The sequence below is a fragment of the Seriola aureovittata genome, chromosome 23 (assembly GCF_021018895.1).
Source record: "Seriola aureovittata isolate HTS-2021-v1 ecotype China chromosome 23, ASM2101889v1, whole genome shotgun sequence".
Lineage (NCBI taxonomy): Eukaryota > Metazoa > Chordata > Actinopteri > Carangiformes > Carangidae > Seriola > Seriola aureovittata.
The window spans coordinates 1,021,118-1,152,741 of record NC_079386.1 but is presented as its reverse complement, the minus strand read 5'-3'; the positions used below and the strand labels follow the sequence as shown (position 1 = coordinate 1,152,741).

Genomic DNA, 131,624 nt, shown 5'->3' with positions numbered 1-131,624 from the left:
TAATTAGGCTGTCCATAAGCAATTTGAGTATCCCCCCACCACCCACCCACTGAAATGCTTTACTACAACAAAGAGTTTACAGTGGAGGACAGATCTCAGGTATGTACAGAGAGGCCGGAGTATTACCACTCACCAGTGTCTTGCCAGTTTTCATGTGTGCTGGGTGTGGGCAGCAGGGTGGGGTGGGGGTTGGCAGCCGTCTGTGTGGGCACTTTCCCGCTGTTTTATGCAACCATACAAAAAAACAAAGGCTTTCCTGGAAACGATCATTGGCTCTCGGTGCCTCTGGGATTTTCACGCTCGGTGGCACGCACTCCCACAAAATCCCGGTCAAGCTCCTCATATCCTGTTCCACTGCATTGTAATGGTGGGCTGTGGTGATGAGTACTGACTTAGGATGAGATCACTCAGCTCCTTAAGGATGTCAGAGAGCTTGAGGTCAGGTCTTGGAGGGGGCTGAAGTTTTCTGAGTTATATCCGCCCACCTTGTAATAGCATGACTAAGGAATTGTACCTCTCTTGCTGACGACTTCCATTTGACTTAATAGCTGTCTCATAAAAGCAGGAGGAATAGAATACATTTAATTCCAACATGCATTGTAATGATTCATTCATTTATGCTCCTTCTGGCAACATGCGCAGACACGCTGGAGACACTCTCCGCCTCACTGTTTGCTTTGGATGCTCCAATCTGTCAACTTCATCCAGAAAATTTATTCATGTTTCACTACCAGTGGGTTGCTGGGTGTGTTTGTGCATGCATGCATTTCCAGGACCTTGAAGCTTGTGAGGGTCTTTGACGGGCAAACTGTACAGGCCCCTGAGACACCCCCTGCCCAGTTCAGTGGCTCACAGCAGGCCTCTTCATAAGCAGCCTGGAATCATGCTAATATGGCGGTTATAGAGCAACACCAGGCTGCTGCTGCATCATCTGTGAGTCAACAAACACCCTGAATGCCTCTTGTCAATGTGTTTGTGAGAGAGAGAGAGAGAGAGAGAGAGAGAGAGAGAGAGAGGCTGAGTGAATCAATGCTCACAGCTCTACAACAAAGCAACAGTGCAGAACATTACATTTGAGATCTTTTTTAACCATTGTATTCATTCTGTTTTGAATCTTTATAAAACATAAAAATACATGATCCAAAAAGTAAAGAAAGAAAACCATAACATGTATGACATGGGCTGCATATATACACCACTCTGCTTTACAATACTCTCCACATTCACCCATGCACTGATGGAACAGCCATCAGGGGTAATTTGGGGTTCAGGATATTGCCCAACATGTGGAAAAAAAGAAAGGCAGCAAAATATACTTATTAGATAAATACACAGAAGAAAGGGTAAACAAAAACTACTTGTTTGTACAATCAGTCCAACTTACCGACGTCACAACTTTATACTTTAAAATAAACAAAATTCCTGTATTGAAAAATCTTACGTTTTTTCAAGTCCCCAGATCTTTTCAGAGTCTTTGGATTTTCCCTTTAATGCACATGTTTATTCTTCCTGAGATTGAAGTCTAGTCTCGCTGGCTAAGAGATGGCTTTAGTGGATTTATTCCAGCACACAGAGACTGTATACTTTGATAGCATATGATTAAGAAAATTAATGAAAAAGGGAAAATTGCAATTCACACTATTATTATTTGATGCCTCCTTGTGCTTCTTTGTTCACTACAACTTTTATATGAACAACTGTCTCTTGCTGAATGGTTGTCCATGCAACCAGCTTCATGTGTATTCATCCCCTACTGTATGTCCTTATATTTCAACAAGGAGGATGTGAAATATAATTCTCCAGCTCTGTTTTTGTAATTTATGTGCCTTTACTCCAGGGCCAACACATAAATCAAATGCCCGGCTTCAGGAGTGTAAATCCAGAAAAGAAAAACAAATTATATGACTTGCCAAGGAACCACAATGAAAACAGATCAATTCTGTGGAAGACAGCCGCCATGAGGATCAGTCAGTCTCATCAGTGCAGACACATCCAGTGTGTTTGAGGAGGATGATGATCACAGGAAACAGATGATTATTGATTAGTGAAATTAGCAGGTTAGTGATCTGGTCCTGTATACGACCAGATCGTATGCCTGTTGATTGCACATGAATAATCTGAGATAATAAATGTAATATTGTAATATTGGTTTTGAAAGTTTTTTTCATTACTTACAAACGTTTTATTATTACATGTTAAAGGTCCATACAGTCTAAAGGTCTCTGTCCATGTGTTGTTTGATTATAGATCAGGTCCAGGTTCTATATTAATACTGTGAAAGTATCAAAGCCTCAGTCCACAGAGAAATGCACACAGCCTGTATTCACAAACTGAGCCTTAAAACCAGCAGTCAGGACTTCTGGAACTTTGTGATGTCACAACAAAGCAGTCTAAGCCGTGCGCCGAGCCCCGCCCACCTAGACCCACAATCGAATCTTACAGGATTTGGTTCAGAAGATAGGCTCAGAGCTTCCTCTCTTCTGATTGGCTCACTGACCTGTTGTTACTAGAGCTCCACATAGAAGCCCTATGGAGGAGATGTAAAACTAAATTGAGATGGTTTTTGCTTCTTAAAACCACAAATATATCTTCTTATGGATCAACACTTCAAATAAAACACAGGAGAAGAAGAAAATATGGAGCTTTAAAAGTTCTAATTAAGGTTTAGATGTTTTCCAGGTCCAGAAGGACCACATCATGGAGTAACACCCTTGGGAGAAAAAAATATGCCAAAATAAAACAAATGTTACATCTTATATGATTGACTTTTAATGTGAATTACATAGAAAGAAAGAAGAAGTGCTTATTAACAGCAACCAAACATTATCATTATCACACTGTAACCAGATGACAGCTGTGTGCTGCGTTTCTTCCCGGTAAATCTCCAAAAGTCTAATTTTTTACAATTGATCGTGAACGCATCGTCGATACGGTGTTAGTGTCGGGGAGCTGCAGAGGACGAACACATGGACCTGCCTCCTCAAGAGGACATCAAGTGTTCGCCGTGTTGTCCTCGGTGTCTGTGAGCTGTGAAGGGGCCGCTGTCTGACAGGATGGAGGAGCTCTTCCGTCAACACTCTGCACCAGCTGCTCCACGGTCTGTTTGGACTCTGGAAGTTCTGCGCGTCTTTTGACAACAGCCACAACCACACAGTCGGAGGAATGATAGACTGGTTGAACGCAGTGACAAACCTCCGTGTGGTTTTTAATGAACTAGTTTTGGAAACAGCAGCTGCTCGGGAGATGTGTTCGGTTTCCACGTGGATTCACCGTCGGTATTGACGCCTCTGATTTTTCTGCACAAAACCGCGAAGCTGTCAGTGGGACTGTGGTCGGAGAAAAAGACTGTGCACTGTGAGAACCCGATTTCCAAGTGTTGCTGTTCCCCCCAAACATGTGCAAAACGCTTCCGCGCGCACGCACCGTCCCGCCGACCAACACTAACCGCTGCTGTGGCTCTGAATCCGGCTGAAACATGTTTATCTTGTGGATCCCGGTGAGTTTATTCCTCAGCTTCATCGTTTCTCAGACGTGGAGCATTCAGATGTCATGGGAAAACTGGAACGCGGAGCTGCGCAACCGAGGAAATGAATTTGATAAGCCCAGCTCTCAACCGCACATCATTTTTATCCTGGTGGATGATCAAGGCTTCCGGGACGTTGGGTACCACGGCTCAGAGATCAAAACCCCGACACTGGACCGGCTGGCGGCGCAGGGAGTCAAACTGGAGAATTATTACGTGCAGCCGCTCTGCAGCCCCTCCAGGAGCCAGCTCATGACCGGCAGGTACAGTGCATTTCAGAACAGTATCTTAGAAAGAGCTCCAAGCAATCTAACAAACATCAGCTTGGACCCAGTTACCAGCTGAAAGAACACAGCTGATCATCATGATCAGGACTAATCCAACCCTTTTCTAAGAGAGGGAGAAAGAGAAGTGATACATATCGTACTCTCCCACTCCAGTCCGCTGTGAAGTGCAGTAAAGAGTAAAGTTTGTCAAGCTTATATTTTGATAAGATTTTACAACATAAGATACAAGTGAGTGTCAGGAGGATGAGGTCATCAATTTGACAAGATATAAAGGTGCATTCAATTACACACAAGGTCAGACGCATTCCCCCCTGGGTAATGGACATTATAACTAATTGGAAATCAGATATGTGATAATTAAGTAATCTCTCACCTAATGTGATCTGGGATCAGCTCCAGCCCCATAAGCAGGTTTAGATAATGAATGGATATTTTATTTTGTGTATGTTGTTTACAATGACTATGGTGAACACAATGTTCTCATAACTGTTAGAAGCAACTGCCATGACAAAGAAAATTGAACCCAGCTCTTCATTGCTCAGTATAACCGCACTCCCTCCGGAAGATGATGGATTACAGTCTGGAACAAAAAACACAGTTTTGGTCTCTATAGCTAATTTCCTCCTTCATGACAACTGTACGCAGGGTGAATTTAACACTCGTTTACATTTTATTGAGGGTTAGGGTTATAGTTCTGCATATTGAAGGCTGCTTTGAGTGACAGGTGAGTGAGCGTATGTTTGCCACAAGCTGACATGCACCTAAATCTCTGCTCGACATGCGCCCCCCCCCCCCCCTTGCCCGTTTTTGGATTAGCTGGAAGTTAAGGGCGGAGGCACGTACTGCCAAGATGGCAACGGTGGGGCAGCTCACTCTGAGCTTCAAACCCACTCTTCAGAACGTCACAGAGGCTACGTCCATCTTAATTTACAGTCTATGGTCACACCTCATTTCTAGATCACGCGACACAGCCACGGCTAACCTGTTAACCAAGATGTTTTGCAGCCATCATGTGCACACAGCACATCCAGTGTGCTCCTGGCCTCCATTGCATCATGCATAACAGCACCACCACCACAAGGTCCCATATGCACCTGAATGGTGCAGCATAGAAGGAAGAGAAACATTCCAAACAAACATCCACCAACAGCTGGAGGAAAGAGAGAGCAGCCCAGCGCTGACAAGCTGCCATTTTAGCAGTGTAAGATGTTCTAATAGACACATGGTCAGGGCACAAACGCATCTATCCACGCCCAGAGGACTGCTGATTGGCCTGTTCACCAGCAGCAGCAGAGGCATTTACACTAGTTCTGCTCAAGCACTCATAGCTCTCTCATTCTTTTAGAATCTTTCTCACTTATCCCTCTGTTGCTTGCTTAGCTTAGCAGTTAGCGATGGCTTCTCTCTCTCCTTCGTCCTCAGTGTGTCTTGGATGAACTTGTTCATAAGATTGTGGTGTTTTTGCATCTTCAGTGATGTCTGCTGTCTTACCTTCGACACTCCAGTCTGTGCCACCAGGATGCCAGATGTAAAAATGGTGCCTGTTCAATCTTATGAGAATAGCTCGCCTGGCGCATACGCCAAAAAGTTTTTGGCTTCCTGGTTACTTCCAACTTTATGCAGCCTACTGAATATGCACAGTAGTGTTACTCCCATCATACCTCTGGGCTATGAAAACAAGCAAACTGCATTTTGGATCTGGCGCTGCGTGTTCATTCATCATCATGCAGCGCCAGATCTGTGCTAGAGGACTTCATGGATGTATGATAAGACTTGTACGGGACTTGTTCCGGGCTTGAAACCATAGATTTATACAAATGGCTTATAGGTTATAGGGAAAAGGATTCAGTTGGAAGCTTTAGAGCCTAAAATCACACTGGATTCTTCACAATAAATCATAACTGGGCAGGAATATTTCATTTGTCTTTTGGGATTTTTAAAAAAATGAGAAATGATGCTGTACGTAACACATTTTTACAATATTTCCACCAAACTGCAGAATTTCATAGTCCATAAATGTAGCTGTCACAGGTATTTTTATGAAATTTATTTTAATGTAATTTATGTCAATGTCCTAGATGTTTGATTTGAAAAATGAAAAAAAAATTCTAAGTAACTCTAGAAAGATTTCATTTAAATGCTAATGAAAGCCACTGAACATTTAGCATACTGTGTATTGTACACACAATTGCTGTTAGGGGACAATAATGACGGAAATGTGGGGAAATAAGAGAGATGATGATTAGGACGTCCCCGTCAGGGACTGGTGGGAGAAGGGGTGCAGCGCCCCCCCCCCCCCCCCCCCTCCCCCCAGCTGAACCAGTCGACACTGGCATCCAGGCCGAAGTCAGAGTTATAATTTTGTCACATTAAGGCAGTTTATGCCATAAAATAACTTAGTGTGGTTGTTGGGCCGCATCTAACTAACTGGCTCCAAAATGAAGGGAAGTGTAGTTCCAAAACCTAGAGCATGATTATGGAAGGATTCTGTGAGAACGGGGGGCCACAGTGTCGCTCCAGAAAAAGCTTGTAAGTGAGGCTTCAGTTAAGATTTGTGTCAAACTAATTTTTAAGTTTTTCCAATTTGGGGAGCAGCAGTGTTACCCTAGCAACCACTTAGTATGTTAGAGGGCAGAAGGAAGCTGTAAAGAGATATTAGTGGGCGAGGCTGGTTAATGTGTACTGTATCATGGGGGGGTCAGTTGCGGTCTGGCTTTGTAGTTTGCTTATAGAATGTTTCACATCAGCAGTTTCCTTCTTTGTACATGCAGCTCTGCAGGGCTTCTCCTCCTCTGGCTCCACCATCTGTTCTGCTCCTTAGCTAAAAGGAGGAGGCTTGCTGGGCACCAATGTTTTCTGGCAAGGATCTGAGAAAATAATGAGAAAAGTGCAACAAAAACTCAGCTAACATCCACGTGGAAATGTAGGTGTAGATTCAATTATGTTTCCAGGCTTGTATTCCTGAGTGGAAGGTTGCAGAAGAGTGGGTATGTGGTTGAATTTGAGTGAAAGAACACCATCCATCCATGTATACATTCAAACATCAGCAGCCTGTGTCAGCTGGAGACCTGTCATGTCAAATATCAGACTCAGTAAAGGATTGAGCCCAAAACAACAGTGCTTCATAGAGCCCAATTAAATTTACAAAAGCTGTTTAGACTGGTTACCATGGCAACCACACGCAATCAGATTTTTTTGTGGCATTCTTTTTTTTTATGCTGATGGTCCACTCAGTCTGTGTTTTTCTCAGCTGTCACCCAGATGGACAGGTTGTCCTGCCTCATAAATGACTAAATATACCCAAAGGACTGCAGGGTCAACATAAACATCCTGAGACCAACGATATGACCCTCACATGACCAGTCCACTCACCCATTGTGAATTATGCCATCACTATTTTTAACAGGAATACTTTTAGGGACCAGTGGGGTTTTGAAGAAAACCTGGATGAGTGTTTTGGACGGGTTGTCTGACCGTTACATCCTGTTTGACACAGTCCTGGTTTGACAGAGTGAACGCAGCGGAAAACGCAGAGGTAGATATCGCAGTCTTCTGAATCTTTTCTACGAGGAGACCAAATAAAAGAAACAAAAAGCATTAGGGCCCATATTCACAAAGCATCTTAAGGCTAAAAGTAGCTCTGAACTTGCGGATTTAGGAGAAAACCACAAATAATGGGCGTGTCAGTCCTAACTTTAGGACTACTAACTTTTCTAACAGAGTAATTCACAAAGCCACTTAGTGCTAAAAGTTGCACCTAAGTCTGGGAGAAGTTAGAAGTAGTGGAGAGAGCTCCTAACTCACTTAGACCAAATCACAAAGAATCATAAAGGGCTGCTGTCATTCTACGCTGCAGTGTTTTTGAAACCTTGCGCAATGCTGAATTACTTAAAAGATACGACTCAATCACGAGGGAATGATCATCGTTGTGGAGTTTGTGAAAGAGATCTCCCAGTCGCCTGTAGGCCGATCTATTCACCAAACAATAAATGTCTCTGTTCACACCATTTCCTTTAGATGTTCAACAGCTACAGAGAAATAAAGCAGCTTCATGGTCGGTCTGCCCGGTGTGATCGGAGCCTTAGATGGAACACATGTAAAAATGATTGCACCACCAGACGACGAAAAAAAGAAAATCACCCCATCCCCACACAGGTTGTATTGATACTGCCTGTACAGTTCTACGCAATGTTACACAGTGTTCAGGAGCTACACACAATTCATGGATCTGAATGGAGAGTGACCTGAGGCAGCTGTTTTAAAGGATCATATTCCAGCTGGATGTCACCTGGAGGGGGACACAAGCTTTTCATCAGTAGGACATATTGTTACAGAATGTCGTCTTCAGTGTGTTGACAAGATTTTGGTCAGAAGTGAAGCATATGAAGGCTCCATGTTAAAACAGAGAAGATAAAAAAGGAGCTGGCAGTAGTTGTGTACAGCTGCTGTTGGAACCGTAACAAAGTTCTCTAACCTTCCAGCAACAGGAGCTAGAGAAAAGATTTCCACACTGTTCCCCCCCTGGGAAACTCATGGCATCAGAAAAATTTCAACCTGTCTGGTTTTCTTTAAGCTGCGCTGATGAGATTAGAAGCTTAAAGTCAGAGCTTTCCTTCAAGTTTCTAGCTGTTCACCACAACCAACTTCAACCACACAACCCTCCCACTGATCTGTCCTCATCAACAGAGCTGGATCGCCAAAGGTGGGGGTAGAGATTGTTCCTCTGGCAGCCCCCTAACAGAGAAATATGTTCGTCTTGTTTGAGGAATGCGCACATGACATTGCAGATAAATGTTTCTGAAAGCCTTTCACCTGTTTTGGATCTTTGTAATTAAGTAAATATGCTTCTGGAGTCCAAAGTCCTGTCAGCTTACCTGTCCAGACTGGAAAGTTCAGTGTGTTATAAGCAATGCCTCTCAGCTCTAGTAACAGCAGCTGACTCTCTAACCCTTTGTGCATCTTTCCTTGACTCTTGGTCAGCTTCACACCTGCGATCAATACCAGCAAATTCCAGCTGTTTTCTTGTCTGCATTTCCATCTCAGACAAGGATAATGTAAAGAAGTCCTCCCCCACTCACCTTTTCCACAGGTGTTTAACCACAGTCGCTCTTGTCCAGCAACGAAAATCCCAATAAAATAAAATTTCATTATCAGTCTCTTACAGCACTGAATGGGCCACCATCCTAGAACAAACAGGAGATGATGAATGCGCTCTGGGTTCTCAGGGCAATGAGGAGCAGATCTGTAGCATCTGTGGCTGGGCTCCAAAAAGCTCCTCTGTCATCCCTGAACAATGCGCTTTTATATTATAGACCTCTGGATGTGAATCGGGTCTGAACCACAAGGAGAGTTGGGCTGTTTGTTTGCTTAAAGCAGCTCTTTTTCACTCTGCTCCTCACGCGCTACAACTCCGTCTCCTAATTGTTCTCACACTTCCCATCTGTCCACACTTATCTCAGACCCGTCTTAGCCTCTCACTCACCCTTTTCTTGTTGTTTCAGTGATCTGTCACTCTTTCACTTCCACACCAGTTTGTCCTAGGACCCTGGATCCACCTGACTGAGAGGATATTAGAGTTGACAAATAAGCAAAGTTTGTGGAGAAGTTGGAGTTTGAATTTGAGGAAAAGAAAGTCTTGACAGGAGACGATTTGTAAATCACCTGTAAGAGTCTAGAAGAGAAGACATGAGATCACAAAGGCCAAGGAAGGGGTACAAGTGAAGGGAAATATTCAAAGATAGCAAGGACAGTAATTGAAGAGCTTGCAGAAAGGAAGAGCTAAGTAAGACGAACTACTCGTGGGCTGACTTTGATTAAATGCAGAGTTCTGGTTTGAGGCTGCTTATTTGAACCATGTGTGAGGAAGATATGGAGCAGGAATATAAGAGAGGGCCCCGGCTTGGACAGAAGGTCTACTCAGGAACCCTCCACCACCTCAGTGGCTGGAGCAGTGGCCAATGCACTTGTCTTCTGGGACTTGAATGATTGCCGGCGCTCTGTGATTGGAATTTAATGGCGTGTGTGATTTGTTGGCCTTGTGGCTCAGCGGTTGTGAAAATAAACCAGGGAGATAGCGTGATTACAGCAGAGTTTAAGACCATAACTCTGCTTTTCACTCAAGGAATGCAACAGCGCCCTTTTGGAGTGATAAGGCATGGGACTATTTTCCTGCCCGAGTGGCTTGAATCCATGTTGGATAAAGGATGCAGAGCAGCTTGACCCCAGATCTTTGGCCCCTGTACTGTGGCTACCCATTCATGCCTCGCTTGGTTTTAAAAGAAGCTATAAATCCGTCACATTGGACATGACATGTGGAGAGACTGCAGGGAAGGAAGGAAGGTCTCTGGAGGGCAGCAGTTATTGCAGTCATTATTTTCAGACCTAGAACTGTCCTTCACATGCCCCAAGACCTGCAAAGTCAAGACCAAGTTTCACTGTGAATCCCATTGAATGTCAAAGAGAAACAACACAGGGATACTTTGAAAGTCTTTGCATTCCACCTCGTACCGTTCTCCGTCAAGACCTCAGGCTGGCTTGATTGATCTGTGGAGGGATCACAGGCTGCACTTAGCATGACATTCTCATTACACGGCTGTAACCTTTTGGTATGTGAACACCACCAAACCTGCAGGAGCTGTGAGAGTAGGTCTCGAATCTGAAACACACACATGCATGTCTTGATAAATCTGCACATGTATCTGGTCTTCAGTTTTGTTCTTTCTTTTCACTTACAAGGTCTTTTTTTTTTTTACAAGGTCCTGGAACTGATGCAGAAGTTCATCAAATGAAGGGCAGAAGTAGAAAAATGATCCTCATAAACTGAATTAATGCAGAAGAAGATTGTAGGTAATGGAGTGTAATACATCCAAGAGGCATTTAGCAGACATTTATGGGCAAATAACAAGTCTAAATTCAGAAAGAACACTCTTTTACGAGTACTCACTCTTCTCTGAGTTAATCATGTATTATGTGGATTTTTTTCAGTAAAATAGTGGAATAAACAAGCTTGTTTATTTCTGAAGAATCACATACCCATATCAGGCTTGGTTTGACTTGTTGATGTTGTAGTCTTACCTACAAACACATGTTGGCTTTACGTCTTCCCTTCATTCCCATCCCTGTCTTAGCTCATTGAATTTGAATCTCATCCTCTAATGACAGACCAACAAAACCTCCTCTGTCTCCCAGAGTGTGTGTTTATAGTTGGGTTTCAGACTTCTCCTGCCTAGACCACCAAGTGACAAGAAACTCTTCTCATTGCTATATGAAACCAAGACTCTCTTTTGGCTCCCACCGGGGGCCAATGTGGTCTCATTCTGTATTCACTGAGCTGCACTCAGACAACAGATAGAGGTATCAAATTCAGAACCGTGCTCTATTATTTTCCTGGGGAGGTAAAAATTTTGAAGGTCCTGGGAACCGGATTTGAATCCCTGGGAATCCGTTTTCCAAGTTGTAAATATTACAATTTCCTAACTTGATTTCCAGAAGTATTGGAGGCATCAAACCTAGATGGCATTTTGTTTTAGCAGATCACAGAGCAGCACAGTGCCCCCAGGTTTGCCTCGCATGTCTCCACTTACTGCAGCTGGCATTAAAACACATTGTGATGAGGTGGGTCAATGGTCAGGGTTTCCCCGAGGAAACCGGCCAGTGGAGGCTACAGCTTACATCTGTAGAGTCTGTGCAATGTTTTTTTAATAACTCACTGTGCCAGATGACCTGCATCACATGCTTGTCCCAATTCATAACCTGTAATTTCATAACGCATTTAGGGAGCGATAGCTTAACCCCCATTATGTTATTATGCTTTTTTCTACACGGATATACACTCACACACACACACACACACACATGATCAACCCACTTTATCCCACAACTCAATGCCTGATCCCCTGTTCCCCTGTGTGTGGTGACAGTTCTGAGCTGGAGACATGGTTTTCAGGTTATCTGTCCGTCCCATTCTCTTAGACACAATATCTCAGTAATGCCATGAAGGAACTTTTTCAAATTTGGCACAAACATTCACTTGGACTCAAGGATGAACTGATGGTTAAAGGTCAAAGGTAAAGGTCAGTGTGACTGCACAAAACTCTTTTTAGCCATCACTCAGAACTAGTCTGAGTGGAGGAGGAAGAGAACCACAAGGAGGTGATTTTAGTTGGTCTGTTGTCTCTTGCGGACCACAGACCCACCAGTTTGAATTCATATTGTATTGCTCAGTATCTTCTGTCTCCTTTGTCTTTGTCGTTAGTCTTTGTCTCACTGCATATTTTGTTGTGGCTGTTTTTGTGTCCCTGTACTTGTCTACACTTGTTTTGTTGCGCTGTATTGCATAGATAGAATTAAAAAAAGAAACATAGCAGAAAAAAAAATTACAATGTAGACATGACTGATTTCCTGACTCCAGTCCAGTGAACTGTCCCATTTGGTCATCAAAAAACTAAATGCAGTTCAGTCTGTGATTTTATGGGGACATGTCCTGAGTGTGTTGTGTTTGAGTTCTAAATCAGAGTTCATTGCATACGCCACATGGTGGTGTAAACCTTGAGGGACTTTTGCATTCTCCATGTGGAGAAGAGGCTCATGAGGCCTGACCAACCTTCTGGTTCTCCACCAACTCAATCCTTCTCCGTGGAAACCTAAACCAGACACTTATTTTCACTCCCTCTCCCTGGTGACAGCCTGACTGCACACCGCTAACCTCTGGAGAGAGCTAGGGAGCGCTAAGAGAGGGGAGAAGGTGAAGAGGCATCTGGTTGCATCAGTCGTCTCCTGGGTGTCTTTCTTTCACTCAAAGCAGACGAGGGGAGTCAGACAGAAATGAAGTCAGAGCCCCTTGTGTTCGTCCTCGGAGAGTTGCTTCCCAGCTGTGGGACAAAAACACAGTCACAGTCTCAGTAATGATAAAGTTGACTTGGCCGCTATAAAGTCACACCAGTAATCCCACAGTTCATAGTTGTGATTGCGGGACCCAGAGCTGATCCAAACAGAGTGTAATTAGACATGATCCAAATAGAAGGAGAACACTGCCTCTGGCAGCAGTGTGATGGACCACCAATTACACAGCATCCGCCTCAAAAGGAGTAGCAAACATATTTTTTCCGAGCATTTCACAGCTCACACTCTCACTCTGATTCAGATCTACCACATGGTCAGAGCTGAGGAAGCTTGAATCAATTTGGGATTCAATTTACAGACTGGGACCCGTAGCAATAAAACAGAATCAAGCTGAAAGTTAGACTGAAAGAAATATTTCAACCTCTTGAAAAATTCACTCATTTTCTTTCTTTCTGGGCTAGCTTAGCTTTGCCTGGAGACCTGAAGCAGGGGAGACAGCTGGCCTGGCTCTGTCCAAGGTTACAAAATTTCCCTAACACCTTTAAAGATCTGTCACAGCAGAACTCTTCAGGCAGGCCAGTGGCTCTTCAGGTCTTCTATTACACAACTTTATGACGATATTATTTCAACCAAGGAATTAAAGAAACACCTTAAGAATAAAGAAACGCACACAGAGGCAATGAAGAGTGGAGTATAATTCTTGGATTTACTGTACTTCGAACTAAATACAGCAAACTGAGGCTGATTCATGAACACAGACACTAAAACAGAATCCGACAAGCATCCTCTTATGTTTCCTGGGGGGTCTCCACCTATTGTGGAGTATATGATCCAAGGTACCTCCGTGTTTTACACTCTTTTGGAAATGTTCTACCATTATTTCCAGGTTTTATTATCATGTTCCAGTTGTTTTTTTATGTTCTGGCTATAAATTCAAAAAGACCTATACTTTTGCCCAGATCCAATTGCCCCACCCTAATTTTTGTACATGTGATGATGTCAGCCCATGTTTCTTTTTTTTTTGGGGCCTTATCTCCCACCAGTCACGAGTCTTCTTCCAGTCTGTGCATGTTCTTTCTGTTTAGTGCACACATCTTAGACATTAGATACACATCTTTTATTGATTAATAAAAGTATACCACAGCTCACTAATTAACATGTTATGTGAGTGGTATTTATCTTTTCCTTGGATATAATTTAGGCCCAGCCCAGCTTGGGTTCCTGGTCGGGGTCTCAGTTACAAGGAACCAAATGGATGTGTGAAGTGCCTGAATTTGTAGTTACCTAGACAATGCTGTCGTTAAAGCCTGGCCAAGACTAAATTCTTCAGGCTGATGATGATATGAGGATATGTGAGCTCATATCATTTTACTTAAACAAACATGTTTTAAACGATTCTCTCTGATGGACGAACTATGTAACTCTTTTGAATTTCTGTTTCGTTTTCCTGCTACTTATCGGCCGATGTTATATGCTGATATCAGCTGATGTGTATACTGATATCAGCAATTAATATGTTGGTCTTAACTTCTTTTAATGCCTCATTCTGTGGAATTTAAACACGTTTTTAATCATTTTTTCATCTAACAAAAGCATTCAGTGGTAATTTTTGATACTTTGAATTACATTTCTGTGAGTGCGCTACAACTGTTGAGGTTCATTGAGGCACTGTAATGAGGGACAGATGTAACCCGCCTTCATGTGAGTAGAAATCTAGCAGACAAATCTACTTAAGAGGTCACATTTTACAATATATAGCACTCAGTGATGTTACTAATTTGCTTCTATCAGGCTTATCAAGGAAGCAAAATGACATCACTTTGGAAATGTCTCTCAAAGCTTGTCATTGGTGAATTTCTCAGTGGTTGAGTAATTGATGATGTGGTCGTGTGGAATGGGAAAGTGTTCAAAATCCAATGGGTGGGGGGTGTTTGTGTTTAGTTCTATGAAATGCCTGCAGATATACTGTCATATGATCATTCTGTGCTAAATGACAATAAAAGTCAAATAAAGTACAGCAGACAACGGCTGACTCCATCCTTCCTGCTCTCCCAAAAGCACTTCAATCTTTTCATTTGCATTTTATATCAAAGTCTCTTGATACAAACTGTAGTGTATGTCCTTCACTTAGTTCAATAGTCAGCTAGCTGCCAAGATGGCTGTCACAGCATCATTAGCTACAGGTCACAGCTCTGCTTCCTGTCTGGCTTTGAGTGACAAGTCTTCTGTTTTTGCTCTGGGCCTCCCGCCTCCACCCACCATTAGCCATCCGACTCCTTTCACTGCACTGTTACATGTCAGCTGAACATTACTCTGCCAGCCTATAAGCGTCTGTCAGCTCAAATGTGTTTGCTTTGGACGGGGTCCATTGTAATTACAGTTGGATTGAATGTATCAGTGTTTAATTTCCAATACAAAGATTCAGTATTCAGGTAGTAAACTCATGCAGCAGGTCCTGTTATCATGTCTCGACCAGTTTGTGAGTTGGTTGTTGACAGTGTGAGTAAATAATACAGAGGCAGGTTTTTCAGCATTTTTGGAAATATAGCCAGGTTGTCACTTACAGGAAGAAAGTAGGGTTGGGCAACATGTTTACAATTCCAGCTGGCCACTGTCAGCCCAACATTCGGCAATTGCTGAAATTGAAACTTTACTGAAACATTACAGCCTATAGGCTACTTTTCTTCAATTAAATAAATCACAGTGAGATCTTTGATAAGCAATAAGTTGCCGTCATATGTACGTTTCCACTTGCAGTTTCTGAGTGAACAGAGGTGGCAATGACGTGCTATTAGATAATTAGGGTGGTTTAGTTCCAAAATATGATTTATGTGTTGACCTTTCTTTTCAGCTGATCAGTTGATCAGACAGCACCTATTACAGACGCCTCATTTTGTCACTGCCCTGTTTTGTGAAAGATGGAAATCAGTTCAACCAGAATGTGCATAATATGGCTCAACTCCAACTGCCAGTTCCTATTAGCACACACTTTGAATTGTCCTTTACAGGTTCATTACTTATTGAAATGAATTCTTAAGGAAGCAGACCATTGAATATGCAAAATAAGAATGGCCCATAAAATGGCCCAAAAAGACCAATCGGTGATGGATTCAACGATCATTGATAGCTGATATATTTGCCACGTATATATACCAATCACCCAACCCCAGAGGAAGCAAAGACATAATTGCGTGTAATTTCATGGCCGCCTGAATCATCATGGATCGTGCTTGTCACAGTAATTAACTCACTTCTTACAGTATTAGCTATAGACCTTTTTAGTTTTGAGTAACATGGACTGTATGTTTCAAGGGGAAAATGTCCCTGCAGTAATCACACTTTCTTCAGGTATTTTCTACAAAGATGCAGATCTCTGTAAAAATTTGTCATGTCTCTGATGGGGTGGTATCTGTTTTTATTTTGTAGGTATCAGATCCACACAGGCCTTCAGCACTCCATCATCCGAGCTACCCAGCCCAACTGCCTACCCCTGGAAAATGTCACCCTGCCCCAGAAGCTCAAGCAAGCAGGATACTCCACCCACATGGTGGGCAAGTGGCACCTGGGCTTCTACAAGCGTGGTTGTCTGCCCACCCAGCGTGGCTTTGACACTTTCTTTGGCTCTCTGCTAGGAAGCGGGGACTACTACAGTCACTATAAATGTGAAGGACCCGGTATGTGTGGTTATGATCTATATGAAGGGGAGGAGGCAGCTTGGGAACAGGACCGCGGCTTGTACTCCACTTTGATGTTTACTAGAAAGGCAGTCAACATCTTAGCAAATCACAACCCTCACAGACCTTTGTTTCTCTACTTAGCCTATCAGGCAGTTCATTCCCCGCTGCAGGTTCCTGCCCGCTACCTCGAGCGCTACAAGGGCATTCCAAACTTGCATAGACGTAAATATGCTGCCATGGTGTCCTGCCTGGACGAAGCCATCCACAACCTCACGATAGCGCTAAAACGCTACGGTTATTATGACAACACAGTTATAGTGTACTCCTCTGATAATGGGGGCCAGCCGTTAGCTGGTGGAAGCAACTGGCCCCTTAGAGGGAGTAAGGCCACCTATTGGGAGGGAGGCATCAGGGCAGTGGGCTTCGTTCACAGTCCCTTGTTGGTGAACAAAGGGACAAAATGTCGATCTTTGGTACACATCACTGACTGGTTCCCCACACTGGTGACACTGGGTGAAGGGACTTTAGACGAAGATCTAAATCTGGATGGGTACGATGTCTGGGAGGCTATCAGTGAAGGCCGTCCGTCACCTCGACAGGACATTCTTCATAACATTGACCCAATCTACATCAAAGCCAAGAATGGTTCATGGAAGGCCGGGTATGGTTTATGGAACACAGCCATCCAGGCTGCACTCCGGGTGGGCCACTGGAAGCTCCTGACAGGTGTTCCTGGCTACAGCGACTGGGTGCCCCCACAGACCTTCTCCAACCAGCGGCTAACCAATCGCTGGCATAATGAGCGCATCCGTTGGGACCGGGGCAAATCCATCTGGCTTTTCAACATCACAGCCGACCCTTATGAGAGAGTGGACTTGTCTCAGCGCTACCCACACATAGTGAAGAAGATGCTAATGCGGCTGGCGCAGTACAACAAGACTGCAGTGCCGGTACGCTACCCGTCCAAAGACATGCGTTCTAACCCTCAGTACAACGGGGGCGTGTGGGGACCCTGGTACAAAGATGAGCGGGAGATGCAAGAGGAGGATGAGAGATACAATAATTTGTTTAATAACCATCTTGGAAAAAGAAGGTGGAAAAAGAAATCAAAGAACAGAAAGCTGAAAAGGAAGGTAGAATAGTTTACCCCATTTGTGAAAGACTTCAGTTGCCTTTTCTCAGGGATTGACACTTCCTGCTTCAGGATCGTCCTCTTCAGACTCTCTGACTCCAGTTAGTTTTAGTTTGACTCCAGTTTATACTTTATGAAAAACACAAATGGACCTTTTGAAATGCCTCCAGCGAATAAGGAAGAGATCCATTCGCTGAAACACTACTGTTTTGCCTGGACACAGTAAAGACCTTCTGTTGACATTAGGGGCATTTATAGAATGTTTATTTTTCTAGATTGTGTTGCATGCTTGAACTGTTGTCACCTTTGGATTGTTCTGTAGATTCATGTTTCACATAGAGTAGCAAATCATTTTTCATAGACAGTTACCATAAATTTTGGTGACAGAGAATTAATGTAAGACATAGTTACGTTATGTTGTTGATTGCATCGATGCAGTTGTCGTGGTAACAGTTTCGATTTATGTGATGTGTGAGTTTTTGTACGTTGGTTTGATAAGCACAGTCTGTCTGAACTAAAGAATGATAGATTTTCTTCCCTCTTTTAGATGATGTCTGGTCTGGCACCAGGCCAACCTGAATGTAAGACAAACTAACAAAATAAAAGCTCCAATTAACAAAATAAAAGCCCAAGAAACAAAAATCTTTGTCTCCTGCAATCTGTCAAGCTCTGTCTGGTTGGAATTTTACTACAGCCAGATTTCCTTTATTCTGATGATAGTAAGTACCCATATTACTGGAAAAGTTTGAACATCTCTCAGTTGTAGAGGCTGAGCTGTAGCCACTAAGTACATGTATTCATGGAAAATACAATGAAGTGGGATCTGACTGGTGATAAAGACCTAATTGCTTTTCTTGTAGTCCTAAAAAAATACCGGCCTCATCAGTCATGGTCCTGAACAAGAGATATGAAACAAGAGTGAACAGAATGTATAATCTTTAAAACTTTATTTTTCATGTGTCTGTTGCTTGGCATCCATGTAAACACTCTCCAAACTCACTGACTCGAACTGTTCTCGAGTTTTGCTAGTGGATCATTTGTTGAACTTTACAGGCCAATTAGCTGTTTTAATGACACTAAATGACTTCTAAATGTACTCCAAACTATAAGATTTATAGATGCTCAAAATGGAACATGTTCTGTTTTGTTTTTTATTTGACTCCCTAACTTGTTTGTTTGTCTTTTTAATTGGCTAACTAAGCAGCTCTCAAGAGTCATGTAAGTCAATGGCTCTAGTACAATGTGAAAGCTCAAAATTTGTTACAGACACATTAAACAACAGGAGCTCCAGAGAGAGAGAGGGGCTTTCCCATGGAAAGAGTGCCAGGCTACACTGCACATCCCTCCCATCCACACTAACGTGGATCCCCCTGCCTCAGCACTGCACTTAGAGCCAAGTTATGACCTCAGACCTTTCAAGCACTGACTCAACTTTCACAGCAGCGTTTGTGTTAACAGCCTATGCTGATATGAAGAGGGTCTCTCCATCTTTCCCCCTGTAAATCCAAAGCAGGTGAGGTCTAGTTGGGTTAATGGCACTGGTTTTCCTCAGCTCCCTCACATTGATTTGTGTCTTCAAACCAGATTGTGCCCATGGGGACCAGAATTTACCTGGGTACGCTCAGCTTTACCGTTGACCATAAAAAACAAGCCATGCCCTCAGTATATTATGAGCTACAGCTGAGAATTATACATCAGATTCTTATTTCATTGCATCGTGCTGAATTTCCTCTCCCATGGGCCACAGGAACAGTTAAACCCTGGATTCTCTGGGAATTCACATTTGCTTTCAGTTATGGGCATTAGCATCCGTCTTATGGGAAAAACTAAAGGCATTTTTTTCCCTGTAACTGAACTGTAAGGCAATACATCAAGCTCTCTCGTCCTGCCGCCTCACATTAACAATGCCCATTAGTGCTCATAGGGAATGATAGGAAAAAAGAAACCTGATGGATCAAAGAGAGCTTTGACCAAAGCGAAGTGCAGGAATATGACTTTGCGGGATTGTGTTGCTTTTCTTTTAGCTGCGGCACCGTGTGAAACATAGTTTAGGTTCTTGCATGATCAAGGTGCAAATTAGTCAACTCATGTGTAGCCAAGTGGAAAGAGCCGACCACCTCACTGCCAAGAGCTACACTCGAAACATGACTCAGCCAGACTTGAGCTCTGAAGTATCTGTCCTAAAGTCAAGTGATGGAAAAGCAGAGAAATATCAAGCAGCTGTTGTCCAAAAGAATCAGAATTAATACAGAGCCTATGAAATATCTTGTGAACACCACCCAAAATGCCAGAACACATTTAACGCTTGCAATGCATCTACTCACAGCTCTACACTCTGCAGGGCTGTGCACTGCAGCCACTTGGCAAAAGTGGGACATTCCATTTGTAAGAGGTAGTAGAGACTTTTTTTTTTTCAAGTGATTGTACAAGCATATGAAACAGCTGCTGTCATGTTTGTTAGTGATGTCATAGGAAGTCCTGCCTAGGAAGAGGCCTAAAATGTGCCAGAATGACAAAGATGATGCTTCCTTTTCCCGCACCAATCATGAGCATTCACATGTACACAGTGCAAATAGTACCTACTGCAAAATATACATATATGTACTATAATTACAGGGCCGCTTCTGTGAGTTAGAGCAACTCTGACATTTATTGAAGCCGATTAGAAAAGTTCAGGTGTCTGAGAAAAGACAGCAGTAAATTTATGGACAGTCTCTCTCGGCTGCTCGTCACTCTCCAGACATGGAGATTTCCTGTAATGAGCAATTTCACCCATGCACAACTGGAACCTTCAGCAGAGGTCTAGCACTCTCACTTCATCCAGTTTATGACATATGGCCCCATTTTGTTCCTCTCCAGGACCCCTCCCTTAATATCTTCATATGTCTTCTTCTTCCTCTCATTAATTGTGTTAGGTATTTGCCTGTATTCATCCTCTCCTCTCATTTCCCCTGCAGACTCTCAGACTGTTTCCTTTTCTCTTTATTCTTGTCATTCTTTGTGTAATGCTTTATTCATGCTCTTTTCATCCTGTCTGTCTCCTCCCTCTCTCCTTGCTTTGCTCAGCAGAGGTCCTCAAAGGTTTTGCTCAAGTCCAGACCTGTGGGGTTTTGGTTGGTGCAGCAGCTGTGTCGCAAGGAAGACCTGGGTCTTTCAAACAAACACAGTGTCGTCCATCTATCATTAGTATTGAACCCCCAGGCCTGTCGTCGTCTTGATACCTCCTCCACCTCTGAAGACTCTTCTGCCATCTGCATTTTAACATTGCTGATCTTCTGTTGCCTGATGCTGGGCAGAAAGTGTACAGTAGGTTTATAAAGGCTTTTTTCTGCTAAAAACAGCTGCCTGCTGCTGATGAGAGTGGTGAGGCTGAACATCAACAAAACACTCAGGGGTGGGAAGATGAAGACAATGAGCTGAAAGACGCTCAAAAGCCTCACAGAGCTGAGGGGAACTGCGGAGTGATGCGAGTACGTAAGTAGTGGGTTCACTTGTTCCACAATTATCTGAAAATGTAACAGAGATTTGTGCAGCTCTGCATTCTAATCACATAACATAGCAACTTTAATTTTCACATTGCCTCAAATAAAACTACCACTTCAGACCTACTGAACCTGCCGCTGATGTAATGTTTATCTCTCCCTCATTACTCAGCTGCACACAATCACATCCCTGTTTGATTAATATTTATACAATGAGCATGAGGCAGTGTACGTGTGCGCCTCTCTGTGTGTTTTTCTAATTGTATTGTGTGCATTGAAAAAAGTTACTAGAGTTTATGCATCAATCAATCTCGCTCTGATGACGTGACCCGCAGTTTAAACCAGGGTGAGGAGGAGGTGAAGGTCCAGCTGTGGTACGTCAACTCCAACTGGATGTGACACACAGGCCTCAGAGCACCACCAGAAGAAGCTCTGCGAAACACTGTTTGGAAGTCACAATGAGAAAAAATATCAGACTGTTACATTTGCATCTACAGATAGTGATGATTTTTTTTTTCTTTGTACCCAAAGATACATTTTTCAGAAAAGTACCCTGTAAGGTGCTGAAATGGTCATTAGGGTGAGAACTGTGGACCTTTGTTTCATTTTAAAGGTACAAAATCATTGCTGACAGCAAGGGGTAATAATTATACTTTTAACAAGATGAAGGTTCAGGCAGATGATGCTGCCGATCACTGATCACAACATCTTGATTTAAATAGAAAGTTGGGTTTGTTGTAATAAAACAGGCGACAATTTCAATTCAATTCTTGTTCTGGGAATAATTTAATCAGCTTCATTAACAACACAGCTGGCTGTGCATTTCAGGGATTTCAGCTAGTCTTTACATTGTTCTAATGGTTGTAATAATGTTGTAGGGTCATGAGGCAGGCTCACAAAGCCAGTGGTAAAACGCTGAATCAAATTAATCTAATTGAGTTGTGAATTTGCATTTTGTAAATGTACTTTTACTGAACTTTGTTCCTGTTTTGTGTCTGAAACCAAAATGAAATTTCTCTTTGTTGCACTCAGTTAATGTTGAAAAGCTGCTCTTTCTTAACACACTGAAAATGCATTAGTTTACATATAAAATGTTGATTTTTATTATTTGTAATTGTCAGTTTTTTAAAATACATTTTGGTCAGTAACTGTGAGTGACATGTCGCTCCAGCTGCACCTCATAATGACCCAATTCTGAGGTCGTCTCCACGGCTCACCTGGTGAGGCGTGTACCACATGGGTTCAGTCCAAACTGCAGCGGCCATGACTTCAAGTCCGACCCGCGGTCCTTTGCGTCATGTCATTCCCTCTCTCTGTCCCTGACTTTCCTGTCTCTCTCTCACTGCACCTATCAAAATAAAGGCAAAAATGGCATAAAATGACTTGGGGAAAAAAAAGAAGGCACCAATTCTGTACCTTTCCACTGCGTATATTTTTGTAGCAGGACATAAAGGTACATTTTTGTCACTGGGGGTAGTTTTCTGTATCCCTAATGTACCAAGAAGGTACAGCGTTGTTCCCTGCGAGCGACAAAGCCTTTGTACCTTTTTAGGTTCATTCCTGTACTTTCATTTCTTAGTGTGTATGATATATATTCACATAATATTCACATGCTTTTCCCTCATCAATCTACACTCAGTGTCCCACAATGACAAAGTGAAGTAAGTAAGTATTCAGACACTTTACTATGACACTTGATGTTTAGCTCAAGTTTCTCCATTTCTCTTGATCACCTCTGAGATGTTTCTACAGCTTGACTGGAGTCCACCTGTGGTAAACTCAGCTGATTGGACATGATGTGGGAAGAAATACACACCTGTCTGTATCAGGTCTCACAGCTGACAGTGAAGATCAGAGCAGAAACCAGCATCAGGAACTGGCAGACTGGACAGGGTTGAGGGGTCCAGACCTCAGACTGGGCTGAAGGTTGACTTTCCAACAGGACAATGGCACTAAGCCCACAGCCAAGACAATGCAGGAGTTACTTAGTTAGAATGTTTCAGCCACATCTCTGACTTGAACCCAATCAAACATCTCTGAAAAGACCTGAAAATGTCTGCCCACCCATGTCCCCCATCCAACCTGACAGAGCCTGAGAGGTTCTGCAGAGAAGAGTCACAGGAAATTCCCAAATCCAGATGTGCAAAGCTTGTGATGTCATGTCCAGGAAGACTCAAGACTGTAATCACTGCTAAAGATGAAAATAGAATGTCTGAATACTTATGTCAATGTTTGGTAATTGGTATTTGTTCTGAGTGTAGATTGATGATGGAAAAATGAATTCAAACGATTTTAGCATTTAGCATAACAAAATGTTGACAAGTGAAGGAGGTCTGAAGACTCATTGCACTGTACATATTACATTATTACATATAACTCAAATGCTGATTGTAAAGACTGAACAAAAAAAGCACAAGGATGAAGTGAGTGAAGCTGAGCTGTAAAAGCTGCACAAAGGAGGCTGAAGACAAAGGAATGAAAAAACAGATACTATGAAGAGGAGGGGGTGGCAGCGCTCCAGAGGCCCTCACTGTACGTGCAGGGAGGTTGGGCAGCCTCCTCCTGATTCCTCCCATCTGCTGTCACACCGGCCCACTCAGCTGTTCACTGTACTGGCAGAAACCCAGTCCTCCACAGACCTCCTCCTTTCTTCTTCTTCTCTGCCAGTAATGGAGAAAAAAGACTGGATACATTTCAGCTACCAGACTTTAAAGCTCTCCACTTGTCACATGCCAGGGTGTGTGAGGGAAATCAGAGGCAATGGAAGGTGGGACGATGCTGGACTGTAGTTTTGTGATGTCATGACTACAGACTGAGGATGACCTTTTGATTTATTTCTTCCTGGAGGAACGTGGAAGGCGTGTGTGTGTGTGTGTGTGTGTGTACAGTCAGGACGAGACCGACACTGGTTTGATAGTGTTTTAAAAAGCAAATACTGGTCTCAGTGTGATCCACCTGTCATATGACACTGATGTGACTGATCTACTCTGGTGGTTGTTCGACCTCTTACGCTCTCAGATTCCACATGAAGTGAAGTTGAACTTGTTCTCCAGCAGACAGTAATCCTTCTCTCTACATGGGTGAACCGTATATTGGTAACACTTTCATCTAAATGACCAAATGGATATAGTGCACATGATAAAAGTGGAAATGATTATTCTTGTTTAGTCAGACCGTCTGTTCCAACAACACCTGGCTTTAACAGCAGTAATATTGTTGGTTTTAAAGGGCAGTTTTTGGCACCGATGTTGTACATTACTGTTGTCGGGGGAAAAACACATGTTTTACGATGCACTCAGGTTTGACACTGAGCAAAATTTATTTGTGCAAACTTAACTGTTGGAGCAGTCGCTCTTTACAGACGTTAGCTGCAGCTACATAGCAGTGTAAATGGATACATGGACTGCACTTATGTAACACTTTTCTAGACTTATAAACCACTCAAAGCACTTTACAGTTGAAGCCATATTCATTGAAAATCATTGAGGGTAAAGCCCACATATTAATTAAAAAAGAACATCAATTAAAACAAACATATAAATTCAATTAATACAAGTAAGGTAATGACAAGAATGAATTAAACAGGTACAAACAGAAATGAACAGGTCAGAGATGAAGAATCTAAAATGACCAAGACGTACCAACAAATTCATTTTTAACCTGCTCTGTGGTGAGTTCAGGTGGTCGGTTCTTGCAAACTCAGTATGAACTCAAGGGACGTGGAGCATCAGTCCTGGTGTCACGTGGTCCAGTGGACCAGACTTAGAAGTCAATATAGAAGTTTTTCAAGAGGGGCTTTGTAAATACACACACCCATGATACATCGGGGTCAGTGTCTTGCCCAAGGACAACCTTAGGACGAGCACAACATCTTTCACTCTTTACCTCAGTCTGTGCCACCTACAGTCTGTGCTCTCTTTTACTGGTATCCAGGGATATGAGCTTCATGTAGCTCTCAGCACTGGTGAACGTTGACAGCACTAAATGTTAAATAATGTGACTAAAACGTTGGCTGTTGTATAATTAATCTGATTTAATCACTCCAGACAAATATCTATAAAGAGCCTTTCAGACAGAGATAAAGTGAAAAGTTCATGATCAGAAGCTTTTCTCAAAAAGCACTTTCAGCATGTGTCACTGAAAACATTTTAGACAGATGATCTGCACGTTATCATGTGTAGAAAATGCACACACACATGCAATACACTGACATACCAGTCATATTTACACATATACGTTCCTTTTACTGTGAAAAACAGCGGCGATATTCCAGTGTTATTGGCCAATCGAAAAACCCCACGTGTCAAACTCACTCCAGCCAGTGTGAGGAGTTTTACTGTAGCAGTTGGAGCCGGCTCTCCTGCAGCCTCCTGGCTCCTCACGGTCACCTTCCCTCCCAGCCGCTCCCACCTCCAGATGGGAACGCTGGATCCTCTCTTTATATGAACTCCACATGCCGTCTGCTGCTCCGGCCAAGACTAAGAGAGGAAAAATGTATCGCTGTATGTTACAATATAATCCAAAATCTAAGTCCACTGTGTATTTAATGACAGTGAGTGATATGAGACCACCTGAGAGCTGAAGGGGGGGGGTCCCATCCTCCTGTGTACTTTTGTTCTTTGTGTCGATGCAGCAAATAGTTGCTCTACTAAAAGAAAGGTACCAGGATGCAGGGTTATGTTTGTGTGATACATTGATGACTGTTCCATTTTAAAGTGATTATATCCTCTAATGTTATTTTCTAATGTCATTATTTTATGTTAGATTTTTTTGAATATACGGTTTTGCATGTTTAAGACAACTCCCCGTTTATACATCAGCAAACTACTGCTTGCATTAGCAAACAAGTGAACTGTGCAGACTTATACACAAAAGGCTGCTTGTTAGAAAACAGCACCAACAGAATCTAACATGGAGCAGTCGCTAAGCGGAGGACTGCAGCTGGGACACTGTGGTCAGTGACATCATGATGCTCACACTTGATAGCCTCACATCACTGAGTGTGTAAAACCATGATTTCTCCCCATATTGGAAGTGTTTTTAATTTTTTTTTCCACCAGGATTTCTGTGCATTCATCATCAGCCATGAGCGTGAAGTGGAGAAACAGCGCCCTCTTCCTGTCATGTACCAGAAGGCAATCCAACAGATCACAGATCTGTCCATCAGCTCACCAAATGTAAAGCAGCAGGTTTTACAAGTCTTGGCAACAGTTTCATGAATTTACAGTTAATCCCAATTCATACAGACACAAACATGTGCACGCACACACACACACAAACACACACACACACACACAAGCACAAACCACCTACTCTTTTCATCTTGCCATTTCACTCATTTTCTCCCTCGGGTGAGGAGGGAGGGGGGAGGCTGGGGCTCAGTGAATATATACTGTATATATTCAGGTCAAAGTAACGTCCACATGAACAGCAGGACCCAAGGTTTGCCCAAAAACATCACACTGCCTCCGCCGGCTTGCCTTCTTCCCATAGTGCATCCTGGTGCCATGTGATGTAAAGGAAAATGTGATTCATCAGACCAGGCCACCATCTTCCATTGGTCCATGGTCCAGTTCTGATGCTCACGTGCCCATTGTAGGTGTTTTCAGCGGTGGACAGGGGTCGGGGGGGGGGGGCAATGCCCCAACAAATTTCTGAGTGCCCCACCAAATCATCCCGCCGCATCCCAAAATTAAAGAAATAAAGTATTTATTTTGTCCTTGTCCATTTGACCAATCATAAACATGCCACATTCAAATAATGAAAGTTTACTTATATCTGATTGGTTGGTGTGGTCGTATTAAAACTGGACACAGCGAGGAGAGCAGTTGCTTCTCTATCTCTTCACTCCATCATTACGCTACAGTCTGGTTACCAGCCCACTTCACTCACACTCAGTGACGTCTCTGATGAGAGCAGCCTGGTTTGGGTTTTAGTTAATCCATGAGATTTAACCTCTGGATCCGACACATTTATTTGGCTCCTCGCAAACTGTGGTTTGTGTGATTAATTATTGTCAATCACTTGCGATCACCTTCTAGACGTGGTGGTTTAAAATCAAATACATTATGAGCTTGTCTATTATTAGATTCTATAAGTGACACGTAGAAACAAGTCTTGAAGTCAGTTAGTGACCAATCAACATCTCTTAATGCAGTCAGTCAGTTTGTTCTCTTGTTACGTTGCAGTCTCATGGTGAAAAATAAAATCCCCCTCAAACTCAAAAACTGAAATATGACATTGACATAAGTATTCAGACACTTGCCTCTTGATTATCTCTGAACTGTTTCTACACCTTACCTGGAGTCCACCTGTGGTGGACGTGATGTTGCCAGACCCACACCTGTACTGCTGCACAGAGAGGCCTCCGTCATTCTGAAATGGAAGAGGTTTGTTTGGAACAAGCAGGACTCTCACCTGGAGCTGCCTGTCCAGCCTGACTGGGCAGTCAGGGATGAAGATGACATCTCAAAGACGAAAGAGAAACTGCTCCTGAGCTAAATGTATAGTGTCAAAGCAAAGATCCAGTTTTTGCTTTGTCAGACACACACTCACACACACACACACACACAGTGACGCACACACACACCACAACTCAACACCTAATCCCCTGTTCCCATGTGTGTGGGGACAGTTGTAGTGGTAACCCTGGCTCTCTCTCTGTTGTCTCTTGCGGACCACAGACCCACCAGTTTGAATTCATATTGTATTGCTCAGTTTCTTCTGTCTCCTTTGTCTTTGTCGTTAGTCTTTGTCTCACTGCATATTTTGTTGTGGCTGTTTTTGTGTCCCTGTACTTGTCTACACTTGTTTTGTTTCGCTGTATTGCACAGATAGAATTAAAAAAAGAAACATAACAGGAAAAAAAATTACAATGTAGACATGACTGATTTCCTGACTCCAGTCCAGTGAACTGTCCTGACTGATACCTGAGGTTATTCATCAGTTAACTGTCAAACAACAAAATAACCCTAACTAAATGCAGTTCAGTGTGATTTTATGGGGACATGTCCTGAGTGTGTTGTGTTTGAGTTCTAAATCAGAGTTCATTGCATACGCCACATGGTGGTGTAAACCTTGAGGGACTTTTGCATTCTCCATGGGGAGAAGAGGCTCATGAGGCCTGACCAACCTTCTGGTTCTCCACCAACTCACTCCTTCTCTGTGGAAACCTAAACCATAGTTTATAGTTCTGATGTCGTCAGTGTAGTTCTACAGTGTAGTCAAAATAAAGAAAAACACACATTGTAAGTGCCTTACAAATGTAAAAGCTAAGATAAAACACAATAAAAAGAGAAAGAGCCAGGAGAAACACTATAAAAACACAGACTCCAGAGATTTGGAGATATTTAAGATAAATAGCCTTTATGAAAACATAATAACTGCCTCCTGGAAATAAACTGTTGAAAATCAAAAGAGATTTTTAAGACAGCCAAAGTAAATAAAGAAGTGTTCTATTTTTATTTGAAGGATTAATGCTGGACTAAGAAACTGCAAATATCAACTAAAATGAAAAAATGTTAATGTTACTATGAATAAAGGAAGGGAGAGGGTCTCCAGGACAAAACCATTTTAAAGTATATTTTTTTGGGCTTTTGTGCCTTTATTGGACAGGATAGTGGAGAGAGACAGGAAATGGGGAGGCAGAGAGAGGGGGAATGACATGCAGTAAAGGGCGTCCGATGCGGGACTCGAACCGGGGCCAACTGCAGCGAGGACTGTAGCCTCTACACATGGGGCGCCTGCTTAGACCACTACGCCACACGACGCCCCAACAAAACCATTTTAAATGAAGTTTATGGCTTTAGAAATAGTCCTTCTGTTTAGTATTGAATTATATAATATGGAAATAAGACATTTTGGGTGCCCAGGGGCCACAATTAGCTGGGGGCCCCAGTTGTCTCTGTTTGTGGTAATGTAGTTTAAACCAAATTAATTTAGCAGTATGTATCATGACAGATAATAATGCATCCTGTACACAGTACATAGATATTACCAGATACATTTACAATGAATAAAATCATCACAAACCAACTGAATATGGGGCTTTTGGGAGCCCTGATGCCCTGAAGCCCTGAAGCCCTGAAGCCCTGAAGCCCTGAAGCCCTGAAGCCCTGAAGCCCTGAAGCCCTGAAGCCCTGAAGCCCTGGTCCCCAGGGGCAGTTGCTTGCTTTGTGTTGGTTTTAATCCAGCCTCAGTCTGGAGACTCACTCAGTTTAGACAGTTCTACAGTTCATGTCATAAAGGTTTTCATATGTGAAGCTCTGGAACTAAACCCAGGTCTGTGGTCTGACAGGGAACCCCTTCATGTTACAGGAGAACGGGACGGAAGCACCTGTGGATTTCTACCATGGTGTCTGGTCACTAGAGGGCAGCAGAGGGCGGCAGGTTTAGGAGCCACTTCTTTTCAGTCTAAAAATAGTTGATCGTCATGGTGATGGTGCTGATGCAGAGCGATACAGACAAATTTGTTTTTATTCTACAACAACATTAAGCCGTTCATCACAAATACCACAATGAGAGCTCACCCTCTAAACAGCACACACACACACACACACACACACACACACACACACACACACACACAGCCGTGCAGACACACAGCTGCAGTCTGTCCACACAGTCCTCTACACACAGGACCAGTCAGTTATAACTCAGTGTTGTGTGTCATCTGCTGGCTCATCTCAGGCTCTTTAACAACTTTCTTTTTAGCAAAAGTAGCGTCTCATATTTTACCATTGAACTACACTTGGGTGCAAACATTGTTGTGTAGCATTAATGACTGAGCTACAGTATGTGGCCATGTACAAGGTGAGACACAGTGTCGGTCTGATCACATTAATAGTTTCACCACATCATTATTATAGTAACTACCTCATGGAAAATCATATACAAACATTGAAAATGAAGTTACGCAAAGGATGAAAACAGACAGTAATGAGTCATACTGGACTATTAATGTGTCCACATTTATATAAACAGCTGCTTTTCTTGTTTGGAGGGATTAGACACACACACACACACACACGCACGCACATGCACCCAATGGTGTGTTTTACAGCAGCACTTCCTCACAGGTGGATTGGAGCAGATTATGAGTTAAGTGGGGATTAATAGTGATCCAGTTAACAGCGAGTGTGCAAGGTGAACCTGGCTCTCTCTGCCATCCTGAACTGGTTCTGTGTCGGGAAGGTGTGGGATTTCTGCAGGGTTTCTTGTTGAAATTGTTTTTTCGAAGAGCTTTATTTGCTCAGCTAAGCTGCTTCAGTGTGTTTGCCCAAAGACATTTAAAAAAATTGAGTAGTTTTGGAAACACCATGACCTAATTACTTTGATTAGCCAGGAGCTTCCTGCTAATTACTGACCCAGTAAGTGTGTCCCCAGAAACTTATCTGTCAGATCAAGGACATTCACACTGACACCAGGGACAATTTTTGAACAGCAGTGCTGGAAAGTAACTAAGTGTATTCACTCAAGTATTTTTGAGGTAACTCTTGTTGAGTGTTTCCATTTTCATGATACTTCTACTCCACTTCACTTTGAACCCTCTTAACTAGCTTCCTTGACAACATTGAAATCCTGCTTATACCATCAATAATAATATTCCTGTGTGTCCATCAAAATAAAGGCAAATATCAACCCAATAATAATAATAATATTCCAGTATCATATATATAACACTGAGACATTTTTGCATCAATGCTTTAAAGGGGCTAAAGTTAATTTTTTCTTGCTGGGAGCAGGTGGGAACGTCTTCTGAGCAGCTATTTCTTCAGAGCAGACTGGAGGCTACAGTGACTCAATATCAGAAAGTGATGATATGTTCTGGATGGGGCGGGGCTAGCTCACTAGCATGCTAACTTCAGTAGAATTAAAGATGTGATAGGGTTAACATTGGTGTTTCTCTCCACCTCTGGAGACAGCTGTTGGTGAGTAAAGGAAAGAAGTTTGATGCTGAACTCACAATGTTTCTTTTAGACTGGTAAGTAAACAGCTGCTAATGCTAACACTGGCTATGTAGCCATGTAGAAAACTTACATGTAGCTCCTTTAAGTAACTTTTGAGCCCTGGGTTGAGAAAAACTGAACTAAATGAGCTAACTGTTTATAAAGAACTTATCAGTCACAGGGACCAAATACTTCTAGCTGATAATACCTGTGTGCACAGTAACCTGGACTGGTCCCTGAACACGGATGACATCTACAGGAAGGGGCAGAGCTGGTTCTTTTTCCTCAGGAGGCTCAGGCTCTTTGATGTCTGCAACGAAATGCTGCACATGTTTTATCAGTCAGAGGTGGACAGAGTACTTTTTTATGCAAAAAGGCTGGGTCTGTGCTTGGCAGGAGTCTGGACTCACTCAGGACTGTTGTGGAGAGACGCATGCAATGTAAGATGGAGGCCATCTTGGATAATACCAACCATCCTCTCCACAACATTCTGGCAGGACAGAGAAGCAGCTACAGAAGCAAATGTTTCATCTCAGTGCGCTGCAGAACAGAGAGGTTCAGGAGATCCTTTGTTCCCACTGCCATCAGGCTGCAGAACACCTCAGCCAAAGGAAGCGGATCATGGTGTGTACTATAAATCTATCTTTGTAGATTTACTTAGGTGAATTTTTGAACCATTACTTTTAATAGAGAGTTTTAACAGTGTTGTATTGGTAAAGGGTCTGAGTATATCCTCTACCACTGTGGAACAGACACTGTGGAGCAGACACAGTGGCGCGTCCCAGATCTAAACATGCAGGTGACAAATTAAAGAAAAACCAACATAAAGAGTCTCAGTACAGTGTTGTTCCACCATGAGCTGCTAGAACAGCTCCATTGCTCCAAGTCTCTGAACTCTACTGGAATGTGAACCATTCTTCATAAAGGTATTCCCTGTTTTGATGATAGTGGTGGAGAGTGCTATCTAACACGTCACTCCAATATCTCCCATAGGTTAAGTGTTCACCTGGGTTGAGATCAGGTGACTGTGAAGGCCACAGCATCTGACCTACATCATTTTCATACTCATCAAACCACCAGTAACCCCTCATTCCCTACGGATGGTGGCACTGTCATCCTGTTTCTCTACTCACATACTAAATGTGAAAACATACTTTTTTAGAATTTAGTACACAAAAGAAATCAATATATTTGACAATTCTATACTAACAGGAAATTATACAATCAGTGCACAGACTCATGGACATCAGTCATACTGCTACTCAAACTCGTTTCTGGAGCTGTCTGACCATCACCCACAATTTATTCAGTGTCTTTCCACCTATGAGGAGCTCCTCCACTTATCATGTGCAGAGCATTATGAGAGAATAGTGTCGATAAACAGCACACTGTTAATGTATTCAATATGCATACTGACAGGTTTGAGTTAACCACAGGTAAAAATATGTCCCTTTTCCAATGTAACAACTCAAAATCTGCTTTTCAGTGCGTTGCCCATATACCCACCTGTTATCATGTGACCAAAGTTCCATACCTCATGTGAATAATGTGAGTTACCTACATGACAGCTGAGCAAACTCCATCTAAAATTAATAGGATTCTTAATACATTTTCATTACCAGTGAGTGATTTGCCAAACATTGGATATTTCTTATCGTTGACCTCTGTGAAATACTTAATCACATGCATGCTAAACAAAAAATACAAATATTCATTGTATGAATTCTCTGATCTACCGAGGTAACAGGAGACATCTTTTTTCTTTGTGAAGCTGTGAAAGGTTAGAAAATGAAGTTTGAATGAGATTTTTTTTCTTTCTTTTCATCACACCACCAGCTGCCCAAAAATGCAACCCTGATTCCATATATTAATGGTTCTCAGTGTGGTGTAGGACGCCTGAGGGCACGTAGAGTCATTTCAGGGGCCAGGGAGAAAATGTGCTAATGTTTATTCGAGCTAAAGCTGAATGAATATGAATAATGAGGCAACACGATCCAGGTTGAGAAGATTTATTCAGAGAAACAACATCATGCGGTCTTATCGAGATCAGGATCTATTTTGGAAGCCAGACTTGGATATCCTAGAGCAGAAGAAACAGAACAACATTAAAGACACTGACAAAACACGGTCAGTCACACAAACAGCATCTGAAACAATCATATGTCATGCGTTAATTAAAGATTTGAAATCATCTGAGCACTGGAAGGTCGTCTGACCCAGTTCAGTATGAGCTCATGGGTTATTGAAACATTTCTAAACAAAACTGAGTGAGTGAGCGAGTGTTTCTCCTCGTGTGAAGCACAGGATGGAGCCTCTTTGACAGAAGCAAAGAAAAACTGATGATCAGCAGCTGATGTGAGGAAACCTTTTCTGCTTGTGGTTTAGAGTTTAAAATGTTCCTTTACACAACACTAAGACATGAGAAACATGGCTGAAAAGATAAATGCTATTCGGGAAGGAAGCAAGTTGAATCATGTTAAAACAACACTATCGTGTCCTACATAATGTTGTTCTAACATGATTCAACTTGCTTCCTTTTGTTAATGGTCAGTAAAGTAGCCTGCGATGAGTGGTTTTCGGTGGAAACTGTAAACAGAGCGGTGAGGCTGCCTGTTCCCTTTTTGCCACTGCTGGAAAATCTCAGTAGCAAAGTTTCCTTTTCAATCAGATACTGATTTTTTCTTTTCTTTTCTTTTTTTACTGTATGGTGTAGATCAAGTAAAAAAATAAATAAATAAAAGAATAAAAAAATTAAGATAGAAGTCTGTGGTGGAGCCTTCTGTTTGTGGAAATGTGGTCGGGTGGGGGGGGGGGGTGGGGGGTCCCTCTAGACTCTCCCCACAGCAGAGGCCTGGAGCAGGTCAACCTTCTGCCTGTAGATGGAGGCATTATGCAGCTTTCCCAAGTAGGAAGCGTTCGGAAGAAATTCAGCTTCATCAAGCGAGACACCGCGTATCGAGAAAAAAACGGATGTTAGGCAATTTTTCCTCCAAAATAAAATGAAAGATTAAACTCTGCCAAACTGAAACGTGTAGTGGATGCAACATTCACTGAGCATAGTACCGAGTATAAAGTTAAAAATTAATACTTAAATGAACTTAGTGTCAAAATACGCTGCAACACTACGACAGTGGTGATGATTACCAAAAAAAATCAGTGCAAAAATGTATTTTAGAAATAATACGAATCATTCAAAGGAAATTTTCTTGTTTGAAAGTTTGAATTTTTGTACAAAATCATAACAATAATAGATTCAGATATGTTCTGCACCTTAAGACTCATAATGATACAACAAAGGTACAGAAAGTGCAATTATAAAATTAAAAAAAAATAATCTGATTTTATTTATTTACTTATCATAAAGTTTTCCTCCGTTTTGAATTACTTAAATAAAAGTTGCAAAATTAATTTTACATAGTGGCAGCTTTAAAACTGACAAAAGCACAAATCAAGGTCTAAAATTTGTGATTGCACAATGTTCGATAAATCAGGATTTCCCATAAAATATATCCCAAATGCATATTAACCGACAAATCATTCAGTGTCAATTAGCGTTTTATTTTGAAATGTGTATACCGGAAATTTGATATTCTATGTAAGGTCTGTCTTGACTTCGGTCAACTAATCCAAGTATCAGTGTAGAGACACACACAACAGCAGGTCGCGACGTTCCTGTCAAGTCCAGGAGTAAACGGGGTCTGCGAACAGGTGCCGGGAGGGGCCACACCGAGCTTTCACCGCGTCCAGGACTCATTCCTACATCATTCCTAAAGTTTGCTTTTATTTTCCTCTGCGAAGAGCGACAAGTGGCACTCTGGGACACAGAGGGGAAAGGATTTGTGCAGAGTATTAAAGCAGCTGAGGCGTTCAGGTTCCCGAGTCGGTCTCCCCTGCCCACCTTAACATGGCTTCAACGACATGCACCAGGTTCACTGATGAGTACCAGCTGTACGAGGAGCTGGGGAAGTAAGTTGTCCCCGTTTTTATCAACATGTTTATTCGACATTTGTGGTTAAAATGAAGCTTAAAGTTAAAACTATGATATTATTGTTATTGTTGCTGTGGTTGTTAAGATTTACCTTTACCTTCGCGGGCGACGCCGCCTACCTGTTCCTACCTTGCTAGGTTCAGTCAGCGCGGGCTCCCATTCAACAATCTTTTCGTTTACTTTTAACTTTGATATCAACGAGGAGCGCGAGCGAGATAAAACACTAACGGCTGCGTTTTTAAACCAGTGGGGTCTGTACTTTGCTCTTACATTTATTTATTTATCGTAACTGTTTGATTTATCGCTTGTCCCGCTCGCTGCCGCCCATCAGCCGAAGACTGATTCAATAATGTCAGGTGAAGCAACTCAAACATTTAAGGAACACATTCAAAAGCGTCACAAAGTGCGTCGGGGTGTGTGTCGAATATAAAAGTGGAGCCTTTTTAATCAGAGGTCAGGGGTTTGAAGCTGTGCTCCAGCGGACATGTCCCTCTGGCAACACGCCAGGCGAGTAAAAACAAGCAGAAGTGCGTGTGGAATTTGGTGTGAATGCCTTTCAGTAGAGCAGCTCAGGTAACCCGTGTCTCTCTGTCAGCTGCAGTGAAGTGAAGCTCAGCTGAAATGCGTGTAAACCGTGTGTATAAGACACTCAATGTGTCCCTATCTAATTTGCTTTCTGTTTGGAGAAGTTTCCGCCCCCTTTGTGCAAAAATGGGAAAGGTTGAAATTCTTCAGTGGTGTGTCTGTGGTCCGTGCACACAACACTGCCTTCTTTCTTTCTGTTATTTTTAAATACGACTAAAAATGTGCAACTGCTCATGTTGACGCAGATAAACTCAAAGCAGTACTAAACAGTCTCCAGTTAGGTCTGGGTTTGTGTTGAATCATGCAGTTTGTTCCTACAGTGAAGAGCAGAGATCAACCTCTCACTGATGCACTCAGTGGTGGAGAGAGACGCATCACAGTGGAGTGTGTGGATGCAGTGGCCTGTCAAACATTTATCACAAGGACTAAATACCAGCAACTACATCAGTTACTGCTCTGCACCATGAGTTTCTAATATCTGATAAAAGACCCATGGATGTCTGAGTTTATTGTGTGTGTGTGTGTGTGTGTGTGTGTGTGTGGGTGTTGGCTGCAGGAGTCCAAGGTGAGCACTGAAATGATCCCAACTAAAGAAGGTGTGGCTGTTGTAAAGAAGAGATCTGGCAGAGCAGTGCTTTACACAGTGTGCAACAAGACTGGCACCTTTCACAGATGTCATCTTAATACCCGTCAGCATCCTTAAACGCATCCTTTGCTTCACATAATGAAGAGCACATTTCTATGGCGACAGTGTGATTAAAGTAAATAGAGATTGCATAGAAATAGACATGCATACAATTGATATTGTATGCATGTCTTTGTTCAGGTGCACTACCTGTTTGTTGAGTTAGGGCTGTCCCAAACGATTATTCTTTAAACGATTAATCTAGCGATTATTTTTTCGATTATTCGACTAACGATTATTTTTTTTAAATTAACCTAACAGTAATTTTAATTATTTTCTTGACTCGCTGCACCATGGTGTTTCCTCTTTATGTGCTCGTGCATGACTGTCGTGCTAGAGAGATATGCCAGATGCACTTTGCAGAGTCTGCAGACTACCGCACTGTTGGTGTCAAGATTAAAGTATTCCCAAACTTTGAGGGACCGTGTGCGAGGCTTTTTCGCCACGTTGCTCCACACGCTCCGTCGTGCTGCTGGTAGACGCCGCCGTGTTGTTCAAATAGATTACACAGACGCAAATCATTCACGTAGTCAATGACTTCAATTACGTCACCGCGTTGTCCCAGTCCGTGCGCTGCGCTTGTATCCGGGTAAACCAAAGACGATGGATATAAACGGTCCCATTAGAAAGTTCCGGTTTTGTTCTATGAACATTTACCCTGTGTGGTTTTACACGACGCGTCGACACTAAAATTCCACGTCGAATCACTTTTAAAAATTGACAACGTCGATTACGTTGGATAATCGTCCCAGCCCTATGCTGAGTCCTTCCGCAGTGCTCATGATCTTGGATCTATATGTTGTGTGGCGACTGAACAAACTCAACTGAGCTCTAACAGTAAGTGCATCTTCAGGCTACGTATCTCTTTTCCTACGTTTTCACCTCCGTCCACACGTTTTCAAGCACCAAAAAAAGAGACTTTTGGAAATGCTGGTGACCGTGTTTTATTTTGAAAACTCTCGGGAAGTGTTGTAATCTGGACGGACAGAAACTGAAACCTTTGGAAACGATGACATAGACACCCACGGTCTCTCCTGATTGGTGAATACAACATGATGATGAATGACAGTTACTGACCTTATTGTCTTTGCTAGCAGCTGTTGTTCGCTTACATTCTCTGTTTTAATGCTACAACTGTCTTTGCTGGTCCTCCTTCAGAGGATTTACTGCAGAGGAGACTATCTACTTCCTGTTTACACCAGCTCACACATTCTCAGTGTATATGAATGGTCACGTATGTGTGTGTGTTTTCAGGTGTGTTCGTCTGGACCGAGATCATTTCTGATATAGAGCTTAAATGGACGACTGGAAACGTTTCCGTTTGAAAAAGCTGTTTTAAAATGAAAATGTAGCAGTGTGAACGCAGCCTCAGCTGCAGCTGTTTTGTTTAACTGCTGTTTCCACTCTCAAGCTCAGTTACAGAACGGTCAGTTTGTCTTCAAATGAGTCTCAGGAGCTCAGAGAATGGAAATCTTTTTTTTTCACCAAGATTTGTTTTATTGGATTTTATACAACACAGAAATGTCCAAAAAAGTTGCATTGTTGTGTTGATTTTAGCAAATCTTGCCACACAGTGACTGATGCCAATGTTTTCTGTTGTGCAGGGGAGCCTTCTCTGTGGTCAGGCGGTGCATGAAGATTTCCACAGGACAGGAATATGCTGCCAAGATAATCAATACCAAGAAGCTGTCGGCCAGGGGTGAGTACATGAGCTGAACTGTACTTAAGCTGATGTGAAGCTGCGGTCACTGTCACTCTGGGACAGTATCTGTGCATAAAACGCTTCCTGTTTTTTTTTTCTAGCCATGTCACCCTTTAAGCCAACTTCCTCTTTGTGTGACTTTACAAGCTTTCTCAGGCCTCCACCCGCTCTCTCCCAGTCATGTCTGTAGTAGTAGCTGGTGGTCAGGTTTCAGATGCTAACCACATCTTACTCCTCCAGCTTTAAATTCACTTTTGCTCTCACACTTTCTATCGCTCGCTTTTTTTTTTTTTTTTTTTTTGACTCCACTCATCAAAGTGGCAGCAACATGAAGGAGGCCAACGGCTCCTTTTGTGACTCATTCTCTGATATCAACCAGTCTCTGATCTCTGATGAGCTGCACATGACTCACAGAGCCGGCTTTCACATTGAAACACGAGCCATTGAAGGCAACATGGTGGCAGAACTGAGAAAAATTCTCCTCTGTTGTTCTCTCCTCCTGGTGCCTTTTTTCTTTCGTGGCTTGTTTCTGTGATGGAGCGTCTGTTCAGGAAGCAGAGGCACAGGTTCTTTTATTTTCCTCCCCTCACCTTTTTTTATTTTCTCTCCATCATTATGTGCGCAGCGTGGGCCGCCGCTCCCGCTGTCTGGATTTTGTGCCACTGATTGATCTCTGCACAAGACCCTAATGGTCTGCACAGTGCACTAACACACAAACAGAAGGAGATGGGCTTGAAAAAGCACAGTGATGTTGAGCGGCAGCAGATGTGGCGTCTCGTGGGGGAAGCAGGGGGTTTCCTCACAGCTGCAGAAAAGCAAATGGAGAAGATGTGGTTTAAAAAGAAGAGAGAAAAAAAATGCATCACTAACAATGAAACAAAAACTAAAAGGAGAATATCCATATAGGGTTGCTGCCGTAGTGGTCTTACACGATGTTCAGACGCTCAACGATTATATAACGCATTTTTTAATAGACATAAAATCCATTTGGTTCACGGCCATCAAATAAGAAACTATCCATACTTAAACCGACCAGACACAAAAGACTAAAGTCTGACACCCTCTCACACCCTAAGACACAGAGTCATTAGTCTCACATTATAAGGTTCTGTAAAGACTGTGGTCATTATTTACAAGACTGCAACTAGATTTCTTTAATTCTGTTTCCCATCATTCTCTTGGTGGACATTTACTTCTTTTTCCAGACTTTTTTTCCATTTTGAAATTATTTTTATTTCAATGCCTGCCGCCTCCCCGGAGTTGCCAAGACTAAAAATTTAGGATATTAAATATGTTTGATTTTATCAGAACGTCACCTGGCACCAAACGGTCGAGTTGATGGGAGCTCGCCGAACGTCTGTTCTGGGGAAGTATCTGTTGTAATCTGTAACACAGGTGTCTATTATCCGCTGGGAAAATCTTCTCACTGTGGCATTCCTAATCCATTCTGCTGCTATTGTTGCTGTCTCACTGACACAGTGTCTCTTCATTCATAGCTAGTCCATGATTGATTCCGCACTCGGATTGCTTTGGCCCAACGCCTACACTGAGCCTGAGCCTCCCTCACCTGAAGGAGGAAATGAGAGTGAAAGTGTGTGTGGGCATCGCTGTTCTGGTATTTGTTCAAGGTGAAGGCCGACTTTTCAAGACACAAGGAAAAAAAAAAATCTAATTTGAGTTCACCCAGAGGGAGTTTCTTAGTCCACAGAGGTGCAGTCAAATAAGAACTGTGGTTCATTAGAATTTGGGTCTTATATCCATAGTTTCTGTAAAATTATTATTCAAACTGTCTGTTGTAAGAATCCAACACACTTTGCAAACCAACTTCCTGCTTCAACTTTGACCCACTGTGTGGAGGAGAAAACAACAGGAGAAAAAAGGGACTGAAACAAAATGGCAGCTCTCCCCTACAGGCTTCTTGGCTTCTTCTTAGTCAAAAACTTAAACAATTTTACCAAACCAAAAGTACTGGCAGACACAAAATGTGCTTTCACAAATCACACAAATCCTACGGACAGTCAGGCAGGCAGGCAGCATGGCAGAGAGAGGGTGCAATGCAGCTCCTCAGTGACTTGTATAAGCCCAGGTGACCAATCAGCTGCGGTTCCACCAATAAGGAGGGAGGATCCAGGGGTGAGGCCTGCAGCACCTGAGCAGCAGCACAGATCGCATCACATCACATTCAGTGCTTCCTATCTTATCTCCTTCAGCATAGGAAACACTGGACCTTCCTGTACGAAAGAATAGGAGAAATGGTGTCCCATAATTCCTTGCTGCAGCAACGTTTAAAGCAACACACCATTGTGGTTTCACCTCTGCAGACCCAGGGAAATGTAGAAACATCAGAGCAGCTGTTTTAAGAAAGACCAACAGAACTGATGGAAATTGTGGACTGATCCCAAATCCATAAATACAGATTCATCCTCTTTAAATCAGTGAGGAGTCGTCATGAAGAACAAACAGGTTGAATTTATAGTTAACTATATGATCATATCCAAATACTATAGTCTAAGAATAAATGTTGTTGCACTTAATCCCCTCCCATTGTGTAAAGCACTAAAAATGAATTTTCTCTACTTAACAAACTTATAGAAATGTCAGGAAACTCTTTATACTTATGTCTGAATACAGTTTATTCTGTCCTCCTGCTCAGTTCCTTATTTCTCTTTAATTATCATTTTAATGGCTCTACTTGTCTTTTACTTTCATCTTATCGTATTTCAATCCTGCCTTGTTTTGTATTTGCGGTTATGAAAGGAGGATTTGTCATCTAGGTGTTATAAATAAAGTTAGTTAAAAAGATCGTTGTGTAATTGCAGTGCAGTCCTTATGAATCCTCCTTCACATCTTTCCTTGACCTCATGACGTTTTCCGTCTTCGTCGAGGAGAAGAGGTTAGAGAGGAGATTAGTTTGACTTTTCAACTGTAGCCCAGGTTTAGACTGTGTTTTTACTGTCATGACCGCTGACCTCTCCTCTCTGTGACCACTACCTTCCCCTTAATAACTGCATGGCCACAACCCAGCTCACCACTCGTCATGTTGAGAACCACAGTGTGGTTGAAACAATCGCAACGTCACCGCCACTGAAAAACTAAAGTCATGGGTCACAGCCTGAAAACACAGAGTGTGTGTGTGTGTGTGTGTGTGTGTGTGTGTGTGTCTGCGTTTTTGATTCATTTAATGCTAAAAACTGCACGTCATCCTCAAATCATGAAAACAACTATAATCCGGTTTCTGGCGGGTTTCACATGACAGTGGTGGTTTTCAGAGGAGACAGGGGGAATTCAGCACTGTGGTCTCATTATGCCCTCAGGCAGACAGACAGGCAGATACAGTAACGTACTGTGAGAGCTGAGAGATATTGGAGCAGGCGGGCTGAACCGAAGGTCACGTTCAGTGAGGGGAAACCCCGGAGTCACTGCCAACGCCGCCGCTCCTGCTGCGTGATGAGAAATCCTAAACAGGATGCTCCCTCTCATTGGAGAGCCTCAACGTGGCTGTAAACCTTGGCTTCACACCAAAGGCAGCGCTGCCTGGTGCAGGGCACTTCAAAGGAGCACTGACGGCACTGTGTAGTACTACAGCCAAATGAAGGACGTCAGGAAGACTTTGACAGAATTTATCATGATAGTCTTTTGCTTTTTAGAATGTACACACAGTCATAGTCAGAGGCTCATCTGTTTGTTGGAATCAGCTGTCACAGTGGGAATACATATGTGCTGTATGTCGTTGTGTCTGATTTAGTCTGTGTTTGCACATTTGAGTTCATCAGGGTTGTGATTTTTAAAATGAATGTTGAACCTCTGTCTTTAGTTTTGACTTGTAGTGAACTGTGAGAAAGCACTGGAGCCATCACTTGAAGTATACCGTCAGAATATATTTAAGGAAAAGCACAGTGTAAGGTCACCCTTCCACTTGGGGGAATTAGGAAGTGGTCCACTGATATGTAGACGGGACAGCTTGGATTAAGGGCAGCATTGGTGTGACTGCAGGGGGTCAGTAGTGTCAGCAGTGTCTGGGTGCCAGCCACCAACCAACTTCTTGTGGTGATGTAGTTAAAGTTGGAAGGTAAATTCTAAGTTAGACAACCTGTAGACATTGAAATCAGTTGCAGCACTATAAAGGGTCAGTTAGAATCTAAGATGGACCCGAACATCTGCATAGGCAGATGTGTTAACACACAGTATGTTTGGCGTGTGTGGGCTGTGCACCTGGTCCAGTCCTCATGGTCATAATTTTGAGCTGTACGGTCTCTTATGGACATCTTGTGTAAAATATGACAAGGGTCTTGGGGTTGTGTCTTAGATTTGTCAGTTAGGTTGACTGATGGATCTTTAAAGGCTGATATAATGGAGCAAGAAAAAAACCAATGGCAGATTTAATCAGACGAGTGCCATTTCACTGAGTTTAACACTCATATTTTGAGCAACAGTGCATGCGCCTTCAAATGATCAATTATGACCATTCTACCGACTGTGCCAGCAGTTATCTTTAGCCTAAGGCGTTAATATTGCTTCACTATAACCAATAACATCATAACATCATTCTAATAATTAATGAATAAAGCTACTTATATACAATTAACTTTCATGTATATATAAATTATCTCAGGTTCACAATGAAATAAACTTGACTTCATCAATAAAGCCTGCATTCAAAATGGTGATGTGCGTCCAAGTGTCACTAGTGGAGGCAGCTCGGCCAGAAACCAAATTCCATGAATTCCTATTGCTGCAGATTAATTGCCGAAGACATTGACTGGTCGACCTCTGTTTGGCAGAACCAGTCCAGTTCACATCGCTCTTGTCTTTAAGATTGGTGTACTGGGCAGGTAAAGCAGCTTTACTTATTCAGCCTGGTGAGCTAATGATTGTTAATGAATGAAATAAGGCAAAAATATTCCATTGAATCTCAAGTCCAGTTGTCTCAGATTTGAGTCTGGTGAAAGATATGTGTACAGGGTGGGTATGGTTAGTCGAGGCAAACGTAAACAATGATTCACTGATAGGTTTGTATACAGCTGCAACAATTCATCATTTTGTAGATTTTGTACATGACAAAAAATGAAATGCAACTATTAGATGAATTGTCTCACTCACTCAGTCAAAAAAACAAAAATGCCAAACACTCAAATGTCTTTTCTGAACATCGGAATATCTTTGGGTTCTAGTAGGTGGAATTTAAACAAGCTATCGAAGTAGATGACTGTGGGCTGTGGGAAATGGGCATTTTTCACTATTTTGTGGCATTTTATAGACTAAAAGATGAATGAATGAATGAATGAATTAATTGAGAAAGTATTACAGATTAATCCATAATAATGAAATAAATTGTTATTTGTCTTTGCCATTAGCCTTTGTCTTCTTCCACCATTGGCCATAGACAAATGACATGAGAGCATTTCTTCTGTTTGTGCTCAGCACACTCTTTTTCCTTTGTGGCATAAAGACGCAGTTCAGCTAATTTTCTTCCTTTTCCAAATGTTTGGACCAGGTATCATCTACCTGTTTTTAGGTCATCCTAATCTGATCATGGTTGAGGAGAAACAGTAACACACATTTGGAAAAAGTCCCTATCTAAACCCCTTCCTTCAAAATAAAAGCCCTAATAGTGAGACAGAGCCAGAACATTGAACTGAAACATTACCCAGATGTACTGAAGTGAAAGCATGTCTTCACTGACAGTGCAGGCCTGCATGAGGGGAAAACTAGGACAGTGGTTTAACACAGATCGAGGGATGCTTGGACTCGGCGAAGTGGAAATGATCACTTGACAAACCCACCAGGCTGTGGAAAAGCTAGCTACGGTTCAGGAGCCAGCCATTCTGTCGGTTTTGCTTCTGGAAAATACCCGAGGCCCCAGCAGCTCACAGTGAACTCTTCATTCCCATGGAAACAAAAGAGATGGAGAACTAAATATAGTCTGTGGGGTAATACAGACATTTAAGTATATCACAGCCTTTGTGCTGTTAATTGCCCAAGTACATGATTCTGTATGAATCATTTTTAGTTCAAATATGAAGAATAATATAATTTTCTCAATTTGAAACAGTTTTTGACCGGCTTTTTTTCTGGTTTCATTAGGAAGAAACTACAGGGATCACACACACACACACACACACGAACAACTGCTTTTTATGTCAGCTGTAAGAGCAGCAGTAGAGGCGATGACCTGACCGCTCGACCCTGTGGGTTGTATTGAGAATGGGTGAGCGATACCTAAATCCCTCCTGCCACTCCCTACACACACACACACACACACACACACACACACACACACACACACACACACACACACACAAATGTAGAGTGTTTCTAAATAAAGAGCTCCATCAGAGGTGTGTGTGCAGTGCCAGCGGTTGGCTTAGCCGCTGATGTCAGGGGCTCAACATGCCATTTACACAGCACCCTGCTAAGACCAGACATGAAAAGAGAGGGATCAAGGGAGCTGCATTTTGTGTATGTATGTGTGTGTGTGTGTGGGTGTGTGTGTGTGGAAAGGGGAAAAGAGACATTACACAAAGCAGCTGTGAGCACAGTCGACATGGTATTTGAGTGTGTCTTGTCATTGTATCCACAGCTCATCCCTCAGGTCCTGACTGACCCATATGGCCTATGACTCGCATCACCAGTGAGCTGCTCATACAAACCTCGTTGACACAAGCATAAGTGATGACTCAGTAAACCCTAAGAGAATGTCCTTGTGTCTCTGTCACCACTTAAATAGTCTGTCTCTCTCTCTGCCTAAAGTGTGTCCACTAACCCTAATTGCTTCTGTCAAAGACCCTGAGCTAATTGCACTTAATATTTTCCGCCATTTTAGCATCATTCATTCATTAAGAAATCCGTCCATGTAATTCTCTGCAGAGAATGGAGGTGATTCATTTGAAATACAGCAGATTTTAGGGAGTTTGTCTTTTTGTCAATTTAATGGTTTCATGTTCTGAACATGAAGCATATGGAGCTTTAAGATGAGTAGCTCGGCAGATTTTGTGACCTTTTACCATTTTTGTTACCTACCCGTTTCTGTTTCCAGTCTTTATGCTAAGCTAAGCTAACCTTTCATTAAGCAGTTACTCAATGAATCGACTCAAACTCAATCTACAACAATTTTGATGAAAAAAAACGAGGAACATATATTTTGCTCAAAGCAAGGTAGAAAAACTTGCTTTGGTATCTGCACTGAAACTAATGTATTGAACTACCAGCATGTATTAGTCTACCAGTGCCGCCTTGTAACTGCACGTGTAACTAAATGGATATCTGTCAACATTCATGTTGTTTTACTCAAAATTCAGACACAGTGTTTCCGCCATATAAATTTTGCAGCGGTAGACCGTGTAGCGTGAACACCACAATTTAGAATATGCTCTCATTGAAATGGGGCACCGGTCCTCAGGGAGGACAGCAATGAATTACTTAATTGATTAATGTGATCAATCTCATATCAGAGCTGTAGCTGAGGACCTTTGGCTGGAACCCAGGTGGCTGTGGTTGCCATGGTAGGACGGGGGATCTAGGTGGATTCTCCTGGAGGCCGTGTCCTGTTATCACGATGACGGATTCTGCCGGTGTCTCAGCGGTTCAGCTCTGGTGGAGTTTGTCAGGAGACTTTCTGTCTCGGGCTCTCTTGATTTCTGGTCGGCTTCTTTGCAGGCGGTCGTGCAGAGGTGTCTCTGCTGGTGTCTCTTGCGGGTTGATGCGAAATAAACTCTAATGCTCTTCACTTTGGCTGGATAACTTTAGAGGAGACTGGCGTTGACCAGATGACTCTAAAACTGTTAAAAATCTTCAAAAGGGAAAATGTGATAATATTTAAAAAGCTACAAAATTACTCTGAGGCAGTTCTGTTGTTTTGGTTCAGTTGGTCTTGACTTGGCTTATAAAAATAAAAAATCGCACATGTAGACAAAAAGAATGTTACTTGGAGCATGTGGCAAAGAAAGAAAGAAGGACACGGACAAAACGATAAAGTGCAACATGGTTAGGAGCTGTGGCTAAAAGCCGTGTTTAGAGCAATGTGTGAATCACAACCGTTTTATCCCCTGGGGGCGTGTGCACGTTTCTGGGGCGTCACCTGTCTCCTCCTGTGTTTCAACTTGGAGAAGAGAGTAATTTTCCACGAAACCTTTGAATAGTTTAATTCTAGAATTTACCTATAAACTCGCTCATCCGTCTTCCACCATGACCACAAAACATTAAATGAAACGACATATAAACCTAATGGCACTAATAATGACAGATGGGAGTAATACGAGTGTTGATTTCATATTCAGCCGTCAAACCTGGAATTAACAATAATACAAGTGGTTAACTGATCAAACAACAATATAAACAGTTCCTAAAGTTAATGTGGATTACACAGCAGTTCTTTGACTGTAATAATAATAATAATAATAATAATATGGACATTCTGGATGTCATGTAGTGTGTGTTACCTCGTGTGAAGGATGTTGACAGTATGGTCACATAAAGGACATTGTCTTAAAGTCTACATGTTACATTTCTACATTCTATAGGATAGAAGTTTGGGATTGAAATATTACATAAAAACTTCTCATGAGTTAGATATTTAATTTTACATTCTTCCTTAGATCTGTGTCTGTGAAGAGAGTTCTGCTGGTCACTACCCAGGATTGGAATGTGGGCTGTAGTTTATGACTCTTATCTAGGGAGTGACAGGGGAAGGGAGGTGTCTGTGTGTGTGTGTGTGTGTGTGTGTGTGTGTGTGTGTGTGTGTTCAAGCATGGCACAGAGATGCCAGGATTCACACCTTAGTGATAATAGGTCCTTTTGGGGTTACTTTTTCTATACAAGAAACAATCAAATATCAATAGACAGAGTCTTATTGTTACAAACTGGAGATTTTGCCTATGCTCTCTAGTTGCCTGGTGTCCATTCATTAATCCTCTGTAGCTGACCCTTTGACCCATAGTCTGGTTGTGCATCTCTATGACATGCATGGTCTGTTTGTGAGAGAAGGAACCCCTTGTCTCTGTTTCCGATTTATTTGATAGTTTGATGGTAGTAACAAAGTGTCAATTTTGGGTCCATAACTCTGCATGTCCTTACAATGAACTTCTTTAATGGCTTGTGACTGATGCCAGGCCAGGTATGTCCACTACATCCGCCTCTGAAAAATTGCCACCGCGACCACCGCTGCAACATCATCAGAATTACATGAATCTGCAGTGCTTTTAATTTGAAATGATGGATATATGAAGTGGAGTCATTTGGCAACAGCTGGCTGAGGTGAGAGGGAGAGACGAAAGGGGGAAGATAGAGAAAGGAAGATTTAACTAGCATACATTAATTGTTGTTACCTGTTACAAACTACACACTCCGCCCAAATCCTGTTGGGCCAGTGGACTGCCCTCTGTCTGCCTGTCAGACAGGGTGCACATAACGGTGTGCTGTGCGTGTTCTGAGACTTCGTTCTCTTGTGTTTCTTCCTCCTCACCAAGGAAAGTCTGAATTGATTTTTTACATGAGCATCAAACCTGATTGTGTTTAACCTCTGATTCAGCTCAGACTAAAGACTTTAAACTTTATTGGATTTCGCCCTGAACATATTTGGAGTGTGAAATGCAACAGTGAAGATTAACGGTAGCCCAGTGACAGTCAGTATGTACATGTTTTTATATAAGTAATCATTCACTCCACACTTTTTCCTGTTCTAACTGATGCACAGCTGCTCATGATCTGCTAAAAATAGCTAATTTGAATGAGGCGAGGGAGCATGAAAAACAGAAATCAGGCTGCCATGTAATAGAGCAACTGTCAGCGGGAGTGGAGGGCTCCCCAGTCCCTGGCAAAAGGTATTTTCATCTGTGCCTGCCTAATTTCCCAATCATTCAATCAACTGGCAAGAGAGAGACTTATTATTCCAGCCTTTCTTTTTTAAATAGCAATTAATGTTATTTCAATTCTTTCTGACTGTCTTTTTAAAATGAAAAGGAAATGAATAATGAAGGAATAGAGGACAAGTAGTCAGGGAACATCAAAAGCATGAAATATGTATGATAAGATAAACACATGCATCAGATGGTGAGCTGAAAAACAGACTGTGAACCCCAACTATAATCGTGAATGTCTGTGACTGACTGACTGTGTGTTGGTCACAATTGGTCAGCCGAGTACCATGTGACTGAGTTAGAGATTCCCTGTTGGCCATTGCTCTTTCAAAATGAATTAGCACAGAGACTTTTTTTCAAAAAAGAACAGAGGGACAAATCTGACTATTTCTTTTTGGACAAACCTTGACTACAAAATAAGAAGGATATTGTATTTCTTCTAACTTTTTCTCTCTGAGTGATCATGTTACGTAAATCCAGCTGAAATCGCAGCTCAGTCTTTGTCTTTAACTGATGTGTTTGGTGATGTTGTCAGACGACGTTGTGGTAATAAAATCAGGATTTTAGCAGCAGCTTGGAAGTGACTGCTGGCTTACATGTAGTGGGCCACGTTTCGGGTCACTGTTTCAAAATTTCCATTGTTGTGACAACAGAAACAGAAAAACATGTCAATGATAACAGCTTTATTGGGGATTCAGCTTGATTAAAATAGTTTTAAACTACATCCTCATTTTCCCACATATTCCAGTCATATTGACCTTGTCTTGTTTCTGTTGTGGAATTATTTAATCTAATACAATGCCAGTTGGTGACATGTTACTCACAATGTTTAGATTTATTGGGATACTGTTCTTCAGTTGGCAGGCATCAGGTTGCAGGTATCCACTGTTTGATGGTGATATACATTAGCGGGTGCTAAACTGATTTGTCTGCTATCACCCACTCAATCAAAACCCACAGGAGGCAGCTCATCAATACTGATAAGCTGCATTGTCTCTTCTCTGGCTGAATATTAACACTGAATGGATTTCTGTGGATTAGTGGCTTTGTCTCTCTCAAGTCAAGCCTTTGTTTGAAGAATCAACCTTTTCTGTCTGTCTGCTCTTTCTTTCTTTCTCCTCGTGTCCATATTCCAGACAGCAGGTCCAGCACAGTGTTGGTGGATGTTGGGATCTGCCGGGGTTGGACCTTTTGACCTGTTCGTGATGCAGCTGAGCTGTGTAGAGTGTGTGGTCCAGTAGCCACAGGTCTGGATGTCTGCTTTTTGCAGACAGTGTGATTCTGCTGGTTTGACCTCCAGCAGACACTGACACTGGTTTTTTTTAGCTGAGGTGAAAGAGGCTGGGGTGTGATGCCATGGTATATGGTTGGAAACAGTCAATTCTCCAAGTGAAGAAGTTCAAGTATCATAGAGTGAAAGAAATTGTGTGGTTCTGTTGCTTATTCTGTTAGCTGTTGTCACAGCTACAGTAGGTAAGCCCAGGATCCTCCCTACTTGTCTTTGATTGATGGTGTGCACTCAGGTGCTGTCTCTCACTGTCGCTTTGAAACACGGGGATAAATTGGAGTATTCCCTATGGGCTTTACTCTAAATCCTCATTTAGCCAAGTTGACCTGCCACTTGAGAGACAGGCTGCCTGCTTTAATTAGGCTTCTTTGTCTGTCAGACAGAGACCGGGTGCTGCAATCTAGAGAGAGCATCTTCCAGCGGTGCTCTCCTCTGCCTTAATAAACTGCTCTGAGAGGATGAGGTCAGCCCCTCTCTGTCCCTCTGAAGCTTTGTGGCTCTTTGGAAATGCAATCCTCTCCCTCATTCTCTGTCTGTCTCTTATCTCTGCACTCTCTGTAAATGGGAATTGGGAGGTCATTATTCTTAATGGCGCTGACCTCTGCACTTTGAATCTTTGTGCTCATCACATGTTCTGTGGGGAGATGAGGGTCGTCCCAGAACTCTTCACATGCACCTTCAGAACACTCATGTATTCATGTGATGCTGCTCGGGTCCACAAGTGTGTACCTGGTTGGAATTTCCTCCTGCTACAGGATTTGACCTTCAGATAAAAACCAGGTAGTTCTTTTCATAATGTCAGTCCTTGTCAGCTGCACAGAGGTGAAAAGAACACAGAAAGGCACACGTGCACTGAATACAAGGTTCATATCTTAGTAGATTCAAACTGTGAAAAGCCACAAATACATCAAACACTCTGCTTTGACTGAAAACACCTTTGTTCATTTAGATTCAGTCTGTTTAAGACCTGCGGCTGCAGTGTAGTGCGCTCCATAGGTGCACTTGTGCGTACGAAAACAGTAGTTCAGCAGTTGAGAAAAATATAGTGCCAAAGGGGTGTGCTGTTTTCACGGGAAGATAAAGCGCTGAAAATATTCTACATGAAGCTACATTTAAACGGATATTGCATTGTTTCAGTGGGCATTTTTAAGTCTTTAAAACACATTTTTTCTGGTGGCCCGGTTTACAGCAACACATAGCTCTGCTAGTCTGCCAGGTGCTCCCAGTTGGTTTTCCTAACTGGGAGTGCGCGGAATAGGATTTAATGCAGGTAATGTAACGACTATTCATGACTACCTCACACAATCCCATGTCAGAAAACCTAAATTATCCTTTTAAAAGATGCAGCGATTACGCTGCTCTGCTCTGTCTTAATCACAGGTAGAGCTGATCTTTATAAAATATACTCAAATCAATTAACCATTTAATTCACTGAGAAGCTCAGAGGCTAACGGCAGCTACCGTTCACTTTTAAGGTGGAATCAATCAATACACCTTAAATGTCAATGTGACAGCATAAAAAGCAGCAGAATAAGAAACTGAACTAAATGTGTTCTGTCTGTCCGTCCATCTCCTCCACTCTTAATTAACAGCAGCTCCTACACACAACAAGCAGCTTCATTACCATCAGCTGATGGTAGTGTGTGTGTGCGTGTGTGGTTCAAGCGTCGGGTATATGCGGTTATATATGTGAAACTGTGGCAGGCAAATTAAATTTAGCATTAATTTTGTACTACAAATAATAAGTTACTACATTAATGGGAAAACAAGTCAAATATCGTCTTTACATTTTCAACAGCATGAGCAATGATGGCCGATCACCAATATCATCGTCCATCAGCACAACCCCAGTTAGCATTTTATTACGGCTATCAATACTGGTGCTGCTCACTGGGATTGAGTGGTATTCTTATTGATACCTATAATTTTAACCAGAATAAAATATGTATAACTAGACAAATAGTGTCGGGTATGTAGCTTCAAACACTGGTAACACATCATTTTGAAAAGGAATGGATGGGAAACAAAAATATAAGAGCAGAGAGCTGTTTGTTTTTGATGACAAGATAGTTGGACTCAGAGGTTTGGACGTGACACACATGACTTTGACTTGAGTCATAAATTTGATGATTTTAGACTTGAGAAAATAATTTGACTTGGACTAGTGACTTCACTTCGACTTGAAAATACTTGATACCTTGCATCGAGCCCAAAGATGAAAAACATGTTTATCAAACAGTCACTGTTTGAGTGTGTGTGCAACAGAGGGTTTGAGTTCATGACCCAGGTGTGACTGAGTGTGAGTGTGGGGGTGGGGTGAGCAAAGAGGCAGGGATGGAGCTGTGTCCTACAGCCGGGCAGTACAGCAGGCGCAACTCAAACACAGGGAACAGAACATGTGAGGGGTCCTGGAGAATCAGGCCTGCTGTCCTCAGCATTAGCTGCTCACAGAGGGTGGAGAGGGAGAGGGAGAGGGCTCTGATGGAGTCCAGTGAGAACACATATGTAGTTTCATTTTTAAAAAGTATAGTTGAAGAGCAGGAAACTATTTAGCATCATGGATTTGAAGGCGTTAGTATTTATGGCAGCAGGACAGTGAATGTAGTGTAGATTCAAAAGAAACTACAGTGTTGATGGTCATGAAGAAGCATTGACAGTGTGGCAATGTGGCCCATTGATGTGTTTTTAATAGGAACTCTATGGAGCGCTCCATGGGGCTCCAGCTGGGGACCTTTGTTTCCCGCCTGCCTCTTCACTCTCAGAAAAGCAGAGATGCCTGAAACATAATGGAGCTGAATGGCACAGAGGAATAAGCTGTAGCAGGTCTGGATACGCAGATTGTGCCTGATGGTAAAAGCTTTTCAGAGCTTTAGTCTTTTCATGGGATTTGCTGATAATAATGATATAGAATTTCACCAGGCTTTTCCTTTACAACTCATAGGTTTATTACTTACTTAGATGGATTGTAATACATTGTCTGACTGGAACCTAAAACATCACACCTCCACCAGTGCAGCCCTTTGAGTCATATTTGGTCTGAATGCTTGTTTAACAGAAGAACAAAATGGAAGCCACTGAGTAAATGGGGTAAATGCACAAGACCACACAACTAATCCATTTATTTAGGGAATTGAGACTCTGTGTTAACGGCGTTAATCATCTTGAGACAGCCGACAGTTAATGATGTCCACAGAGCGTTTTCCTAATCATGACCCTATGTGTAAAAGGTACCCCGGGGTTTCTCCTTTAGTAATTAACTACATGCCAGAACCATGTGAGAGCCGCTGAGCCCTCCAGGGGCACTGTTGGCAAAAATCTTGTTTTGTCTCTCTCCTTCGTCGCCTCCCCTCCCTACAATATGTTTTCTCTCTCTCATGCTCAGTGGATGAAATCAGGGATTGCATCACTCACTGGAGCTGATTTGAATCATTTTTTAATTGCAGCTACAGCAACAGCTTTTTCTCTGGCTAGAGGGTCAGGGGAGACGTGTCAATCTGTCATCCTGTGGAACCTAAACTCCCTGGACACCATCACACTGCAGCCACTCCTCAGCTGTTTGTATCCAGTTGTATTCATGTTGGCATGGAGAAGAAGATCAGCTTGTTTGTCCTTCATCTCAGCTGTTTATATCTGTAGTTTTTCCATAATTCATTGCAGATGCCGTGTTCCACATGACAGGGTTAAAACTAATTGGTATTGATTTGATAACACATTGTCAGACTGAATATAAAGTAATTATAAATGCAAAGCTAAATTATAGATCATATCACAGCTTTTAGATAAATGTTGATTAAATAATCAGATGTAGGAAGTAGCTGTGTCAAAAGACTTTCTGGTTCAGAGCTTTTCTTTTGATTGGCTGATTGACCTGTTGTTGCTAGACCCCCAGAGAGAAGCCTGAGAAAGGAGATGTAGAACTACACTCAGAGGGCTTTTGGTTCTTAAAACCATGAATATATATTTTTTTATGCATCAAAACTTCAACTCAAACACTAGAGAAGAGCAAAATATAGGAAATTTAAAGTCACGGGGCGTCGTGTAGCGTAGTGGTCTAAGCAGGCGCCCCATGTGTAGAGGCTACAGTCCTCGCTGCAGTTGGCCCCGGTTCGAATCCCGCATCCTGCATGTCATTCCCCCTCTCTGCCTCCCCATTTCCTGTCTCTCTCCACTATACTATCAAATAAAGGCATTAAAAAAAGCCCCCAAAAAAAAAAAAATATGGAAATTTAAAGTCACGTAAATTTTGGCTCTGTGTTAATACACAGTTAATGACTTGGCACCTGAACACCTTGGCCTTGACTACTCATCCTGTCTTGCACTCTGATCCTCTCCATCACTGCTCCCTTCCACTTCTTGTGGTTGTTCTCTACTTTCAGACCTGATTTATTTAGTGCATGTCGTCAGTAACATGAATTATTACTTTTTAACTACCGGTACTAATCGGATCATGTCAGGGTGGGACTTGGACAGAAATTCAGCCCTGGACTTATAGGGTGATGCTCTTTGCTCAGGTCAGTAATGGTGATTACTGGGCCAGTGTGCCCATTCAGTGCCATCATGTGCACCCTGAATGACAGCCACATAGAGGGCTGGTAAAGAGACAGACAAGGATGGTAAAAACTTCATGGATTTTTGACAGTCCACTGGCCCATCAGGATTTCTCCTGGTGCTGCTGATGGCCAGTAAAATAACCTCTGATTCTACGAGCCATGTCTGAAAAGCTTAAAATGTTACACTGGTGGGATGAAATGTCAGTTTAGGAAACATTTTTAAGAGATTTGATGTGCTTGGATGCAAAGGGGACAATATTCACCTGTTTGAACAGCTACAAAGTATCAGGATGCTACTGCCTGACACATTGACAAACCTTTCAACTTGGGAGCACAAAGTCTCCTTGGTTAAAAAGAAGTAAGTGTAGAGCCTTTGTTAAACTATATTTCTAAAGACCAGACCGCAGGCCTTTCATTCTCCTTTTCCTAAGTTTTTACTTCAAGCAATATGTGACCCCCGTGTTGACTGTGTTAACACAGCATGTGATGTTGCCATGACAGTGTTAGCACACACCTCTGGTCCAGAATAGCACCTGAGCTTGAATCTAACCTGGGTAGGTGTTGCTTGATTTTCAAAATCATCAGTCATTAATCACATCTTTACAGTAGAGGAGCTCAGGTTGACAGCAAGGTCGTTAAATGCTGAATGACTGTGTTAAACATAATCAGAGTGGAAATTTAATGTGTTAAAGGACATCCAGGTGGGTGGAATGTGCTCTGTAAAGTCTGATCCAACAAGAGAGGGGCTAAAACCTCTCTGCTGGCTTTCCGCAGAAGAAAGACATCATTAGCTCTCAGATGTTAGGCTTCGATCGGAACAATGTCTCTTTGAAAGGAGTGAATTTCAAGTATAGACAGAAGCACCGAGCCGCAGTGGAGAGGGGAAAGTGGAATTAAGAAGTAAAAAGAAGAGGTATTGACAGAGGTTAATGATGTTGTTTTATATAGAAGCTTTCATCAGGGCAATATAACGAAGGCGTGATGATTAAAAGCAGACAAAGAGAGTGAGGAAATCTGGAGTCACTGTAAGAGAAAGGTTAGAGTATGAAATCTGTAATTTTGTGTTTCAGCCTTGTGGAGAGAAGCAGTGATCAATGTGTGGGTGAGAGCCAATGGAAATAAAGTTCCACTGATTGTGCTGTACAGGAGAGAATCAGCGTAAAGTAGTGTACGTCTGGTCCAGAAAAGTCATATGAGGAGCCAGACAGATACTGATGGAGTTTAAAGGTTTGGTACAGATACAAACACAATACAACACAGAAGCAGTGGGGCCCTGGCGATAGCAACGTCAGTCTTCCACTACTTTGTTCCAGACTAAATATCTTGATGTTGGTGATCCCCTCATTTTTCCTATGACACTGCCATGACACTGAGCTTGTACGTCAGGTCACTTCCTAACCCTAACCCAACACTCTTCTTTGTGGCTTTGGACCACATCACCTGAGCCCGTCCCTTCCTGGCTGCAACAATCTCCTGGTGCTTGAACCTTATCCGAACTGTGCCTTGGCATTCTGTATGGATGGGTCAGTTGAGCCTCACCTTCTGCCTGGAGCCCAGATTGATTCCAGCAGTAGCCGGGGTGTCTTTTATTTACGAGTTCTCACACAGTTTCAGTGGCCACAGCAGGATTTGGTACAAGATAAATTGGCAGCACCACACCTTGGAGTTTCCCAGGAGGCGGTTTCTGTCTATCCCCAGAGAGCTGTGTGGTAACAGAGAAAGCCATGTGTTTGTCTGACAGATCAACAGTGGTAAAGCCTCACCAACAGAAGAATCTCCTCCCCGTCCACAGAGGACGAGATGTTGTCGTTCCTGGCTCCTTTCCGGCTGGTTTGATTTTCTTCCTTGCCCAAATGAGCTGGTCCTCCGGCCTTTTCAAAAACCTGATTGTACAAGTTGTGCACATATATAGCTTCTCACTCTGTGGACCGTCTGTCTCCCAACTATCAACATTTCAAAAGCTGCTGTGTGACTGGTGCCAACCAGTCATGGTTTGTTGACTTAAACTTAAACCAGGTTAGTATGTAGAAGAAGTTGAGGGTGAAGGTGATAAGCTGGTATGAACAGGTCTCTAGGCATTTGCCTGGTCTGGCTGTCTGGATTTGTTCCCAGATCATGATGTGCGTGATGCGGCCAGGGAACCTGGGTAGCTCCTGCCTTCTGGCAGCTGGTGTAGATGTAGCTGTTAGAAAGCAAGTAGCTGGTCATGCGTCTTGCCACCACTGTGATGAAAATAATAGTGGAGGTGAGGACATATGTACAACTTGTATCACTGATATCATAAGAGTGAAATTGACATTATTCTTTTTCAGAGCATGGGTTAGATTTTAATGCCATGTCTGGTTGTCGGGTGAAAACGTTGCTGTGGGAACAGGAAACTGAAGGGTGTGTAGACCTCATGTTACAGCTGGTGTTCTGCCAGTTTGGGCCAGATAACACATGAAGTCAGCATTTCTTATCATGAGTGTGGATTGTCTAAATATATACTTCAGATTGTTAGTGTTTCTGCATGACCTGACCATGAACACTATAATACTGACAGGAGTTTCACCTATTAACTATATATATTCCAGCCTCATTTGCTGTGAATGCCACCTGTGTTTTTATTCACACATCACACACAAAGCCGTTAAATTTGACTTCATTTACTGTCAAACTGAATGTGGCGTAGTTTAAAACAACATAATCCCTCTTTCAACCCGGCTTCCAGTTTTTGTTTTAAATGTCGTCTCCAAAACATTCTGTCTTTTTATTTCAGTTTAATAAATATTGTCACTGGACTGTGTTTGGAGACCAGTGGAAATCTCCCTAAACAGATGGTCACTTTGCTCAGTTGTGCTGAACTGGGCAGAGACATAGCAGACTGAGGTTCCAGTTAAATTCTTCTGTGGTAACACATGAAAACACAGTGACAACTGGAACACACCCCCCTGATAAGTATATCAGTTTTCCCACCAGGAAATTGCTTAGTTCAGTTCGGTTGTTCAGTTCATAAACAATAAAACATGCATTGAATGTATGGATTTTACTGTGTGAAATAACTCTTTTTCCATTAATTTCATATGTGTATGTATGTATGTGTGTGTGTGTGTGTGTGTGTGTGTGTGTATATGCGTGTGTATATATGTGTATATATATAGATATATATAGATATAGATGGATAGATAAATGAGCAGAAAAATTGATGCCATACCAAACCACAGTAACAAACAGAAACCACATTAACAGATTTGGTGTTCACTAAAAATCACTAGACATCTGGGATAATAATAACCTCAGAACGTGTAAGTCACACTGATCTAAATATATGTGCGGCATATCTGTGTTCAGAATTTTCTCAGTCAGTAGGACGACAAGTTTTGGTGCAATTCTCAGTTTATGCTTCACATCTCTCAGTCCACACGTGTGCATGGAGGAGAGAGCAAAACATGAACACAATTTGGAGCTGACTGGATGATGATCAGACTAGAGAAAGCGGATTGTTGTGGTCAGTGATAGAACCTTAACAAGCTACCAGGACTAGAATAAGAAAAAGGACGCAAGGAAAGGAAATGAGAAAATAACAGCCAATCAGAGCTGAGTATTTAAATCATGTGTTCAACAGTCTTCAGATTACAACCCTGTTCCTTGTAGGCCGGAAGAACAGTATCCACATGAATGTTACTCAGGTTAATCAGGTTAAGTCTGGTGATATCTGACTCGGTTTTCTCTTGGCTGCCGTCTATTTGTTTTGACTCCATGTTGTGAATGTAGCAACAGGTAATTCAGGTCCAGCTCCGATCTATGATCCCAGCTGGCTGGTGGTTTGCAACAAAAACACAAGACAGGGAAATTAAAGAAAAAAAAAAAATATATAGACAGTATATATCTTCACTGACTGACTGTCTCACTGTTTAAATGAGGAGTTGAATAGAGCTGTGAAATGACACGGTGTCAGTGCTGGAGTTGAATGCTGGGCTTTGGTCTCATCACACAGCTGCTGCTTTAGATTCACCTAAACCAATATGTTACTCCAGGATGAAGCAGAGATAAAAGCTCATTATTTAGACCTGTAGTAATGCCAGGGCTTGTGTTCTCATATAGAATGCAGCAAGTTTCTTTTTACCTCCATTAGATCTGAGTCTGGCACTGATCACAATGGCTGCACTGAAAGATAATTGAGGTTGTGTCACACCGCTGTCGAGATTTAACGCCTCCACTTGAGGGTGACTCACTTCTATAAATTGACTCAATGATCTACAAGAGAAAAATAAAAGTGTGTGTCCATGTTCTCTTGTGTGTTGTGTGTCTGTTTGCAGGATTTTAATCGTTTTCTGTGTTGGAACATTTGTTACGGTCTTGATTATCTCATTTTTTTTAAGTTTGAGACGAAGTTGCCTTTCATCAAATGCAAATTTGTCCCACAGGTGACAACCTGTTAAACAAATGAGACAAAAGAAGAGCTGTTATAGAGGCACCTGCAGGCAGCAGTGAACTGAACCAGTCCATTAAAACACACTCGTCACTCTGAGAGTTCGTATCAAGTATGAAGAGTTTGTTCTGTAATGACACCATGATGTGGTATCACACTGGTCCTTCTTTTCTACTGATGTGAAACGTGTGTGAATGAGGATGAAGGCCTCTCTTGTTTCCTGTTGCGTGATCCTGTAGTTCAAATATGGAGGAATGAAAAGTTTAGGTTCTTACTCCTCCTGTTCAATTTTATAGTTGGTTTGTTAGAAGTTAATTTTGTATTGATAGGTTTGACCATCCTTCCTGTCAGTATTAATACAGTTCACAGAGCTAATTTGACCAGTGCCTGCTATGCTAACATTAGCTAGTTGACCCATTAAAACCAATGAATAACAGGAGTTGCACAAAACACCTCAAGTTTTCTACTTAAGAATGACACTTTAATTTCAACATTAAAGAAGCGCGCTGCTATGTCATTCTGCTGTTGATTTGACGGGAACTTCACCGTGGTGAACTTTGGTCAGTAACGTCTTCTGTGCAACAGGTTAACTGACTTTAAGTGATTCCTTAAGTATAAGACTAAGATAAGGAGAAAATCCTTAAGGAGAAGTCTTAAGGGTGTTTTGTGCAACTGTTTTTATTTTAAGGAAACCTTAACTCAGACTTCAAGGGAAAATCTTAACTTAAGGTGTTTTGTGCAACTGGCAACCTCTGCTACAGGCTCCTGGCTACATTAGCCACTACTAGCATAACACACATTAATATCCGAACGGACTCTTGGTGGTAGAGTTGCATTATTGGTAATGTAGACACCAAGTGTTGACAAGGAAGTAGAATGTGTGGAATAAAAAACACAGTGGCTGTGTCCCAATTCTGAGGCTGCAAGACCACAGCAATGTGATGAGACTGTACCATTACAAAGGCTCCTTCAAACGTGTCCTCCTTTTTCCTGGGCAACGAAGGCGCCAACAGGTGGATCCTTCATGGCCCAACCTATCCCAAGATTCATTGCTCAACATTAAATAATAATAATAAGTAAAAAATAATATGGTTTTGCGTTTCAGCTCAGTTCAACAGCTAACGGTACAACTGACATTGGCACAGCTGGTGACGCAAAGCAGGAGTCCTCCGTAGACCAGACCGTCTCATTACTGTTCGGTCTCTGCAGGATGTTGCTCCTGAATTGAGACACAGCCAGAACCTCGGGTTGTGTTGCTTTGATTTTGTCAGTTTCAAAGTGCCAATCAGAGGAGTGCTTTAGTCCAGCCAGGTTGTAATAAACAGGTTGCTGGCAAACATGGCAGCAGTTTTAGCAGATTTGAACCAACAGCTGTATTTCATCAAGGTCTGATGAATAGTTCTGATATGAAAGTCAGGGAGATTTGATAGCTGCACACCCACAGCTACCAGTCATAAAAGCCATGTTGTAATAAACTGTACATAGATGTACCAGATAGCTGGACATTGCTTCATCCTCTCGCCTTGCCTGAGCTGTCATGTATAGCGTGACAATGACATGAAGTGATGATATGCTGAGCCTCTAGACATGGTATGTTTCAGGACAAATTGAGTGAAAGTAGGCCCTCGGCCAAATCCAGCAGTGGATTTGTGTTTTTGTGTGCTTGCGTGTGTAATCCAGGGTTTATAATCCCAGTCTCATGCTGCTGTCGCTGCATCACAGCCAGAGACACACACCTCCTCCTCGCTGTACACCACTCTGGATTATGTCCTCTCCTGCCTTTGTTTTCTGTCACAGTCATACATCTGTCAAAAAGCCCTCCAGGGCAGAAGTGGCTCTGGAGACATGACAGCTGGGAGTAAGGAGGAGGAAGTGGCAGTGTCTTAGTTTGAGTTTAAATCACATCACTAAAGGTCCTTGACAGGGCCACAGAGTGCCCATCCAATCACGGACATGATGGGCATCACCAGTGGTTTGGCCAGGGCCCAGGTAGGGATGTACCTAAAGACCAATATCCCTGTTGATTCAATGTAGATTTACACTGAGGCTACTTGGCCAGGAAGAGAAGAATCAAAAACCAGTAAGAATTTAGTAGAATTTAATCAGCATCACAGCATCTACGGGAAAATTATGTCTCATTGCTTTGCCAAGTGTAGCTTACGTTAGCAGTGCTACCTAACATCCACATTGTGCTGAATGTGGTTACACCAGTTTATTCTGATACAACCTTCTTTTCATTTTCTAGATCAAAATACTGTCTCATCCCGTCAGCCCAAGCTAGTGACAGGCGTCTGTGTAACATCTTAGATACAACAGTTAACCAGTGTTGTATATTAATGAAAAAGTGCTAATTAGTTTAACTGACTAATATTTCTGGTGCCGACTAGCGAGGGTAGCAACATTGAATCATTTAGGCGACTAACCTCAAGTATATTTTCCACATGAAAGACAGAATTCCAGCTGTTTTAATGCAAGAGTAAATCTAAATCTCAAGGTTCAGTCCACTGAGCTCAGAGTGCACTGGCTATACAGAACAGCCTGGTCCCAGGTCAGCGAACACAGCCTCACTGCACATGAGCTCCTGAGTCCTGTCCTGTTTATTCATGAACACACTCACAATCTCCAGGAGTTTTCTTTCACAGACAGTGGGGTCCCACTTGAATGGGAAAGTGGTCTCACACACACACACACACACACACACACACACACACACACACACACACACTTACTTTCCCTCAGGCTGGTAGTGTGATCACTTTCCCCTTTAATCCCATAGACAGAATCAGATTAGAGTGCTGCTCTAATGTAAGTTTGGCATCAGAGCATTTCCTGCTGCTGTGTGTGTGTGTGTGTGTGTGTGCGCGTGTGTGCGTGCATGCGTGTTGCCAAACATGAACACACACTTTGAGGACAGTGCCATAAGTGAATCTTTCTGCCTCGTTGAAAGCTGAACTTGATCCAGTTGTTGAGAGAGTGCAAACACTGCAGGAGTTTATTTCATGTGATTTTGTTTACACCATGTAAGAAAAGTATTATTAATACACACCTCTCTCGTAAGTACTCAGTAAAGACTTGTAAGCCTTGGACAACTAGGGCAGGTTACACAGGGATTAAATTCATGGAAATGTGTAACAGAGTTCCCATTCTGTTCAGCAGAGAGAGAGAGCCAACAAGTTGTGTCATTAAACAAACTGTTTTCCCGGCTGACGGTGACTCACGCCTGAAGCACAACCTCTGCAGATGAGAGCTGGTGGAAAAATGCGGCGGGCCATGTCCAGTCAAGGACCTCATTCTGGGTCTGAGCCTCTTTTATCAAAGCATGGAGAAAACGATGTAGATCTGCAAACGTAATAGGCAATTTAGAATCCTGCACTTTCAAACTGCCGCACACAGAAAACATATTCCTGTTAAAGGCTCAGGAGCTGAACTTTGAAAGCTCCAAAAAAAAGCCCGTAAGTAGACCTTGAGTTGAGATTATTTTTTTCTGTCATACCCTGATGGATTTCATCAGAGTAATCTTAGCTTCGGCATGGAGACTAAATTTCTAACATAGAGCCTGTGATACAAATATGTGCATTCACCAGACAGGGAGGGAATAATGAACAAATCAACTCGCTGGATGGGGAGTGGAGAATCTAGTGTTTTTTGCAGCTTTGGTGCTACAGTACCTCTTATATGAAAACTATTTGCTCTTTACAGCAGCAGCTGAACTGAACAGTTACTCTTATCACAACTATTATCAGATGCATATCAACCAGAGCTCCTGGATCAGTAACTTCTGCCTCTAGGTTCCTCTCAATGAAAACAATAACAATGGACGGCGTTGGGTGATATCGTGAAATAGTGTGGAAACATGGGAGTTGTTATCTTCACCACCATTGCTGTAAGCTCCTCCCGGTTTGGATTCCTTCAGTGTCAGTGGTTCAGGAAATCAAACAGACCTGCTGATTCTAACCATTAAAAACACTGAATGAAGCAGTTTGACATTTAAAGTCAGTGTTTGAGCGACACTGTACGGAGGACAGAGACTCAGGGAAGAGTTGGAGCTGAGATTGATGCTAAACTTTGTTCTGATTGTTTCTCTTATAACTTATGAAGCAGACGTTCAGCAGGTTTTTACCAGCAGCTGAATTATCCACAGAGGTGTCCTCCTCTCCATAACAAACACACCAGGGGATTAGAACCAGTAGAAACTCTGAAGAAAACAGTTTCCCTTTAAAACTCAGAGATTCACTGACGCTCTTCAGTGACACAGGACAGGACGTCTCCAGCAGCTGGGAGCTGAGCTGTCTAACATTTCCTCAGCTTGTTTCTCTGATAACTTCAGATCCAGACGTCCGATGATTAAAATCCTTCATCTGGTTCAAATATAGAGCTATGTGGCTTAAAACTAGATAAAAGTCAATGTTGAGCTTCTGTCAGACAAACACACTGACACATGATCATAGAGGATATGATGTCATTGACAAGCGACCAATGATACAGAGTGTTACCATGATTAATGATTTCTCTGGTTGTAGAATTGATGGAAACATTTGGGATAAAAAACACGATTCAACAACATATAGAACATAGGTCTATTCATTTCTACATACATCTTTCACATTTTAATGTGGAAAAGTTGCAGATTAATAGTGAAGCTACTGTCCCTGGAACAGGTCCCAGTCCATCAGTTACAGAACTGGTGAGATATCACATTCTGCTCCAGGATGACTGATGAATAAAGGAATGCACCTGATACATCTGACATTGAAAACCTGTTGCTCTAATTTTCGCAGCAATTGCTCAGTCTGAGCCCAGAGGCTTTGGCAATCCCAACTATCGTCACATCATTTCGTCAGTGTAAAATTCCTCACTTTACTGAATGAACATGTTAATGCTACAAGCTACGACTGCTCTCATGTATTCATTCATATATTCTCAAAGCTTATGCACAAGGTTCTGTTGAACATAAATGAGACCAAGCTACTGTGTAAAAGTCAGGCTGAGGCCAAGATGTCATTTGAGCACACATAAGCAGAGATATACCCATAATATACTGTAATCACTTCTCTGTAGCATGTTTCTGTAGATATATTCTCTGTTACTTGATGTTATTTGTGAGATGATGGGTACAGGGAGGGAAGGAGATAAAACAAAAAGGTGATGAAGCCTGAAATGATGAAAGCTGAAAAAAAGAGAAAAGGATAAAGATGGAGGGAAAAGATGAAAGTCAGAGATGTAAGAGTGTGTGGGTGGTGGTAAATAAAGGTCACCGGCGGGGGTTGTTCTTAGAGCCATATGTGCCTGGGGTTTGATTGGCGGGTCATGTGCTGCCATATGTTTGCAGTGGAGGACGATATATTCCACATGAAGATTCACAGAGGTTACAGGATTATCCTTCTGTGTGTGTTTTCTGGCAGGATTAATAATCCAAACCTGTTAGGGGCTGGCAGCAGCACAGACTCTATCTGCCAGCATCCCATTGAATATGGTGCATTTACTACAAATGCTAATGTGAAAATGACTGCTGAAGCTTCTCCTCGCGATACTACACCCGTGCATAAGGACAAGAGACTTTCACCGCAGAGTGGGATTTTACGAGTGACGCACGGCTGATTCTACTTTCTTTGTACACAGTATATTTTATGTTTATTTTTCACTTTTACAATGTCTACGATGTAGAATCAACATAAAATAGTAATTTAGAGGAAGAGATTTAGAGGCAAAATGGAGACAAAATTATACAATTTAGTTGTTTGTGTACACACAATGGTTGTGCACAATGGTAGAATCTGATGATGCACAGGGTAAATGAAGTAGCTAAGGGTTGTATTGTGTGTGTGTGTGTGTGTGTGTGTGTGTGTGTGTGTGTGTGTGTGTGCGCACACAGCCTCCTGTAGTGGAAATCATGTGTATTTTTTAGCCAGATTTGCTTTCAAGAGATAAAAAAAAAAACCCTTTGACGCACTGGCTACCTTGGCTATCCAAGTTTCCAAATGGAGAATCTGCCTGGCCCTGTCCCTTTTGTAAAGTTTGTGTGCTTTGTGGTATTTCTACCTATATTGTTACAGTTGTAGTCATGAAGTTGCTGAATGAAATCAGTGGCATCTCTGTGCATGGGATCATTGTTATCATGGTGTTATCCAATGTGTAATTTAAAATAAATTCTAGGCAAAAAATAAAATTTTTCCTTTGGTTTATCACAATTTACTCAACTATAGTCACAATGTTACTGACACATGGAATAAATTCTGAGGTCTCACCTATTCATAGTGACCAAGCTCTTGTAAATGGACCTGATGGTTGTGGAGCTATTCTTGATCTATTTTGAGTATGTCTGTCTAGGCGAGGCAAAACCCCCCCAGCATCCCTTGGGCTTAACAGGTTAAACCCTGTCAACGCAGATAGTTCCTGTGATGAATAAACGTGTTTTTCTGTTTGGTAAGAGTTAATGCAACGGGGCGTCGCTCCGTGTTGTTGACATTCTTTAGGGCAGTCAGTCTGCTGGAGCAGGTGTAGACCTGCAGAGACACAATGTGTGTGTGTGTGTCTTTAGACTGCTGCTTCTGTGTAAAAACACTTTTCGGTCACTGTAACTACATTAATATGTAGTTTTTCTGTGAATTGGGTCTCTGTCTTCATACATCACTTTCCACTGTCAAGAGCCGCAACCGAAAATGTGTATATATATATATATATAATATATATATATATATATATATATATATATATATATATATATATATATATATATATATATATATATTTTTTTTTTTTTTTTTTTTTTACTGCAGTAAATGGTGAATCTGCTGATTGTCGTCTGGATTCATTGTTTGTTCTAAAAACTGTCGGAATAGTGAAGACTTTAACAACACAACTCCTCAGACTGCGTTTTTGTTTGGATTCTCTGAACTATGTAGATCAGTGTCATTTGTCTCTTTGTGCGTCTCCTCTCTGTATCCTCACTCTTTCTTTTAGTGGCTTCTCTCTCTCTCCATGCTCTGTTCTTTTCCCTGTACTCTGTCTCCTCCAGCTTTTTCCACTCACAAACCACTTTGAGGAGGGTCAGACTCTGAAATGAGCATCAGATTAGTGAGGTTTGTATTGATTACTACTGAATTTATGAATTTAGTTTTTATCCTGTTTTCTGTTCACATGACATCACATGAGCAATGCAATCAGAACATCAGCTGATAAAAGGCACAAGGTACTGTTCACATATGTGGTGCTATGGCCCACAGTCACAGACAGGAGGGGGGGGGCAATCTGGTAAAAAGATCATGTGATCATCTTTTCGGGTAAAATCAAAATCCCAAATTTTGCTCATCTACATTCTGTTTCACTCTGATTTTTATTGTGAAAGTCCTGAGAGGAAGTGATTGCCATCATTCTTCTGCTTTGATGCCTCTCTCGGATGTTTGTGAGCTCGTCCTCCCACAGTCACATATTATATGTTTGACTGAACTCCTGTTTTTTTTTTCATGTCACACATCATTTGTCTGCTCCGTCAGAGGTTTGTCAAGCAAGCAGTAGAACCTTTGGACCTTCCTGAGTGGATCAGGGCTCAGCCTTCAGTGCGGGACTGGTTTGATTGATCAGTAAATTGTATCAGATCCACCACCGTAATAGTTTTTGTGAAGTTTGATAAATGATGCACTTTACTGCTTTTCTGTGGCATCTCCATCCTCACACTGATCGTCCTGGTGTCTGCTGTTCACTGTGTTGAGACCAAAACTAGCTTCACTTAAAAAACGAGCTGTGTTGATGTGGGCTTGTTGTTGCAGGTAGGAATGATAAGCTAAAATAAGATCCAGGAAGTCCACTGTAGCATATACTATAGCAGTTCATCTTACTGTGGGTGGGGGGGTGGGGGGTCTGGAAAGTTGTTTTCAGCAGATGTAACATGGTGTTCACTGCACAACAAGGCCTCTTACCTGGAATGTGTGTTTGTGCATCGGGTTGATACTGGGAACTGAGATCCTGGCATTAACCAAGAACGGGTGCCAAGATGTTTTTGTCCCACAGGCAACAGGAGCTGTGGATGTTTGAAGATCATATATACTGAATCAAGAACTCCTCCTCCCAAAAGCATTTAAGCTACAGTGCATCTGTTGGCACCATCCACCTGTGGGAGAGGCGTGCAGTAGTGTGGAGGTGGAAGGTGTTCCTTTGTTTATAGTCCAGTGACACAGGGCTGCTCCTAAGAGTGGTCATGCCCCAGACCCTGAACACCAGGTGAACTCCATCCTGAGCCGCTCCTCAATGAGGGAGCCACTTCTCTGTGGGGTCTTTGTCGACATTAACTAATAATAAATGAGTTCTTCCCCTTCCCTAGTAGGCACACACTCACCAGTGTCCATCAAAAAAAACAAAAACAAAGAGAGATAAAGATAATCGTACTCATTCTACTTATTGTAATACATTCTACTTAGTTTCAGTGTCATTGTCAATAATACTGTATTAAAAGTTCATAGTAGGAGGACAGGATTTTCCAAGCTTCCTTCACTGTCATCACTCACAAACTGCAGACAGGCTGCCAGCAGTGAAGTGACTCTCTACACAGTAGAACAGCTAGCGCTCAGTGTCAATGTGTCAATTTGAACTGAGTCAGTGAACACATGGTCCTAATCTACAGTTAACATTCAACACTGAACATAATGGTACATTTTAAATTCAATTCTTGACACCAAGTGTTGATTTGAAATGTTTTCTGCCAGTGTCAACATCTTTTTCTCCCAGCAATAAAATCCACTCTTCAGTAGAAGAACTTTCTACTTTACCATGTGCAGCTAACAGTTAATACCAGGAGCCATTAGAAGAGTCTTGCTATTGCTACATAGCTAACATTAGCATTAACAGCTGTTTACTTACCAGTCCAGAAGAAATGTTGTGAGATCAGCATCAAACTTAATTCCAAACTTCATTACTCACCAACAGTTCTTGTTAAGCAACAGTCTGGTAAGAAAGCAGGAGCAGGTGGTTCAGTGCCAGACACAACTAACAAATAGCCCCTTTAAAACTTAAGTTTGCAGAGGGGGGGGGCAGCAAACACCATTATATCCACATCTTAATACCAGTTAAATAAGTAAAAATAGGTTTTAGTTTAGTTTTCATTTTCTGTACGTTTTGTGATGCAGTTGTGATAGCTCCCTTATTAAGTGCTGCATAACAATAAATCTTTACTCTCAGTTTATAAGATGAAAAGAATGATACCTGAAATGGTTCATTTAAAATTGTAAAATCTCTTAACACTGAAAAAAGATAGATTTACTATCAGACCTTGGATTTGCCACAGAGTAGTGGGCGTTTTATTCCAACTGGTTCAGATTAGATTTTTAAAGGAGAGATGTTCAACCTTATCTTGGTGTCTCTGCATCTAGTGTGAAAAAGCCTGTTTTGCCAGTTTTTGCCGATGTGCTCCGTCTCTGGGGTCCTGCACACATCAAATGACGTCACTGATGCCGGAAGAACATCAGATTTTGCAGCTGCACAGTGCAGAGACACAGAGACACAGAACATCTGTATGCAGATAGACTGATTCGTGGTTGAAAATGTGTGAATCCCTGCTTTAAAAAAGCAGCTCCATTACAAAAATGGTGGTTGGAATGACAGATTCCCAGTCCTTGTATCTGTGGTGCTTTTTTGGGGTCAATGTCTTAATGATATTTATGAAACTCTTGTGTTGCGTCTTGAAAACAATTGAAAACAGCAACAGCCCCCAGCTGACACCAGCAGCCTGAAGCTGTGCGTTAGCTGATGCTGACATGCACGCTGCTTCTTCAAAAACCTGTGACTGAGCCAATCATGTGCAGCAGCATCACTGGAGCAAAGACGACTGAAAGATTAAAATGACAAAAGAATTTTGACTTTAGACCCATGAGATAATTGTGAAAATGTTAACTTCATTATTACAGCGCCGCCTTAAGGTCAGTGAGTGTCATTAGTGGTGCCTGAGTGGTGAATTGTAGCGTTGTGAATCTGCAACCCTCTTGCTGATTTTGGTGAATGTGCTCTTATGGTTTTTGGTGTATGAGTTTTTAGCAGTAACAGAATGATGAGAACAAAAAAACAATATGGCTCCAGCAGTGAGTGTCGCTGCTTTGACCCCGTAAGACAAATCAGAGTGATTGCAGCAGGGTTCCCAGCACTGCTGGTACTTGGTTGCCTCATAATCGCATCAAAAACAATAAAGCAAGCGACGCCGCTTGGGCACCGAATTATAAATAGTGGTGCAGCGCATTAATCAAAGAGCACCAGAACAGTTACTATGTAATAAATGACAAACAGTGAAAGAAGGAAAGGAAAAAAGAGAGAAAGAAACAGTAGATTAGGCATATGACGAGAGTTCATGATGGTAATACAGGTCAGTGTCCATCAGTGAGAAAAGCATAGTAACTGACAAAGCACAGTCACTGCTGTTAATGAACCACAACTCAACCACAGAGGCCTCATGACTGTCATTTATATACAGTATGAAGTCATGAAAGGGCACTTGCTTTGCACTGGTCTGTGAACAGTGGATCTATAAATAAAGCGCAGACCTGTCAGTCTCTGCTCAGTTTATATGTGGATCAGCTCATGTTGTAAGAAAAGCCACAGTCCACGGTCATTTTCAGTAAAACATGTGTTAGCTCAGACTACATGTTGCCCTGCACTTTTAGAAGTATTGTTAGCAAGGCTGTTACTTTACCAGAAAACCTCACACGATTGTGTTTCAGACCAAACACGACCTGCAGTCCCTCACACACACATGAGCCACATCAGAGCCTCAGTGAGTGTGTGTGAGGCTGCGCTCCTCAGTGCAGACAGGACTGAGAGGAGCTGCGAGGCCCCCTGAGGTGAAAGACAGTTGAAGAGCTGTTGAAACAGTTTGACACCTCATCTCAATCAGCCCGCTCCTGGTCTGAGTCTCAGTCAGAGGCAGCAGCCAGTAAATACAGGCTGTCTCTGCAGTGAGACAGAAAACACAGAGCAACACCATCAGACTGTAAACACGTCTGTATGTGTCGACACTGCACTCTTTTTTTTTTTTTGAGGTGTTGCTATTTTTAATGGAATTATTATGAACTCATTGTGTTTAAAGTGAGATCTGTAACACTAACCATTGTTAGTTCTCATCAACACTAGTGTGCAGCATTAAACTGTGTCACTTACTCCATATTTCTACCTTAAGATATAAATGTCTTCTCAGCACATTGTCCCTTATGTTCACTGTTCACATGTTATTTTATTGGAACATGCATGTTGGGCTGCAACTGATGATTATTTGCAGTATTTTTTTAATTTAAAAAAAAAAAAGAGTGAAAAAGTCAGTCATTGTGATTTTTTCAGTTTGCTTGTTTCAGTCGACAAACTGCCTTAAAAACTTAAAATATTCATTGTGCTCCCATTTATGACGAAGAAAAGAAGCAAGCATGTTTGGCATTTTTGTTTGAAAAATAACACGTGATGAGATGAAAATCAAAATAATTGCTCATAAGTCAGTGTTTCCTCTAGGATTTTTTTCAGCAGTGGGGGCATGCTATCGGGGGGGGGGGGGGGGGGGGGGTAGAGTCAGTGGCAAAGTTGGGGGGGGGGCCCAGCTCTCCCGCTGCTGTGCTCTGCTCTCCTCCACTTTGTTTAACAACTCCTCCCTGTCTAATGTTACTTGTCTAATAAGATTACATTAAAAGTGTGAGTAACGTAACGCTAACAGCCTTATATAATTTACACTCACATCACATCTGATTACAAGTGTGAACATTAAAACACTATTTTTTACCGAGTCAGTAAAAGGCTTATGACGCTACCTGACTAGCGTCTTCTTCATCTGTTGTCTTTCTCTTCTTAGAGAAGTATCTGAACAAGCTCATCTGAAAATGCCGTCAGCAGTTAAAACATAATGACGTGTAGATATTAGCTTAATGCTATCAATTAGTTTACCCAAGTTAGCGTCACTGAGTTGGCTAATAAGTCTACCTTTTCTCCAGTAATTCGCTGCCTTATTCCTCACGACTACACTTCTGACTCTCACCTGGTGCCTGACGTGACGTCACTTTCAAGGCCGCGCTCTCGCGAGTAATTAACTCCAATAGGATCCCCCAACCACCCCACTCCCTCCCTCCCCTCCCCCCGCTGTTGCGCTCATCATCACACAGGCTGTGAAGGTGGAGAGATAAAAAAAAAAAATAAAAGAAATTTGAAGGCGTGGCGGCTATGATTTAGCAGTGGCGGGCTGCTACTGCTAAATGAATGTAGAGAAAACACTGTAAGTTTTCTGTTCATTGACTTAATGGATTAAACCTTCTGAACGATTCAGCGAATACACAGTTCTTATTTCTAGGTTTCAGTGCAAAGGTTTTGTTTCCCCCTCTGCTTCAGACAACAGCAGACAGAGGGGGAGCTGCAGAGGGGAAACAAAACCTTTGCACTGAAACCTAGAAATAAGAACTGTTGTCATTAGCAAGTGGCCAAGAGTCACTTCAGACAGCCTTGGTTTTGATGGCATCAGTTCAAAGAAAGTTGTGCTGTGTGAATACAAAAATCTAAAACTTTACTTAGACGATAAGAAAAAACCTGCATGCATTTTCTGTGTTGATGAGGTTTTTAAGCAGTAAACGTGCTCATGTGTAGCCAGCTTCAGATGTGATAGAGCAGAAAATGGTTAATCTGGGTTTTCCCAACCATGATAAGACTGAGAACTCAAAAAAGCACTCAGCATCAGATCTGGTGACTTTTTTGGAGAAACCGTATCTTACCTTACATAGAGGAGCATCTCCAGTTCTCTCTCTCTCTCTCTATCTTCTCTCTGAGTGATCATGTTACAGGAAGTACAGCTGAAATCACAACTCAGTCTTTGTCTTTAGCTGATGTGTTTGGTGATGTTGTCAGATGACGTCATGGTTATAAAATCAGGATTTTAGCAGCAGCTTGGAAGTGGCTGCTGGTTAACATGCAGTGTTCATGGACCATTTTTCAGTCACTGTTTCAAACTTGTTCAGTTGTCATGACAACAGAGACAGAAAAACATGTCAATGAGAACAGCTTTATTGTGAATTCAGCTGTATTCAAATACTGTAAATGTGAGCACAGAGAGGAGGAGAGAAGAGAACAGATAAAGAGCTGAAACTAACCTGAAGGCAAATACGACATGATGATGTCATTTGTTTATGGCCATTCCACAACTTTTCAACTATGTCCTCAATTACATAAACCATACGTGGTCCAGCCGTATACTATACAAATTTAGTTTTTCTGAGACTTAAAATCAGATTGTCCTGCATTTCAAGACTAGAGAATTACATTTTCATTCATCAGCTGGTGTAACATGTTCTGACGTCACAGAGGAAATAAATTCATGACGAGTGACAACCAGTTAACAGCCTCTCTCCACATCTTTACTGTTGAAATAAACCAGGAGGAAAATCTCAAACCGCCAAGAGTTACATCTGTCAGAGCTGATGAGCCGAAAATGAAAATGTTTCTGTCAGAGATAATAGTTATGTGAGAGGAATGAGAGAAGAATCAGCTGAGCTGAGCAGTGGCCACTGGGAAAGTGAGGTGTCTACAGATGGCGCACAGTGCCATCCCTCACAAGGTGTGAAGGATTACCTCAGGACATAGCGCTCATTTCATCAGTGAGCATATTTGTTTCTTCTTGCTCATGTCTGCTCAGAAGGCCCTTTTTATGTGTGGGAATAACCAGTTAAAACTTCTGGTGTCACAGCCAGGTCAGGAGTCATTTGCTCGAGTTTCAAATCGTCATGTTTTAACACTGTTTATGTTGAGTTCCATCAAACAGGTTGATAAATAAACTAATATTTCTGAAGTTGGTTTCTTAGTATCACACTTTTAAAGATGCACAGCTGACCAGGGCATGACTTAAAAAAGAAAGGAGCATCCCTCACAGAGTGTTTCGTTGCCCCTGGAAAAAACACAGCACAGTAACCCAGCTGGTCCATCCAGCCTCCCCCTCCTCCTCTCCCTATCTAACAGCTGGCCTGTCCTCTTCCTGTTTACACTACATCAACTTCATCACATGAACAGCCTAAACCATCAGCACACATGTTGTAACAGCAATCTAGCTATTCATATTAAAACCCTTTTTGAAAGCTGATGAAAGACTACAGAAACTCAGAAACCATAGCTGATATTAAATCCATGCATTTAAGAAATCCTGATGTAAGTCTGTCCTTCTATCACCAGTCCTCTGAATATCAATTTAGAGATATTAGTCATGTCTGCAGGACTTTTTTATGCCACCAGTGTAAATCTATGCACTCGATCATACCCTCAGTGGTTACTTAACCTCTGGAGTGCTTTTTCTTCAGAGGCAGATCCTCCAGACTCTGATGGATCACAACTGAGATGACTGTGAGGAGTGACTGAGTGTAGAACATGTGTCAGGAGACTGCACTGTCAGATGTGGGATTATGATGGATGTTGTGCTGACTGCTCATGAAGGCGCCTGAACATCAGGCTGCTGGAGTCAGCGGGCAACTCGCTGACAGCAGGTTCCCCCGGCGGTGCCACCAGCCCGCTCACACACTGACCTGTCATATCAACCTCCAACCACAGCTTAGTGGCCGGGTGGAAAGTGTGTGGGGTGCCATAAAGTGAAAGCTGCTTGGACAGAGGACATGGAGGTCGGCATACTGTAGTCCTACACTGGTCTGACAGTGTGCTCCTATGTCCACTGACAGGCCTCTTACTGCTTCACAGAGCTAAAATGGAAAATGGTGGATATTGTCAGACTTAGTGCAGCCATGGAAAAACACATTCAGCTAATTTTTGGTCATTAACTTCTTAACTTGCAAGACTTATTCAGACTTTAAGTTATAATTCTTCAGATTTTCAGTTTATCAAACCATGGAATTTGAGCCATGGAATGGCAATATTAGTTGGTCCGTTTGTCAGCCCACTACTGTGGTCCAAACTAAATTACTAGTTTTTATTTATTACTAAATCATGCGTTACTCCTCTACATAAAGGACAGGATTCAAATGATCTCATGTTTAGAAAAACTGCTGGAATCTTTTGTCAATGAACACCTCCGTACCTTCACCATTATAGAAGGGACTGTGGTTGAAAACCGTATAGTCTCTGCTCTTGATAGTAGGAAACATTTTCCAAATTTGCTTTTTGATTTATCAAAAGCCTTTTGGGTTTTGAGATCCTTTGAATTATGCAGAGATGCTACAGGATTGAATTCAGACATTTTAAGATTAAAAGTGGTGTGCCGCAAGGTTCAATTTTATGTGGAACAAACAGTGTCAAAGCTACAATATACAAAATCTTAGATTGGTTCTAAATGAGTGTAAGAAAGTCATACTGTCTGCAGCATTTGTTCCCTGGATGTGGTCAAACTGATTAGGTCACAGATGAGAAATATCTGAGCATTTGTCTCCTTGAGAAACTTATGTGCACTGAACATAATCCTTGGAAATGGAGGACTCACCAGGTTAGCTGGTTTTGTCACAGAACAAAGATGCAGTATATTTGCATTATTAGTTTGGCTTTTAGAGCACAGAGCTCGCTGTTAGCAATATCTCAGGTTCACCCTAACCCTTCTAACCCTACAGCTCGGCCTGCTCCTGACGGCTAAAACCGCAGCAGTGGTAACATTTTTGTGAATCTTACATTTTGTTTATGTGGAAAAGTACCAGCATCTTCTTGACTCAGTTGTTGCCTTAGTTCAGTGTAGTTCACTTTCACTTAGGGATCTTAGCTAGGATGACTCAGCCAAAACATATGAGACATGGAATCGGGTTATTTCACTAATTTATACACGTTCACAACTTCTGTGTGTGTGTGTGTGTGTGTGTGTGTGTGTGTGTGTGTGTGTGTGTGTGTGTGTGTGTGTGTGTGTGTGTGTGTGTGTGTAAGCACACACGGCCACTGACTGTGTGTGTTTACTTTTAGGTGATTTTGGTGATCTGTTGTCCAGCCTCTCAGTTGTGATGAGTTTTTTTTGATCCTCATCACCTTCACCTCTCAGTCCAAGCACACACTCTCTGAATGTTAGTCACACCTGCTCTGTGCTCTTGCCCCTGGCAGCATCAGTCCGTCTCTCTGTGTGTTCGTGTGTGGGCATGTGCTGTAGTTTTCAAGCATGGGTTATTTTTAGCCTCTTACACGTCACATCTTTTTTTTTGTCTCTACTGATACCCTGGTGATACAGTGTTACAGTACAGTATTAATGCTCGAGCTTTCTTCTTCTCTTCCTTGACCAGACAGCCCCAAGAGGTTCAGAGAAAAATTTCTGCTGCTTTCAACAGGTGGTTTTTGGATCTTGGGTCACAATATTTTACATGTTTTATTACATGATATTTCCTGTCCTTTTTACCCCATGTTACAATAAAGGCAACACCAGCTGCCTGATGGCTGTTGTGAGAGTGGAGGATTTCTGTTGGACTTCTTTCTTTGGTCTCTGAGCTGAGGCAGTGGATGAGTCCAAGCTGTGGCTGGAATATCCTCTGTGGCTTAAAGTGGTCCAGAGAGATTCGGCTACAAATGAGCCTTAGTTGCACTATGTGTCTAAGTGTGTCGCTGTCTCACAGGATTTGGCCTCAGGAATCCCAGTCGGAGACAGTGGAGCAGAATATGGTCTGAATTCAAAGCAGACACTCTGGAGACTGACAGGAGTTCAGGGTGGATAAAGACCTAGAGAGTAATGGTTGTAAGGAGACAGGCGACTACAGGACATGTCTACAGAGTTTGCAGAGTTAAGAGGTGAAGAGGTAAAGAAGGAATGGACATCTAATTTGTTTTCATCTGTAACATTCATTTTATTTGGAAGTTCTGCAGAATCTGTGGCTGCTGTTTGTCAATGGATATTTTTGAAAATAATCACTGGAAGACTTAGCTCATATAACATGGTGCTAGATTAACATTCAGTCCTATGATTAAAAAGTTCAGCCATCTGTGGTTTTAACCATATATGTTGGGTTGGGCGATATGGTCTATAAGTAATATCATATTTTTAGGCTATATTGCGATACATGATATATATCTCCTCTATAGAACTTCATAAATACATGTTTTAACCCTTTGCTGCATAAAGAGACACTCTCATGCTTCACTGCTGCTTTGTGTTATCTAGAGATTCAGCATCTCGCCTGAGCGAGCCTCTCCCAGGAAAAAACAGACATGGAAACATTTGTTGATAGTCATACTGATGATACCAGCAACATTATATATAACTGACACCAACTGACGCCAAAGAGAACTTCATGCCGGCGTCTTAAAACAATTATGTGACAATTTATACTCGGTTTGTGATATTGTCATTTACTACATCCCATGTGGAACATGCCACGATACATCAAGTATATTCGATATGTATCGCCCACCTCTAATATACTGTATGTATACAGTGTACATACATTAGAAACGGCAGCTGGTGTTGTCAGTCAGATTCCAGATGTTCTTAATGAGATTATATGTCAAGGAACCAAATGGGGTTCTGCCAGGGCTTCATTAACACCAGCAGTTACACACTGTGTTTCTAATGAAATATGGCACAAGAGCATCATGAGTGAGAGACAAACAGAACAAGAGAAAACATAATGGCTTAGTCAAAGCAGTAAGGATAAATGTAGTAGTGACTTGATGTGCTTCCAGCTAAATGTCACACACACAGCCACTGTCCATGTTATCAACATACAGTTGAGGCATGTGGGAAGGGTGTTCACTAATTGTGACCTCAGCTTGACTCTCCATCAGCTTACGCACAGACCACACACACACACACATGAAGACACACACATCGATGCGCACATGGAGAATCCTGAATAGCTTCAGCTAATTGCATTTTGACAGGGCCCTCTTATTACAGTTCTTCCAGTTACACCTACACCCAAGAGTCTCCAGTGCTTCTGCAGTTCCACCAGTGGTGAACGATGATGATGATTGCTAATGATGACTGTCAGCTCAAGCATTAGAAGAGACCTGTGAGGCGGACCCACTACCTCTCTGTGGGTCTGCACAATGAGGGTCGCCGAAAAGCTTGTTTACATCCCTCAAGTTATTATGGTATTCATGAGCTGCTGTGCTCAGGTTTGTCTAAGGATCTGTGTTTGGCCTCGCTGCCACTTTTAGAGGAAACGACAGTCAGGAGAGCGTCGCTGCAAAGGCTTTTCTGTTGGCTGCATCTCATTTATCTCTGTTACCTAGATTTAACATGTCTGCGAACCTGCACAGGTGTTGTTTAGAGACTTTTGTTTTGCTTCTTGTACAAATATAAGTAGACTTCTCTTTTCTGAACCTGCCTCAGGACAGAAAGTTGCATCAACCAATCACTTTGTTCTTGTTTACATGTTTGGTTTTGTTTTGTTTTTTTTCATTTTTGCAGAGCTATAATTCCAGAATCATAATCTTTAGTTCTAAAACACTTTTCAGAAACAGTGCTTAACAAATTATTGACCCCCTCCAATGAAAACCTCAGTGGTATAACATGTAACTTTTCCACATTAAAATGTCTAAAAATGATTAGACCTATGTTCTCTATGTTGTGGAGCTGTGTTCTTACATTTTCCCAAATGTTTCCAGTTATTCTGAAACCTAGAGAAATATGTAAATTTAATATGGTAACGCTCCATTTCATTTGGTCGCCTGTCAATGACATCGTGTCCCCTACGCTCATAGGTCGGCGTTCAGGCTTCCTGACAGAAGCTCACCATTGACTTTTATCGCATTTTAAGCCACATACACTTTTTACACCTTGGTGGTTTTCAACTCTATACTTGAACCAGATGAAAGATTTTAGTCAATGATACAAGACATCACATGCAAGTAGTCAATGCCATGGCTGCAGGCGTCTGTGTCTCAGCAGGTACAATGGGTCATCCACTAAGGTCAGTGGTTCGATTCCCGGCTCCTCCAGTGTGCATGTCGAAGTGTCTTTGGGCAAGATATTGAGCCCCAAACTTTTATGGCTGTTCCATTAGTGTATGAGGGTGTGTGTGTAAGAAGCACTCTTTGTGTGGAAACAAACTGTATGAATGTGTGTGTGCGTGTGAACGTATTTTTTTTTATGAGAATCAGCCGATAATGATTGGCGGTTAAATGGTAAAGGTTATATACTGGCTGATGATACCAAGGCTAACATATAATTGGAGCTTCCCCCATTGATTCCAAAGAAACTGGGTGAACATGAGAAAATCTGACAACTGTAAGAGAAAACTCATTAAAGATACATCAGACGACTGAAAACATTTAGACTAAAACTGAACATCTGCCAGAACCTTTTGTCACCCTTTCTGTCCTCTGCCCTCCCTCTCCTGCTTTTTCTGCATCACTGTTGATTTAAACTGTTGACCTTGACATCACCTCAGTCCCCTGGAGTAAACCTGTGAAAATGAGAGCCAGGAAATTAGAGTCGGGGTGTTGCCTGTGGGAGCAAGGGAAGAAACATCATGAGGATGTGTTTGTAGGCTGTGCTGCGGATGTTTCTCCTGTTTTTCTTTCATTTTGCATCACATTCACTTTCTCGGTCTCTTGGCACCAAACTCCATTACTCACCTATTAGTTTAATAACAGCAGGTGAAAATGGTGAGGATGACAGATCTTTTTATACTTGGTCTTCAAAGATTGTTCGCTTGAAAGAATGTGTTTTCACTTTTGCCTCCAGTTTTAAGGGAAGTGATGGCAGCACTGCTGATAATTTGTTTGCTCTGAGATGGGTATCTGACAGTAATGACTGTGTGGGCACATTGGGGGATTATTTTTTTAAAGTGACTGTAGCTGCAGACTCTGGATGAGGAACCAGATGTGCTGCTTTACAGGACTGTGGCGGCAGCTCAGTTGATCAGTCGGCTGCATTGAAAATAGCTGCTGTCCTGGTTTTGTGCGGCCTGATGACGATGTTCGGGAGCTCATCTGGGTTTTCTAAATGGGCCAGCTCCAGAGTGAATCACACCAACGACTTGGATTCATGATTGAGAAACAAGAAGGGGTCAAAGTGCTTTCTGTGCTGTGGCGAAGTGGAGTGATGTGTGAAGACTGAGACTTAATATCAGCAATAAACAGTGTTTGTATACGACTGTACGTCTAAAACCTTAAACATCTCACCGCTGAGGACAAAAGAATATATCAAATCTGAGCACCATTACATAGAGTTTAATGCATAGCTGTGCAGCTTTAGTTATTTGTGGTTTGAGAGGAAGTACATTAAGTGAAAATAGAGAACAACACACGTCTGAGTCAAATAAGAGAACGAAGAAACTGAAGCAAATCCAAGTTTCGATCTCAGGCTTATTTTAAGTCGACATGCTACTTGACTCACAGCACTGCAATCCTACATGTAAATGAATAAGTTGATATTTGTGCAAGTTTATCAAAAGCCTGCACCCTGTGTGTGAGGGCCCTACATGTGGTACCTACTAACCCCAGACATGTCATGAATAGAAATAACAGCTTTGTTGGTTAATTGCTTTGGAGGCTCAGTTGCTTTCAAACCCGACTCTTCATCATAGAGAAAGATGCATTTCTCACATCGCATTAATAATGTCTATTAGTTTAATGCAGATGCATCTGTGTAAAACTCAACGATGTTGGTTTAAAAGCAGAAAAATTTCTCAGTAAAAAATAAGCAGACAATAAAAACAAAATTCAGTGTCAGCCGAAGTGTCAGCTTTCAGTAGGTGGAAGTTTTTAATACTCTTGAGCTTTTTGTTAAGTACTTGTCTGAGAATATTTGTAAGAGGAACTACTCTTTGTCTCTTATAATAGTCAAGGCTCCTCTAATCGACGGATAACATACAGTAACTTGATGATAAAGACAGTGAAAAGGAAGGAAATGACAGACCAGTGTCTGTGGTTGAGATGGTGAGCGAGGCGCCACTCATGCTGTAAATCCTGTTATGTCACAGATTAGCAGCGTGCCATGCATCGGATGAAAAGGATGATGTGGAGGAAGGGGGAGAAGTGGCCGGTGACCATGAGGATTACAGCCCCTTTTAAAAGCGCATCCCATTGGTCCGATTAGGCTTAGACACTTGTAACTGAGGTGTGATTGGAGACGGTGTCATGACATCTGGTTGGGACCATGACGGGTCATCAAGGAGCAGAGACACTTTCCGTCGGTGCTGGTTGAAGTTGCACTCACTGCTTATTGGAGAACCAAGTGTAGCAGCAGCATTTTGATTGGTCTGTTAGTCCAGTTTATGATTTGTCAGGGCAGTTGACCATTTCTTATTCTGTGCTGAGGATGGAGTTGTGTTCCATTTACAGCTTCCTGACAATTCCCATGTCATTTTAATGTAGAAGTGACCTAAATATATGTGACAGTGGAGAACTAACAGGAACCACGCCCAATTTAACAAAAAACTGTTTCAGACACAGGAAGAAACCTCACCCCCACCCCCCCCCCAACTCAACACATACACATACACATAAACACACACTGTCTCTCTCCCTCTTTTCCTTCCTTGTCCTCTTTCTTTGTCAGTCTTCACTGCATCTGTCACTCACACAGCTCCCCCTTGTAGGCACATTGCAACACTGCAGACCTACATGAGCTGGAATGGTCAGTGGGAAATTACTTTAATAATAATAATGAAACTTTGTTATTTTAAAACCTCTTTTGGAATATTAAAAGTGCTGTATAGACTAAAGGAAATAAAACAGAAGACAAACATATGCAATGTATGTCTACAAAGACAAATGTATGAAATAACAGATAAAGTCATAAAATACAAGCAGTTTTACCAAAATCACCTACTTACTTTGGTTCTGAATGATAATTTCTACCTCCAACCAATGTAATATTTATTATGCATTTACAGTATTATCACATTATTTTAAGGCAGTATCATCCCCTCCTACACCCATGAGCTCCGCCTGTCACCTTAGCTCCACCTACATAGAAAATCCTCTTAATATGACCATGTCGAACACAGTTATGATCCACAATGGTGAATAATACGTACTTTAACAAGAGCTTTTATTAAATATTCAACAGTCTCTTGGGTAACTTAGTCTCCATTAATTCAACATCCTCAAAGCCTCTTCATTTGAATAGCAAATCAGGTGAATTGGAGATGACCCCAGTGACCCCTCTTAAATGTCTGAGCTGCTCACAGTTTAGTTCTCCATTGTATCCTGTCTTTGGTCTTATTATTGCTGGTGTAAAAGTGATTCTTGATAAATCCACATCTGCTTCATTTCAAGATGCCAGTGTAACCTTGATGTTGTTGTGGTGGTTACGCAATGAAAAGCAAGAATAAAATCAGAGTTCAGATAGAAGTTCAGATAAAAAACATTTTAAATTCAGGCTCAAGGGCACATCAGGAAATGTTGTTCTTTTGGAAATTACTTACATAATTGTCTATGATAGGAACTCCCTGCAAAGACTGTCCTCAATAGACCTCACCTAGACATTGACATCCTCATGGTGAGGAAATGCGCCATTGTTTTTAGCAGGGGACTCATATCTGGCAGTAAAATAACAGTGATTTATCGTTGGCAGAAGATAGAACCTGTGATGGAAACCATTCAGTGAGTGAGTGTACTCCTCTAAAGAGCAAATTCCCATAAGTGGATGTTAACATTTACATACTTCACATCCTCTCAGGTCAAATACAGGACCTGGGTTAAACAACTTGAAGACCTCACTATATATGAAAATCTAGTGGTTGGTTGGGATGTGGCAACACATCTGCGATTTCCCTCACAAAGATAGAGACTGACAATAATTTAAAGGTCTCATATTTGACACTCCTCTTCTGTGTTTTATTTGAAGTGTTGATCCATAAGAAGTTATATTTGTGGTTTTAAGAACCAAAAACCATCTCAATGTAGTTTTACATCTCCTCTCTCAGGCTTCTCAACCAAATCCTGCAAGGCTGGATGATGGGATCCAGTGTCTGAATACAGGCTGTGTGCATTTCTCTGTGGATTGAGCACTTTGATACTTTGACAGTATTAATATAGAACCTAGACCTGCTTTATAATCAAACAAATGGACATCTATACCTTTTAGACTGTATGGACCTTTTAAAATTGTATTTAAATGTATTTGTTCCTTACTGTACGGTCTCTACTGTGGAAGATAAACCTCCACTTTATCATTCAGTCATGTTCCGATGCTATTCTAATTGTTCTACTGTGTGTTGAAAGAAGGATTTGTATGAACAAGCTTTAAAATATCATGGAATTGTCTTATAGTATATTTGAAGAGCTAACACGTGCTGTATGAGCAGTAATACTGGAGACGTGCCAGTTTTCCTCAAATTCATCTCCTGGCCTCAGTGCAGAGTAATAACTTATGACTGTTGGTTTTTTTCTGCTCATTGATCCCAGCAGGAGGGAGAGGCGGGTGCTGTTTAATATGTGGAAACTCTGTAGAGAGGTTTGAAGAACAGCAGGCGGCTTGAGCAGACAGATGTGACAGATGTGTTGTCTTTTTTTTGTCTCCACAGATCATCAGAAGTTGGAGAGAGAGGCCAGGATCTGCCGCCTGCTCAAGCATCCCAACATCGGTAACTAGTTCTCCCATTCAGCTCTGTCTGTCTTTCCCCTCATGTCATACGGGTGTGTTTCATAGATTGTATATGTGGGTGAAAACATACAAAGGATGGCCATGAGAGGCTCCATAGATGTAGACATACATTTAATATTTATACATTTTCCTCCTAAGTACTTTTGACAACATGCTGTATACTGTACATATACTGTATGTATATAGTATGCATAAGTGTCTTTCTCCATATTAAGAAGTAGCATTTTTAACCACATAGCACACACATGTTTTATCATTTTGGAGACATTGCAGTGCCTCGTCAAGTCCAAATCACAATGACAATAACATATGACATCATCTATACTAAGACCCTCAGTTCTATTAGGGGAAAAAAGAATTTAAAGGGAAAAATCTGCCTCATTAACTTAGATTAATTCCCTGACATGGTCCCTAACCCTGACTCCGAGGCTGCGTTCACAAGCACCTTCTGCATGTATGACTTCTGCATGAAGAAGTGCAGCCCCCTCATTCATTTGAATGAGGTCGGTGTGACGACAGAGTGGGCTTGTCATTACAAAGCCAGACTGCAACACAGCAGTATCTGGCAAGGTGCTACTCTAACCATTCGAATACATTCCATCATATAGGGGTTAAATTAATACATTTATTTTTGCACATACATTTATGTTTGCACCTAACCTGACCAGTATGGGTTTTGTAGAGGCAGGAGGACTACTCTCTCTCTGCCAGCCCAGAGAAGGCGAAGCCTGTTCTCCTATGGCTGTTAGGTCAAGGTGTAACAGAAGGAGAGCTCCTCGTGCTCTGGCCAGTAGTGATGTACACACACACACACACACACACACACACACACACACACACACACACACACACGCACACACACACACATGCAGATAGGTTGCAGATCCTCTTATGGCTGTCAAAGTAGGCTAACCTACATCTATCACACATGCGCCCAGTCAATAATTTATAACAGCATAGACCTACAAATGTAGCCTACTGTATTATTAAAGCTCACCGTTAAGATGTGAAGGATGTTTGTTTGTGGGGGGTGGGGGTGGGGGTGGGGGGCTGGGAGGACACTGCACACAAGAGAGCGTAGAGATTGTTAACTGTAAATATAAACGCATGAGTTCTGCCTGAAGCTACGTTGTTGTGGTTAATATATTTACATGATCCTGCGCTCTGGCTTGTGCATTGGCTGTATCTACAAATAGATCACATCTGCATACATTGGCTCCCTTCCCCCCTTCCCGAGCGCATGCACACACAGAGGCCACCTCAGTCCCTTTTCTTTTAGTGAAGATGAGAGATGAGTGGGTGGCACTGACAGATGAATGGGTGACAGGGGGCTATTTGGTTTGGGTTTCCATGTCTATTTGCACAACTAAACCAAAGCTTAATTTCAGTGCAACATAGTAATTTATTTTTGACAGAGGCAGTGTTAATAGGTGGTTAGTTAACAGCCAACACGAAAGAGCTTTTTAAATAGGAACTCTTTCACATGGGGTCCAGTTGTTTGACACAGTACATGAGGAGAGAAGTATTCAGAGTTCAGCTGATTCTGAAGTCTGATATTGACACTGATATTTGAGAGTAATGAAACATCACCCAGTGCCAAAAAAACATAATCTGAACTTTATGGTTAAGTTGTTTTAAATAACAACATTGTAGTTAAAGAATAAACTTTTGTTTTTGTTGCATCCATTTTGAATTGTCAAGTATACAGAAAATTGGTGCCAATGAAATTCAAATGTATTTAGAGTAGGAAACTGCAGATATGGATTGATTGATTTCAGGCAGAGGTAGAAAAAAGCAGGCATTTCATTTTAGCTATATGAAGCTATAGTTATCTTCCTCAGGTGTTTGAAAACCTTGTTTCCAGACTGTTTAATGTTTCCAGATGTCTCATTTTAAAAGAAGGGCGCTGTAAAAGGGTCTTAAACTGTAAACGCTCCATGTCTACAAGGTACTGTGCTCTATTACAGTAACTCTGACAGGTCCCATCAAACAGTCATCATCCTCACATCTGATGATCCCTGTATAAGACAAGGAAAAAAAGAAACTGAAAGGTTCTTGTACTTCAGTGTGCAGCTAGGTTAGCTTACTAAGCTAATTAGCCTGACATGCTAATGTTAACAACATTGCACTTTTACTCTTGTATTTTTGCTTTTGGAAAGGCTAAACAATGACACCTTAGAAACAGAGTAATGCTCTTACTACACCCTAATGCGCACTGCTTCAACTAAAGCTGGAGAGGTCGCCCATGCGTAGTTATGGTTGTTAGGTGATGACTGGACAATCACTGTTCAGAGGAGAGGTTTAGTGAATGGTCAAGCTACACAATTAAAACCCAAGTCTGTAATAAATGTAGTTTTCTTTTAAATCATAACAAAACAGTGATAAAATAGATCAGAGGTCACTAACAGGCGGAACGGAGCCAGACACATAACCTATTATTGAGAATTATGTCACTTTGACAAGCGTTTCTATTTTAACTGGAGCAGCTTTGCAAGCCTTTATTGCACTGGTCACTTGATGCTACTCAGCCAATTATTGCAACTGGAGTCAGTGAGTGAGAGAGACACACACACACACACACACACACACACACACACACATACACACACACACACACACACACACACACACACACACACAGTGAGAGATACCATCGGAGAAACAAGGAGGGTAAGTGGCATAGAGGAGGGAAAGACGGAGAAAAGGACGTGTTAAAACTGATCAGTTGTTAAGATGTGTTGCTTGTTATAAAAACGGTTGTGACTGACAAATGGAGACTCAAGCTACACGAACTACTACTACTCAAAATAATTTTCCAGTTATTTTCTTTGAAATGCTAAAAGAACATATAGTTATGATTACATTATTATATAGAGAAGGTACTATTATTATTTTAAAATAATTATTATAATATTATATAATTTTACTATTACCTTTTTCAGTTTTAATTTAATACCTCTGGAATAGATCGTAGGCTTGGGCCAATATTTTGTATTATCAAAAACTATGATATTTCCCCCATATGCAGTTTTTCATAATATTTTATTTAATATTTTATTTTTGCAACATATAATACAATAATATAATTATATATTATAAAAAACTTAAACCATAAAATATGATAATATAATTATGTATTATTCAAAACTAATATTACCGGCTCGTGGTTGTATGCCTCCGCAAAAACACAAGCACAAAACCATGTTTTTGAGAAGTCACCATGACCTTGACTTTTGACCTTTGACCAAACAATATACCTCTGGCGGTGGCTGTCGCTGATGCGAAGGCATAAAAAAGACTGAAACATAAAATACAACAATATAATTATATTATAACATCCCGTGCAATAATATTGTATCTGGCCAGACTGTATAGAGACATTAAATTCTGGACATCACCCAATTCTACCATTACATAAATAAAATTCAGTGAACTCCTCTGAGCTTCTTACGACTTCTTACACTTCACTTACTGATTCCACTACGAGAGATTCTCACCTGCTCACACACGTGCACACACTCCCTCTGCTTTCCAAAGCATGTCTCCTCACAGCGACTGGCTGATAGCAGGTGGTGTCGGTCTCATTACTATTCCATTCACACAGCCTCCAGCCCGGGGTAAGCCCTCCTTCCTTTAAGGTGGCTGCAGTGAAAGATCTCTGAGATCGTCAGGAGACAAGCTGACGAAGACGTGGGAGAATCCCCACTGGAGCATCTCTCCTGTTTTAATCTTTGCATCTGTCATCTGTGCTCTGTCTTTTTTTTTTTTTTTAAGTATATTTTTTGGGCTTTTTATGCCTTTATTTGATAGTATAGTGGAGAGAGACAGGAAACAGGGAGGCAGAGAGAGGGGGAATGACATGCAGCGAAAGGCCGTCCGATGCTGGATTCGAACCGGGGCCAACTGCAGCGAGGACTGTAGCCTCTACACATGGGGCGCCTGCTTAGACCACTACGCTACACGACGCCCCCTGTGCTCTGTCTTTAACCTCTCTTCAGCACTGAGATTGGAACGAGCTTTTTCACATTCATACAGTCACACACATTCACAGTGCAATCAGTCTCTCTCCGGTGATCCCATTACCTACAGACGGTGAACATTGGAAGTAGCAGAGGAGGTGTTCCCTGCTGCCCTGATTAGACACCTGCCTGTCAAAGCTGCATTATGTTGGCCCTAAACTGTAATGGATCATTCCAATAACCTGACTGGTCTAGGGTTGGGTTTCAATGACATTTAGTTAAAAATGAAACCAGTATTGAATCCAATTATCAAATCTGAAGCCTTTTGATTGCTTTATTGAATCCATTTAGCTTAGTGAGAAACCAGACTCGGACAATAACTACAGCTAGAAGACGAGTGGAGAAATACACGTTCACAAGCTGCAGCTAATGAGAGGAGCAGTGGAAAACATGATGTTGATTAAATGTATCTGAAACAGTGAAATAACAGGTGTAGCTGCAGATACTGGAGCTCCTCATTCACAATCATTCATGTGATCAGCTTCATGTATTGATATCAGAGGGATGGGAAACTTTAGTCAAGATGATTCAGGGCTCCGTTGGTCTCATTGAATTGCTGATATGTGCAGTTTAATTATGAAATAAATGTTTATTAGCTTCAGTAATTGAATTTAATAATTCAGTTGGGGTTTTTTTGGCCACTTTTCAAGCAAAAATACACCTGCTCATACCAGCTTCTTAGATTAAAATATTTAGAGCTTTTCCAGGTTTCTATGCCTCCGCACAGACGACATTATGCTTTCACTCACTAACTCAGAAGCTTCATGAGGGAATTTAATTCAAATCGGCACAAACATTCACTTAGACTCAGAGATGAAGTGATTAGAATTTGGTGATCAAAGACAACTCAAGATAACTCAAGAATTCATATGTTGATTATGACACAATTATTTCACACAAATAAAAAATGTTGAATTGATACCATTTTATATCCAAAAGGTCATCTTCATTGTGACATCATAATGTTATGCAAAAACACCTCTGGACATTATTCAATGCCATAACTCACCATACCTAGGGTGAGGCCATACTTCACCAATCTTGGTGGTCCCTTTAAAACTATGCTCTTAGCAGCAACATCCATATTTAAAACACTGTCCTTTTATTAAATTCACTTTCACTACATTAGTTCTATGAGTCTGGACAGACATGGATTTAATCTTCATCTTGATTGGTTGCTGCAGGCGGAAAACCATGAGGCAGGAATTTTAGTTCATTATTTTAAGATGAAAATCTCTGGGTGTGGACTGTTGGTGGGACAAAAAGAGCAGATTTGAAATTGTTCACAAGTTTCTGATATTTTATAGACAAAACTAATCAAGAAAGTTATCGGTGATGATGATTACAACTTTGTTGGATCAATAAGAGATTTGTTAGCCTTGGAGATTAGCAAATCCAGTATTGTATGATCTTAAACCTGATCTCAAGGCTGACCTATAATGTTTTATATCAGGACAGTAATAAAGACAAAATATCTACATTGACATTTTCTAACTATAACACATTGTATTCTCCCTGGAGGTTTCTGTCTATCAGTGTCCATCAGTATACTGAGTCTATACTTCCATAGAAATGTTGTCCTTGGTAACTGTCAATCAAAGCTGCCTCTGTCAGAATGAAATGAGCTGCTTGTAAATGTCTGTAGAGACTGGAACAGGCAGTGTGTGTGTGTCACCTCCGAGCTGCTGATACAGGTGCTCCTGTTCCCGTCTCAGTGTGAGTGTCTTTGGCACTTCAGAGCATGTTGTTTCATGTCCATTAGGCGGTGTGGCTAATTGGCTCATTGAACGCTCACTGCTGCCTTCATCTTCTTCTTGTTCAGCAAAGTGAAAGAGACAGCCTTGCTCCTCTGTTCATTCAGAGGACCTGAGCGCTAAAAATAGAGCGTCAGGAGTGACGTGCTGAGGGCAACAAATCCACGTTAGTGGATTTACATATGACATGTAATGTGAATTGAAACAATTTTGTCTTGCACCAGCGTGTTTCTCATGCTGAGACGCATCATTGCCAAACCAGGTTCAGCAGACAATAGTAAACTGCTGTTCAGAGCTCAGTTTGTGGTTGTACGAAGTTTTGATACTTCACACAGTTACCTACTGCTGTTTTTTCCATATTGAAATAACTGTCTTTTCTCCTGTCTCGCAGTGCGGCTCCACGACAGCATATCAGAGGAGGGATTCCACTACCTGGTCTTTGACTTGTAAGTGCAGGACTTTGATATTACACATCACCTTTGTGCATCTTTCAGACCCTCACAGGACACACAGTGACACACATTCACACCATGCATATGAGAGATTCTTTAGAAACCTGCCAGCTGCCAATCAGATGTCCTGTCACTGAGGCATCATGGGAGATAAGATGTGTGTTTGCCTCCTCTTTGCTCCATCTGTCACAGAAACGCAGTGTGCTCACTCTCCACATTTACACACCGCTTAGAAACACCACCGAGATTCTTGAGCTTATGAGAGACAGTCACTCACCATCCACAGCATCTCCTCACAGAGCAAAAAACACAAAGTTCAAGATGAGTAAAAGTAAAAACTGAAATATCGCATTGACATAAGTATTCAGACACTTAAGCTCAGATTCCTCCATTTCTCTGGATCATCTCTGAGATGTTTCTACAGCTTGACTGGAGTCCACCTGTGGTAAACTCAGCTGATTGCACATGATGTGGACAGACACACACCTGTCTGCATCAGGTCTCACAGCTGATCAGAGCAGAAACCATGAGGAAGAAGGAGCTGCTGCAGAGCTCAGAGACAGGACTGTGTCAACATCAGGTTGCACTTCATCTTGCTAAATAAACTGACGAACAAATACAACAGGACAAATGCAGTGCACAAGTCAGTCTGTAGGCTACATGCTAAATTAGCTGTTCTGTGCCTGTAATGTCAGCTACAGTCGTCAGTGCAGGTTTGTGCCTCTGCTGACTCAGCTGTTGATCAAACATGCAGAGGGTAAAGAACATTTCTGATGGTTCTGATGATTTCCCTTTCAGTAAGAAAGGAAATCCTCTGATTATCACAACTTCTGAACCTGTGGACTTAAAAGGAATAGTTTGACATTTTGCGAAATACACTTATTCACTTTCTTGCTAAGAGTTACATTCAGGTAGTTACCTGCTCAAAATGAGGCAGAGGTTGTACCATCATCATGACGCACACATGTATGCACATGCACCGCTCCTTCACCTGGCTCAAACAGCATATTTCAGGAGTTCTAGTAAATCCTGAAGAATTTCCCAAAGGACGATAATAGACTCAACAGCGTATGAGATGTCACCCTGTGTATTTTCACAATGTCCTGACATTTTAAAGAGAAAATTAAATCATTTAATGAAAAAATAATCAACAGATCAGTCAACAATAAAACAAATTTTCTTTTTCAGCTCTGCAACAAACCTTCCAGCCTGTGGCCACATTCACAAAGTCACTATTTATGTCTCTAGATTTTTTACCATATCTGTATCAGCTGGATATTTTTCAGCTCATATTTGGCTGAGTGAGAAAATGTTCAATGTGATTGTGTTTTATTTATTGTCATTCTTCCTAAATTCAGATTAGTTTTATGCTCCTCTCTATCACTGCTTGTTCTCTACTTTCAGACCTGATACATTTACTGCATCTCATCAGTAACATGAATTATTACTTCTGAACTGCCTGTAATAATCAGCTGATGTCTGCACTGTTTCACCTCATGGTCCTCCTCCTCGAGAAGTGGCCTCAACGTAATCGCTGACTGGGATGGAACATTAATTCTGAAACCTTTTTTAAGAAACTGGACGAGCAAAAAACAAAACAATTTATTGATTATGATTGTGATTATTATGATATATTATGTCACAGCGCCACTACATCGGCATAATGCTGCAATTGCAGAAAAAAGAGTGACATGCTTGTTAGAAAATAGTGTTTCCATGAGGACAGTTTGTGGTGATTCTGGTCAGAAGATGGATATCACTGTTCTCTACATCATTTCATACATTAATCTGTAATTTGTCAAAACACATTGTGGTTACATGGGAGTAATGTGCCAGACAACAGCTGTGTCCCAATTCAGGGATCGCATCCCTCAGAGGATGCAGTCGACAAAGGTGTGGCCCTGTCTCGCTCCTGTTGCCGAGCAACCATGACAACATGTAACTTTATTTCACTAAAACTTTTTGTCTCAAGGCCCTTGGTTTTAACAGTTGTACCGTTAGCTGCTGAAGGATCCACCTGTTTGATCCTTCGTTGTCCAGGAAACGAAGGATGCATTTGAAGGAGCCTTTGAAATGCGACAGTATAGCTGCTGCAATCGGTTTTCAGATGTAGCCTCCGAAGGATGCAGCCCCTAAATTGGGACACAGCTTATTTCTTCCCTCATGTGTCGTTGACGTTGCCAGGCAACCTGTGAAAACTCGAGGAAGTCACCACACCTGGCCAGGAAAAGGTGCTGATGGTATAATTGGGAATAGTGGGATGTGTGGAATTTGAGGAATGTGATCATGTCACAAGCTCAGTGTGTTTCCTTCTGATGCACTTTTAAAACATAATGTTGATTATTTGAAATTGTGGAATTGACGTGGTCCAGCCCAGATTTCAGCTGTGAGACTGTTACTGTGACAAATCTCAAGCTTGTTAGTCAACATGAGCTTGATGCTTCGTTTCCTCCTCAGTTCAGTCTGTTGTTATGAAGCGTTAAATAGGAGCTGTCTGCCTCATTTCCGGCAGCATGAAGCATCACAGAGGATCTGACTGCGGCAGCTTTACTCCAGTCACTTTTCATCCTCTATTAAACCTGTTATGTCTGTTTCCCCATGTATTCATAAAGCAACCAATATCCTTTCCTCATTGGAGCCTGATATCGTGGGCTTACTTTGTCACTTTATTAGTATTAGACTCAGCTTTTCCTCCATTCCTCCTCTCCCCTGTGTCTTGTCATCTGTTGTCTGCAGCAGCTAGAAAGAAAATTGCTTCAACTTTATTTTAAACGCTGTGTTTAATTTGACAAAGGGCCATAAAAAGATTAGAGGGTGTTCACACAGATACAAAACATTCCTCCTTTTTTGCTTGATAGAAAACGTGACAGGACGGGACAGGACAGCTAACTGACCACGAACAGGGAGGCTGATATTTTACACCTCCAGAGGTGTAAAGTTGAAAACCTAGAACCTTTTTATATTTATTGAGTGAGCTGAAAAGCACCAGATCAGAGGAGCGAGCCGGCCCAGAGGAAAGTGTAGTACACTCGATGTTTGGGTCACTTCTCGGCGGCTGAATGCTTGCCAACAATAACACTGTGGCTCTGCACTTTTCCAACTGAATATGCCTCAAAACCAAAGTCATTAAAAGTTGTATGAAAGTTTAATATGAAACCCCTGTAGACTCATGACGTGATCGTGTTTTCCACAGGCCATGGAAAAGATTTCGCCTTAAAATATTTTTCAGCTCACTCTCCTTGTTTTGGGAAGCTGGTCCACTGACCCACTTTTAATGTGGTTTCACACTTTAAAGGGAAACTCCACTGAGTTTACACATGAAGGTCAGTTTCCTCATCATGGGTTGGACTACTTACAAGTTTGTCAGGTCTAACAGAACGTTGCCTTCTGAGCTCAGAGCCTGCAGGCTTTCAGAAGAAAGCCTATGGAAGAGGTGGACTCTTACCGGGAAGGCAGGGGTTAAGGAAAGCCATAATTGGGGTGTGTCATGGGAAATGCAGAACTCAGTGGTGTCATGATATATCGGTGTTGAAATAGTAAAAAAGAAATAGAAAATCAACATGTGGCAGTCGATGTTGATATTGTGTCAGGCCGCCACAAATAAATCAGTGTATGAGAAACACTGCTGTTTTCTGCAGTGCAGTTCAGCAACACCAGAGCAGCTGTGTCTCAGGAGGTAGAGCAGGTCGTCCTCTAGTCAGAAGGTCGCTGGTTCAATCACTGGCTCCTCCAGTCTGTAGGTTAAAGTGTCCTAGGGCAAGATGCTGAACCTTGAAATGCCCCTGATCCATCAGTGTACGACTGTGTGTGAGTGAATTAATGGATGAGTGACTGATTGAATGTGGCAAGTATTGTAAAGACTAGAAAAAGTGCTATAAAAGTCGGGTCCATTTACAGTCTCTTGTAGGTCTGCAGTTTGGTTGGCTCATCATGTGTCTGTTTGTTGTTTGATTGTTGTTTGGCTCCTGTTGATCAGAGGAGTGACTGTGGTTTGTCTGGTTTCCCTCTGTTCCTGTTCTTTGGCCGAGTGTGATCAGATTTTCTCTCTTTATCTAAACTGGCCGGAGTCAGAGCGACCCTGACTTTTAATCACTAGTATGGATGAAGCTTCGAAAATACTGGATTCTACACTTCCCATAATGCAGCTCTGTAGCATTTCTCTGTTGAACCCTTCCTGTCTTGTAAACATCAAATGTCTCTCTATGACAAGTAAACTGCTCCTTGTGTAAAGCCGGTGAGTGTCTGAACCTCAGCAATATAAACTTGTGGAACATAATAAAACGTAGTGAAGAAAGGGTGTGTGCTGCACTTGGCTCCTGGGCTCAGCTACTTTTACTCTTGAACTCTTGAATCTCCTGTACGTGAACTTCTCCCTGTCTGAGCTCCAGCAGCTGAGTCACATCGGAATACAGAGTGCTCTGTTATGACTGCACTTATTAGTCCGGGTGGTGTTCCTCTGAGAAATCGTCTGGACGTGAGTCACGGAGAGACGTGGAAATGACCCTCCAGCTAAATGAATGTCCACACACCAATGGACCACTTCTGCTGAAATATATTTTTGTAATGATTTCACCATTTAGCCTGAAAAACCACATCATCCATTTGACCCGGCTGCTCTGAAAAGAAATGTATTCATCACTGAGCCGTCCTGCTTTTCCCTCCACAGACGTGGGGATGAAAATGTGAATCTTTGTTTTCTTTGTGACTGAGGTTTTGTTTCTCACTCTTGTTTGTTCTTCCTCCAGAGTTACAGGTGGCGAGCTGTTTGAGGACATTGTTGCCAGGGAGTACTACAGCGAAGCTGACGCCAGGTCAGTGTGATGTTCCGTTGTGTTGATATTTCTGCTTTACTTCAGAAATTTGAAGTCAAACCCATTTTTGGCAGCATAAAGGCAGACTGAAGCAGAGACACTGTAGTGCAATTCACAAAAAGATGCCAATGAAAATCCTGAAATTGCGACTACCCACCTGTCAGTGTGTGTGTGTGTGTGTATAACACAAAAATACACCCACTCATTCTGCAGTGGACAGTGTTAAGTGTTGTCTGTTGTGCTGCCTTTTTCTGCCTTTTATGGTGCAGATCCTCCTTCTACATTTCCTGTTCTACCTTTTGTCCTTTGGTTATGGACTTTCCCAGTTTCACCTTCTGTCCTGTTGATTGAAAACCCACTCAAAAATGAACCTGAATTTTGTAAAGAAAAGCAGCTTTATCCCAAAGCTTTTCCATCCAGCTGGGTCGAAGTCTGTCTTTCACATGACAGAGCAGCTCCAGCTCTTTAGATGGTCATTTATGCACATTCAGATTTATATCATTAAGGTTCTGGATTCTATTTTGTGGTGGGTTTTACTGATTTGTAAAAATGTTGAAAGTTAAGATCTGTAAGAGCTTTACTGATGAAGATGCATCTGTCATTTGTATATTGCTCCATGTTAAATAACTTAAAGGAACAGTTCAACAATGTGCTTTCTCTCCAAGAGTGGTGTGTGAACATCGATATCATGTGATGTGGATGTGGTTAGCCTAGCTTGGCATAAAGCAGTGGTTCTGAACAGGGGAAATTGTGGAGAAAATAAACAAGAGTTGTAGCTGATGCTATTGTGCTGACCTTTATTTCACTAAAATCAACATGGATCCTTTAGAAGTTGCTTTTGTAGTGTGTCAGAAACAGAGAATCACTGCCTGAACAGCTCAGTGATGAATGTATTATATCCTGTTTGTTCAGGTGGTTCACTGAAATGTAACAGAAATGTAACAGAAATGTAAAAAGAACTGTTTGGGTTTTTGTGCTTTAAAGTTCCACGCATGCTGTAAAAATCCTCTGCTATGATTCATATTTAGTTTAATGTGTTTTCACATGTTAAACTGGATCTGAAGCTCATCTCCTCTCACTTCCTGATTGTGAAATCTGGATCAGGCCTTGAGCCCCGCCCACCACCTGCTTGCTCCAGGTGGACAGGTGAAAGAGCAGAGAGTATCAAGATGGTTAGAGGAGGAAACATCAGAGAGACTCAGCTACATGTTTGAGCCTCAGTCAGACCCAGAGACCCTGTTGAGACCAGAACCAGAGACTAGCAGACGGATCAGAACGGTTAGCATAGTTAGCATCTTTTATTTGTTTATGTTGTTTGTTAGCTTGTAGCTGACAGTGGCTGACACAGTGTTAGTGACTGTGCTCATGCGAACTCTCTCTTTGTACTGACAAGTTTTCAGGTTAATTTAGCCCCGCCCCCCATCGCCACAAGTTGACAGGATTGGTTCCTGAGGTTTGTGACGTATGAAACCCTGGCTGTCTGATTCTGTGTTTATGAGACTGTCATTGGTTCACTGCAGCTCAAGGTGGAAACATGGTGTTGATGATTATTTCACTCATCATATATCTTGTATTATATAGATATTTCAATAAGTGGGGGGGGGGGGGTCCCCACCTTTAAGTTTGGAAGCAAGGCTGAAGTGTTTATTGAACTTTGGACAGAGCTGGGCTAGCTGTTTCCCCCTGCTGCCAGTCTTTATGCTAAGCTAGGCTAACGGCCTCATGACTCCAGCTCTGTACCGAACACACAGACAGGAGATTGATATGGATCCTCTGGTCTCAGTCTTGTGCTGAACTGTTCCTTTAAACCTGTTCCTCTGTAAATCAAGTGTTGTTCCTTGATGTGTTGTGGCGTGTTCTGTCTGCCTGTTCTTGCTCCTTTGTTTCCTGACATTTACCTGTTCTCCTCTTCCTCTCCTTTTTGCTTCTCGCCTGGTCTCTCTCTCCTCCACAGTCACTGCATACAGCAGATTCTAGAAAGTGTAAATCATTGCCACATAAATGGCATAGTGCACAGGGACCTAAAGGTTAGTAAGTGACGACAGTAACAGCAAAAAGACACAGGCCTGCCCACCTGCGGCACCTCGCCTCGCTCCTCCACTGCCTGATCAATCGACCAATTAACCTTTCACAGAATGCCGCCTCCTCCAAAACCACCCGCCCCCTCCACCAGACACCCTCGCACACCGCCATGACAGGAGTGTTTTAAATACCCACCTACTCCAGGGCACTGTGGGCAGGTTGGCTGGAGAGGAGGCGGTAGGTGGTGTAGTGCCAGAGGGGCTGGTAGATCTCATCTTGGCCTGCCTCTCCTGTATGCCAGGGCACAAAGTGCATGTAGCATCTGTCCAGAACCATGCTGTGAACCAGCCACTGAGAGGCTGAGGCCTGGGAGAGGGGGGGGGGGGGGGGGGTTAGAGACCATCTGTATGAGTGTGTGACCATTTCAATTCTGATCCCAGGTTTTTAAGTTTCAGACAAATGTCAAACTTTGAGGTAAAACACAGATTTGTATTTTGATATCAGATTAATTCAGGTCAAGTAATTAAAACCATCAGTGTTTGAACCAGCAGCTTCTCCACTGGCATACTCCACATAACAAGTATTAAAAACCAACAGTTTGTCTTCAATTCACAGTGTTCAAAGAATTGTCATCGGTTTTGACAGCTGTATCTTTCTGTCAAGTGTTTCCTTTTAGGATGATTTCAAACATTCAAACATCTCTTTTAATTTAAATTGTGAGTGCTGACTATAAATTAGCTGCCAGGCCCGTGTTACTGGTGTAAGTCAGTCTAGTATTATGCAAGTTAAACAGCAGTTTGACAAAATAGTTTCCAATCACAGTTTTAGGATTAGTTTTCATCAAGCATCACAAGACTTTATAAAAAAGAGTTCCTCTTACATCCATCAAGTAAACTATAAACTAATTCCCTGTAGAACAATATCACGATGAAGTCCACCTTTAATACGATGCTACAAAAATGGTGATGGACTCCGCTAATGCCCATCTACTCACCGATTCAGACTTACACGATTCTTTCAGCTGCATTGCTGTATTTAGAAGAAGACTCACTCCAATGCTTTTCATCCATCAGAATGATACAGTGGTGTTGTTTCTTCTCGAGGAGCCGGTCTCTGGCCGAGCATAAATGTTCAGATGGTGACAGACAGATGGTTCATCCAGTCACCTGCCAAGTATTTTTTGAAAGCGCCCGCCCTTTTCCAAACAATTTCTATCGAAGCCTTCCCAGATGGTTCTGTGGAACAAAACATCTGGCATGTCAGGTTAATGCAGCCTCACAGAATTCATGTTAATTAGACTAAATACAGCAGAGACTGTTGCCTTTTAACCAGAGGCACTGACAGCCCCCACTTATTCTTTCGTTTCTTTCCTTTACTAATGTCATTAAAGTAAAGTTATTAAAACATATTTATATAGAACTTTTTGTAGATAAAAGTCACAAAGTGCTTCACAGATTCAAAAAACAACAATTAAGATGAGTGCAAAAAACATAGAAAACACACCACACAGGGATACAGTAGAGTATCCAGTAAAATATACACAATTCTTCTGAAAGCCAGTTTAAACAGGTGAGTCTTTTAGTGCTTTTTAAATGGCAAACCTTAGAGGTGCAGGTAGAGCAAGGCAGCCTCTGGAAGTTTCACTCTTTCAAATGACAATTTCAATACAATAACATAGAATTATTCCACTGTAATCTGCTACTGTGTTTGTTGTGACCTGTATCACATGACTCAGTCCATTTTGTACAGATGATGCCAGTAGCGTCACAGTACCACAGAAATGTGTATTTTGGGATGTTTGTCAGAGAAGTGAAGCTGCACAGGGTTGAACACTGATGGCCTGTCTCAGGGGTTGGAACCACACCTTCCTGCAGCTCCACAGCTTCCTCCTCAGTCTCTCAGGGTCTGGCCTCCAGCTGGCCAGGAGCTAACACCACTTCTGTTTTGAGACTCGGGCAGAGAATTGGCCGTGTTGTGTGACTAGTCCATGATGACATAATTGCAGCCGTTCTTTTTCTTTCCTCAATCTGTCACAGCAAACAATCAATGTGTGACTGTGGCAACACACACACACACTAAAAGAAAAAAAAACAAAAACAAAAACTTGCTGTTGAGTAAATGGTCCATTTTAACAAATTGCCCATGATTTGGTCTCTGGGGATCTGTTGTGCCCCACCACCACCAACAACAACAACAACAACAACAACACGGCCAGCGGCTCCCTGAGTGTCAAAGCGAGCTCACAGCCACAGACAGTGAGTGGTAGCTTGTCACTAACCCATGGCCCCCTGGTGTTTGCATGTAGTCATTGCATTCAGCAGATCCTAGAGGCTGTGCTCCACTGCCACCAGATGGGTGTGGTCCACCGCGACCTCAAGGTAAGTACACACACAATGAAGAAGTGAGCTCAAGCTCTTAGTGTCCCACTCTCCAACATGTCCTTATTGTCCTGTCCATCTGTTTCTGTTCTAACTTCCTGTTCCACATCTACACTGACTTTCTCTGTTAGCTCTATAAAGATCATATCACATTCTTCGAACTTCACCTGGAGATGTTTCGATCAAACATCAGCTTCAGACGGTCCACTTAGTGTTAATACAATACTCTATGAACAGCAGTAAATCGTGACACAACATTTACCATGTTTTATAAATGAATGAATCATTTGATAGACTATGAATGTGTGAAACACACAAAGAAAAAATGTTTAAAAAATGTGTGGCTTATTACAAAAAATCTAAATTTCTAGACGTTTCAGGTTCGAAACTTAAAAAAAAGTCTCACTTCAACCTATGGTCAATTCCAAAGTCCATCTGAAAACTCAACAAAATCAATTAACACCAACGTATATCTCCGCATGTATTCATGCAGATGCTACCACGATCGACAGAAATAACTGAATACTAGATGTAGTGTGTTCAGACATGTCAAACAATGAGGCCACAATGACATTCAGTGTCTTACTGTAATAGTATTGTATCTGTAGTATTTTCTATTTCACCAAATGTTTGATCAGACTTCACCACAGTATTTGACAGCATTCACAAACCAGGAGAATTATGTGGGGTCCCCCCCCCCAACAGTGTTAGTGTTGGAAGTGTTTTAAGTTTGAATGGACAAAAATTCTTTTGCACATGTCATTGCCTCAAGATGTGATGGATGTCTAGAAGCCATCTCTCCCAAGACGCACAGTCAGTAAGTCATCTCCTCTGGGAACACAAAGGTCTAGAGCTACAATCCCAAAGTGGTCAAGTCCTACTTTCCAACAGAGTAGTAATTCATGCATGTGGTGTCCAAATGCCCTTGTGTCTTCCCCTGTTTTGAGTCTTTGGTACATTATCTAACTCCATGGAGGATGCCCAGCTTCCAGTACTGGAGAAGACAGTTTTGATTGAGAACATAGATGTACTGAAACACCATCTTGTAGCTGGGTTGTTAAACTCTGCTATTTAAGGCTGTTGGTTATAGCTATAGGGTCATGGTCACTTACTGAAATGGACAGTTTGAGAACATTTAAAGCTCCATATTTTCCTCTTCTCCAGTGTTTTATTTGAAGTGTTGATCCATAAGAAGATATATTTGTGGTTTTGTAGTTTTACATCTCCTCTCTCAGGCTTCTCTCTGGAGCTCTAGTAGCACCAGGTCGGTGAGCCAATCAGAAGAGAGGAGACTCAGAGCCTCTCTTGTGATTGGCTGACTGATTTCTGAGTGATCCAATGAAAATGTAGTAGATTTCAGATAAACACTCAGAGAAACCAAATCCTACAGGGTTAGATGGTGGGTCCAGGTGGGTGAGGCTTGGGGCATAGCTGATAGGGTGAGTGCTTTGTTGTGACATCACAACGTTCCTGAAGTCCTGACGGCTGGTTTTAAGGCTCAGTTTCTGAATACAGGCTGTGTGCATTTCTCTGTGGACTGAGGCTTTGATTCTTTCACAGTATTAATATAGAACCTAGACCTGCTCTATAATCAAACAATACATGGACAGACCTTTAGGCTATATGAGACCTTTAAGTGAGGTCAGATCTGTTAGGGTAAGCTATTGTGGTTTTTCCACATTGAGTACATGCAGATGCTTTAAAGGCTGAGCCAGTGCTACTCATACTTACCGTACAATGCCCTCCTAAGCTATGGACAGTTTTCAGAACTTAAGTCACTCATTATCACTAATTATGATAGAATAATTGTAAATGGTAACATTAATATCCACATAAATAATTTATCTGAAGACACAACCTCTGTTGACACTAAAAAGAAAAATAACTGAAGACCTACTTATTTTTTCAGGCTTGTAAAACTTTAAGTTGCATGTTATGTATGAAAGGTGCTATGTAGATAAAGTTGTTATTAGTAGTAGTATTATTAAATGTTGACCTGATAATGGTTAAATGCTTTTGGAGTTTGGAGCTTAGTAAACATTTAGTCCACAGAGGTCTTGTTTACGTCTCTTTATCTGCCCCCAAAGCTCTGATTTGCCAATCAAATGAAGCGGGTGTGTCTCAGGTTTGGTTTACCTTCGGCAATAATCAGCTCGCATTTTGCATTCGCTGACTGCACCCTCTCTGTGTTGTAATTGGCTGTTGCTAGGCAGTTGCCACGGCTCAGCGCAGAAATAAAGAGAAAAACAAATACATCCAAAAACAAACACACAAGCTGCAGAGCAGAGGCTCTATGGAGAGAACTGTGTTCATGGGATTTCATCTCTCAAGATCATACACACACAGGAAACCAATACGTACCTGTCTTTCTTAAGTTCTTGTAAAGCTTCATAGTTTATGTGAGGAGCCTGGACACATGGATTTATCAGAGGTTCTAGTGGACACACAGAACAGCTGTTGAGCACCATTCGGTCTATTTTTCATGTGTGAGGCAGTTGGTATGTGAAAACTGTCTCTACAGTTTCACTGTCTACGCAGACATGAGATGGAGACAGACAAAACGAACTATTTTTTAAAACCAACAAATTACCAACAAATTATTTCTACTCAGTTCAGCCTTTGAGAAATCACGTATTTATTTTCTGGCAGTCTGGAACGCCAGATGGCTCTGAATACTACATTTCCCAAGAGCCTCAGCTGTTGATGTCATGGAAATGGAGCATTAAGAGGCAGGAATCAGGGCAGTAGCAAAATGCAAAACGCTTTGTCATTGCAGTTGTGAACAAAAAAAGGTGCAGAAGGTGTTTGACCAATTTCCTCAGCACCGTAACATAAAGCTGTCACTGTCAGTGATGCATGTAACTCTGAAGCTTAGTCACAGTCAACAAGTTCTCATGTCCACAGGCTTTTTTTTTTTTCTATCATGATTCAATATCATGAACAGAAGACTTTCATGTCTGTTCAGGCTGTGCAGGTGCACCAACTGTGACTCACTTAACATTTTCCTGCTGGAAATAAATGTGATTTTTAGATCTGGAATAGTTCTTTCTGCTTCATGACTCTACTGTCGAGGTGTGACGCTGCTGCAACACAGTCAGACAGGGGATTGAGAACCTGGATGTGTGAGGAGAAGTACAGCAAATTAAATGGGTCAAAATTAAACCAGGAAGTTAGTCTGTATTTAGTTTTTTTCCAAACAGAGCTGATCATCTGACCATCGTTGAAATTATGGCCAGAATATTAAAAAAAAAAAAAAAGCCCCAAAAATTTCAAACTTAAAACAATTTTTTGAAACGTTTCACCCTCTTCCCTCCATTTGACCTTTCTGCCTGTCCACCAGGTCACATGGTTGTTTCCGGGGCTGGGGTCTGGTGTGGGCTGTGGTGGAGGAGGGCGAAGTCGGGAAGCGTTTGCAATGACTGCATGATGCTGATGAATGCATTAACCCAAACTCCTCCCTCCCATACTCCTGTCCATTCCACCTTCTTCCCTTGCCCACTCCTCCCCGGACGTCTGACCACAGCATGCTGACTGAATTCCCACATGCTCTGCTAACCGCTCAACAACCTGGAAATACACACATTTAACCTATGAGATGGATTTCACTAGTTTTCAGTGGATGGCTGGACTGATACCCGACAGAGTCCAGTCCAGACCTCTAGATGAAAAGTCCTGACAGAACTAGTGTTAAGGTTTGGCTCTGTATGAATAAAACTGACTTGACTTGACTTGACTTTGGTGCTTAGGTGATGTGTAGGCAGTGTATGAGGAGCCATACAAGGCATAAGTTGTTCTTGCGTATACCTGTCTCCATTGGAACATGCATTTATTCTGCTCTCATATACATTTATTTTCAATAGCTGTTAATCTGGATTCACCCAGATGAAATTATAAACATGAATAGCCTGATCACCTGTAGAGGAAAAAATGTGATCTATATGATCAGCTGTTCCTTTTGATCAGCAGCGTGCTCAGCTTTTGTTTTTATTATATAACTTTTAGTTTGGCTCCATCAAGCAAACACCTTTTTGAAAATGTCAGCAAATACATTATTCATCAGTGTTTTTTCCTGGTTGGTACCATCCTGATCACATGCGCACCTGCACGTGCACCATGCCTTTAACTGGCTCAAGCAAACACTTTCTACCAGCAACATATTTCAGGCGTTCGAGTGAATCCCGAAGAATTTCCAAAAGGATGATAATAGATCACCAGGAGATGTCACCCTGAGTATTTCACATGACATTTTAAAGACCTACATTAAATGATTGGTTTCCCACTGCAGTGTGAATGAGTCACTTTGGATACAAGCGTAGATGTGTAAATGTAAAATATGACGATTGATTGAGGAAAAAATCTTCTATTCCAGCTCTACAACAAACCTCTCTGCCTTTGTGTCACATTCACAAACTCACTGTTAGTGTTGGATGCGTTTTATTTATTGTCATTCTTCCAAACTCCTGATCATTTTACAGCGAGGAAAGACAAACACCCCCATGTCCACAACAAAGGACCGTGGGCTTTATCTAACACCCAGCACAAAGCGGCGCCAACCGCTACACAGCTGTGTTGCTGGTTTCAGACCGGTGCAGTCGTCGTTTTGCCGCCCAGCGCACACGTTGCTTAAATAGCGAACACACCTGAACCCCTCTGAGCGCTGTGTTGGTGTTAGAATGAGGTGTTGTCAGGTGTATTGTTGGCACATTTCCTATCATGAGGCAGTGGAAAGTGAAACCTGGTGTGAAGTCAGTGGTGCACTGTTTGGTGCATTATCGAGATGGTAACGCTTCGAGCCAAAAAACAGCTGTTTCTGCCCGTTCCGCTCCGACAGAACCTCTTCTTTCTTACTACCTGATAAATCCACTGTTATGCTAGCAATCTGCACCTGGCTTTTAAAGGGAATGGGAGATGGCGCTGTGACTGGTTTATTGCCTGTTTCGCCCATGAATAATTAATAATAAGAGACTAATTCCAACCTGTCGAACCGTGTGCCCGGTCCAGCGACCATTTTCCCATGTTCACCATTTCCCATAAAACTAGAAAAAGTGGATTTGGACATGCCCTGAACACATCATGTGCTTTAGACGGTTAAAATAGAGCCTTTGTGTCTGAAGACGTTTGACATGTTTTCTGAAATACATAAACTTTCATTATTCCAGGTCTCGGGAGGATGTTTAAAATCAGATGTCTTCGGGGAAGATGAATAAAAAGTGACGTTAAAATTAAACAATTAAACATTGTGGTAAAACTTTCTCGTCTTACGCAACAGCTGTAGGCTGTGAGTATAAACCTGCCGATTTAAAGCAGGGTTCTCCTCCCTTTCCGCTTCCTCTGCCTGTTACCGTTTCCCTTCACTACAGGAAACAACAACAACGTCTGAGCCGCAGCCAGCAACTGAAAATGTCACGTTATGAAGGTTTGGATCATGTGATCTCACAGTCCACAGTTCTCTCTGGAAAATTAGTCATTTTAATGACGCTGCTCACCTCCACACGTGTTCCAACAAAACAAGTTCCACTTCGATACTTTTTTTGCAGAGGCACCATCGCTGCAACTTGAGCTCAGCTCTGCCCGAGACAATTGTGATTGTTTGTAGAAATGGAAACACGCCAGTGGGTTTTCCACAGCCGATTGATGATTGGTGAACCAGACTATTCTCCAGCACTGACAAAGCTGTGGAGGTCTGGCTACGTGACACTAAAACACTCGTCAGGTGAAGACCCTTGCCTTGATGTTAATTATGAAATTAGACGTGCTTGGATGCAGAAGAAACAACATTCACCTGTTTGAACAGCCATAAAATATCAGGGCGGCGCCACCTGACACACTGCTGCTGTGCAGAATACACAGATGCTGTTTGAAGGAAATTCCTTGAGGAAAGTTGCAGCTCCTCCTCTTCAGCAGATCCTGGTGGAAACACTGAGTGAGTCACCTAGAAAATAACCCGTCAGTTTGTCGAGAGCTGGAGGCGGCGCGGTGTCGGCCGCTTCTTAATTCTCTATGCAGGAAAAACCCTGTTCATCCTCTCTGGACGCTTCCCCGAAGCCCCACCCCCTTCCTACTGCAGGGGTTTGGCATGAGTCACTGTCCGCCTTCTTCCCCCAGTCCTCCTCTAGCGGCCAGGATCACACGGCCAATCTGACAGCAGCTTGCTGAATGACATCCACCTGTGGTGCTGAGGTCAGCTCTGGCCCCGACTGAACCAGATCAGGGTCAGAGTCGGTCGTGACTGAGTGTTAAAGGTTGGACTGTGACTCTGACTGTGACTCTGACATGCCTTCATCCATAGACACAGACTCAGACTGGACTGCTGAGACACACTGTAAGACACCAGTCCTGAATGACATTACTGTGTGAACTATAACAACCCTGCCTGTAGTTCTTAAAGCCTCTAAGCTGCCTGTAACCAAAACAGTCTTTCCAGTTTATTTTCATTTGAAAATGAATTATCTGTATATCAGTGCAGCGTACTGAGGGTCTTTCTCTGTGTCCCTTCACTCCAGCCGGAGAACTTGCTCCTAGCCAGCAAGCTGAAGGGGGCGGCAGTCAAACTGGCAGATTTTGGCCTGGCCATTGAAGTGCAAGGTGACCAGCAGGCATGGTTTGGTGAGTACACACAACTTTTTTTCCAGTGCTAATATGGGGATTCATATTTTCAACGTTTTCAATGAATGAAATATGTGACTGATGTTATAGTTATTTGCCTTTGTTATGATAAATATCTCTCCTTCCCTCCACACTGGATTCATTTTGCAGTTGGTTTGATGTCACAGCTGAAAAAAACCTGATTCTCAGTATCAGTCTTTTTTTAAATTCAGGATCTGAATCAAGTTTTTATGTTGCAGGATATTTTCTATGAATGTGGTTTATCAAAGCAGGTGCCTCAACAACTGTCACACTAATCATATGCAGTTCAGCTGTGTTAAGCCGACACTTAGCCACAGTCTGTTTTGCCTTGTTTCCATGGCATCAGTTAGCATGTCTACAGGTTTTAAACAGACCATAAGTATCTTTATATTTCAGCCATGTTGATGATGATTGATTTTATCATGATATTTCTTTATTTGGAACGGAGTTTCTCACCTCGGGTCCTGTCGTACCTGAGGTAACGAGTCTGTTTGTTCAAAACACAGTTAGTAAGGACTGATGCAATATATCAGTGTCACCGTCAAGGCAGTTAAATTATGGAAAAACTGCAGTGAAGAAATGACACTGATCAAATTAAAACAGACAGTATGGGATAGAGTTGTTATTTTTTTCTTTGTTCCCAACCTGATTTGGTTTTGTTCTGACTGATTGAACGTTAGGTTTTCATTGTCTTGTTCTGCTTTTGTCTGAATGTGTGCGTTTTGTTCTGATTGGTTGAGATGTGTAAGAAGGGCACTGGTTACAGATTGTTGAGTTCTTATATTAATCACAAAGCTTAGTTTTAAAGAAAAAACAAAAAAGGTGGAAGGACTAGAAAAGTTTCTAGCTTTTTTTTTTTTTTTTTTAGAATGATTGTACGTTGCTTTATCTGAATCACTTGATGGGATTGTGAAATGTAAGCTGCTATTTTAATAGTTAATTTTGTTTGTTTTCTTGCTTTTATATTTTTGGGTTTTAAGTTTTTTGTATTGTTACACTCATTGAATTCTTTCAGTCCTTGTAACCGTTGAATTCTTCCAAAGGCAAACATTCTTTCCTAGAGTGAACAGTGCTGCATTGTTTGGCGCTGTTGACTGGGCGGCCTTGTGCTTAAGATAATCAAATAGTAGACTGCTTTGTTTGATATCTGTAGTCTCTGTTTGTGAAAGCATTTAGAGAATCTGCACCACAGTATGTTAGGATAGATCTGAAGTGTTACGTGGAATCTTTTTGTCCGATTTCCAACGAGATTCATGGATGTTGTTCGTCCATGATGGATACTGGAGACTCAGTCATCACTGTGTGGATCTGATGTCTGTGTGTTCTGTGTTTTTCCAGTAGGACTGAGTTTTGACTTTGGCGTCAAAGCTACAGCCCTGCTCCTCAATCTGGCTGAAAAGGTTTGATGAACTCAAAGCCGGGTGTTTGATCGGTAGTGACAAAATCAATCTGCTAAAACCTTTGATGAAAAGAAGGTCACAAATGTGCTTCATTGGCCTTAAGCATTCATCATTTTGTTGCAGAGGTAGTATATAGTGATGAAAATGTGACTTTCTATACTCAAGCACCTTAGATTGTTGTTGTGTGTTTCATTTTCTCTAAGATGACCATGTAGCACTTCCTGCCCCTCAGGAAAGGTCTCACTCAGCTGATGAAAGACATATGAAATGGAACACTTAAGTTTTTTTTGTCCTAGTTTTGTGTTTCTTTAAAAACCAATCTCAAATCAGATCTACAGTTGATCCATTTAATTATTCAGAGCCCCTGTTCCCTCACACCTGTCTGAAGGGAGTGGGTGTGCCACTGCTCCTGGCTCTTCGAGTCTGGATTGGATGGATATCAGGCCTATTTCTCTCCCCATTCCCTGTAGAACAGAGAAATAATTGGTCTGTTCCCCGAGCTCCAGCTTCATCTGGAACCAGTTCACCTTGTGTTCTGACTCTACTACTAGACCACGTCCCATTACCCGCAGGGTCTGCCGCTACCCAGAGGCGGCTCTAGGAATTTTCTATCTGGGTGGCCCAGGGGTGGCGAAGGGATGTGTGGAGTGAGCCGTGCATGTTGGTACTTTGAGTCTTTTTGTTGTGCTACTGTAGTGAGACTACAGAACCTCTTCCTCTCATGGGGGGGGGGTGTTCCTAACAAGCTTTTGATAGACGTCAACATACAGAGGATGGTCAGCTTTAATGTTTATGTGTGTGTGTTCCAGGCTTCGCCGGGACACCAGGGTACCTGTCCCCAGAGGTGCTGAGGAAAGATCCCTACGGCAAGCCGGTGGACATGTGGGCCTGCGGTAAGATCCTCTGCTAACCAGCATCTCATTTTCAGGGGAGCCCAATGGAGCAGGTGCTAATTATTAGTCCCACACAATTGCCAGGGTCTGAAACAGCCAATCACAGGCCTTGATGGGAAAATCATGGCGAAATCATGTTTTCTTTTTTTCTATTTTTTTGCCTTTGTTCCTCCATGATCCATAACTCAAGACTTCACAGCAAAATATAAAAAATTATATTGACAAAATAATATTTTCTATGACTCTGGATAAACAGGAATGTAACCTGAAACTGGTCTCAGTGGTGGAGACGTAGACATACAGCCACGAGGAGGTGATTCTAGTTTGTTTTTTTGTTTTTTTTTTTATGCACATTTAGTGCACATAAAAACAGATGGATGGAAACACCTATCTGTCTGAAGTACTGAGTGGAGGGATAAACTGTAATTTGTCCAGAAATAGTTCCAGCATGTTACAGTAACACACAGCACTAACTGACATTCAGCAGCTTTAGAGGTTTTTCTTGACTTTTTTTTTTTTTTTGCAGAACTTCCAGAACATTGTACGTAACACACAGACCTGAGAACATCTTGTGTTTTCATGTCTCTGTGTTATGTACATTGCATGTTTTATGTGTGTTTTCAATCTGAAGTTACACAACAGGTGACTTCAGATCTGTTGCTGTGAGACACCACCTTTATCTACAGGTGTTACACCTGTGCCGTCTAAGTGAAATGTTCTAGAATTTCCCCTGCAGCAGTACAAGCCATGACTAGCTATGCTTTTACACTTTTGAATTTTGCATGTGGGCACATCATCACAGACTGCATGTTTGATTTCATTTAATTTTCACCCTTCATCAACATTATTGCCCCAGAGCCAAGTGCTACAGCAGGAGAGATGGTTGAGATAAGGACTGGTTAACTATAAACTGGTGTGTTAGTTTTACAAGCTGTCATGGAAGATCTAATACATCTCTGGGTAAATCACAACATATACTCATCATACTCGATTAATGAACTGCGTGTGTGTGTGTGCTTGCGTGCACACCACAGAGGGCTCCAACCTCTTGAATTAATCATTGCTGATGCTCATTACACACACGTGTGATGGGCCAGGCCACCTGGGCCTGAGCTGTCAAACACACGCAGTCTGAACACACACGCAGTCTGAACACACACGCAGTCTGAACACACACGCAGTCTGAACACACACTGGTGCTCCTCTCCACACACCTGTGCTGACTCATTGAGTGCACAGACAATAGCTGCTGTTGTGTTTGTGGTCAGACTATCTCGTTGTCAGATAGAGGGCCTTTCATCTTTTCCTGGCAACTGGCCAGCCAATCAAAACCGCTGGTAACACCAGCAAACTCAAGCACTTGGTTTCAGTTTGTTACCACACTGCTCTTTATTTAGAAATCCTGTCTTTGTCTTATTCATCTTTATCTCTGCCTTTATTTCTCACTTTATACACTGTTGGTGCAAAGTTATGCTTTTGATAATTGGGTCATTAATGTTGTTTGTTTTCTTTAAAATGTGAGCTGTCTTTCAAGATTAACTCTGACTAGTGTGTGTGTTTGTGTGTTTGTGTTTGTGTTTGTGTGTGTGTGTGTGTGTGTGTAGGTGTGATCCTCTACATTCTCCTGGTGGGATATCCTCCATTCTGGGACGAGGACCAGCACAGACTCTACCAGCAGATTAAAGCTGGAGCTTATGATGTGAGTTTCACTCACTCAGTTTGTGAATACAGGCTGTGTGCATTTCTCTGGACTGAGTGCTCTGATACTTAGAACCTAGATGTGGTGCTGATATGAAAACTACTTCTTCTGGTAACTTAAAGGTACCTGACAGAGTATTTGTGCACTCCGTGTTTTGTTCGTACCTCATACACATGCACAGGTGAAGCAACACTCATCCTGCCAGTGTTTTCTCACTGTTCTACAGTTGGAGGTTGTAACAAACAAAGAATAGCTGCAGTGTGCCAATGAAAGGCAGGAGAAGTTAGCAAACCTGGATGTAAACAATGCAGACTTTGCAAATGTTTGAAGAGGTACGAGATGCATTCAGTGCTGTAGTGAGACCTCAAGAATACACACGCATCTCCACAGGGAACCTTTTAATTTGGAGAATATAAGCCTGTTTTACCCCCTTGTTTCATTTCACAATATATGTCAAACTGTGCAATGCATCTGTCTTAAAAAATATCTTTGACTAAAGAAAATACAGTTTAAAATTTGAAGAGATCAACTAATAAGCAAGCAAACCTAGAAATCTGAACACTTATTTGATGCCAACTTTCAATCCACAACACTTTAAGACTGTGCGACACAGGGATTCGGAGAGATCCTGGTTGGCACCAACATCTCAGGCCAATAGCAATAAAAGTAGATTGTTGGATATTTTAAAATACCTGACCTTAAGAAGAAGAACGGAGTCTGTCCCACTGAATGAGACAAACAGTGTGTGGCAGGTAACAAAACAATTTCAGAACTTTCTAATGTTGCTAAATTATATGTAACCGTAATGCAGGAATGAGATGCAGGCTAATACTTTAGATGGTTGGTGGGACGGTGTAAATGGTTTGTGTGCCGTCTTTCTTCGAGCAGTTCCCCTCCCCAGAGTGGGACACCGTGACTCCAGAGGCCAAAGACCTGATCAACAAGATGCTGACCATCAATCCAGCCAAGAGAGTCACTGCCACAGACGCTCTCAAACACCCCTGGATCTGCGTACGTCTCACACACACACACACACACACACACACACACACACACACACACACAGTAGGACATCTGTTCATTTCATATCCACCCTTTCAGTCAACACTAAATGACAAAACAATGGATGTGAACGCACCTTTACTCCAGAGTTTTCGATACAGGTGACATATAGTTGAGATAACAGCTCACACTATGTCTCTGTTTGCAGCAACGCTCCACTGTGGCGTCCATGATGCACAGACAGGAGACTGTGGAGTGCCTGAAGAAATTCAACGCAAGAAGGAAACTCAAGGTGAGTGACAGCAGGTGTTACGGGGCAATCCCCGTTTTTTTTCTTTTGGAAAGCACAATGATTGTTTGATGGCTTCCTTATTGGGAGTGAAGAGATGAAGTCATAGGTCAACCCCAGTCACAGGCAGCAGAATGTCTAATCATTAACCTTTCAGCTCATGTAAACACAGCAGTCTGCGTCTCTGAGTCCGTGTCTCTCTCCACAGGGTGCCATCCTGACCACCATGCTCGCCACTCGCAACTTCTCAGGTAAGACCAGTTCAGCGACGAGGGCCCGTTAATGGTCACAATTCTTCCCCGTCCTGCCACTAGTATTGATCTCTTCCAGTCCCACATGTTGTCCTTCTTGATAAAAGCAGTATTAGTGGGGACAGTTTCTCTTTCACTCTGTCTGTGTTATTTATTTACCAATAGTTTAAGATGCCGTTCTTTTGACTGCAGCTGTTTTTTAACCACTCTGGCCTTTAGAGCCCATTAAGCTCCATCTGGCCTCTCTTCTCAGTGGCTGTCAGCAGAGACAGATCAATAGAGTCCCATCTTCAGATCACTTTAAAGGGCAAAACATTCAAACTGAGTCTAACGTTATTGATTGTTTCTCTTTATGGCTAGCTGACATTTTTTCATTCTTGTTCATTTATTTGTTGTAATAAACCTAAACTGTCATTTTGCCGTATTAAATCAATATAAGTGTAAACATGCCCTTAGTGTTTACTCTTGTTTTTCTTCCCTCCCCTTCTTGTGTGGTAACTCACCTGTAAGGTAAGAGTCTTTGGTGTAGCTGACACTTCTCCACAGTGTCAAACTACACTGTCAGGTTTGGCTCTGAGGCATGTCATGTCTACTACAGCACCAGGATAGAGCTTTCAGCTGACACAGTGCATCCGCTGGTGGCCATGTTGGAGGAAAATGACTTTAGGCATCAACAACATTCCTTATTTCTGAATTCGTAAATAATCCGCAGGTGGTGTTGGTGCCTCAAAAACATGCTCGGTGTGTTGTGTGTGTAACTGTAATCTGTGTCAGCAGCTACTGCTACATTAACCTCTGCAGTGGTTTTTATGAATGTTGATCCAGGTCTATACATTTTATAAATACAGGCCATCTACAGAACAGACTATACATCACAACATGCATTTGATACTGCGTCATAGGTATTAAATGATTTGCCATAGGTATACGCATGTACAGGTATGTATAATGTTACATAATATCTATCTATTTTAATAGTTTGTTACATAAATCTTAACTGTACGTCAGTAGTTATTTAAACATAGAACTAAGATTGACACTTTTCAAGTGATAGAAACATATTATGCAATTCAATATTTTGTCATAGGTAGAAAATAATCAGTGAGATGTGTACATACATCTGTACACATCCACAAAACTCTGTTGCATAGACTTGTATGCTGATTTGTTATATTTACAGAATATTTTACAAATATCACAAATAAAAGCTAAATACTTTGGTAAATGTACATACGGCATATAACAATCAGTTGCAACAATCGTCTGATGAGATCCTTCAGTGAGAGTGGTACAGATGAGAGATCACAGAAGCATACATTGTACCTCAGGAACATTTTCCTCCAAAACGGCTGCTGAAAGGTATTTGATGTCACTGAAAAGCTGCTATCAGTTAATAAACATACACATGTCTATGGTTTGACAAATCACTTCTGCCAATCAAAAACCTTCGCCTGCCAATCAACCCCCCACCCCCCTATCACGGAGGATACACAAAACCCTGAAATCCCCGTTCTGCTCCCCCTGCCTCTACCAATCATCTTCTCTGTGTGTCCGACTGTTCGTGCATGTTGACTGAAGAGTTGGAGTTGAGCTCTCTCCACCAATCAAAGGCGTTCTATTGTCCTTGAGTGAAAGTGGGCAGAGAAGGGAGAGGAGAAGCTAAAGCGTTCCCTGGACACTGCTGTGCTTCTCCTATAGTCTCATCAGATGAATATAATTCCAGTTCCAGGCTAATGATTCAGTAACTTTTATTTCATCTCCTCACTTAATTTGCATTTTTCTCTTCTGCTTCCAATTCTAGCAGTGCCCACTTTGAGGTTGCTAGTAATTGGCCAGCCTTGTCCAGACACAGCGTGTGTGTGTGTGTGTGTGTGTGTGTGTGTGTGTGTGTGTGTGTGTGTGTGTGTGTGTGTGTGTGTGTGTGTGTGTGTGTGTGTGTGTGTGTGTGTGTGTGTGTGTGTGTGTGTGTGTGGTGTGTGTGTGTTGTGTGTGTGTGTGTTTTAAATCCAGCTGGCCACTCATTTCCTTCCATTGTTCTTCTTTTCTCAACAGCAGCCAAGAGCCTGCTGAACAAGAAACCAGATGGTGTCAAAGTAAGTTGAGCTTCAGTTTCATCTTCACACTTCTCTCTTTTCATGTCTGGTGAAGCTGAGACATCCTGTACTCTTCTTTATATACAACAGTGTGTATATATATATATATATATATATATATATATATATGTCTCAGTGAGACTACCTGTTTAAAGGATTTAATGATAAAAAAATAATAATAATAATACTGTACTGTGGTTCAGTGTGTCCCACTGCACCTCAGCACGTTTTCAGGTAGACCGTCTGACCTATTCTCCTCAACACAATAGTCAGTAACACCTTTGGGGAATTTCTTCACTTGGACTCAAAGATGAACTGATTAGATTTTGGTGCTCAAAGGTCAACTTCACCGTGACCTCACAAAACATGGTTTTGGCCTTGTGAACACAATATCTAAGGAATGCTGTGAGGGATTTCTTCAAATTTTTGGTGGTCAAAGGTCAATGTGACGTCAACATCTTCGGTCATGATTCAAGATTTCATACACTAATTATGACACAATTTAACACAAATCTCTAACAGTATCAAATAATGAAGTGATGATATTTTATATTCAAGAGGTCAAAGGTCATCTTCACTGTGACATCATGATGATCTGCAAAAACACTTCAGCACTGTAAGTCAGGAACAGAGGGAGAAGTTGTGACCATGTGTCCTGCAGCTTGACTGGTTGGTGGGTGGTGATTGTAGTAGAGTGAGCATAGAGTGACAAGCAACACCACTGCTTTGGTAAAAATAGGAGCACAAGTTGCATCAGGGAAATTAGTCTTTCCCAAGAGGGTGCAACATATTTCCCAATAATGATCTCACTCTTCATCGTGTGAGAGGAGGATCTGCTGTCTGAGCTGAGGAAACCTTTGGAAAATAATAAGTGATGATTAAATTATGATTTGAGGGAGATAGACTTTGTCCCTGCCATTCTTCACTCGACTGACAGAAGATGAAAATCCTCCATTGACACTGTGTGTGTGTGTGTGCGTCTGTGCGTGCGCGCGTGCGTGCGCACGTTGTACAGTCAGACATAGGTTGATTGTCTGTCTTGTTGTGTTGTGGCTGCTCACAGAAGAGGAGGACGGATGGTACAGAAGCTCTGAGGGTAGGCCTGAGACTGACCCTGCAGTGGGTAGTTAGCTCTAGAAAACCCCTCGTATTTCAATTCCTCCACAGAGCTGCACAATGCTGGGGAGGCGCTCCATGACTGAAAACATGACACACCTTGTGGGTTTGGAGAGAAGTGGAGAACACTGGCCTGTTCTGTTCATATATTGATATTTCTTATTGATTTTAAAGAGCCACTGAGTCTCTACTTTAAACTGTCTTTACTACATCTGATCAGGGCTGTAACAACCTCTTACACTGAAGTTGTAATCTCAGTGTTTTATTATCAACCTGGGGGGAGTTTACATTGTACTTCTAATAACTGACACATGTTGTTATTTCACTGGCTGAAACCACTAGTTTTAGACTCAATATATTTCAAATATATACTGAACAAAAATATAAATGCGACACTTTTGTTTTCATGAGTTAAAATTAAAGATCTAAAACTTTTCTATAAAAAGTCAGTCAACAGTTAAAATGTTAACAATAAAAAAAAAATTCAATCTTTTCTTTTTTTAAATCGTGTTTTTTTTTTTTTTGTTGTTTTTTTTTTAGCTTGGCTGTGGCCAAGCATCAGATAGTTGAAAAGCAATATCATGTGATTTGAGCAGCTAGCTAACATATCCAGCTGATACAGCTAAATCCTTAAACTTATTCCAACCATAAAATATGCCAGTGTGACTCACTGATGTTGAGCCGGGTTCCAATTATTGACTCCAAAACCAATTTGCAAGATCATCTGTGTAAAAAAAAAAAAAAAAAAAAAAAAAAAAAAAAGCACCAACAAGCTCTGAAGTGGAAAGTCAGTTGTGATGATGAAATTGTATCTGAAATTAAGAGTCATGAAGTGTGTCCGCAGCCTGAGAACAAACATTAGTGGAGCTGCACCATCTACTTTTCTCTGTCAGAATGGAAACCTTTTCCAGCGTAGTGCAAAATAGATGATGTGAAAATCTCACCCTTCTCCTTGAACCTGCTGTTCACAGCTAAAATGTTATAGGTGTCATCTTGTGAGACGGGTGAAATAGTAAAACTTTACAGTCACAGTAGATTTTTTTGGAACATCAGTCAATATTCCAACATGTTGTTTTGAAGAAACACGAATGAAGCTACTGATTGTTTGTGGAGTCTCTGTTAGCAGACATGTTTGTTGATGACTGTGTTCATGCACACACACATTATGAGTCGTATCCTGGTTTTCATCAAAGTTTATCATAGAACAAATATCAATTTGGTTATTCATATTTGTGTGTTCGTGATTCGGTCATTGTGGTTGTCTTACTGTCAGCCACTTTTTGTTTTTCTTTTCTGTCCATTTTGCATATTCTAGTTCAGTGAAACCAGCCTGTAGTTTGCATAGTAGCTACAGTGTCCCAGAGACCAGGTCACACCTCAGTGAGGGTCTTCTGCAGGATGGTTCCTCTCTTAGATTCAGCTGCATAGCATTTTACAGTGCAACACGACTCACTCCGCTGTCCACAGAAAGTGGAATTCAAGAAAAATATCAGCACCTAACTTTATCAGTTATTAGTTTTCTCTTTTCTCCAGAGTTGAACTGAAGCAGCTTCCTCACACGTTTTCAACAAGTGACGTCTGCACCAACTGTAAAAATGGAGAGATGGTTCATAGTACCATGGTTACGTTCCAGAAAAAAGCAAATGTGACATAATTATATTCCAGAGTGCTGCTCTGGTCTAAATATAAATGTCTGATTTACACCCACTTTTGGTTAAAGTCGAGGAACAGTGTTAAAAAAGTTCAACATAATTATCACATTTGACATCTTTTTAATATACTGTCAAGTACAAATAATGATAAAACGTGGAATCATTAAAATAACCAACAAATTACATTTTTAAGAAAATATGTTGCACTTTTTGTGTTCTTTTTTTCTTTTGAAAAGTTTTTAAGAGATTTTTGAAGCCATTGAATACATAGTGACAAAATACATGGTTACGTCTTGTTCAACTACACAGCATACGGACTACTGGTATTTCAAATTCTATTTTACCATCTTAAACAGGAGTAATGGGTAAAATAGAACTAAAGCTTCATAATCATAGCTGATTCCTCGAACATGGAGTCTTAACTAGCTCTCAGTGACTCTCTGATTAACAGCTGATTGACACAGATGGCCACGTCTAATGACATACAGTAGTTCTAATCTATGAATTTGACAAAACCTTCTTTCATACTGATATTTCAGTAGACATGGATGCATTCCCATGATGTTTTTGATCCCTGAAGGAATAGTCCTGACTGTGTCTGTGGCTCTGCAGCTTCTCAGGCCACCAGCTGATCAAACATCCTCACGTCTTCTGCATGGATGTGTTTGGTACGGAGGTTTATGGCTCCCACACGGTGTATCCTGATGACTGTGTTGATCTCCTGACTTTTTATCTGCTGCCACCATGAGGTTGACATGTTTGGTTCAAGTGAAAAGTCCCTACAGTTATTGGACGTATTCCCACGAGATTTGGTGCAAACATTCATGTTCGCCACAGGATGAACTGTGATGACTTTGGACACCAGCAAGTCAAAGTTTGTCCTCCACAACTAATAACACTCCCAGCAGCCTCAGCTTTACTTGGTGTTGAGCTGCATGCACACTAAACTAAAGATTATGGTAAATAGAAAATGGTAAACATTACTTGATTACTAAAATCATGATTTTTGGGTCAGTGATTAGAGTAAATCTCCAGGAAATGAATCTAAGTCCATGCAATATCCTCAAAGGTGACCTATATCAACATTTATGTGTGTATAAACGATAGGTACAGGGGGGGTCCAAAGTCTGAGGCCACTTTGCTATTGGTCTCAGACTTTTGGACCCCACTGTACTGTGTGTATACAACATAAAAACCAATGATGGGTGTATTCAGGCCATTTGACATGTAATCCTCTCCATCATGGATCCTTGTACTCAGCAATAAACACATCAGATCAAATAAGAACAAAGACAGAATCAGTTTTTAGCAGGAAAGCATAAACTAAGCTTCAGTATCATCCTGTCAGTCAGGTGCCTTATCCAGGTCAAGTCATCAGGATTCATGGCAACTACAAAACACAAAACACTTTACTGTGGGACATGCAGAGTTTTACCTAATGAATTATTCTTGTTCAGAGTAATTGGGTCATTAGTTTGACCCCAGACTGTGTTTCTTCATCTGACTCTGTAAACAGACAGGCCTCTGCTCCTGCTTGGTTTATGAACTCTTTTTTTTTTATGGTTTGATTAACAAGGTTTTATTTGCTCACCCTGTTCAAACTGAGACCTGAAGCTGAACTGTTCAAACATATCTGACTGACTCCCTGACACGAACTCCTGAGCACAATGTTCCACTTTCCCTCCACAGCCGCTGCTTGTGTTAGTGTCTGAACACTAAGGCTTGTCACTTCTGCCCTGTCCGTCTGTCTACCTGTATGTCCACTCTGTTCCTCAGATCAACAACAAGGCCAATGTGGTCACCAGCCCCAAAGAGCCTGTCCCTACTCCTTCTCTGGTACACTGTCTGCCTGCCTTGCTGCCGGTGTGATGCATGACTGTCTGTCTCTGTGTAACCGTCCATCTATCCGCACTCTGTGACATCTGACATCACGGAGCCTTTCTCATTTTGTTGTCCGTGGTGATTGTTTTTGCTGTTTTTTCATAAAGCTCAAGAACCACAAACGCCGTCCGTGGTTGTGCCGTCCACATTCACATCTGGATTGTTTTATTGCCACATTGCTGTACATGGGCTGCATTCTCCTTTGTTGTTGATGATGGCTGTAATGTCAATACTGAGGCCATTGCATCAGCTGTGGCAAATGCACTGATGCCCCAGGTGAAGACTTTGTTGTCAGCCAAACTGGAGACAACACTGACTTGTCAATGAGGCTACGTCCACACTACCACGTTTTGTTTTTGAAACTCTTTTGCTACATTTTCACCTCCGTCCACACGACTCTGGGGTTTTCAAGCACCGATAATGGAGACTTTCAGAAACTCTGCTGGACCAGTTTTACTTACTTACTCTGGGGTCGTGTTTTATTTTGAAAACTCTGGGGTTGTGTTGTAGGTCTGTCCTGATTGGCTCTCATCAGCCAGGACTATCAGTGTTGAATACAACATAATGAATTACAGTGTTACTGACCTTGCTGTCGTTGCTAGCAGCTGTTCCGTTACATTCTCTGTTTTAATGCTACAACTCTCTTTGCTGTTCCTCCTTCAGAGGATTTACTGTAGCTAACCAACTGCAGAGTAGACAGTCTGCTTCCTGTTAACACCGGCTCGCACATGCCCAATGTACATGAATGGTCATGTACATGTGTGTTTCAAAGTGTGTTCGTCTGGATGGAGATAGTTTATGTTTGAAAACGCTGTTTTAAAATGAAAACGTAGTAATGTGGACGTAGCCTGAGACCTCCACAGTTGGAGTAGCCACGAGTTACTGAAGTATCTCATACCACTGTAAATACCCATTTGAAATTTTTAATAATAACTTTAATGACCCAGAATATGAAGGTGAATTGACTTGATTTTGAAAGAGCATGATCTGTAGCTTTCACTCACCGTTAGCATAGCATATAGCAGAATTTTAAACTTAGTGATTAGATGTCTTGTAGTTTGGGAAATCCATTGATTCGTTTTTTGGTTTGTTTTGTTTTGCACAAGAGAGAGAAGATTGATGCCAGTCTCATTTATGTGCATTAAGTACAGAGCTGTAGCTGGAGGTGATTAGCCTAGCTTAGCATAAAGACTAGAAGCAGGAGGAAACTGCTAGCATGGTCAAAGTTAAAATATAGCTCAGTCATTCACATACACAAATGGAAATATAAAGTTTGGCAGCTTTGTTAAACCAAGACCAAAACCTGTGCTCACTGGCTGTATCTGATGTCGTGCTATAGTATGAGACTCATTATTATGGATGAGCATTTCTACATTTCTGTTTGTGAACAGATGGAACACCAGGCTAGTTAGTGATCTTCAGAGATGTTTGTAGGTGTGGAGGGGGCTAACTATACCACAACTCCAGCTCTGTAATTTTCTTCTCTCGCTGTTGGAAAAAATGCAAAAAGTTTATGTCCCAAAATGTTGAACTTTTCCTTTAAGGATTTAGGTCTGTACCGCTGATTCATATCCATTTTAACCTTGGAAGTTCCAGTCAGCAAAACAATTCAATAATCACAGGAAATAACCAAGACTTTTACTTGTTTGACCCTGGTTTGACCCTGGTTTGACCCTGGTCTGACCCTGGGCTGACCCTGGGCTGACCCTGGCCTGACCCTGGCCTGACCCTGGCCTGACCCTGGTCTGACCCTGGCCTGACCCTGGCCTGACCCTGGCCTGACCCTGGCCTGACCCTGGTCTGACCCTGGCCTGACCCTGGCCTGAGCATCGCTGAGGCCCTGTCCAGACCTGCATTAACATTAGTCTTTGTTGATACAACCAGAAGTGGTCAGCTCTAAGTACAACTGTTCACACCTGGCTGCTTTATATGCAAATGAGCTCAAAACACAAAATCCATGCGCTTCTTAAAGCTCTAATGAAATGAGATTTTAGCCATTGAGAAGTAGTAAAATATTTCTGGCTTATTAGGAAACTGGGGGCAGAAATTACGCTGGGAACACACTGCCTGTTTTGCGTGAGTGTAGCGGCTGACCTAGCTGAGCTGCTGCAGAGAAGCGTGTGTGTGTGTGTGTGTCTGTGTGTGTTCACACCGGCTGCGTCTCTGCTGCTGCAGCTCTGTCTATCTACATAGAGTTTACAGGTCACTGGAATGTTGGATTTCTCTTCATTATTATTTAATTTCTGATTTATTTTTGGCAGAAAAAGTCACTTAAATATCTCTGTCTCCACATGCAGCTGCTGAAATGGTTAAAAAATATTTTCATATTTATCAATCTGTGTCATATTCAGATTCAGACTAAACAGACAACCACAATGGAAGGTGTCAGTTGTATGTGATGCTGGTATAATATCACTCTGACATCAATAGGTCTTTTCACTGTCTGTTTTCACTAGGAGACGCGTCACATGTGAAAAATAGGTGAGATGTGAAATCCCTAGATCATGCGCCGAGCCGCGAGGTGTGAGCCATGCATCTCACACAGGCAGTGTGTCGCTCTAACCTGTTAACGTGCCCCGAAATGAAAACCAAGACATTCTGCAGCCGCCGCGCTCACGCAACGCATCCAGTGTGTTGCTCGCTCTAGACCATGACAGAGGACGTCAGTAGAGTAGGCGGTCCTTCAACTCGAACCACGACAAGTTTGCGTTCACACTGTTAAAAGAATGTGGAGCCATGTGGTCCAGACCATCTCTGGATCTGGTCAAATGCGTCAGCATGTGTCTTGGGTGCGTTCACGCCTGAACTTAGAGCTGACCACTGGTGATCAGATCACCCGAGTCTCGTGTTAACACCAGGTGTGAACAGGCCTGAGAGAGTTCATCTGTAAATAACGACCTCATCCTTCAGGGGTTTTAGTCAGTGTTACATCATGTCAGTCATGTCAGCTGGGACGCAGTGATACAGCACCAGTGTACAGCAATAGCATGCTCTGTACTTGTGAGTGGGAGATCGATCCTGACAGTGAACTTCTGTTTCCTTTCAGATTCCTTTAATAATACATACAGGTCTATGTTTGATGGACTGTTTGTGTGGTACATCTGAACCTGTCCTGGGTGTTTAAGCTGGAGACAAAATGTTTGTGTTTTACTACTAACAGACTTCATGTCTGTGTGGTGTCTGTGGTTGGTGTCAGTTATTGTCATCTTGTTGTCAGTACTGGGGAAAATCTGTGGTATAAGACTTTATATTCTTTACCTGATGTTCAGGGAATTGTCACAGCTTCCACTGCCATATTTTCCCATCTGTTAACAAGAGTTCTGTAGTGATTCTGTTTTTAGCACCAACTTCATTTCCCTCAAGTGTCAAATCTGTCAATTCCCCATACTTCCATCACCACTTTTCTTTCTTTTTCTTTTTCTTTCTTGCAAAATGCTTTTCTGTCAAACTTTCCTCCTGACTCACTTCTGTTCTGCACCGACGTCTCTTTCTACTGTTCATCCTCTCTAATCAGGAGCCTCAAACCACAGTTATCCACAACCCTGCTGATGGAAACAAGGTATACAGCTGATCAGATGCTAGCCCGAGGCTGTAGTTTGCTGCTGACGCCTGCGCCATTTAGAGTAGAGCCTCAATGTTGCTTCTGAAATGTGTGTGTGCCAGTGGATGTTCTCCACACTCCACATGTTAAGTGAGAAAGCAAAGGGATCATGGATTCTGTCAAATAATGCATGCTGATATAAACTGTTGCATGTCTTTCTTCAACTTCATGTTGCACATCTGTGTTTACAGCTCTGTGTATTGTTCATTCTGGATAACATGCCATAAAAGAGCTCAGAAGATAAAAAATGAGAGAGTATGTGTCATCTCATAAGCCTGAGAGCAACGTGTGAGAAGCATGTGCTGCCATTGTCATGATAACATCATCGTCAGTTGTACAGTGGTGTGACAAAGGGATTACGCATGCTGTTGCAACATAATAAAGACCGTGCAATACCATGGATACGAAAGCTGTTCCAAGCCAAATCCTTAACAGAATACCCTGGAGTCCATCTACTGTGTCTGGGTGACTTGCTTGTGCAGATGTATGGATCTACATGATAATGTGTAATCCATAAGAAGGAACATATGTGCATGCTTGTATTCTTTGCTTTGTGCAGTGACATGATGGTGTCGTAGCTCATAGTATAACAGTGTTTCTGTGTGTAGTAAGAATGTTGTAAAATCATAATATAAAGAGACTGTTTAGCTGTTTGCTGAATTCATCACGAATACAATATATAAACAATCTACTGTTTATATATATATATATATATATATATATATATATATATATGTGTTCATCTACAAAGAAGTAATATGTCATGCAACGTGGATTTCCTTTTGCATCAAAGGGATGAAAGTTCTGTTAAATTTCTGTCAACATTTTTAACTTATCTTGAGTAAAAGTACAATTTTGAACTACACTGAACAAGTTTTAGATGGTATTCACCAAGTGAAATTCTCAGGGCGACTTTCCTGAAACATGACCATCTTTGACCTACTGTACTTCATGTAGTTGTTTTTCCTAGAGATTGTGTTGAGAGTCTAATCCCAGATTAGCATGTGAAAGGGTCTGAAGCAGCCGGGATGTGAATGAACACTGAGCAGACTGAACTCAGACGTCCTGCGTCCTCTGCTTGTTTGAGCTGTCCTGTCAGTCTGGTTACACTCACAGCTCTTTTTATTTGTGGTTTCACAGGAGTCCAGTGAGAGTGCCAACACTACCATCGAGGACGAGGACGTGAGAGGTAGGGAGGTTCACACTGACAGAAACAAACCATCCTTCTGTTCACAGGACCGAGTCTGTCCTCTAAACCTTTAAACAGGCGTTGACTGTCAGCTCACCTTTCTTCTTCCTCTCTGGTCGACTGGTTCATGTTATTATTTGGGATAACCATGTGTTTTACAGCACCCTTCTATGGTTGTGTCCATTGCATGAATGTATTGCATGTTGTATTATTAATTGTCTATTAGTTTGAACATGTTTCATTTCTCATGGTCCATATTGCTTTACTTTGCATGTCATGGCAAATATCATGTACTAAACCATGGACTGACATATTGACCCCTGTTTGTGGTAATTTAGTTGAGCAGCCATTTTGACCTCATCGCCTCCCACAAGAAAACATCATGTCCTCTGCAGAAGAGTGGGGAGTGAGGTCAACTAACAGGCAGAGTGTATCTGTGGGTGCTCTGGGGCCCCAGACCCCCATGTACCGGAATACACCCATATTAGCCGTATTTGGGTCACCAGGGGAGTAAGCTTAGGCCGATACTATATTTTTCTGCCATATGCAGGATGATATAATATATTGTGATATTTTTCAACCATATGCTATATGCCACATGTGCTATATGTGATATTTGGGCTGGTCTGTATCAAGATATTACATTTTTGTATGGCCCAGGCTTACAGGGCAGGAACCCATTTTGCCCACTTAATATTCCAGCTTAATCTAACTCACTTTTCTGGGTGTCTCTGGACCACAACCCTTTGTATTCACAAGAATTTCAAACTTATATTTGTGACTGTGTTGTGAGATACTAACTTACTTTTAGATAATTTCTGATAACCTGTATGATAAACTGCTAAAAAAAAATAAAATCAGTCAGATAGTTAGATTAATGCTGATTAGCAAACAATCTGCAGAGAGCACAAGTTTCAATCATCATTAGTCAAATTACAGTTTGACAGCAAGACATGACACAACGAGAGAGAAGGGAAAATGAACAGAATGAAGGTGAAGGACCTTTGTGCTTCTGTTCACTGAGGTGAGCATTGTAGACATCTGTGTAATTGAATTGTGATTTCGTGTCTTTCTCTCCATGCTTTCTGATTGTTGACCTTTTGATAGAACAGAGAATCTGTCGGACAAATTAGATTTGAATTTTTCAGCATTATTAACATATATAACTTACAAAGCTGCGTCTCATTCCTGGGGCTCCTCACATTCATCCCCTCCCCTGCAGAATGTTGTGTGCCAACATACTGTATGTGCGTCCATTCTTCCAGCACACACACTGGCCCATTATGGGACATGCTACTGCCCTTTACAATGGCCTCCATTATTATTCATGGGTGATGGGGTGGTAATTCCTCAATGCTTCAGTAACCTCATTCAGTGAAGCTTTGAAATTGCTTATGTTAGTGTTCAGTAACAGGTTTATTGCCTCATCATTTCTCTCTCTTATTCTTTCACACCATATTGAATACAGCTGTTCTTGTGTCTTCGTTTGTGCTTTAATCAGACCTCCAGACTTCAAAGAAGCTTAGAAATCTTTATGATACCAGGGGAAGATTTTAATCATGACGCCTTTTGTGATTTTCACGGTGGTTTCTTTGTGGAGAAGCGATCTGTCACAGGAGGTGGGAATATAAAAGTGCAGGAATTTCAATGAGGGCAGATACTATATGAATATGATTCATTCGCATCTACATGTATGATGGACGGTTGGTCTCATTCCCTCCACACTAAATGGGTTAAGTAAAGTGGGTCTTCTCTTTGGGAACCTGGTTGGAGGCAGTGATGTCCTTTTTATAGAGAGGAGCTGTTGTTTGGTGCAGGACTGGTGCAGATATGCTGAAGATGCAACAACAGGGCCGGTCCTATGAACAGATCTGTCACCACCCCCCCCCCCCCTATAAATCTTCTCATGACTTTCCTAACTGTTGGACTGGTCATTTAATGCTGTGTCATCACTGTTGCTCCGCTCACCTGAACATTTTCACTCTGTCCAAACTGATTTGTTCTCAGCTGCTGAAAGAAGTGATTGCTCTGAACAAATTGACACTTCCTGCTTTTCATGTGTTCTTCATTTCATGTTTTCTTTTTCTCCGTTTTCTTTTTTTCTTGTCATTCCTGTTTTGTCCTTGTGCCATTCATCTCAGCACACTGTCCCTCCTCCACCTCCCAGATCTACCATCTGAAGCACTTACACCACTCCACCTTTCACTTAGACCGCTCCCCCTCTGCCTCCTCTTCCTCCTCCTCCTACTCCTCCTCCTCCTCCTGCTGGTACTCTCTTACCATTTGTCCCAGTGGTGAGGAGTGCTGCCAGTACATCCTGTGGGCACTGGTGGCCGCCTACCTGCTCCTCTTCTTCACATCTTCCTTTCTGGTCTTTTTCTCTGACCATCCTACAATATGCCACTGCGGCTCCCATCACACCCCCACCCAGGGGCCTGGCCCCCGGCTTGGGGTGTCCCTGCCTAACGACTCCCAGTGTAAGTTCCCAGGAGGAAGTTGTGACCTTGAGCTCCTTCCGATATAAAAACACATTTCACAACAAGTAGAATTGAAGCCTTTGAATTAGAAACTGTAGTAACGTCTATGTGACAAATGAGTGTAAGTGAATTTAGGTGAGTTTGTTAACTTTGTACTTTACTTGAAATTTGATGTTGCTAGTTGCTGTGGTAGACTAATAATGTATTTCTCAGTTTCTAGATGACATATCAAACATTCTTCAGTGATAATAACTTCCTTTTGGGCTGAGCCACATCGGCCTGTCATGAAAACCTGATGTGAGATTAGTTTCGTGTTCTTATCCTAAACCTCTCTCATGTTTTCTGTGAGGGTATGAGTGTTTCAAGTCAGTTTCTCTTAACTGCACAATCATGCCGTAGATCAGCTGTTTGGACACCTGTTCATCAGTAGATGTGTGTTGGTGAGATTTGATCATTAGCACCTGTTCTATTTGTGGCAAGGTTTCACTCACAAAAATGGAATGAGTCCTAAAATCCAGAAATGAGTTGCATTTTAGCTCCTCCTGTTCCCTGGTCCTGCAATCTCAGGTTCGTGGACTGGGCTTTTTCTTAGATGACTGAAATAAGGTCTGTAGTTCACACAAGCGTTGAAGTCATGTGACTGTGGTGTGGTTCATAGCCTAACATTAGCTTTTTACTTCTGCTGATTGTATTGAGGCTTCAAACATCATAAAGTGGTGTTCATTAGTGAAGATGATCCTGCTGAACTAAACCTGTCAGGATCAGAAACTGCTGTTTAATCTATCTAATCATCCAGAAGACAATGTTAAAATCCCTTTGGCTTTTAGCGGAGGGACCCAGGGTGATGTTAACTTCAGGGTTAGACATCATCCCTGCAGCACTCCATTCATGAGCTGACCAAAACAATGAGAAAATATTACCTTACCTCAGATCAGAGCTGTACCATCACAGTGGGTGATGACTAGGACGAGGTGATGGAGATGGATTAGAGAATGTTATACAGTAGGTTAGTGAAGGAGAACAAAGGGTGTTTCCCTGGACAAGTTTGTATTAAAAGCGGTTGAAGTTGATGGCAGCGGAGCTTTGATTAAAACAAATGTCATCACATCTTTGAATAAAGTGGAATCACCCTGATTGAACAGGAGAAAATATCGATTTAGCTGTTTTTAATGAGCTGTTGAAACATGTTTGATCTGAGTTTTTACATGAAGCTGAATGTATTTAGATCGACTGTGTGTGAGTGTTTTATGTGTTATTTGAAGCAGGTGCAGTATAATTGTGATACCTTCCTATAGACAACCAGTCTAGTGTTGGCTAGTCAATACTGTGCTGTAGCTCGGGTTGTAAATAGGTGGTGCATTAATGTCCCTGAACCCCAAACTACTTGTTCTTTGTATAAGGGGGGGGGGGGAGAAGTATGTGCCAGGTTTTTGTACAGTGTGGTAAAAGGCCTTTCGGCCCTGTAGTGTGCACAAGCAAACTTATCTAGACTGAGTCTGTAGAGCTAATCAGCAGTGTTTGCTTTTTGCAAAGTAAAGTCCACCATGAGTGTTTCAGCTGCGTCAGGCCTTCTACTGAACCAACCAATCAGAGCAGGGTATTCTGGTTTTGGTCAGAAGGTGTATAGTGTCTTCTTCTTCTTCTGCTGCTGTATAAGTGGTCTGCTGGAGCTGGAGCTGCTGGTTCTGAACACAGAGGGTTAGTGTAGCAGGAACATGTGTCGCCTTCCAGCAGTTGTTGTTCTGGTTCTGGTGTCAGTGGAGGGAATGAGTGCTCAGCTCAGACAGCAGCAGACTGTGAGTGTTCAGGTGTCTGGGAACAACACGGGACTTGAAGCTGTGGAAGGTAAAAATGGATTTAGTTTGGTGTGTGTGTCATCAATCATCCCCATGTTGTACTTTTATCCACAACGAGCACTTATTCTTTCCATTCATTGTCTCCTAGCTTACCTACTTAGCATGAAAGGTAACTTTGATGTTGTCATATGTTGAACCACGCTGACTAACTTTCCTACAACTCTCTCCATTCATCTATGCCACGGTGTTTTATTTGTGGGTTTTGGAAATGATGTGACTCCTGAATGTCCTGATGTTGTGATGTGGGATCGATGTCGTCCCCATGTTCCACATTGGTCCTTTTCACAAACCTTAATTTGTGCTTCTTTTGACATGTCTCCGGGGTTCTGTTTGCGGATCTAATCTAACGTTGTCTGTGTCTCTCAGCTCGTAAGCAGGAGATCATTAAAGTCACTGAGCAGCTGATTGAAGCCATCAACAACGGAGACTTTGAGGCGTACACGTTAGTTCAACTGGTTTCATTTACTATCACCTCAAATATCTGACACACTTACACATGTAATAGCAGATCTTTTAAATGTAACCTGCTCTCTGCTTGTCCTGTTTCAGGAAGATATGTGATCCTGGCCTCACCTCCTTTGAGCCTGAGGCCTTGGGAAACTTGGTGGAGGGCACCGACTTCCACCGCTTCTACTTTGAGAACGGTAAAGAGTTTCTGTCTCAGTGTGATGAAGCTGTAAAGTTGTCACAAACAAGGTGCATATTTTAGATTGGGACAATAATGCAAAAGAATAGGACAAGCTTGTAGTTTTTTATATTTTTTTATTCTCTATATATCCTCCACCTCAATACAGGCTACATCCACTCTATTAAGTTGTGTGTGTTTTATTTTGAAAACTCTGGGGTTGTGTTTTATTTTGAAAACTCTTGGGTTGTGTTGTAGTCTGGACTGACAGAAACTGAGACCTTTGAAAACAATGTCACCCACGGTCAACCAGTGGTGAATACAACATGATAATGAATGACAGTTACAGACCGTGTTGTTCACTTACATTCTCTGTTTTAATGCTACAACTGTCTTTGCTGGTCGTCCTTCAGAGGATTTACTGCAGAGGAGACTATCTACTTCCTGTTTACACCGGGTCACACCTGCTCAGTTTACATGAATGGTCACGTATGTGTGTTTTCAGGTGTTAGTAAAACAATCGTCTGGACAGAGATCAATTTAGATTTAAAATGAAAACATAGTGGTGTGGACGCAGCCACAGTAAGAGCAAATGGGATTTAATTAGTGGTCCTCCTCTTAATTAGTGGTAATCCTTGTTGCACAGGAAACCTGAATACACACAACTACAGTTGGTATGGTGAGTGACAGTTCTGTTTGTTGTCTGGCCCACAGTGGATTCTCCAGGCTGATACTGATGTTGATGTATTTCAGATTATGAGCCTGTTGTAACATAAAAACATAAACAGACAATATCGATACGGATCCCTGAGATTGTCTTTTGTAAAGAATTGAGACGACCTGTGCCCCCTCACTCACTCAGTTAAGAGCCATCACAGTAATGTTTCTAACTCTTCTTCAGTTTCCTCACCATCCTGCGTGTCTCGTCCTCTGCAGCTCTGTCTAAGGGGAAACAGCCGATCCACACCATCCTGCTCAACCCCCACGTCCACCTGATCGGGGACGAGGCCGCCTGCATCGCCTACATCCGCCTCACCCAGTACATCGACAGCAACGGCATGCCTCGCACCATGCAGTCAGAGGAAACCCGCATCTGGCACCGCCGCGACAGCAAGTGGCAGAACATCCACTTCCACCGCTCCGGCTCGCCCACCGTGCCCACCAAGTAAGTTCATCACTGGAGGGTGAAAGCCTCTCCTTTTTCATCTGACAAACCTCCGTGTTTACAACATTTCTAGGCTGTTTGTTCTGTTTGTGTAGTAGTTAGCAGGACACCTCAAAAACTGCTTGACACGAAGGAGTCATGAAGAGCTTTTTGTGAGGATAGCGCCACCATGTGGCATTGTATAACATACTTTACCCTTTTTATTTGTAAAGACTGAACTGTGAAACCTTCCTTGGTTCAGTCATGATATCAGATTTTACGATAACGTATAATAATTATATTCACGATAAAATAATAATGCTATGAGTCAGATTTGTATTGAACTGTGTTTATTGTGTTTTGTCTCTTTTTTGTCAAATGAATTGGACTGTGTAGGGAGATGGAGAGAGAGTCTGAAAACATGACTGTACAAAACCAAACGAAAAGAACAATTAAAATAGTGAATGATAGTGAATGACAGGCACCTAGATGAACTGATAAACACGAGATCCACAAGGCCAAACGTCTGCCATCACCATACCATTACCATGAAGAAACCATTAACCAAACTAATCAGAAAGATCAACACTTACTACAAACATCAGCGTGATGAGAACGACCTAAAATGTATTGGACTTGTACTTTTTGTTAGCTTGGCCCATCCCCTAACACGGAGGGGGGCGGGGCTTATGACCTATACTGCAGTCAGCCACCTGGGGGGGAGATCGAGCTGTGATGTCATCCATCTTTATAGACAGTCATTGGTTTTCAGTTTGAAACATTGCAGGAAGTGTCACTGGACTCCTGATCAAACCTCAGAAAGCAGGAAAGTGAGCGAGAGTGACAGCAGTGTACTGTCTACTGATAACACCAGGTGGAAATGGAAAGTTTGATATTGTTCAAATGCCTGTGTTTATTTGAGAATTTACATAAAACTAATGAACTTGTAAACACATTAGTACTAATAACAACAGTAACAATAAAAGTTTAAATTGCCATAACTCAGTGAAAATGAAAAAATCAGTTGTAACAATGACTTCTCTGGTCTTCCATACATTTTATCTTCAACCAATCATTTCATTACATGTGCACCCCTTACACTACTGTTACTGTGAAAGTGAAACTTTCATGAGCTCCATGGGGAAAATGATTCCAGTTTCTTAAAAAGATATCAAGCAAAATAAAAGTAAAGGGATATAAGATTCAATAACATGTTGTGTGTATTTTCTGGAAGGCTTTTTATCTGATCATTAATCCACATGTAATCTGTGTTCCAGTTGAGAGGATGATATTTGACGACAAACACCCTCCAGCCTACAGCAGTCAGCTGACAAGACCCCACCCGCCAAGTGTCCATCCAATCCCTGCCCATGATAGCTAGAGCTCCGCCCTCTCAGTGTGTTGTTTACATATTGTCGCTGATGGACTGAAGATTATTTTACATGTGGGGGAGAAAAAAACAAAATGAGGGAGAAAACTTCAAATACTGACAATATCATTTTGTAGTGAGAGTGTGTGGTGTTCATTGCGGGATATTCTCACCCACAGCATGTTTTATTACTCAGAGGTTTTTTAGATCAGTACCTTTTAAATAGAAATGGTTTTCAGAGGAGCCACTTGTTCCAGTTGGTTGATTTTCAATGGGCTGGTCAAATATGTGAAACTTCCAGTTATCATGTAGTGAGTTTTTCATTTGAATATTGCACATATTGAGGACTCTCGAGCTATTGTGATGTTTAAGCCTTTTGGCACGATGACCAGTATATCACATATCTGCTTCTTACTCATGTATGTTCAGAATTGCCATTTATTAAAGCTCAGACACAGGCTTGCTTTGGTTTGGTGATGTCTAGGTTCTGGTAATCGATGTAAATTGCTCTCTCTTTGCTTAATCTTTAGCAGTATCCATATGAACTGAGTTGGCTAATTTTACAGATCTTTTTTCTGGTTTGCTGTTGGCACTAAGTATGTTTGATAGGAATTTTAACTACATGTGTAAAAGGGAAAATCAGTTGAAACATGACCTCCATCATCACAGAGCAGCATGTGAGAAGAGTCTCGTATGATAGAATGTAAACTATAGATACAGATCATTTTTAAAGGCCATTCTGACTCTTTCCAGTTAAATCATATTTTCATAAAGCAAGGAGTTAATTATGTGAATTTTATCAGTTCTATTTTGTTTTGTTTACTTTTTATATTATGATATTGATGCTTGTCCCTCCACCTCTCATTATTATTGCTTTCCTTTAAGCCCTTTTAACCCAGATTGGTGGTTCCTTTATTCTTAATTCCTTTATTTGACCTATATTGCATGTTCTACTTGTGTACGCCAATGTTTTACACTGGACAGGACTAAAGTAGAATCACGATGTTCACACTGACATCAATGACAAATTTATGTCAAGCTGAAATGTTTGGTTCTGGAAGTTCTTCATTGATTTTTGGCCAAAATGACTCACCAGTAAATCACCATTCTCTTTTGGTTATTAATATGTTACTATAATTATGTTATTGCAGTGTCAGTGTTTAGTTAAGGCACAGGGTGTTGTTGGCATCACTTGCAGATTTATATGAAAACACAAAAAAGGAAATTTAATTCCACCAGGGGGAGAGGAATCAGTGGTGTTCAAAGATGAAGTCACAGGTGTTAACTGATGATTTGTGTTCAGGAAATTTAGATTTTGTTTTTTGTTTTTTTGCTTTGGTATATAAGGAATGACATCACTTACACACCACACTTTGTTTTTATCTTTCTAAGATGTGCTGAAATTGGACACTGGTATAAAATGTTACAATGATGAGACAAACCTGATGTATGTATAAGAAATATCAAATAAAATGTGTGATTTATGCCAAATAATTTGGTTTGTACAGCTTTCATTTAGTCTTAATTTCCTACAGTTTTAACTGCCATAATCTTAAACTGTGTTTTTATTAATGCAGTTTACTGAAGGCTTTTAATAAAGGTGTTGCTCAAGGATTATGAACCCTAACACTTAACAACTGCACATTAACATACTGTGAACGCAACTTTTGCCATTAGACTGTTTATATCAGGTATAAGTTGCATTTGCAGGCAAATAGATGAGGAAATGTTCAAATAGTAATATAAAACTCATAATATGCTTTGAGAAAACAACAATGTATCATATGGACTGGTATAGGTACTAACATCTATAAATAGAATTTAGAGATTTGCTTTAAGTAAAAAGTCTTGGTTGTAACACACTTGATTAGGTGCATTAGGCCCAAAAAACTCCCAGGATTCATTGCAGTTCTCAGAAGCAGGCCTTTTCAAGTGGCAGAAAAATCACTCTTGATAGAATATGTGGAGGTTATTACCAAATATGAATATTACTATGGAATACAATGTTTCCTAATTATAAAATCTTGTTAATATAATTGTATATATGTTCAAATTGGAAAATTCACTTTTTTTTAACGTATTGAATCCATGGTGACACTGATAATAGTGGTAGTAATGATTCAACAAAACCAAACTAATTATACTATACCACTAAACAAAGTAAACACCTGATGTAAACCTGGTCTGTTTCCTGTTTTCACAAATCCAAAACTGACTAAAACACTTACACTCTACTGGTATCTACTTGTTAATCAAATTTTGGAGCTTTAAGGTGTATTTTGTCTGGATTGAGTAAATTCAATGAAACTCTTTTTTTTTTTTTTTCTCTTTTATAAATACAATAGAGGTTTTATAAATTTGACAGTGGGTTTAAAGTAGGTCCTTTTTCTTTATAAGCTCTGTAGATGTTTTCTTCTGATAGTCGTGCTCTGTCCAACGCTTCAGTCACTTCCTGTCAGCACCAGTTGGACTGCTCTCAGCTTCTGTCAGAAAGAACAACATCACTTCACATTTGACACATGTACAGTTTTATTGTTCTGCCATGTACACACTGCAGCTGCTATGCCTTGTTAGCGTTTCAGGTTTATTTTTTAGTAATAATTTGATAAAGTCATACATGCCCGCATAGATATTTGCACTGTTAATATGTATATATTGTTATCACCATGGAAACAAGATGCTCATTTATCAAATCAATGGTCTCTTTTTGACTTTTCTTTTATTCTTCCATTGAATCACACTCAAACTAAATGGCAACGTGAGGATTGTATTGTTACATAAAGTCATCAAACATACTTCATCAGTCTGAAAGCATTTCAGCCAACTTTCAAATCAAAAGAACTTCATCTTGGTTTGTCTTTACTTTTAGGTTTAGAAGACATTCAAAACACACCCAAACACACACACACACACACACACACACACACACACACACACACACACACACACACACACACACACACACACACACACACACACACACACACACACACACACACACACACACACACACACACACACACACACACACACACACTCTCAGCTTCAGCTGCTGGAGTGTACAGGGCTCACAAACAGACAGAAATAAATAAATGAGGAAGTACAGAAGAAGAACTGAAGTCAGTGGAAGTAAGTCTTTGCTTGGACTTTAGGTTGATGTGTCAATCCTCAGAGCAATGATAACAAGAAGAAGTCAAACCAACAACAGCAATTAAAGCAAAGCATCTATATGTTGTATGTGACGGCTACAAACTTAAAGGATAAGTCTGGTATTAGTCTGTATTTCACTAGTGTCAACAAATGTAATGAAAAGGCCGGAACCAAAAATGTGTTAGTCTGGCTGACTCCCCTGACCCCAGTCAGTCTCCACGGCTCCAGCGCCAGAGCTGAGATAATGCTGATGACATCACTATGACATCATCAGACTTGACAAAGCTCCTCTAGAGCTACAGAAGACATTACACCACTGTTTTCACAGGCAGGTTTGTACACAACGTTGAGTTAATACAGCTCAACTCATTTTAACTAAAGAATCAGGACAAATAAAAGCTGAAAATTGGGACTGATATTACACCATTACAACATGATGATGAAGGAACATGTCACTCAGT

At 41.7% G+C, this 131,624-nt stretch overlaps 2 protein-coding genes across 14 annotated transcripts; both read left to right on the top strand.

The window, feature by feature from the left end:
* Positions 1-2,488: 2,488 nt before the first annotated feature.
* On the top strand, positions 2,489-18,096 carry arsj (arylsulfatase family, member J). Its single transcript, XM_056368333.1, has 2 exons — positions 2,489-3,786; positions 16,078-18,096. Exons 1-2 carry the CDS (start codon positions 3,476-3,478, stop codon positions 17,468-17,470), a joined length of 1,704 nt encoding a protein of 567 aa, XP_056224308.1. The 5' UTR covers positions 2,489-3,475; the 3' UTR covers positions 17,471-18,096.
* Positions 18,097-34,534: 16,438 nt separating this feature from the next.
* camk2d1 (calcium/calmodulin-dependent protein kinase (CaM kinase) II delta 1) lies at positions 34,535-131,050 on the top strand. 13 transcript variants are annotated; one of them, XM_056369940.1, is made up of 20 exons: positions 34,535-34,855; positions 37,752-37,846; positions 81,334-81,393; positions 87,578-87,632; positions 92,384-92,449; positions 96,777-96,849; positions 103,353-103,455; positions 105,686-105,769; positions 107,374-107,468; positions 108,357-108,479; positions 108,679-108,762; positions 108,968-109,010; positions 111,066-111,103; positions 115,648-115,707; positions 119,267-119,311; positions 120,494-120,542; positions 125,242-125,317; positions 125,425-125,519; positions 126,437-126,665; positions 127,922-131,050. In XM_056369940.1, the coding sequence occupies exons 1-20, from the start codon at positions 34,794-34,796 to the stop codon at positions 127,923-127,925; spliced, it is 1,539 nt and encodes a 512-aa protein (XP_056225915.1). In that variant the 5' UTR covers positions 34,535-34,793; the 3' UTR covers positions 127,926-131,050. The 13 variants fall into 13 exon arrangements, with proteins under 13 accessions (XP_056225915.1, XP_056225912.1, XP_056225914.1 ...); XM_056369937.1 differs by having other exon boundaries at positions 111,063-111,103; XM_056369939.1 differs by lacking the exon at positions 96,777-96,849 and adding an exon at positions 94,404-94,476.
* The last annotated feature ends 574 nt before the right edge of the window (positions 131,051-131,624 follow it).

What these genes read in the sequence shown, in the direction of transcription:
- arsj (XM_056368333.1), top strand. Translation starts at nt 3,476, where the DNA reads ATGTTTATCTTGTGGATCCCGGTGAGTTTATTCCTCAGCTTCATCGTT. An exon ending in AGCCAGCTCATGACCGGCAG is followed by an intron (nt 3,787 to 16,077) that starts GTACAGTGCATT and finishes TTTATTTTGTAG; the next exon opens with GTATCAGATCCACACAGGCC.
- camk2d1 (XM_056369937.1), top strand. Translation starts at nt 34,794, where the DNA reads ATGGCTTCAACGACATGCACCAGGTTCACTGATGAGTACCAGCTGTAC. An exon ending in TGGTCCACCGCGACCTCAAG is followed by an intron (nt 96,850 to 103,352) that starts GTAAGTACACAC and finishes CCTTCACTCCAG; the next exon opens with CCGGAGAACTTGCTCCTAGC. An exon ending in CCGCTTCTACTTTGAGAACG is followed by an intron (nt 125,520 to 126,436) that starts GTAAAGAGTTTC and finishes CGTCCTCTGCAG; the next exon opens with CTCTGTCTAAGGGGAAACAG.